The 144,179-nt window shown below is 38.0% G+C and overlaps 1 long non-coding RNA gene across 2 annotated transcripts; it reads left to right on the top strand.

Annotated features, from left to right (window-relative positions):
• The first annotated feature begins 28,730 nt into the window (after window positions 1–28,730).
• LOC110358307 (uncharacterized) lies at window positions 28,731–86,800 on the top strand. Of its 2 annotated transcripts, XR_010469847.1 has the most exons (4): window positions 28,731–28,916; window positions 33,217–33,284; window positions 44,512–44,623; window positions 86,488–86,800. It is a non-coding gene; the product is annotated as an uncharacterized LOC110358307 (long non-coding RNA). The 2 variants fall into 2 exon arrangements; XR_010469846.1 differs by lacking the exon at window positions 44,512–44,623.
• Window positions 86,801–144,179: the final 57,379 nt, after the last annotated feature.

The following is a 144,179-nucleotide window of genomic DNA, read 5'->3' as shown; positions in this document are numbered from 1 at the left end:
AGGTACTATAGAAAATCTACTGATAATGCAAGACATTATTTCTGTAACCAGGGGAATAAATTGTCACACAGAAGCCATTTCAGGTTTTGATGTATTAGCTGTGGTGTAAGGACAGTGTATGAGCAGGCATTTTATAGATGAAATGTCCATTTATGTCCTATTACAGACTCTTGTGATCTAAAGAACTTTGCTTTTAAGACCTATGCACAACTTGCAATTCGGTAACCTTCATCTGAGCCAGCAAGGTGTTTCTCGGCTCTGAGCCGGTAGCCATGTTGTGAGCACAAAGATCGCTACAGCCAAGACGCTTTGTCTCCCTAGAAAATATTGGCTGTTATTCTGATTTCACTTCTGTCAGATTAGCACCAGGGAAACAGAACTACAGGGCGTTTCAAAGAGAAGGACCCGGTTTCAAAGCAGTATGTCGCTGAATTGGGTCCATCTTTTTGAAACACCCTGTATTTCAGATCATTCGCTCTGACTGGATGGAAACATGAAGGAAAATCGTGCCTGTGAAATCAAGGCAGGGAAAATGAATGAAACTGCTGTGAGAAATAAATGGTAGAAATATGTTATTTTTTGCGAAAAGGATTGATGAAATGACATGAATGCGAATCCCTTATTCCGCTGCTGACTACACCTGCCAAAGACAGAGACCTAGAAATCCGTGCCCTTTTTTAAGCAGAATATTTTCTGTCATTCTACTACCCCATCAGGTTGGGATAGTACATGGATTTCCAAGGATATCCTTTGATCTGGATTCTCCTCATCAATCAGCTGCTCATCGGCGTGCCACCAAGAAGATTTCTCTCCTTGACCAAATGACATTTCTTTGGTGCTGGCCCTGGAACCTGAGTCTTTGTGTCAGTGAAAGCCTCTTGCTGCATGAATCTGACCACAGGATCTGGTTTGGATGAATATGCACAAAACTTTGTTAAACTTCAGCTCAGCACTAAATCAGACTCCTTGGCTACAAACAGGTTTAACTCGTGGGTCCTGAAAGGAAACGATTAAATAAATACACAAAAAATGTCCCTGCTGTGCAAAATCAACAAAAAAGAGAAAAATTAAAAAGTTGTTTCTCAGCAGTGGCAGCTGCTGGGATTTTTAATCATTGTTTTATCACAGCAGTTTTTAAGGAAAACTTCTTTAACAGAATTACTTTTAAACTCTGCATGTACAGAGAAAATAATACTCACCCTTCTGAGTCACTGGCTCCTTTTTTTCTCCACTACTAGGAAAAAACAAAGGCAATTTGTGTGGTGTGTGTGCATGGATGCACGTGTGAAAAGTGGACTCCTCAAGAGAAAAACCAAAAAAACCCACTCATTACTTCAGTCTTACCAAAAAAAAAAAAAAAAAAAAAAAAAAGTTAAAAAATAAAAAATAATTACTGTGCCAGCTGATAATTGTAGTAAAGATTTGTTCTCCAGAAATGAAAGGACTTGCACTGTCCTACACAGTATGAAAAAATCAAGAAGACTATCAAAGATGAAATGAACCAACAAAAAAAAACCAAGTAAAATTTAAATTTAACAGAAACCTGTAAAAAGAAGCTGGAGGAGAGGGAATTGTTCCAGACAGCAATTTTTGATGAAAACATCTTTGGAAGCCGCTGATGACAAGATGCAAAGCATACTTGGGCTGTAGGTGTCTGAGGGTCTGCTGGCAGAAGCGGGGCAATTCCGGAGCCACAAGGAAGTTTGATCTGGGTCTGGCTTCTGGCTTTTTGGGGTGCATGGTGGTCGTCTGGAAGAGGGGACAGCACAATTACATGATGGGGAAGATCCAGCACAGGCTGACATGCTAAAAGTTCGTAGTCTCTGCAGGTATGAGCTGTCACGGGCAAGTGGGTGAGTGTGGAGAGCGATGCTCCCAGCTGGGGTTCCCGAGTGGGACAAGGACCAGCTTCTTGCAGAAGACAAGTGCAGTGCACGGAACACCCTGAGCGCTTGTTTAGTCCCAGAAGTTCAACAAAGCAGTATGACTTCGTGGGAGTCAGTACTTTATTGTGTGAGAATATTTCAGAGAAAATACAGGCTGTAAAAATGCAAGCTATAGAATAAATGCAAATAATGCGGGAATTATCTGGTGCGAGGTAACCACCACGTTTCAAACTCACATCACAAATTGTCCTTGTCTTGCAGCCGGTGTGTTTCCATGTCCCATTGTCTAATTACAGCAAGTTTGTCTTAACCGAGTACCACTGTTTGATTCACTTATTATTTTCTCTTTTGTTAGAAAACTCGTGCATCTCTATTGCAATTTGTAGCTTTTCTTTCTCCCTCCCCTCCACGAGCGTTGCCAGCTAAGTGTTCAAGACTTGATAAAAATAAAACAAAGGCAGAAAAAAAGAAAAGGCGAATGTTTTTTAGAGTCCAGTTTGTGCTGGGCAGCGGTACCTGGCTGGTGGGATCTCAGCAGGTTGCCCTCAGCAGAGGGTGCTGTCTTCTCACGCTAGCGCCGGCTGAACGAGAAGGTCACTCAGCCTATTGATAAATCACTGTGCCGTGATTCCTAACTGACAGCTCAAACTAACATCAAGCTGGATGAGAGAGAACAAAAGGCCATCAAGCAGCCATTTTCTTGACACTTTTATTCAATCACCAGCAGATTGCTTACGACAGCAATAGCAGCTGTTTTGTCTTCATCTTTCCACATTTGATAAAAGGTGTCAACTCAAATTTTTGTAAATAATTCACTTACCCCTACTGCACACACCAGCACTGTTCAGCATATGTATTCTGTGCGAGCAGATCACTGAGGCAGGTCAGGGCTCAATGATATCAGCTGAAGGTCATCTGTGATCTAAAAGGAAGCACTGATAAAACTACAGTCCCTCAAGGTCAAAGATAAGAACTACACTGAGATTTTTGTAATGTGGACAAAAGGTTAAACAATAGAGAGAAAAGTATGGTATTGTTTCAGTTAACACACTAATGATTTTTCTATTGTTCTTTAGGAAACACTGCTTCAAGGGATTCGGATGGTTAACCCTTCCTGAGTAAGTCGTGTATTTAAGTGCTGGATGTAGGCAATTAGAGAATATCACTTCCCAAAGTTGGTAAAACAGGCAGCAGCTCACAGCCTTAATATGCTGCTGCTAACACGTCTGAAGTGCAAAACGGAGCTACAGCGATTTTTATTACAGGCACTGAAAAGAAAGAAAAAGATACCTGGGTAGTGTATAAAACAATAATGGTTAAAAAGATTAATGCATTTAAGTAAAATACAGTTTACCTTGAATTTCTCCTTAAAATAAATTTAAGTCCTGGATCTGGGGAAAATTAGAGAATGTGCCTAACATTATCCATTGTAACAGCTTCATTTACTTTAAAGACTTAGAAAAACTAATAGAGAGGTCTTTGAATTATTGCAAAATGACACCCTATCTGATGTTGGCAGTAGCCAAAGCACTGGATTAAAAATGATACATCCTTCAATTCTAGGCTGGGGTTTTTTTCACCCAGTTATATTACTCAGAAAATAAATCTAAACAACAAACAGTCACTGTTTATCACTATTTGGTTTATACTTTCTAATAGCCGAAGTATATGTGCATTTGAGATGCTGTCTGTGCTCAAACAGCAGGAAATTTATTGCATGTAATTGATGTACATGAAGATCAGAGAACACTTGCCTTACATTTTCCCGTTCTTTCTGCCTCAGTGCTATGGTAAAAGCAACTTTCCTTATTCCAGTGTACTTGTGATAGAGAAATAACAAGATCTGAATACAAGAAGGTCTCTCTTATTTTTAGGTAAGCAAGGTGGCACAGGAATACTTTCTTACTGAAAGCAGGAGTCCTGTCTGCATCAATATTATTACTTACCTATCCAGTTGTATATGAAGTAAAAGAAACAGTTTTAATTAGAATGATGCAAATGATTTTCAGCAACTAATTTTATTTGTGGACATTGCCTTGTTTTCTTCTTGTGGATTATTCACATTCTTCAAAGGTACTTTTGTCAACTTGCTTAATATTCTTCGTGGTTTGAAAGGTCTTAGTGAATCAATTTTGAAAGGATTTTGGTGAGTTTATACCCAAAACACAAATTGTGTTTTATGGCATGGACTGGCCAAGTAGCTCACATGGTATTATCTCCCTCTGTTGCCTGCTGTGTCCTAGAAACAAAAGGATAGCTTTAAAAAAATGTTATGTTTTTGAATCTCTCACCAAGTGTGCAAGATTAAAAACTTCAGAAAACTTTCAATTTTTGGTCTTGCTACTGTCTTGCTCCAAGTGTCATTCTTACCAGAAAGTAAACCACTAAAAATTAGTGTCTGTGTGAGGAATTAAAATGTGATGTTCTTTCATCATAAAGCCATTGCTCGTGAATGTACACTTATAGCAGTGAAGGATGCTGTTGTATTAGTTAATTGTCATTGTGGAAAAGCACTAGTAAAGATTTATGGGGACACTGATCATTTGTTTTAAATTGTATTATGTTATGTAAAAGCAATCAATGTATTCCATTTACCAGTTTACTAATTCTGCATTTAGCAGCCTATAGCTCCTGACATATAATAACTGTAGAGAATAATCTGTGTACTTTAGATTTTTGCATCCTTAATATTAGCTTAAACCTATTATTCCTCAAACATTAATGCAGGCAAACCTGCATTAGTTTTATTTACTCATGTTTACTTTCCATGAACATATAAGATGTGCCTATATGAAGTAAATCCATGCTATATATAATTCTACAAATAGACACAAAATTATTTTTCTGACATTTACTTCTGGAGCCAGTTATGTATTATGAAACTAGTCAATATGAGTAAATATGTCTGAAATTATCCTCCTGTTCAAGACCTGTTTCATAGAATGGTAGAATCATAGAATGGCCTGATTTGGAAGTGACCCACAAGGATCGTTGAGTGAAAGTCCTGTCCCTGCATATGACAACCCCAAAATTCACACCATGTGTATGAATTTCACTGCCTACACCTCATCTTGACCAGAACCTGCTCGTCCCCCTGGAATTTCCCATGCTGTGTATTATACATCATTTAACAGAAAAAAATTACAGGAACAATTTTGAAGTTCTGAGGCCAGTTCCTTAGCTTGTATAAATCAACATGTTGTTTCAAAGTAAAAGAAGGAAGAAGGTGAAGATCTGTTCTTGAATCTTGGACTGAAGTACAAGGAGGAATAATGGAAAAGAGCATGTAGAGAAATGGCAAGAGAACACAAGAGTGCTCAAGAGTAAGGAAAAGAAACATTTGAGGAGCAGAGGTATCAAAATGAACATGGAAGATACTATGGGATATGGAGAATGGACACAAGAGACTGAGGGTCTGACTAAGAGAGTAGGGCACAGCAGAGGACATAGTAAGATGAAATCTTCCCTCCTTGTATTGAACTTTAAGTCTTTTTTTTTTTTTTTCTTTTTTTTTTTTTTTTCTTTTCTCTTTATATAAATCTAAAATTATAGGCACTTTAAAAGAATTGCCAGGTATTGTTAATTTATTGCAAGTAATGTGATTTTGGCCATGACTGTTGGAGCATTTGTGATAATTGATTCTGGATGAAAATACCTTTCTTATCCCTTAACTTGCACCCAAGGTTAAGACTTGCACTGAGCTCCAAGCCAAAATATTTTTTTACTCCATTCTATGGCCTCCATAATCTTTATTATCAAATATCTTTCCAGGTAACTATCTCTCACCCATTTGCCGAATAAGAAAAACAAGAGCTTGACAGTGTCACTGAATTAAATCTATAAACAGAATGTATTTTGTAGTATAGCAGACCCAAATGCCATTTACTGTACTGTAAGTAATATCAAAAGGAATAAACCAAATGCTGTGCATATGTAGCATATACTGTTTGCGTAGTTTTTTGTTAACAGAGTGGATCACGGTGCCTAGCAAAAAAAGCACCTTGAGCACTTATGGTTTTAAATCCAAAACTCCAGGTTTTATCCTGGTCAAGGTCAAGCTTGCCTATGATGCCTGCTATCCTTAGTTTTCAATTTGCTTCCAAAAAAACCCAAAAGTGTCTCATATTCATTCTGCTATATTTTAAATACTCTTGTATCTTAAAAGAGAAGTCCAGTATAAGTTGGGGAATGACCTATTAAAGAGCAGCGTAGGAGAAAGGGACAGCTGGTGGACAGCAGGATGACCATGAGCCAGCACTGTGCCCTTGTGGCCAAGAAGGCCAATGGCATCCTGGGGTGTATTAGAAGGGGTGTAGTTAGTAGGTCGAGAGAGGTTCTCCTTCCCCTCTACTCTGCCCTGGTGAGACCTTATCTGGAATATTGTGTCCAGTTCTGGGCCCCTCAGTTCAAGAAGGACAGGGAACTGCTGGAGAGAGTCCAGCACAGGGCAACAAAGATGATTAAGGGAGTGGAGCATTTCCTGTATGAGGAAAGGCTGAGGGAGTTGGGTCTCTTTAGCTTGGAGAAGAGGAGACTGAGGGGTGACCTAATTAATGTTTACAAATATACAAAGGGTGAGTGTCACGAGGATGGAGCCAGGCTCTTCTTGGTGACAACCAGTGGTAGGACAAGGGGTAATGGATTCAAACTAGAAGACAAGATGTTCCACTTAAATTTGAGAAGAAGCTTCTTCTCAATGAGGGTGACAGAGCACTGGAACAGGCTGCCCAGGGAGGTTGTGGAGTCTCCTACTCCGGAGACATTCAAAACCCTCCTGGACACATTCCTGTGTAACCTCATCTAGGTGTTCCTGCTCCAGCAAGGGGATTGGACTAGACGATCTTTTGAGGTCCCTTCCAATCTCTAACATTCTGTGATTCTGTCTGTGTTGTGTCTTTCCAAGACCAAATCTAAAATGGTAAATTTTAAATATTTTTAGGACCACCCTCTGGCACCAAGGCTAACTGACATAGAATGGCTGGCATCTATGCTGTTAAAATCCTTATCCTCCAAAGCAGGGTAGACACATAAGTTGCTACCACTTAATCATGGTCCTTGGCACTTGGTAACTCCTAAATTATGCCTGGGAATGTCTGGGGCAAAATTGTTTGGCCTGGGCCAAAACCACAGCAAAATCTGTTCTGATGGTTCAGCAATGTGAAGAACCAAGATCTAGGGCCTGGGAATATTTCCGGGCAGGAACAGTTCCTGAGAAAGCACAGTAGAGTGCTGCTCTCCTTCCTAGCTCTGCACGCTCTTATGGTGCCTCTCAAGCCTGAAAACATAAAATCTTCTACGACTGCTGTGCCTGTGTACAAAAATTACAGAAGTTCATACCAAGTTCTTGCAAAATTGCATGAACTTCTGACTTGCAATACACACTTAGGAAGCAACCTAGGCTAATATTTTTTGCAATGCTTGTTCACTACTTAGGGGAAGTGCATCCTTTAGGAAAAGGCTGAATTATTTTATTGTAGAACACTGTTTGGGATTGAGAGTGAAGTATGCAGAAGATATTACCTTTGTGTCCAGGGGGTGGACAACCTTGCCTGAGTGCTCAATAAAGGTCAGAAGTTGAATTAATAAGCTTATCTTTCCAGAAAACAAGCTTCATTCTAGAAGGCATAACGTTACTGCTTACCGGGCTGCCCTAGGGAATCATTAATGATGTACAAAGCTTTCTACCTATAGGTCACTGATTTTAATCCAACCCAGCTCAGTAAAGACTAATTTTTCTTATTAATGCCTTGTGGCTTATGTGTAAGTTGAGCGGGTTTTCCAGATAGTGAGACTACAACGTATAAACTTCTAATCTGAAGCATGCTTGTCTTATATAATAGATGCTTTACATTTTTTTTTTTTCCCAAGTGGCTTCTACATCAAACCTATAACTTTTGGATAGCCAGTGATTTTTTTTCAGAAAGTATCTAATTTCTATGTAAAGCTTTCAAGTGATAGTGTGTCAGCGACACCTCTGAAGAAACGGTGCCATTCGTTAATTAATCTCACTTTAAAAAATACCTTATTTCTAGTTAGAATTGGTTGTGAGAAGGAAGGTTATAAGCTCAAATCCCAAATCACAAACTCACCTCCTGTCTTTGGTCGGGACACTAGTTACCTTGTCTCCAATGTGTCTATAAAATACCTGTTGGAAAACCCCATATCAGGAACCTTCAACACTTAATCTATATAAACTCACAAGTAGGAAACAAGCAATCCAGGACATCTCCAGAGAGTGTTGGAGGCAACTTAACACAGATGCTAGGTAGGGTGATGCCCTGATGGAAGAAGCAGCTGGGGATGTGACTTGGGTGTAGCTACCGTTAAGCAACACATTTCAGCATCCTAAAGGAAGTGAGGAAGGGAAGCAGCAGAATACAGATCATGGGCTTAAGGTGACCAGACCGTGGTTTACTCAGGACAGTGGCAGGTGGGATCTTGTGGGAGGCAGGTGTAAAGGGCAAAGGAGCTTAGGAAAGCCACAGGTCTTTAAGAGCGTCCACCTCTAAGCTCAAGAAAAGTGCACCCTGGGGCTCAGGGAAGCTGGCAGATGTATCAGGAGGCTGGCTTGATTGAAGTTAGAACTCATGACTGAATTCCAGTGCAAAAAGGTAGTATAACAGGCAGGGTTAGTGAGGACAGGGTGCAAATAAGAACACAGAAATATTGTGCAGAAACATTGTGCATTTGAAACTGGCAAAGGGCATCAACAGCAACAAGTTTCTATCACTACCTACTCCACTGCTGGGTGTCCTGGAGACCAAGGGGGCTAGACTTGAGTCAATGCTGTGCAGTGGCAGTGATGGAGGCTAACAGCATCCTGGGCTGTGACAGCAGAAGTGTAGACAGCCAATCAATGGAAATTATTACTCTCCAATTTTTCAGCAATCATTAACTATGTTTGGAGTACTGCAGCCAGGTTTGGGCCACCCCAATTCAGGAAAGACATTAATAAGCTGAGGCGAGTTCAGTGGAGGGCCACCAAGATTGATTTGCCTTGTGAAAGAGAATATGATGGACCAGGTCTTGCTCAGCCTCAGTAAGACGCAGTTGCAGGGGCACCTAATAGCCCACCAGTGCCTATGGGGAGGCTTTGGAGGGGATGGAGCCAGACCCTTCATGGAGGGGTATGGTGGCAAAATGACATAAATTGAAGCAGAGGAAGTTCCAGCTAGGTGTGAGGAAAAAATTTGCACTCCTAGGAGAACCAAACATTTGAGCAGGTTGCCTTGAGAAGACATGTAGTTTCCTCCCTTAGAGCTTTTAGAGACTTGACTGGATAGACCCCTGAGCAACCCGGGCTGACCTCTGAGCAGTCTCTGCTCTGAGCAGGAGCTTGGACCAGAGATATCCTGAGGTCCTTCATGCTTAAATGGTTCTGTGATAGTGCCAGTAGAGCTGGCATTTCTTGAATTGTCAGTTGTGATAGCGTTCAAAGCTTTGAAGAAAGAAGCAAATCTCAGTCCAGTTTCTTAAGAATATTAGAGAGTTTTGAGGCATTTACAGTATGATTTTGTAGTTCTGAGCAACAATCTACTCTAGCAAATATGAGTTGGACAGTGTACCAAAGTCACATCTGATCACTCTTGGTCTTTAGTTTGAATAACAAATATTATTTGTCACCAATTATTATTACCTGCTCACATTAGAACAAGCTCAATAATCTCTACTGAGAAATCTGAGAGCTGAATGGGCAGGATGCTAAAAGAGCAGCCCATAGTCTCCAAACAAGTGCGTTTGATGCTTATTATTGAGACAGTGTGGGAAAAATGTGCTCAGCCATTCATTTCTGGTGATGTACCTGTACTGTGGTTTAACAGAGCATTTCAGTCTTTGAGGCTGTCAATTTCATAAGGACTAAATTTACTTAAAAAAAATAACTGACAGATAAATTTAGAGAGCATTTTGTTGCTCCAGGCCTGGAGTAGGGACCAGGAGACCTGGGTTCTATTCCCATGTCTGTCACAGACTTCCTGGACCATCATCTTACATCTTTGTTTCTCAGTTTCCCCTTGGGCATAATATGGATAATACTTACTCACTTTACAGGGCTTAATTCATTAATGTCTGTAAGGTACCTTGAGATCTGTGTGCACAAGGCACATTAGCACTGCAAAGCATTTAGTATATTATTTTATTATTCAAGACATCTGGGACCATTTTCACTGATGTGCTCTATCCATTTTGCACTGCTTTGGTGTTGCAAAGCAGCCATATCCTTCTTTAACAGGCCAGTGAGGCTGAGTTTATGAGTAGCTTAAAATGCCAGCCATCCAAAGCATCTGAAACCTACTATCAAATATGGCTCTTCTTTTTCTATCAGTTTGCTGTCATGATGACTACTGTGGTGTGTAGTGATTCTTTTGTTTTGTTTGGGGTGGGGGGGTGGGTTTGGAGGGGAATCTGTGGGGAATTTTTCTTCTTTAATGATGGACTTTATTCCAATAGTGGTAGAATATTGTGGCAAAATGCAACACAGGAATGACATCGCTGCAAACATGACTGCCCTGTATATATGCTTGGTAACTTCGAGAGGTTAACTATCCTGAAACTCTGATATGGCCAAGAACAAGACATCTTCTGGCAACCTGGGACTGGCCTGAAAAAGCAGTGGAGGCACACTGGTACAAACCCTGGTAAGTTTATTGTACCATTTTCATTAAAATAATAAATACTAATTCTACTTTATACATGTTCAGTCACACACATAAGCGCATACATGCATGCACACGTTTATGTGCTCAGTGTGAGATACAAAAGGAGAGACCTAAATATCAATTAGCCATTCCTAGGTCCTCTCAATTATAAAATTGTCATTCATTTATTTAAAATGACAATAAAAAGGATGGTTTAGCGGGGGTTTTACCCTTTTGTGGGACACATGGAATGGAGCCCAAGTTGCAGCACAATCTTGATATTGATCTCTCAGAGAGAGAGTTAATTTGTCAATGACTGTAATTTGCCAAGCTTTATGAATCCATTCTTCTTCCTTTGGAGGAATATTTCTCTTCTAGATCTGTGCTATTACTTTTTTTTTTTTTTTAATGCAATAAAGATAAAAAATGACATAAATCTCTAAAGTCTTTAATATACATAGAAACAAGTACAGAACTGTAAAACAACATGGAACTGGAAGGCATACTGGCAGCCCTCTGTCCATCTGCTTGCTTTTAGGGGCACTGCGCCATGTAATATCAGTTGTTAACCCACCATACTCCCTTTGGAAAGCGGTAATAAGTTTTGTCCTCGCCCCTTCTCTAAGAAGGCAACTCCGAAAGCTCAGTACTCAGAAGGGTAGGAGAGATCTTTCAACTTCTTCCCTGAATTAAATCACATACCATTCACACCCATGTTAGTCTTCCTAACCCTCTTCTTCCATGCCCACATTTACCCTGGGAGAATTCCCAGGGAGTGATGCTGGCAGGCTGGGGGGTTTGAGTCCCCCGGCATGGTGGGCAGTGGTATAACACACAGCCAGGAATAGCACATGGCTGAGCTGCTGCTGGCATGAACGGCGTGTGGACATGCGACCGCAGCTTTAGTCTCCTTTCTGCTCTCCTCCTCATTTCCCTGAGTGTTTTATTAGCCTTTCTCTAGACTTTTTTTCTACCTGAATTAATCTTTCCTGGATAAACAGAGCTGCACATAGTATTCCAGGTGAAATATGAATCGAATGTGATGACATTAATATTTTCCTATCTCTGCTGGGTATATCTTCCCTGACATGGTCTGGGAACTGGCTTTTTGCAGCTAAAACACACATAAGTATTTTGTGATTGACTGACACAGCCTGTTCTTTCTCTTCTGTCATTTCCAGTTTATAAACTCCCAGCTCATAATCCAAATTCTTGTTACTAGTCCTCAGTCGTGTGACCTTCCATTTTTTGTAGTAATCCATTTTGGCCCATTTCAGTGTTCCAGCACTGAAGGTCATCCAGTCTCTCCTGTAGGATATTTCAGTTCTCCAGCCTAGAGACATCCTCTGCCATGGAGGTTGAGCCAGGTGGAACAGTTGAGCTTCAATTCTTCTCCAAAACATGCGTCTGAGGCTTGGCTCTGAAGCTCAGAGGGTACAAGAGTTGTACCCATTGATCCAAGCCACCACAATGTGTTACTGGGGTCTTAAAGAAGCTCATAAAGGTGCTATAGTCACTACAGTCTGGACAGGTAGGTAAACTGAATTTATAGAAATTATCTTCACCTTGTGTTTTGACTAACATATGAATCATTTTTTCAGCTATTAAAATCAGTGAGTAGACACTTGCACAGAAAATGTTGCCTTAAGCCAAAACCAAGAAAGATTTTGAAATGGTGTTTGAAGTTATGTTTGGAATATAATTTCTGACAACCAAAAAGTTGAAATATTAGATTTGCCTTGGACTGGGCTAAATCCAGATAGGGCTGTAAAACCAAATATATTCCAGCCACGTAATCTGGTCACAAATTCATACCCGGTGGGTACCTGAGTGTTCTTTAAATGGATAATATTGTCAGGCAACACTCAAGGATGCAAGAAGTAGTTATCGATTGATTTACCTATGCGAGTAAATCTTTCCACACTAATTTTTATCTGTATTTTAATATGATCAGATAGGTAAATATTACTGAATTTTTGCTGTGATATTCGCTGACCAGGGTGGTCCCTTTTGATCTTGACTGTAAATTTAAGTTTATACCTCTGTCTCTGACAGATGCTTGTTGCAGTTTTACTTCAAGAACTTCCGTTTCTTTTATTTCCAAAGGTCCTGAAAATACTGATCTTTAAAAACAATAACAATTCATAAGCCTATTTTCATGTCTGTGAAAATGGAGATAAACTTCAACCCTGATAGGTTAGTCTATGTTTCTTTATATTTTCAAAGGTAGATACTTGCAAACAAAAGGTCTGGAAATCTAGTTATTAACACTTGACACTAACTATAATATTTTTCAGATCTTTGAATGAAGATGAGGGTTTTGATAGCTGTACATTTTTTATTTGTGTTATGAGAAGCAACTACTCTAATCACATCTCACAACCTCCATAACAAAATAAGTCTCATGAACTGTAGAGAAGTGAAAGGGCAAATGTGACTGACTTTCACCAGTGAGTCAGCTCTTGTCTTGATGTAGACTGTCAGCATGGAAAGAACAGATACTTAGCAACCACAATCATTAGACATAACCTTCAAAGTCATGCAGCAACACTGGCTCTCAGTCCCCGAAGCCCACATGTTACTGGTTTTAAAATGAAGAAATTGTAGTTGACTCGTGATCTTGTAAAATACCACTTTATTTTTGAGAGCTTTCAGGATATATTGTTCAAAAAAATGCATGGAACTCTTTATAGTAGTCTAATGCAGCACAGCAATTACAACACTGTTTTAAGACATGGTATTGATGTTTGGCTGACATCAAGTAACTTTATCCCTTGCTTGAAAGTGAACATTGATAAGGACAATAAACAGACATGAGACTAGGTGCCTTCCTCCAAGTAATGATTTAGCAGTTACACAGTGTTAGATGTAACATATTTTTACAAAACAGAGATTGGTGCAAAGGAGATCAGATGGTAGTACTTGAATCTGCCTGTTTGTCCCTTGTCAAAAGATGAACTACAGTAATGTAATTACATACAGATACATTATATATTTGGCAACCATACCGAGACTGTAATGTTGATAATGATTAGCAAATTGAGGGTCAATGTGGCAAGAATGACAGTTTTAGGGGCAGAGCTGATCACACCACTGTATGCAGATGCGTGTGCTTTGCTTCTTACCTTTAAGGACTTGCACACTTGGTGCAGTTATTCACTGAGATGGAATGATGCTTTGTCTGAACTGCAGCAAAATTTGGGTTAGGCTGTCACCCAAATTTGATTTGCAGTGTTTTGTGCATTTGCCACAGCTGAGCTTGAATATATCTCTCCATGTACATACCAGCTGCTGGCTAGGATGCACACAAAAAATAAACACTTGAGGATGAAGTTTTAAAATGGGTAGATGCACTTATAGTAATTTTCAACTTCACTGAAAGCACTGTAGTTAATACCTCCTCACCTTCATATCCAAGAGGCAAAGATTTTTGTGAATTCCACGACGTAGCATCCCTACTATATAAGCAGTATTCAGGGTGATTCTTGTCTCTAAGATTCAGTTCCCCTACTATTACCTTGCTTTTATTCTTGCAGGAATTAAAAAAAAAAAAAAAATAGAAAAAGACAGAAGTGTTCAACAGTCTGTAGATATTTAAGACCAGGCTTAGCTGCCCGTACACAAATGTGCACCTACCTCAGATATCCCACCATTTACCTAAGAATTTGGACTCTAGCAGATGTGCCAGATGGACCTGGGTTTCCCATAGGTCCTGTGTAATTTCTGTCAGCCCCATGTCAGTGTTTCACATACCTCAAAAGGGACTGGATGCCTATGAGTGAGCAGCCGAGCCATGTCTATGGTGTTCACAGTGTATGGTATATAGGCTCCCACTGTGCTCAAATAAGGTTTATGGTCAGATTCATGCCTAAAAATACATTTATACTGTCATTTTAGATATGGTGAGGCATTTCACTTAATTCCAGTTGCTTTCTTAGGAGCATACAGGTCTCCCAAAAGTTCTGTGTCATACCTACCAGCCCTGTGAGGTTGTTTCAGATTCATGAGGTGCTCTGCAATAGCCACAGGTACCTTTCTCTAGGCAACTCAATTTCACCTAGCATATCTGTTTTAGAGTAAGGCAAATAGCTCTCTGATTTCTGCAGACTACACCTGTATGGACTGTAAAGAGAGCTCAGACACTTAGGACAAGAGTCAATTGTCTGTAAAGAGGTGTCTCATGCCATTGGAGGCACCCTTGGCATGCACACAGGGCTGGCACAAGTGACATAGCATGGGAGACCTGAGCACCTCTGGAACAGCAGCTGGTTCTTCCAACCCAGAAACAGTTCAAACAGCACCAGACATTGACTTTTAGGCTGAAATGAGTTGAGCCCCTAGCATAGGCAGAGATACCTACACATAGACACTGAAGTGGAGAACATCTGATCCCAAACTGAATCCTACCCTAGAAGCAAAATTTAGCTGCCTGAGTGTGAGACTGCTGTCACTGGAGGCAAACTGGGTTTTCTGTTTAGTCTCCAGCTGCCAATCCAGCCTGGGCTTCCCACAAATGGTGTGTCATACCTGTCAGCCCTGTAATGTTTCTTAGGTACCTTGGGGCATCTCAGGTGTCTCTTGATGCCTAACTTGGGTGGCTGAATGGTGTTGAACCCATGCTATTCAACCATTTTTTTTCTTCAGTCTATAAAAATCACCAGCTTTTTCCTTAATCTTACATTTGTCTTTTTCAAGTCCCTGACCGTCACTATACACCAGCAACAAGTTTAAATGAAATTTTACAGATAAGTTTCACAGATATTTTTTACTTTTAGGTCTTTGTGATCTAGAGCTGGACCCCTATGATGCATGTAGGAAAGCAAAAATACAAAACAAAATATCACCCCAACCCTTCACAAGTTCAACGAATCTTCACAAAACAAAACAAAACAAAATCCTTATTTCTCAAACTGTTAAACTACTCAGCAGAGAGAAGTGGAAAAATCTCTTCCTTCTGTGATTTGACATGCAATTTCGATAAAGGAGAAGGCTCTTAAGGAAATGAGCCAGAGTATCCTTTTCCTGTTTCCACTCAGGCAAAATATTCTGCTTCTCTATGCAAAAATCTCTCGTTCCATACATTGAGATAAGGCAAAATCATTTATTCTTACCAGCTAACTTCATGCAAGTAACCAATCTGCAAAGCTATCTGAAAAACATCCCTTAATTGGTATCAAAAAGAGGCAAATGGTAAAAATGGAGACATTTAAGATAGTGTATTAAGGACATGTCAGCATTTCAGAGGTTCATACCTTAACCATAAAAAATTTCTCCAGACTGAAACTTGGCATGGAATGTTGCCATATTTGTAAGTAGGTTATTTAATTTTAGGTTACATTACTGATACACTAATACTTTGGAGCTGTTATATTTATGAACCTGCATTGTTGGCTTTTTTTCCTTAAAAAAGGACAAAACATTATTTTCTTGAACAGATGGAAAAGAGATAGAGGAAGCTAGAACTTGCCTCCCTATGTGTCAGTATGAAGGAGGAAATAGGAAGTAAAGACTTATTTATTTCATACAGAAATAAAGGAAAACCCAGCAAGTATTTGTTTTAGGATCTGATTCAGCCATATTGTAAATGAATAATGACCCTTTTAACTTTGTGTTATTGATAAATTTAGAGCTCTGTAGGCAGAATTTTCTGCATAGAAAAGCTCAAACATTGCTTTCAAATGATGTGGAATATCAGGATCCACTATTAACTTTTGCAATCCTGGGGCAAAAAAAAATATATATATATTTTTCAGAAGATACCAAAACAAGCATGAGGAAATAGGAGCTTCTAATGTTGTCAAAGTGATTGTCAAATCCTTAAAAATCTCAGTTTTGGATTACTTACTGGTCAGTATTGAAATACAACATCTACAGCAGATTTCTGAGGAAGGAAAAAAGAATACAGAATTTTCTGGGACTTGTGTAGAGTTCTCTAAATATTTAATCTCCTTTCAAAACACAGGCCAACTGCCTCTCCTAAAGATTTGTCTGGTGCAGAAACCTTGCCAGAGTGTAATTTTGGTGAAATTTCTGTCACTGCTCCCTGTCATGAATATTTATTTACTTCCCAATGGAAATCATTGCTCATCTGAAAGGGAGTTAACAGTTCTTAATAGCCTTTTCTGATTTGATTGATGTTTTTGTCACTTCCTCCAGTAAATAGGTTTCTATTAGCATACCAAATATGCTATCTGTCCTTTTGCTTCTGCAGGCACTTAACTGACCACTTACTTAAGATTTAAATATCCCACCTAGGGGTTTTCTGTCAGTTCAGGGTCCGTTTTTCTGCACTAGCTGGTGAAGGACTTTTGCTGTGAGCTTGGCTACTGTTTCTGACCTTACACAGCAAAGACATTGTGTCTATTCAGACTCGCTATTAGGAAGAATTCTGTAAAACCGACATTTGTTCATACCTTGTACTACAGAATTCTGAGGAGGATAATATTAGTAGGTGAACAATGTTCAGGGACTTGTAATCGTATATTTATATTTCAATTGTCTAAACATATAACAGGATGATCTCTCACAGGCAGAGCATCAGCTGGAATAGGTTTTTCATGGAAATACGCCCTGAAGTCATATATCATTTATATGCCAAATGCTAACTTTGAAAAAGAAGTGTTGAGAGCTAGCAGTGTAGCGTTGCTGCTAACAAATAAACTCTTTCCATTATTATCCACTGTTTTCAAGGCTGCAGGCTCCTGGTTCCAAAACAAATGCCTCCATGTTTCTCAAGTGGTTTTAGTACTGCAAATAATGTAAATTTTGCGTATGGTAGTTGGCATAATGGAATTGACATTTGGGTCTTTTCCCTGTAAATCACTCATTTGTGTGTGACCCAAATGTGTAAATTGTTGTTTATATGTTAAGTAGAGAGATCTTCTGGATGCTCTGGACAAATCAAAAGGAAAGAATTTCTTCTTTTATGAGTGTGAGGGGGAAGGAGAACTTACATTAACAAGTGGTTTAAAGTTCAGCTGTCTACTATCTCATGTAAATATTACTATTATGCTGTAAGCCTACATTCTAGGGAAGATAAAGGAACAGAGGAAAAAGATTTACAGAAATATAAAATAGGATATATGATTATTGGAGACACTAACTTTGAATTGTTCTTAGTATTTAATAATTTTCTGCCTCAGAAATTAATTTCTTGATTGCAAGCAGAGGCCTGGTTCTTCTCTGTGAGAAACATATAAGGCAAGATGCAACAAAAAAATCAAATGCCTTTTGAAAGGCTCTAGTGGAAAGCAGGTATCTAAATCCCAGAAAAGGAGGCACAAGACCACTGTCTAGTGCTTAAAAGTCCACATGTACTCAAGTACACACTAATAAAGTCATCTAGGCACCCTCGCTTCACAAGGGTGGAAGGTGCTACCATGTTGTCTGCACTGAGAGCCTTGTTCATAACCAAGGGGTTCAGAGTAAATATTCTCAGATCTGTCTTTACCAAATCCTTCACTGTGTAAATCACTTATTTGAACTAGTCATAATCTAAAGGAATACTTAGGAAAATATAATGGTATACTTTATGAGCAATGGAAATCCACCTTCACCTGAACACAGCTAGTGCAAGAAGAAAAAAGACTGTAGGTAGTTCCATTTCTTCCTGGAAGTGGCAGAAGTGGTTTTAGGCTGTTGTGGTTTATTATTATGGTGAAAGCAAGAATAATATGTATTTCATGCAACAGAATGAGAAATTAGCATCAGTCCTGAAAATGATATGCATACTACTGTGATATACATACTGTTGCCCCTCAGTCTAGATTAGAGCACACCAACTACCTCTAAGATAATTCCAGTTCCATGGCACTTGGCTTTGGAGCAGAACTTTGTTCCTGACCCAATATTATGTAGTGGTGTGGGTTTCGTTTCATTCCTCACTTTTTGACCAATGTTTGGATCAAATCCTTTTTGCTCTACTATTCTAGATCAGGGATGGGTTTACTGTGGCAAAAGGGGAGATGTAGTCCTTGACAACTAGCACTGCCTGATTTCGTACTCCTCCTGTTTACAATTGCGTCCAGCGTTGCACATGGCCTTGATCAATTAAGCAGAAAAATTTTCATAAAATAAACTCTCCCCAGGTAGGGAAAGACCTTCTTTTATTTATATTATTAATGCTGTATTTGTTTAAGACACTTAATGGCATTGTATTTATTGTTAAAACAGTACTTATTCTTTTAGGCTGGAGATAAACAGGATTACCAAATTGCTTGAGTTGACTGTGGGCAATTGGGTACTGCCAGCACCAATGGCTACTGACAATTTTTTCATGACTTCCTAAACTCACATTATGTTTGCTAAATCAAGCCTTTAACTAGGTTGTAATCTGATATTTTTTGTTGAATTATGAAAATTAAAAAATACACATCTCTCATACACTTTTAACAGAAGGAAAAACAATCCTTGGTAGTTTACAGTCATACCAATTTCAGTGCACTATGGTTTTATTTGGCCAATATAAAACAATCTTTCATTGTACCAGTGCCACAGCAGCATTGTAATCTTTTCTGCACTTTAATGGTTTTCCAGTGGAAACACTAGCAAGCAGTACTGATGTTAAAATGTAATCTTATCATTTTTACATAAAATATTGATAAAGAATAAACACTTAGTATCCCTTGTGTGAATTCACTGGACTTCACGAAACCCTAATATATGGATTAAGAAAAGTTAACATAATCCTTTTATGGGAACTAAAATCAATTACATGTCAGCTTTGTAGTATTATAAATGTATTTAGTCAGCATAGAATTTTTCCAGCAGTGCTCGTTGCAGATTGAAATTGACTAACCAGATGTTAAATATTAAATAGAACTAATCAAAGTGTGGTTCAAGAGATTTTAAAAACAATGATCAAAGAGAGCTATTTATTACCTGATTCATGTTTCTATTCAAACACTGCTCCTATGATGTTTTATCTACCTGAATTTAGTTTGCTGCGAGCTCTTAATTTTTTTTCAGTTTAACATGAATGAGAAAAATAATTCAATAAAAGTATGTTAATGCAGTACCACAGGCAGAAAGGCACAAAGCTCAGGGAATTACAGGCAAAATTTGCTTGAGCAAAGTGTATGTTAGAAACAAAATGAACCTTAGGTCTGATCTGAAGATGACCTGATGTATATTCTTCGTATTGACTACACAGGGTTTATCTTAGGCCCATTGTGTAAGAACTAAGTTTTATACCACTTACATGATAAATTTAATTCATAAGTTAAGCAATACAATAACAACAGCAAGGATAACCTCTGACTCTGATATTTAAACAGGAGGGGCCTAGTCATTGAAAAAGAAAATCATTGGTTTTGCTTAATTGCAGGATTGTTTTAACATAGAATATGTAAGTTTGGGCTCCTAAATCCACAAGAAGTCACACAATTAGCCTGTTTTTCAGAGGGGGCTGAGCACGTCCCAGTGCCACAGAAGCCAGGAGAAGTGCAGGTGAGGAGCTGGCTGCTACCCCCCATTTCACTGCACAAGGACAAAGGAGCTCTCCACGCAGTCAAAGAGCAACATTTAAAATGGATCAAAGGAAATGTTCTTTTACACAATGCATAATTAATATGTGAAACTCATTATCATCAGAGACGACGAGGGCCAAGGGCTTGGTATTCATTGCAAGAATATTACTTAAAAGAGTAGTTGCATGAAAAGGCTGTGTGCTCTGTTGTGTTTGATAAAACAATTTTATAGTGTCTGTCCCTATCCATTTTATTGTTTAAAGTACAAGTCATCAGAGATGACAGAAAAACTTGCTTTCAAAAGGAAATTTTCTAACTGTCCGTTCATGAGTTCACGTCTTGATTTAACCAGCAGTAGATGCTATCAAAGGCAGATGACTCAAACAGATGGAATGCTGTGGTGATTGCGTGTGTCTTTTCCTGGGCTGTAATAAGGGGCTGGTCCCTGGCTTCCTCACACAGTCACACACACCACATCAGGAAAAATCATAGTGAATATTGAGCAACTGTCTGTCATTTCTTCTTCTCGGAGCCCCTTTCCCTTTTGAAACACAGTGGTGAGTCAGGAAAGTGACACCATGCGTAGTCCTCCAGGTCTGTAGCCAAAGGCGCTTTGTGTGGGTGAAAGGAAAAAAATGACTCACAGATCCCTAAAGTCTCTCCCTTCTTTTGTATTGCAGAGAGCTAACTGGGCAGCCAGCTTGAGGAGACTGCAGCAGCTGAGGGACAGATGCAGATCGCAGACCAGAGCAGGGACTCTTGGACATGGAGGACAGCAGGACCTGGGTTCAGCCAGCTCCTTGAGGGGGGATGGCAATGCAGTGAACGTGCCAAGACGCACCGCTGGGCTTCCAGTCGGCAAAGCTTGGTTTGGTTAAAATACATAATAATAACCTGAAAGAAAATAATTCTGCTCTTAAAGAGTTTATTTAGTGGTGGATTCCCCTACACTGGACATGTTTAAGATTCAGCTGGACAGGGTGCTGGGCCGTCTTGTCTAGACTGTGCTGTTGCCAAGAAAGGTTGGACCAGATGATCCTTGTGGTCCCTTCCAACCTCATATTCCATGATTCCATTTTTCCTTAGGGAGATTATTCCAATGGCTCATTGTTCTCCTTGTGAAAAATTTTCCTCTTGTGGCCAACTGGAATCTCTACAGGAGTAACTTGTATGCATAAATGTTAAGCATCTTTAATTCTAGATGGATCTACTTTTGCCAGCAGTGCAGGAATTCTCTAGCTATCCTTGCACTGAAAGGCATTTTACAATTTTCAGCCTTCATTATTAGCCAGAAAATAATTTATCTTCTGAGTAAGACAGCATTTTAGACTGAGCTTTATGGCTAAGCAGATTAAATGCACTTTTTTGTGTTATTCTCTCTTTTAGAGTTTGAAAATAATATTAAGTAATGGATTTTTTTTTCAAATATTGTCGTAAACCTACTTAGTCAAACCTCGGTACTCCTTGGGAGGTAAAAAGCAAACTAACCACAATTCCTAAAAGCTACAAAATAATTTACTTTTATTACTCTTGCACAAAAAGGCCCCAAAGCCTGAGAGAGATGATTCTCCAAATCACTGCTTTCTAAGCTTGACTGATTTATTTAAAAGCTTGCAAGAGATTTATAATGATTCACTGTGTAAGCCACTGATTTTATATATAAGTCAGAAGACTGCTTTTAAATGACAAAAAACTTTAAATCTAACATTGGACTCAGCAGGTGATCCAGTGTTTGCTCAGAATTAAAATGGCAGCATTTCGCTGGCACAAGTGTTTGAAGTGAAGTTTTGAAGCACACACACAAAATGCATTTTATCTGAGATTATTGCAGAAAGCATTGAAATCTATGCCAGAATTTTCAAAGCTTCCCCTCTCTGTGTTTAATGTGGTAGGTATGCAAATAGCTGGATGATCAGTATTTTTCCACAGGTATTCTCAAAGATAATTTTAAGCACCTGTCTTTTGAGATTCTGTACAGATGGCCAGAATTTGAAACAAGATTAATTACTCCAGTAATTTTGTGTTGGTCTAGGAGCAGAATTAGTTTCACAGGCTGGTTGACTGTGGAGTAAAGAAACAAAAGGAGGCTCTGCTGTACGGTGGATGTGACAAACCATGTACACCATAGTACTCATGAGTTAGTGGAAGTAAAAAAGAGAGTAGGGGAAGAAGGAAGGAGGAAAGAGAGAAGTCCTGTAAGGTAGGCTCAAGGATTTAAAAAAAATAATTTAAAAAATATTATCCTTGAGTGTAAAATCATGATAACATCTTTAAACTAGTTTGCAAACTGAATGGAAATGAGTAGAAATGCCACATATTTTTGCGGTTAAAACCTGAATTTTCCATTTTGCATTCATCTGACTATGCAAAAAGACCTATCACACAGGGAGGTACAAAGCAAACTATCTAGAACATATTTAAGCACCTTCTCTGGTTTTTGCCTCCTGCATGGTGTGTGTTTGGGAGATACTTAGATGAGTGTGCATGACACTCAGTTCAAACATGAGTTACTAGCAGTAACCCCTGTCCACCTGCCCCTTCTTCTATATTCATGAAAGTGAATATTGGCATCACTGTCAGACTGGAATGAAAAGACATCCTGTACCACACCAATATAATAAATATGTCATCAAATACCTAGAAGGTTTTCCGTGCTGTCTCTACGGAACATTCTTCATATTCTTCCCCTCCACTCTTCAGGCAAAGACCTTGTCCCGAGTTCCCAGTGTCTGCAGTTCTGGGCCAAATGAGTTGCTGGGCAGCTCCATCATGGGCATTTGCTTGATATTTCTTTACCCAACACAGCCATAAGCAAGGTAGAGATTTTCTTCCAGGTTTAGGGCTGTAAGTGCAGGTTGAAAAATTAAACCATACGTTGTAATTTTGACAGAAGTTTTAAATGTTTTCAATAACTGTTTTGTGAAAAGTAATATGATTTTTGAATAATTACTGGATGAGATATTTTACAGGTAATAAAAGTTGGGGATTCTTGAGATGCACATGTGTGGATGGTGTACCATTTCTTCCACTTAGATGACTGTCTCTGTACAGAGGGACATTTTCTAGACTTTTCTAAAAAGAGCAAAAGAAGAGATTCCCTGTAATATTGATCCCATCGCAACACATCACACATGCTTGGGAATGACAGTACAGCCATACAGAAGCATACCTACCCAAGGGTATGACCCTGGGTAATTGTGATATATAGATAAACACTGTTTTATTGCTTTACATATCAAAGTGCTACTTATTTTCTCTTTTCCTGACACAAACATTGAGGATTGGGGTCTTTGTTTTGTTTTCATTTATTCTTAACTTATTGCAACAGAGTAAGACATCTTGCCTCTCTATTAGCTCATATTAGCCACTAACTGACAGGTTTGCTCAGGTAATTTCTGGTTGAGGGCCTTCATACACTTTGAAAGATGAAATTGGCATGTTCTGTTAGCTTTTGGCCAGCTATGACCTCCCACCCTCAACATTCATGCTAAAAGTGAGGAAGGGTAGGAAATCTGGAGAAGACAATGTAATGTCAGTGGCAAACAATGATAGGACAAGGGGTAATGGGATCAAGCTGGAATACAAGAGGTTCCACTTAAATTTGAGAAAAAACTTCTTCTCAGTGAGGGTGACAGAGCACTGGAACAGGCTGCCCATGGAGGTTGTGGAGTCTCCTTCTCTGGAGACATTCAAAACCCGCCTGGACATGTTCCTGTGCGACCTCACCTAGGCGTTCCTGCTCCAGCAGGGGGATTGGACTAGATGATCTTTTGAGGTCCCTTCCAATCCCAAACATACTGTGATACTGTGTGATACTGTGATATTTATCTGGCCTATAGCAGGACAACAGGTCTCTGTAGTCTGACAGGTACAGACTGACAGACTAGGAACAGTCTTGGAAGGGAAGGGCCTGGTTGTGATTCCCTGTGCATCACTGAAAACGAGTCTTTGAAGCAAAATGTGCCAACAAAGTGACGACAGCAAGGACCAGAGTTCTGGACCAAACCATAAGCGTGAAGTCCTGAGCTGGATGAGGCCATAAGCAGGCAAAGCAACACTCCTGTGCTACCTTTTTCTTGTATTTATTTCCTCAGCAGGTGGCAAAATCCTAACCATAGCCACCTATTTCTTCTTGACTATTCTTTCTTGCTGATTTAACATTTTCTAGATTTTTTTTTTTTCCCCAACTGTTATTTTCTATAACCCAGCCCTTACAACATCGTAGAAAGATCTTATTCTTATTCTGGTCATTTCCTGACTTGGTGTCTCTGGTCTTTTACCTGTGGTACCTTCCAGCTTGTAAGTAACTGATATATGTTTAGTTCTCAGTTTGCCTTATTCTGAGAATCTGGTGTAAAGGCACAGACTATTAATCTCCCTACAAAATAGCTGCAATATCTTTTTCTTTAGAAGGCAGATTTTAGTCCTTTTATCCCTTTTCAACCCAGGGAGTAATATTTTATATTTAAAACTTAAAAGCTGAAAAATGAAAGCCTAGATTTAAATGCTTCTGGAAAATCTGAAGAGAACTGAGTATTTTTTTTCAAGAGCTTTGTGTTTTCTGAAATGTTTATGAAATATTTGCTGCCTGTGCCCTTGCACCCCAAAAGTGAGCCAATGCTAAGACTTGTTAGTTCTACGTTATATATACTTACTCAGAAAAAAACAAAACCAAAACAAAAACCAAACCACTATGAGAATTATCTACATCAACTGTTTCTTGTTGATAGTTTTTCCTTTTCCTTGTTTAATGTTGCGTGTCTGATAGAAGAGATGTCTGAAACAACAATTGAGAACCTGTCATCATTTCAACCCAGTTTTTAATCTTTTTTCTTATTTGGGTAGTATTTGAGACAGGAAGGCAGTCTTCTTATGTATCTGATGTAATTCTCCTACAGTCACATGCTAATCCTCATTGGTTTTTGAACACTACAGCAATACAAACAATACAAAGCATTTCTTACACTACAATTCAAGTTTCAAGTCACAAATGATTTGCATTATAGCTGTTAGCATAGGCTAGATTTACAGCAAACACATTAAAATAATTAGCATTATTCTTAAGTATGAGTCAGTAGAATTGAAAGTGACAGATACTAAGTTGATGAAGGTAATAAAAAAACCTTAATCTAGTTGAGAGTGCCTGAGCAATAATAAATACACCTTTGCAGAGAGCAAATGTTTCATGCCTGTGAGTTTGCAGAGAGAGAGTGTCCTGGGTATATTTAGTTTGGTCAGACACAGACACCCCTGCGCCGGCCCAGGGCTAAGTCCAGGCTCCCTCTGAGCTGACCCAGCCTTTGTATATATTCAGATCCTCGGGAAAAATGATGGCACAGAGCTGCTCAAAAGGCTCTATCCTTGCAGTGTCTTGGATCAATACCTGTTTTCAGCGGGCTTTGAGGCACACCGTGAGCTACAGGGCCGGAGAGGGAATAAAGCAGAGTTGTCAGCTACATGAGGACAAGGAGACCTGTGATAGATGGCATCTGGTTTGTGCATTCGCCTGCTGGTTTTTCATCAATGTGTGTCATCTTCCTTTTAAAGATGTAGCCAGGAAAGGCAGCCAAAAAAGAAGGCTTCTCTTTCCTCTGTTTTGGTGGATGCATGGTAGTTGTGGGGAGCTTGGCTCACCTCTGTTAGCAAATTCTGGGAAAACTTTCCTGGGTGCTTCAGCAGGCAGGCAGGAGTGAGAGGGATGGCAGGGAGGGAGCCTGGGGCACTGGAGATGGCAAGTGCCCAAGGAGGGAGGGGAGTCAAAACACAGCCACAGTGCCGAATGGGGGGAACACCCTCCAGATTTCTCCTAAGGACCTGGGAAGACACACACAGAGCTTGCTGCAATAGGCTGTTGGACAAAGTACAAGCCTGAATAAAATAACACATCCTGCAAGTGGGCAAGGAGGATAACGGTTTATTAACTGTTTCATTTCTATTCTCTGTCATTTCTGGTGTTTTTATTTGAAAAAAGTCAATACAGCCTGGGTTTGGAATTTGAAAAACCTCTATCTATCTATCTGTCTGTCTATCTATCTATCTATCTATCTATCTATCTATCTATCTATCTATCTATCTATCACTTTCTAAGGTGGAAAAAAATGGCTTACAAAGATTTGCCTGAAAGGCTCTGGGTGAGTTGGGGCCCTGCTGCAGGGCTGTATTGGTTAGGAAGCACAGACATCCTTGACATTATGATTTTTAAGCCTTTTTTTTTTTAATGACATACTTTTATTTATTTGAAAGTTTATGTGCAGTGTTGCCGCATAGTAGCTTCACACAGAATACGTAAGGACGGGACTTTGGGCCCATAAATATCATTATGTGCTAAACTCTGTTAATGTTACTGTGCAGAGAAGCTGTGCTGTCCTATCCTGTTGTCCCATCTATATTGTCCTTTCTTGCTGCATGGACCTTCTTTCCCAAAGGCAGCAGCATATTCATACTGCCACCTGGAGAGGTGCAGTACAAACCAGGTTTTGAGCTGGTTCATCCCGGATAAAGCACGAGTAGAGACAGGTGACAGTCACATCTTAATCTTAGCATGAAACAGAAAAACATGGCAGAGTCCAGACTTACTTTTTGCCTGCTTGTTGTTTTGCTTTAACTTAAATAACAACAAACACAAGGAGTGTGCCAGAGGTTTTGCTTCTGAACTGGGCTGCATTGAGGATTTCTTTCTTTGTTCTTTCTAGATTTCTGTGACAAAAATAAAAATACCCAAATGCCTCAGTATACGTCTGGTGTAAATACACTGGGGTTGATCTAACACAAGCGAACAGCACAAGATCCAAACACCTGATAGCAAGGAGAATTGCTGTGGGAGTCTTTCATATCTGTGTAGATGTTAGAGGCTGATATTGCATGGTGTGAGCCAGGAACCAGTGCAGCTGTAATGGAAGGGGCCCATGGAGACTGCCCCGGCTTATCTCACCTGCACAGAGGTACGAACACTTGGAGCAGATGCTGACTGTGAGGTCTGAGAACAGCTTCCCCTCTATGATCAAACACACAGCACAAACCACTCACGCTTTTGCTGTGTTTTTACATGCACCTAAAAAGTCTGGAAGGAGCTTTGTTAACTGTGGCTAAGTTTCAGCAATAAGGAAGAGTAGCTACAGTTTTAAGATCAACCAAAAATATGCATAAAGGAGTGTGGAGACAATGAAGTCATTGTAATTACAAGGATAGGTCATGGCTTCTGTCAGCTGTTTAGGAACTCGGTCTGTGGGATTTGAACAGTTAATGAAAAACACAGACAGGAGCTGTGAGTCTGTGAAAGTCAGGGGTTTGAGATCCATTTCAATGGATCATATTCAGCCGTACAGAAAATAAAAATTGGTGAATTTTGAAGGGAAAATTAACCTTAAATTGGCATTCTTTTTTGCTGCATGATGTCACCATAACCCCTAGGTGGTATTCAAACTTTATAAATCAAATTTCTCTGTTAGTTATTCTATTTGTCATGTGTTTGATGTGTAGTGCAATTTTCAGAGATTAAAATGATATATCCCTAATTCTTGGATGCTCTTTGATCATGTTTATTCCTTAACTCCTTTAAACATTGCTGAATAATTGTATATGCATACAGTCGCTGACAAGTACATTCCCTGTTTGATGGGCTAATTACAGAGAGACACCAGTGTCTTCATAGTTAACTTTGCAACTAGCTTTGAGGTTTAAGGCCAGTTTTGATCTCTCTTCTAACTATACTAGATTAAATCTATGCAGTAAAAACTTAAGATGTATGCTACAGTTGGAGAAAAATTCATGAAGTTTTGTGGTTGTTGCATGTTTGTATGTTGCACCAGAAATGACTTAATATTTTACTATTGGAAAATTATTTTCTATATTATTGACCTCTCAGAAATATTGCTTATCTCTGTGATGGGAAAGTACATCATGTTAATTTTGGTGCTACTGTGTATGTTTAGCCTGATTCTGAAGGACTTTGGGAGAGCCTGTTAAACACATCATTCACAGGGAGGGTGTTTTCAGCATATCATAGTAATCTTTCAAGGATTTTGTCCAAGTTTCTGCTAGATTCCAAAGAATAGCAAGCACCCAGACTCCACAGGGTGGGTTATTCTCCTGTACGATGTCCCTCTCTTTGTATGGAGTTATACCTCACAGATCATGGAACAGAGAAATTAAATAAACCTTCTATTAATAGAAATTAATTCAGCATAGCAGTGTCACAGGAAAACATTCAATATCCTTGGAAATTCCAAAATAAAAGAGTTATTAAGGCGCAACCGTGTGAGCAGAGCCAGCCCTGAGTATGTACCTGGTAAGAGACGTGCTGCTTGGCTAAATGAGGATGCTGTAGCTGTATTTAACAGCTGTTCATCTCCCTGGGGTAAAGCCAGCTAATGTTGCTGGCAAAATTGGATCTCACCTGGGAACAATAACTTCTAATGTGGTATATAGTAACAGCCATACTTCCTCTGATCCGTCAAAAGGGACTCTGCTGAGACAGGAGGTACAGCAAGACAGAAACCATTTAAGATGCAGAAATGTATTCCCTGTCCTGCTATATATATATATACATGTATATATATACGCTCAGGATTCACCTGCTGGTGTCCTAGCAGGTTGCAGAGCCCTTGGGGCCCTTCCAACCCCCTTACACAGCAGAGCTGCCCAAGACTGCAGGAACACTCATTTAAATACCAACAAAACCAGACCTGCTGGATGCTGAGTAGAAGGCAGAAAAATACCCCAAACTACACAGAGCAGTTTGTTGGTATGGGAAAAATCCTTCCCATCCCTCACACCTGGCAATCAGCCTTTCCGTCTGCAGCACGAGAAAGCTGGCAATTAGATGCAAGGAGAGGCTGAGGTGGGCAATGGTGAGCAGCAAACCTTTTGAGGATAGGGACTCCTGTCAGGAAACTCACTGAAGGAAAACCAGTAAACAGTCCAACAAGGTAAAACTGTTTCTGAGAATCTTCATCTCAGCCTAACATTGTCATTCTGGTATTGTACAAGGCTCCGTTTCCCCTCAAAATCTATGTTTCTCTGTTACCTGGTAGAGGGGGCATCTTTATTTTGTGCTAATATACTGATGCAATTTAACTATGGATGCAGTTATGTATACACATGTGGTAAATGTATGTGTTTATATGCATGTATGTAGAGTATCCATATATAAACTTCTGTATCAGGGCAATCTCTTTTCACTCTGTAATGAACAATGTCGTGCTGGTATACACATCCACACAGGTATATATTCCAATTGCATTCACACTAGGATGGAGGCTATACTAGAAACTTTGGCTTGTATTTTGTGCTGGTCGGAATGTGATTTTACCTCTCACAGTATTTCCATTTTGACAGAAGGTGATGTGTAGAGACAGTGACAAGACCTAAGGAAAAAAAAAAAACAAAAACCAAAACTGGTCTCACAGATAGAGGTCCTGTTTGAAGAGCTGGCTTAAGAAGTTTTACTAAGTGAAGCACTCTTTTGTCAGCATAAGCCCTGTTTATGCTGGAAAGGCTTAGTGCAACAAAACAACAAACCATACATGGCTTAAGGAGAGAAGCCAGAGAGTGGTAGTCAATGGTGCGGTGTCTAGTTGGAGGCCAGTATCTAGTGGAGTGCCTCAGGGGTCAGTACTGGGGCCAATATTATTCAATATATTCATTAACGATTTAGACGAGGGAATAGAGTGTACTATCAGCAAGTTTGCTGATGACACTAAGCTGGGAGGTGTGGCTGACACACCAGAAGGCTGTGCTGCCATCCAGCGGGACCTGGACAGGCTGGAGAGTTGGGCGGGGAATAACCTAATGAAATTTAACAAGGGAAAGTGTAGAGTCCTGCATCTGGGCAGGAACAACCCCAGGTTCCAGTATAGGTTGGGAAATTACATATTAGAGAGCAGTGTAGGGGAAAGGGACCTGGGGGTCCTGGTGGACAACAGGATGACCATGAGCCAGCACTGTGCCTGTGTGGCCAAGAAGGCCAATGGCATCCTGGGGTGTATTAGAAGGGGGGTGGCTAATAGATCGAGAGAGGTCCTCCTTCCCCTCTACTCCGCCCTGGTGAGACCACATCTGGAATATTGTGTCCAGTTCTGGGCCCCTCAGTCCAAGAAGGACAGGGAACTGCTGGAGAGGGTCCAGCGTAGGGCAACAAAGATGATTAAGGGAGTGGAGCACCTCCCTTATGAAGAAAGGCTGAGGGAGCTGGGTCTCTTTAGTTTGGAGATGAGGAGACTAAGGGGGGACCTCATTAATGTTTATAAATATATATAGGGTGAGTGACATGAGGATGGAGCCAGGCTCTTCTCGGTGGCAAACAATGATAGGACAAGGGGTAATGGGATCAATCTGGAACACAAGAGGTTCCACTTAAATTTGAGAAAAAACTTCTTCTCAGTAAGGGTGACAGAGCACTGGAACAGGCTGTCCATGGAGGTTGTGGAGTCTCCTTCTCTGGAGACATTCAAAACCCGCCTGGACATGTTCCTGTGCGACGTCACTTAGGCGTTCCTGCTCCAGCAGGGGGATTGGACTAGATGATCTTTTGAGGTCCCTTCCAATCCCAAACATACTGTGATACTGTGATACATGATCTGGAAACCTCACCAGGGGTGGCATCACATCTGTTAGTGTAACTTTTCTGGGAGGAGAATACCCCAGTGCGGCATTCTTTCATGCTTCTGGACAGAAAGGTTTAAAGAAAAGGAGGTATATGTGGGTCAGTTGGCTTGACACTGAAAAAACACCCATCTAATTAGCTTTAATATAGTTTTCCTCATTCTTTTAACCATTTTTGTGTCAAATTATGTGGTTTATTCCACAGACCTTCTAGCTGCTTTCTACTATCCTGTTTGCAAACCACATTGTTCCTTTCTAGGAGAGTAAATTAAAAAAAAAAATAAAAAATCAGTTTTCCATGTTGCAATGTCGTTCTGACACAATGTCCATTAACACAGAGTGTGGTGGTGTGGTAAGAGCTATTAATTCATTTTTTTTCTCATGGTCTTTTTTTCTTTTTCCAGAGAAGCTCAGTCTGTTTCATCTTTTGAAAGTCTGATATGTATTTTGAATGGTTTGGAACTATAAATCTAGTATTGCTAAATCCTACAGAAAAAAAAATTGCTTGTGAAATATATTGATTACAACTGATAATGATTTTTCCCCCTGTCTTTACTGGAAGCAAATAAATAACTATGGATGTACAATGGAATTGTCATGGTTGGAGCTTTTGCTTTAGTACATTATAGAAGCCTGTGAATACCCTTAGCAATAAGCCTTATTTTTCAGTGTGGTGAAGTTCATTGTCTGTGCTTCTAAGTTCTTACTGAATTTGATAGTGAATGCGAGTGATTAACAATTACACGTCCTCAGAATTCCTGATTTGTTTCCTGTGTCAGCACTGCGAGTCTATTAAGAAGCGATTAGGGAGGATCTCCTTCAAGTCTCCTTCACATCAGGATTCTCCCTTTTTTGGTTCAGTTAACTTGAAGTGGGAGTTGCCTGTGATATTTTCTACATTTCACCTTCTGAGGTTATGGGCACTATTCATATGCCAGATCTCCCTCTGAGATGAATAAGTAGGACTTTTATGAATTTTTCTTCACTTGTAGAATTTAATTTACATGAATAATTAGAGAGAGATGAGTTAAAACTCCTATTTAAAGAGGTAGCATCCTTTTGTTAGCCTATTGTCCAACTTCGAAAACCAATTGTTTTAAAGAGGATCTGGGCTCTTCTCCATAGGGATTTTCCTCTTTGTAGTTTTGCCTTGAACTAAATCAGCCTGTTGTAAAGCAGATTTTGGGATGAGGCTTGACAAAGAAGAACTGCTGTTATCTAGAGAACTAAAGGGACTTTCAGTTTTCCCTCGGAAACATTTGCTGGCTTCTTTTTCTGATGTGGCCAGGATTTGCCACAGATATATGGCAATGTTGTTTAATTCATACATCAAAATAAATAAATGAAGCGCTTAACTTCATTTAGTTCTTTGTGCTGTTTCCTGTGCTGTTAGGGTTTTAATGAGCCCAGCTGCTCTGTAGACTTGCTGAGGGTGGAAGCTGGTCTGGGAGGGGAAGGAACAGCTTCTCTTTGAAGTGCTGTCATGGCAGTATCACTAAAGCAAGGCTTTGAAGAGGAAATTCCTGTTTCCCTTCCTATTCTAATTCAGCGGGCTTTACAGCAACACTTAAATTAGGGAGCTGCACTAAGGCTTTCAGGTTCAGCTTCTTGGACATTCGATGCCAAGCTTCAAATGGGAACTGTGGGGGAAGAAAAGGAAAGGAAAAAAAATGGAGGGAAGAGCAAAATCACAGAATCAAAAAATCACAGAATCATAGAATTATAGAATCATAGTGGTTGACTGAGGCCTGACACCCTTTCCATGAAGAAACTTCTCATGATATCTAATCTAAACCTCCCTGGTGCCACTTGAGGCCATTTCCTCTCATCCTGTCACTTGCTGCTTAGGAGAAAAGACAAACACCTTCCATGCTACAACCTCCTTTCAGGTAGTTGTAGACAGTGATAAGGTCTCCCCTCAGCTTCATTTTCTCCAGGCTTAACGGCCCCAGTTCCCTCAATCGCTCCTCATAAGACTTGTGTTCTGGATGTTTATAAGGGCTCTTTACCTGCACCCATCCCAGAACAGCAGCCACCCGCACTCTTTGTGACCATCCAACACACAGTGCTGGAGCTGGGAATGCTAAGGTTACCTATATTTGTCAAAATTCAGTTTTCTAATAACACTGAAAGTAGCCACTGGTCTCAGGCTACGAAAGGAGAGGCAGCACAGCTTTAGTTGTGTTATATACCAGAAGAGTAGTGACTACCTATGGTAAGTGGTGTCTCATTGGCATTCAGAGGGCCACACAGTGTTTCATGAATGTTCTAGAATCAGATGTTAATACCAATTAAATTCAGTCACAGCAATTCTTCTTACCTTCCCCCCATAACTTATTTGCTGAAAAGTTATGGCCGAAAGCATTCACAGTCTTGCATTTGCTCAGTGAAGTTATCTACCCTTCATGTTTATATCTACACGTGTATTTATATGTAAACCAAGTCACATATAGGACAGAGAGAGACTCTGGAGTACTCCTGCCTCCTCTCCCACCCTTCAAATTTGGAAATGACATGCAAGAACCTGAACTTCAGCACTAGTCAGCAGATGGCCAAAAATTTGATCCTCATGAAGACTGCCTTCAATCGGTCCCCTTCCCTAACTGTCCTGTGCATTCATTTTAGGGTGACTTACACTCTGAAGATGCTTTTCCTCCTTATATTTAATAAGAAGATCTGGATAGCCATCTCAGGTAAGAAATTTGATTTTCAGATAGCTGAAGTTAGCTGAGATAAATCCCTGTAATAGTACAAGTCCTGGAGAGGCAAAGCTGTAATGTTGAATCAGCCATACTCAGGAAAGAACGTTCAGAAAGTTGCTTCTTATATGTCAGAACAGAAAAACTGTCCCACTGTTGTGAAGGAAAGGAAGGAAAGTAAAGAAGAAATGAAACAGTAGTAATAGTGTTAGGTATCTGCTGAGGAACCCCAGCAGAGCCTTCCTTCTTTTTCTTGAAGATGGTCATCTTCTTGGGCACCTGCAAAACCGGTGTTAAGCAATAACAGTATCTCACTATGGGGAGACTTTTTAACTTTTAAACTTTAAAATGTAAGTTTTTAATGCCCTCCAAAATTCTACCATAGCCATAAAGCAGAGTGCGCTTATTCTTACAGTCGCTAAAATATCATCTGTACTGGGACTGTGTGTCCTGTTTAAATATTTAGAAATAAACCTGCCACTGGATTTAAGAACAGCGATCATTTTTTCTTTTTCTTTTAGGAACAATGTTTCAGGGAGAGATGGGTTATTTTTTACCTCTCTGTAGCAAGTTTCATGACCAACTTTCTAGGAGCACGTAGGCAGTCATATTGGCTATGCCCCTGCTGTTTGGAGACGCCTAGAACTGTGGTGGATCTCATCATCTTTCTCAGACACATTTGTGCTGGTTTGACTAAAAATGAGTTAATTTTCTTCATGCAGTTAGAAACCTTTCTTTTTTTTTTTTTTTTTTTTTTTTTTTTTTTTTTTTTAGCTAGCATGGCCATTGTTTGGATTTAGTTTGAGAACAAGAGATAAGACCCCAGGACACAGTTAATGTTTTTAGTTGCTCTGGTCTAAGAGCCAAGGAATCTGAGCTCTGCCCACAGGTTTGAGGCAGCTGGGGAAGGGGGGCATGGATGGAGAAGAGCGTGACTGACATCCAGACTGATCAATAAGAGTATTCCATCCCATTGGTGTAATGTATTTAAGGAGAGTCGGGATCTTCCTGCTAGTCTGGGAAGCTAGGAGTCAGGACAGAGACCTGTTCAGGGGAATCCTGTTTGGGACTTTTGTTAGTTTGGCTTTTTGCCATCCTGCCATTTTGCAGAAGCCTCTGGACCTTTCTGTCTTTTTCTCTTTTGTCTCTCTGGGATCTGCTGTTGGGACCAGCTGCTGCTGCCTGGGACTGACTGCTCAGTGCGGATGGAGTTCGTGAGGAATTGCATTGAGTGTCTTTTATTTTATATTCTATTTCCATTTTCTACGTATTATTATTATTATTAGTAGTAGTATATTACTGTTATTTTATTAAACTCTGTTTATCTCAATTCACAAGTTTCTCCCTTCCCTTTTGATTCTCCCCCCCTATTTGGTAGTCTGAGAAGTGAGCAATTGGCTGTCATGGTTATATTGCTAGCTTGGATTAAACCATGACAACAGTATAGCTTTGGTTGCACTTCAGGTTTAGAATTTATGACATGGGGAAGGGAACTGTTCTGTGATCTGTTGAGTGTGGTGGTTTCAGAGCAGATGCCCAGCGGACCTCCTTGAATCCAGTATCTGCTGCCCACAACTGCAGGCACCTGGACTCGGTGACCTACCTGGTCCCTTCTAGTCCTGTGCACATGCTAAGTATGGATCACTTTGCAGTTGTTGCATGAGTCTTCTGTATGTGAAAGAAGACTATTTCTTTGCTTGCTTGTGTTTTGTAAAATTGTAGAGTAGCATTGGCAATTCTTTTGTTCTTTCTAACCACTTTCATAGTCAAACAAACCCTTGGAGTGCTTGGTTACATAGCCAAGATAATGTAAGATAATTTACATCATTTCAAATAAAACACACTTCTTGTGTGCTTCACTTTGCAAAGCTAAGAAATCTAAAATACTCTTTTAATTTTAAGCATTTTTACATTAAATTTGTTCATCAGTAAAGTTTTGGTGTTGTGGTTTGTTTGTTTGTTTGGTTGGTTGGTTTTTGTTTGTTTGTTTGTTTGTTTGTTTGTTTGTTTTAAAGAACAGGTGCGTTATAAATATCAAATTGCTCCCAATGGAATATTGTTAACTGATCCTTCTAAGGGACTCCTCTCTTCTAATGGAAAGACTTAGAGGCATTCTGAAAGCTCAAAGAAGTGAATGAAAGCTCTTTTTCTTTGATTTTTTTACACATCTGTAATACCAAAAACTACTCAGATCATTCTTTATTCATCTAAGTTTACTCAAGAATCATAGAAGATACCTTAAATATATTATTTGACCTGAATTAAAATATGGATAATACTCTGAAATACAGTATGCCTCACAACACCGTAACCAGGCAGCATCAATTTACATCATTGTTTTGCTATACGTGAGTGTACAAGTCTCTCTTTTTTTTTTTTTTTCCTAATTCTTTATTTCTCCAGAAACAATGGACGTTATTTTTGCATTCTCATGTGATGCGTACAGGTTTTGAGAATTTTAACTGGGAGCTTCTTCCTGACTCCTTTTGCTCCTTGATACTTTTAAGGCAAAGGGAAAAAGTAATTTGTCATGTATTTTTTAACTCCCTCAGAACTTCAGACAACGGAATAAAAAAATTAATTGTTACCTTATAAATGTTCTTACTATTTGAGAAGGGAAAATGAACAAAAGCACTCAGTTTCTTTCATCATAGGTTTGCTATTTCCTCCCTGAACTTTTGGTGCAACACCTGTGTGTTTCTACAGCAGGCTACAAAAACAAACAAAAAAATCAATGGTACCTGCCAGGATCTCCTTTCATTTTAGTTTTCTCTTTTTCCTCTAGCAATGTTTCTTATCCCTCCACTGTCGTATTTTATGACCTGTTCACATTTCCTATTTATAGGATATCTGGTCTTGGCTTTGCCATTAGGTTCTCAACATCTTCTTGAAATCTCCAAGTGGCATCCGCTAGCCATTCCATTATTTTCGATTATTCTCATCCTACCGGAGAAAAGGAACAGTTTCTGAAATCTGCTAGCTGTACACCTCTTTCAGCAAACCTCTGTCTTCTTTCTCCATATCCAAACCTGTAGAATACCACATTTGCAGCTGCTGTGTGAGTCTCCATTCCTTCACTTACATTATATCTCCTTTTAGTCCAGTGGGACTGTTTACTCGTACAACTGTAACCCTTGATTATCTCCACTTCTTTGATAATTTCCATAGGTCTAGTTTCCAAGTTGTTTCAATACCCCTGTATGTCTTTGCCACTTCAGTCATGGTTGGACACATCCTCAATTTCCACCTCAGTGGTCTGGCCTTTCTTGACCCTCTTAACTGTTAGTTCATTACCTGCATATGCAGAGACACATCCTTAACTTTCATATCTGAAACTTCTTAAAGTATAGAGCTCTTATTTCCTCTCAAAAAAAGTAATGCTGCTCTACCTCCTTCTACCTAGAGATAAAATTATTGCTTTACAACAAGAACAAATTCTCTTTGGTATCTATACAGGTTTAATGCATGGCATTAGGTAACTCTTGGCACAATCTCTTATGCATGTGTTACATCTTAAGTTGGTGATTGTAGCTGCAACATTAATGTCTAACAGTTTTAAACCACTTTTCTTCCATGGTTTTATGTAATTGCTTTTAAAACTCTTCTGTTCTAACTTGGCTTTGTTTGGATGTGGCTTCTGCAACATCCAGTTGTAAAACTGTTATGTGAAAGAATACTTCCTTTTTTGGTTTGCTTTTTGTCACATTGTCAAAAAAATTTAAAAATGGCCCAACACATCAACACTGTGATTAAGCTTAGACAGAAAATGCATAACTTGCTATGACATTATGAAGGGCACATTTGGTCAAATATTCAGTAACATTTTTGTGTTATTTTAGTTCTTAAAATTCTTTAACAGGATATTGTAAATAATAATTCCAGTTAAAAATCAATTGAAGTTCATAATTTGTGGTCAAGTTGCAAACTTCTAAAAATAGGTCCAACAGAGCATCAACTGCTTCAGGAACTGGTATAATATACCAGTTAACCACTGATTGTCTTTAGACAAAAAAGAAAAGAAAAAGATAAATCGGCCATCACACAATGACAATTAAACCTAGCAGAAACTGAAAGTCTTTTGAAATCTCTGTGGAGGTATGACAATGAGGGGAATAGAAACAGATGAATTTTTTAAAGATTATTTATGAAAAAATTAAAGGTGAAAAAAGGGCTACAAGTAAATGTATCAAGCAGGAAGACACTGATAATGGAAACACTTGTTTGGGTTAAAATATCATCTGCTTTTAGGTTTTGTGTGTTTGTTTGCTTTTGTTTTTAAGCAGATGTATGTGCTTGTATCCTTATACTTCAGCAGCAAGTGGATTCATTATGATCATTAGTTTCCTGTGGTGGTGTTAAATCAGGTACATTTTCATCAGTACTGCTGCTAGTATCATCAGCTAATGTGAAGATTAAGATAAAAAAAAGATTATTTCCTTGTATAGTCAATATGAGTCTTAATTTCAGTGAAGATAAAGAGCCAAATCCCAAGAGGGCCTAAGCACCTACACCTCCTATTGACTCATCCTATTCAGTCCCTCTCAGGATCTGGGTATAATGATGCTACTTGCATTGCTACTCAGATCTGAATGCAATGTGTTAACAGTCTTAGTTCATCAGCAAAGATTTTTTTTTCCTTCTTTCTAGTTTAACCTTTTTAGTACTTTTGGTTCATTACTGAGTCAGGAACATTATTGTCTAGTGTATTTCCTCACTGTCTGCTATGTCTTCCTCTCGCATTTAAAGAAATAGTTACTGATTCATTATAATCACTGACATTTCCTCTGCTTTCACTTGTTTCTGTACCATTAGCTGTTTCCTCAATTTCATTATTATCAAACAGCTCTTCGGTGATAGACTTCTGCTTCTCATCTTTATATTGATAATTTTATTTTCACATGCATCATCCTGATTTTCAACATCTTCAGTGCAGTTCTCAGAAGATGAGTCATTTGCAAAAGACAGACTTTCATTACTGGAGTCATCTTTAGAGTCAGAATGTGTTGGTCTATTCTCAGGGATATTGTTTGCTCCTCTGTGCCTTTCATTATCTCTTGGAAGGGATGTGCCTGATGTACTTGCTTGGTCATTATCCAGATAATTAAAATCAAATGTACTTATTTTGTAGATTAAACAAGAACATTTTTTATTATGATTGTTTGTCTTTGAAGCTTTAAAAAACACTGGCTATTTAAACATTTAATGTAAGAAAAATTTTCATTAAATAGCTAAAACAATGTGCTTCATGGAAATAAAGACATTGACACAGCATAGTTTTGTAAAAACTGGAGGAAGATACAGAAAAGTGCAGGTTCTGGCAGTTTATGTACAGAGATTGTTATTTCCATGCATTACAGTGATTACTGGTAAAGGACAGAAATGGTAGATAGTAGGAAAGTTAAGCATGGCTGCAAGCTGTATGTAGGTAACATTTCTAGCAGATAGAATGCATAAAGGAAAGGGGATAAATTAGATTGGGCAGAGTCTGAGACCATGCCAGCTAACTTGCCCAGCCTAAATTAGTAATGTTGACTCCCTCCACAGTCCATGGAGAAAACTTCCCAGGTGGATGTCAGTCCACAGGTTGTAGGTGTCTGAGCAGAAGATGAATTGTTGTCTGGAGCTATTTCTTTCCATACAAGGATTAGGGATTGAGCCTACATTTCCAATTGCCAAAGCTAGGTGAGAAGTATCCTTCTCAAAGGCATGTTAGACAAATGGGTGGGTCTTCCTGATGCAGAAGTCCATTCCTACTCAGTTGCTTTTGAGGGACATGTTCAGCCACCAATTCCTGGGAGGTCAGCTCTATTGACTAGTTACTTACTGTTAGATGTCCTTTCATATCTATATCACACCAAGCTTTTTCTATAAATGACATGAGGCACTTAATACATTGACTTCTTTTGCAGCTTTTCCTCTTTGTCAGTAACTGTGTTGTCACTTTAATTGCCAGTAATTTTAATTCCCAAGTGTTTTAGAAATAATTTTAGTTAAAAGATCAGTTTCCTGCTAGATAAGTTTCACACTTACTTAGAAATATGTTCTCTGCTTTTTGACACAGTGAACGTCACAGAGAACTAGAACAAACTACAATCTCTTCAACTATGGCTTCTTGCAAATGGCAATATTTGTGTGAAATCTCATCAAGAACCCATGCAAAGTTTTACAAGTTTATATTTGTAGCATACCCATCACTTCAGCATCCAGGCACCAAGTGCCCCAATTAATTAATAACAATAAAATTAATCTAGTAGTGGATTATGGGAAAAAAATTATATTATCTGGCTTTTGTTATGTTTCCTTCATAGAATCGCAGAATCATAGAATCCCAGCTTGGAAGGGTCCTCAAGAATCATCTGGTCCAACATTTCTTGGCAAAAAGCACAGTCTAGATGAGATGGCCCAGCACCCTGTCCAGCTGAATCTTAGACATGTCCAATGTTGGGGAATCCACAACTTCCCTGAGAAAATTATTCCCCTGGCTGATTGTTCTCATTGTGAAAAATGTTCATGTTGTGTCCAGCCAGAATATCCCAGGAGTAACTTATACCCATTACCCCTCCTCTTTCCCATGTAACTCCTTGTAAAAAAGGAGTCTCCATCTTCTTTGTAGCCACCCTTGAAATACTGGAACATGGTGATGAGGTCTCTCCTAAGCCTTCTTTTCTCAAGGCTGAACAAGCCCGATTCTCTCAGCCTTTCCTCATACATCAGCTTCTCAGTTTTGGAACACCTTTGTGGCCCTTCTCTGAACCCTCTCCAACCTGTCCACAGCTTTTTTCTATAGCAGGGTCCAAACTGCACAGTATTACAGGTGTGACCTGACAAGCACAGAGTAGAGCAGGATAATGACTTCTTTGTCCCTGCTGGTGATGCCCTTGTTGAAGTAGGCCAGCATCCCGTTGGCTTTCTTTGCTGCAGCAACACACTGGTTGCTCGTACTGACCAGGACTCCCATGTCCCTTTCCACAGAGCTGCTCCCCAGCTGGGTAGATCCCAGCCTGTGCTGCACTTCTAGGTTATGTTTTCCCAGGTGCAAGACCTTACACTTGTCCTTGTTGAAAACTTGTTGAAACTTCTTCAGGGTACACTTGATTCGATCATCCAGATCACTTCTGAAGATGTTAAACAGTGTTGAGCCCAATATTCATCCCCAGGGGACCCCACTTGTGATAGGTTACCAGTTTGAAAAGGAGCCATTTACCACTACCCTCTGACTTTGGCCTGTCAGCCAGTTCCCCACCCACCACACAGATCACTTGTCTAGACTGTAATGCATCAATTACCCTTGGAGGAGACCATGGGAAACTGTATTCAGAGCTTTGGAGAAATCCAGGTAGACAACATCCACTGCTCACCCACATCAGCCAAGAGGGTTACTTTCTGAAAGGAGGCAACCAGGTTTGTCATGCACCATTTGCCCACCATGAATCCATGCTGGCTTTTCCCAATCACATGCTTCATTTAACTTGTCACAACCCCCACGAGGATTTGTTCCATAACTTTCCCAAGGACTAAAGTAAGACTGTTGATCCTATAATTTCTTGGATCCTCCTTTAAGTCCTTCTTGTAGGTGGGGGTGACATTAACCATCTTCCAGTCTTCTGGGACACTCCCTGATGTCCATGACTTCTCAAAGATTATGGAAAGCAGCCTTGCAATGGTTTCAGCCAGCTCTCAGCACCCTTGTGTGGATATTGTCAGGTCTCAGCAATTTGTATGGGTCAAATTCCTGTAATCTTTCTCTTACCAACTCTTCCCTTACTGATGGTGTGTCTGTATTAGCATCAACCTGGATTTGTGTTCCCAAGGCTTGAGGTCCAACATTGCTGGTAAAGACAGTGACAAAGAAAGTGTTGAGAACCTCTTTCTCTTCAGCATTGTTGGTGACCAATTCACCTCTCATGATTTTTGTTGCTTTTGTTAGCATTTCCAAATCTGGGGAAGCAGATTTAACCTATGGAATTTTATTATGTATATCTGTAACACTGTTATGAAATTTGAATCAATATGTTCTGTAGTACTTCATTCCCATCAATGTCAGCCTCTCTAAAATTACTATGCTTGTATTTTTTGTACATATTGTGTCTTCCTGACTTAATATTTCTAATACCGTTTGTACAAGATGTTCTGTAGATGCAGCCTTATGGTGCTAATCATGCTTGGCTCATTCCCTTGAACTAGATCCAGAATAACCTCATTTTGCATTAGGGTTATCCTCTTTGAAGAATCCTTACATCCGGTGGAGGGATTTAGAGTCTCAAAGAATATGATCTAGTTAAGGCCATTCCTCTTCATATTTTTACATATAGTACAGAGGGAATTAAAGCACCATGACGTTTAAGTTAACAAAGGGAATTAGTAGGTTGCAGTAAGTTTTGCAAGCACTACCATATTTATTATTTGCTTTTGGATATCTCAGTCATTTTTCATCTTCTTTTTGTTCATCAAATTCCTTTTGTGTGTTTTTTGGCCTCTTTTTTTTAAACAAAACCAAACCAAAACCAACAACAACAACAAAACCCAAAACCCCACAAAAAAACAACAACAATCCCCGTCCCCCCCAAAAACCCAACAAACAAACAAACAAACAAAACAAAAGAACCCAAAAATAACCACAAAAAACAACAGCTTAGTATTTCTATAGTTTCCTTTAAAACAGGACAGAAGACTATTCTGTGCCCCTTAAAGTACATCACCATCCTGGTTTGTTTGCTAGGACAAAACATATACTACAGATGGTGAAAATGAGTTCCCCTGACTTGAGGTTCCAATACACATTTTGAAGAAGAGTGGTCATTTCTGTATTCAGATACCAAGTTTTGACACAGATTCCTGCCAGCCTCTCTTGAGTTTTTGCACACAGGCTTACGCTTCTGAAAAACATATATTTAATTTTTCCTTCTCTATTTTATTGTCTAAAAATCTGTGTTATCTGATTCTTCGTGGGTTATATAAAAGTAAATATAAATGTAAAGGTGGTGTAACTGAGAGTAGTGATGTAAAGAAATCAAGCTCACGGCATTGACAGTGCCAACAGACCTTTTGTTTTCACTGTGTCATCTTCAGTAATACAACTGTTATACTGTTCTGAAAATGATGTAGAATTCAGGGAGAGAAGGGGACATTATCTTTGGAAATGTGCAAAACTAAAACAATATCATTTTTGGCAATAATAAACTCTATGAGAAAAGCCAAAAACTATTTCTGAATTTGGTAAATGAAATTGGAAAAAAAATAAACAAATAAAAAAGAAAAAAGTTTTACTGTTTTTGTTATCTCCCATTTTTAAATTTCAGATCTTTGGAATAAGAATTTGTTTCTAATAAAAAAAAAAAAAATAGTTAAAAGAAAGAGAGGTAAGAGAATAAAAAATTGGAACCTGAACCAGTTGAGCCAAAATAATTTGCACAGCTCTAGTTACAAGTCAAAACTGAGTCCAATCTTGTAGCAACTATGAATTGTTTTTACATGAAAGCTGATCAAAGGCATCTGAAGGTCACTTCTTTCCAATCTGGACAGTATATGTGACTCCAAAATACTCTGCTGGCATTGTCATGCCAATCTGGCCAAACAATCTGGTCTAATGCAAAGGTTTAGCTTTCAGCTTTGCTAGAGAGGTTGCTCTAGAGCAAGTCAGGGACATTTTGGCAGGTTAACATGAATAAGACATGCAAGATTCAGCACCTAGTTCCAGCTTTTTGTGCTAGTAGCATTTAAAACATCCCCAAAGGCTAAAAGTCATCTGGCATCTTCTTTTGTCTCTGTCTCTCAGAAAGGGTGACTACATCCAAAATAATACTGGAAATGCTTCCTAGTAAATGGTCATTCTATGTGTTGTTCTTGAGACCAATCCCTTTCAGACTCTCAAAGGAGCCAAGGTATATTGTGAAAGCTTGAGCTTTTGTGTTGGACCCATTTTATTCATTAGCAGCAGGATATCGATTATCTCTGGGGCAAAACTCAATCTTAAAGGTAGGGAACATTGCTGTCTTGACCTTTTCAACGGTTGGATATGCAAGGGAATTAAGGGATTAGAGACCTAGTTCTAGGTGATATGTCCAGAGAGTGAATGTGGAAAACAGATGGAATTCTGTTCTATGTGTCCTACAAAAACTTTATCAGGTGGCTATTGGTTGATTTTGTGCAAAAGTCCACAGACAGTGACATGGGGGAGGGAGGAGCTGGGTTTGAAAGGAGGTTCTTGTTTTAATGAGTGTTCCTTTCCTATAATTTTGCATCTGGCTTTGCTAAAGTAACCTGGTTTGATGACTGGTCCAGTACTTGGGAGTGCCTGGATAAAGGCAGTACAGTACAAGTGCAAGATATTCTGAACAGATGACTTTGTGCATCTCCTTCATTATCCTCCAAATCCATGCCTCACTTGGGAAAGGAAATTATTTTCATACGACTAGTGAGATGATTGATTTTCACCTGTGTTTGAAAATTTCATACATTTTTGGGAAATGAAAAATAGAATACTAACCATGATGGTCTGCTGTAAACCATTGCAGTTACTTGCCATGATGTTGATTTTCAATAACTGAAAATTAAAGGTCTACTGAAATCATTTTGCTCCCCAGTGATTTAGAGACCCAGTCTTACCATAATTTAGAGTCAACTTTTCGTCCCCGCACAGTTCCATGATTTGCAAGCTGTTTCTGGCAGCCATTGTTGTCAAACCAATGATATTTCTTCTTCTCCTCCTCACTTTTTGGCCCTTTTCCCTCATAATTAACTTCTTTGTCAGATTTACAGCTATTTAGGTCTACCTTTCTAACGGATATAAACTCCTGAATGAAAATACTGTGGTAAGAGTACCTTTTTTAACCGTTTCCTTGCTTGACATGATTGTATTTTTAATGTACAAAATACAAATGGAAAATGTCTTTACTCACAAATGTACCATTTTGTTTCATATATCCATATTCTTAGATGAAGTAAAATTAAGGTTTCACATCCTCGAATTTCAGAGTAAACTGCATGTTAATAAGATCTAATAACGTAATTATTTTTGCTCATGCACATCATTAACAGCAAATTACTGTTAGTTTTTAGGCAAAAAATGAGGAAAACATTAAGTTAATGCTGCAGCCTAGATCGAAGTGTTTGGGAAATGTCATTTAATCTTGTTGTATGTCTTCATAGTAAGGAAGTAGCCTAACGCACTTGTTACAACATGTCTTGTGCTCTATTTGCTGCTCTCTCTTCTTTCCCTCAGGTAATACCTACGGCTGCCCATATCTTCATAAGATTTTGTGTTTCAAAATGGTAAAAAGAAAATAGATCAATCTAGGTTAAAATGAACATTAAATCCGATAAGGAAAGGACAAGTAAGTCTTTTGGAGATTTTTTTTCCTGGACCTATAGAAAGACCCTAGCTTTCCCTACAGTCATAGCCTGCTTTTTCCCTTTGAGACTTCCAGCAAATTTCTAGACCCAAACCTATTGGTCTTCCCTGAACTGAGGCACTAGATTCATGTTCCCAGCATTTATATTGCCAGCTATGTGAGGCCAGCTGCTTCCTGAGGTCCTCAAGGGCTCCTGTAGGCTCTGTTCCACATCCTGATTGAGAAGGAACATATCTTCAAGATTTAAAAACTTGTATTTTCTTTATGCAGATGCTCATTTCCATCAAGATAATGTCATCTAATCAACTGTGAAATAAATTTTATAATTTCACTTTAGGTGATAGTCTTGAACACAGCTTACTTCAGAAAAATCTACGTTTGTAAGGTCTGTTTTGTCATCAAACTCAGTGGAAACTGCTGCTCAAGGGTACATATCATATAACACAATCTTACTGAATAATTTTGCTGAGATAGAGAGCTTTAAGACCATTCCACAGTGACCGACATACTTGTTAATCTCACTCAGCACCATCTGGTACCTTACAACTTTCATTAACAGTCCTGCAAATTTAACAAGTAGGATGTCTTACCAAGATACCAAGTTGGATTAAGAAACAGAAGTTTTAATCTGTTTTCCATCCTTGAAGGCGATAACATGTGTGTTCTGTAATCTGAAAATAGGATGCTTATAATCTCATAGACAATGTGAGAAATAAAACTCAAATTTGTTCTCATAGCCATGAAAAACCTGTGTTCTCTCCCCCTGATTTGAATTACTGTAAAGCACTGCCATGAATCATGTCCCAGTTGTGCAAAGTGTTAGACAAAACCAGAACAAAAATTGGTGACGTATATAACAAATTCTGAATCAAAACTAAATGAACACAACATATTGATATAGAAAGATGAGGGAGTAGAAGGAAACAATAAGTCAGTGTGAAGAGAAGTGTTGCCAGCACCACCAACCTAACGGATGTCAGGTCTTTCATAGGCCTTGTAGCAAATGGATTTGAAGGTGGATGTTTATGGAGAGCTGCCAAGCATGAAGGGTAGCACGAAAGAAAGTATTTGCGGATGCAACGAATAAATGATAGGCATGGGCACCGTTCGCTGGCTGGTTCTGGGAGCTGACACTCTGAAACAGAGAAGGAAAAAATAGCATGGGGGCTGGACCATGAAGGGCCTGGGTAGAAAAATATGTAGTTAGGGGAGGGATTCATAAAAAGAGGTGATATCATCAAAACAGCAACCTAGAAAAATGGAAGGCTTGCATTTGTCACAAAATGTTGCTGTAGTCAAAGACTTAGACAATGAAACCACAGTCAAAAATTACTAATTGTGTGAATATGTGAGGAAGTCTGTGTCTTAAAGAAGATATGCATAGAAAATCTGTGCAATTTAAGTGTGACTTTCACCTGAGCAATAAGCATGATATTTGGGTTATAGTATAAAGTATTTTCCAGAGAAACTAAAAAGTAATAATAGAGAAAGAATAAGCGTGTTTTAGCCCTGTTGAACTGACATGACAGAAAGACATTTAGAAAGTGTTGTTGGAAAGAGGAAAATCAGTTTTGCTGGTAAGACATGCTGGTTGTGACTTACCTCCACTGAATTTGCATTTGTAGGTGAGATTTTCTTAAAGCAAGGGTAGCAGGGACCCACGTACCTTTATAACCCTTCTCCATCCCCAAAATTAAAGGCTGAATGAGAGATTCTAAAGAAAAGAAAACAGATTAGAAAGACAACAGAAGAAGTAAGAGGACTAAGACAGCAAAGTGTCTGGGTGATCAAGGGAAGACACAATTTGAAGATCTTTGAGAAGTGAACAAAGTTTGAGTCTGAAATTTGCTGTTAGAAGACAGAGGCCAGGGGGAAAGAAATTTCAATACAGGGCAATTTTAGAGGTCTAGCATGGGTTTGGAAGAAAATTTTCAATGGTGACTGTAAACCTACTGTGTTAGGTGGGTTTAGAGATGAAGGGGAAGAACAATGCCAGGCAGAGATGAGAGGCAGCATAAGACATGAGAAGTTTTGGCACTGGTGACTACCCATCACAACAGTTCAATGGAAGCATTAGATGTGGCCATGTTCAAGTAGAAATACCCACTAATTCTTGTTGCAGCAGGTTGCAGCTGGCTTTGCTCTGTTCAGACCCTGATCCCACAGCAATCCCAAGGGAAATTAAATTGTCTAAGATGTACATGTTGTTAAGGAAAACAGGTCTTCTGAGCCAAATATGGAAATATTGTAATGTGCTAGCAATTCAATAATAGTACATTATCCTTTCTCTTTATAGCTTCACTATATCTTTTCCAGAGTTTTATTGAGAAAGCTAGGCTTAGTGAGATCATCTGTCCTTGTCTTATTTTATTTCACAATAAATACACTTAAAATTTCTGCTTCGTGTAGAACAACTTAAAAAATAATATCTTAAAACTGCTAAAAAAAAGGAAAACATTTTTTCTCTTGCAGAAAAATTAAAAAAGCCAATTTAAAAAATCACTACACTGAAGTTATACAATTAGCAGCTTTCAGTTTGACATATTTCATACTTGGAGATGTTTCCTTGAATTTTTTTAAAAAAACATTTTATATAACAAGTTAAAAATAAAACTTCATGGTGATTTAGAACCATGAACTGAGATTAAAACTTCAAAGACAATTGTAAATGTGATGCAGTTACTGAACATGTGACTCTTTGAAAACATCCTTCTGTAATATCAGAGCTAAATGTCAGAGCTCTGCATTTACCCTTGAATGGTATAGTTGGCCCATGTTCAATGACACTAAGGGAACAATGCTTCATTGTATCATTTAAAATACGTTTTCCTTGTGTTCCACTTCCCCCGCCCCTTAAACATTCAGCACTAAACAGACCTATTACTGTATGGTAAAAGACTGCTAATGTGAAATGTACAATGAACTAAGACTCCCACCTTATTTCTGGGAACAAAATAATGAACTAAGAAGTTGAGGCAGTGTTCAAGATAAGGGATTTGCTAGTTGAATAACTGGCCTGCTGAATACACACTGTCAAAGAAAACCTAACAATGCTAAATATAAACTAAAACAAAAACTATGTAATTTTTTTCTTATTCACTTTTGAATTTTCAGGAATGGTACAAATGCATGTATACTTTGTTTTCTACAGGTTTGGTGTTTGTTTGTTTGGTTTGGTTTGGTTTGGGTTGGGTTGGGTTTTTTGCTTTATTATGGGCGTGGATTGCTAATTTTTATCTGGGAACACTGAGTGCAGCTTCTGCAAAGATAATAGTTGAGAAATAGACGTGACAACATTTCCTCAAAGTCACCTCCTGAGAGATCAAATTTATATACTTCACTGCTTGTCATGCTAAGGATTTCTGTCTTCTTTGTAACATCCAAGTTTAGTGTGCAAATATTGGAGGATAAGGACAAAAGCTGAGGAGCCTTCCTTCCCTTCCTCCCTTTGAAGGAATTCCCTGATCTTCTTTTTGGTACATAGATACTGTTCATTTTCTTTGCACTTGCCATTCTACCCCACAAATTCTTTTGCAGTGTTATGTTTTAGCAGAGAGTGATTTGAGATCACAACATTTCTGCTTTGTTCAGGCAAAGGAACCCAAGTGAAGATGTTCCCTGGTTGGCATCTTCACTGCTTTAAAATCATTACATGACTCTCTGCTGCATCATGTCACCGGAACAATTTGGACTGCGGGGCTGGTCAAAGCCACCAGCTGTGCAAATCAGTGGCATTGTCAAGCATGAGGCTCACTCCAGCTGTTGGACACAGGGCATAGCATGGTAGCTCACTGGTACCTGTCTCTCCCACCCCAGTAAATCAACACTTGCAGATTCTGGTCTCATGGATACATTGGATAATTACCAATCTGTCTTTCTGCTTCTTCGCATGAGCCTAAAAGGGGAGATGGCCAAGCATGTGGATTTCAGAAACTACACTCACAGATTTTTCTCCCAATTAGCGTCTTCATAGTAATATCTTCTCAAAACACTACCCAGCCTCTTAGGTCCAGGCAGGTTTTCTAAGAGGCTGTCGGTCAGGTTTGTGCATCAGACTGCATATCTCATACTGCAGCACATATTCCTGAAATACGACAGACAACATTAGGCCAGTAAGGTTCACGACATGTTGTTTCGTCTCCTTCATCCCTTTATGACAGATGAGACAGACACTTTATTTGCTTCTCCATATGCAGTAAATAGAGGAAGTCAAGGAAGACTATTCAACAGAAATTGCAGAGTGAAAATTATCAAAATAGAGCCCAAAGTATTAATAATGAGGATTTGATTGTTCAAAGAACTGGACATTTCTGTTTCCCACTGATACCAGGGACACATGTATACCTTTTGCTCAGTATCCATGACTCTTATGAAAGCTCACTTTTTGCTGTAATTTAGAACACAGTCTCTTTTGCTCATATATCATTCTGCTCTTTTATAAGTGCCTTGAAAGGTGGCCTTACGTTGATAAAAATAATGGATAATGAGGAGTGGACATAATACTTCCTGTTGAATATCTAATTTCCACCCATTCTATCTGCACCCCAACTCCCTCCTCGTCACTGGACTAACTATTAATGCTTATCATACTACTAGCCAGAAGAGGAGAGGAAGGGATGACACTTGGCCCCTTTCCCTCTTTTGTAAACATGCACATGTACTCATCCATAATCTGTTCTCTTATATGAAGTAGTATTATTATTATTCTACCCAATGAACCTGAAATCTGTGCCCTGAGCACTAATGAACTTGCTTGCTGAAGACTCAAATGTTGCTTTGTGTTATTACCTTATATTTGCAGTTTTTCCTCAGAAGTGGAGATTCTGGAACTGAAATTCTCTCTAGAGCTAATAAGTGCATTGTCCACAGATAGTAAAGCATTTTGTCCTACTGGTGCAACCAATGTTTTTGGTCAGTGTCCCTTCCCTTTCCTGAAAGAATGATTACATTGCACCATTGCAATTTCTGCACAGGTTGACTTCTGTGTAACATTTCTGAAGGTGATGTAGAGCTTGTAGTACTTCTGTGACTGTCATAATAAAAGAGGTCGGATTTGCACAATAGCTACATCGATTTCCATCATTTGCTCTGAATCCAAAATACAGGAGAGGACACACAGAACAGTAAGGGAAAGAGACCTTTCCTGAGTTTATTTTCTTTACTGTGTTGTTCTTACTGTCTGCCTGCCAGAATTCTAAACCCTATCTCCTAGTGAAAATGTATACATAGTAGCTGGATTCACTGGGAAATAATCCTACATATCATTCCAATCACTATTTTAATAAGCTTCTATGTCATTGATTAGCAAATCTGTCCTGTGTAGGTTCTTAGTTCAGATTCACCATGAGTATGTTTAGGTACAGTAAGTGGAACTAACAACTGCCATACATTGCTTTTGTCATAATTTTTAAGAAAGAGAAGTCAATGAATGCGAAAAAAAGTTTTAAAATGTTTTTTAATAGTATTCATGTATTCATAAGTATATTAGTTTATGTTTATGTCAGAACAAGTACATCAGTGAAGATAAACTCCCATTAGACTGAAGAAGGTGAAATCTGTGGTGGTTCTTCTGTCTATGGATCCTGTTTTATTATTCTGGAACTGCCTGAAGACTTGTGAGAAGTTAAGTTTTACTTACGTTGAAGGAATTTTGATTGTGCCAAAGAGGAAAACTGTGTTCACCCTTTCACTTTACATAATATTCTAGTATGCCTAAATCTGAATGATAAAGTAGGAAGCAGCAGAAACATAAAAAGTATTTCCAGTGAGTAATATGTGTTGTTACACACCTTTTGGACTTAGGTGCCGAAGTCTTTATGTCCAAGTATCATATTGCTGTAGTGCAGGCAAAATGTGACAAATGTGAATAATTGAGGCCAAGCCACAACTTTCTAGAACGAAATGGAGTCACTGAGCCAGCTGGAGAGGGAAGAAAGCATTTGTTATGAGCACTGCCAGACAGGCTGTAAGGAAGCTTCCCTGAAGCTTCACCAGGAGCCATAAAACATCTTTGCTGGAAGATAAGATTTTGAGTATCTTATACCAACCCTCTTCAGTTGTCATCCACACTGCCAACCATGAGCATTTAAAAAATCATGAATCAAACCCCAAAACAACTTGGAACTGACTTAAAAATTATAATATATGGGGAATAAAATGGTGTTTATGTGTCTCGCTGAGCTTCTAGGTTCTTTCATGATTCCCTTTCCTTTAGCTTTGTTTAAGGGGCTTTGATTTCATTAAAAGAAAAAGAATAGCATTATTTTATGATACTCTAGGTTCACGCGAAAACCCAAGAGTTTTGGAGGGTGGAGTGAAAAACATGGGGTTCACTGGCACCACAAAGGGTCTTGCAGAGATCTGACTTCTCTGTGGTCTAGTCTTTGAGTAGACAGCCCAGGAAAAGAGAAGGAAGAAAGCTGTGAAAATAACAGGTAGGGAATGGCTACTCATTTGGAGGGCATAAAAATTTCTATTGCTTTTCTTTCGCAAATTTTATCACTAGGTGAACAAGGGTTGAAGAGCTGGATGAACATGTTCCAGCCTCTCTAACGCATTCAGGCTTCTGTTGCATCCTTTGAAGCAACATAGCAGATGCTGAATTATGTGAAAACTTATTGTCATGACAAAGACCATAAAAAATAGAAAATGAGACAATTAAGGACCCCATGACAAATTTTATAACGAGTATAGAAAATAACACAAAGATAATCCATAGTATTATCTTTTCAAGGTTCTTCTTAGATGTTGTAAATCGGGTTTATAGTACTAGCTATTTTTTTTGCTACTTTGCCATCAATCACCCTGAGGCATTACTAAACAGTTACTTATCTGCTGACAGGTAAACCAAAACTTTAGTGCTGATATTACTGAAGTTTTATTAGTGAGCATCAAGAGCTCAATAGCAACCAAGAGAGAAAAAAAGTAAACTTTCTTAAAATATTATGCTAAAATTTTTAGATTTCTCACTTTTCTTCTCATAGCTATTTTTTTTCCTTGAATCATTTGAACTGACTGGAAAGGGAAGATAATTGACCTCTCTGTTGTCAGCCATGGCTTACAATTTTTGTTGTTTTGGGTTGGCTATTCCAGTAAGCATTTTATTTTACTGTTACCTGATACCTAGAGAAACTTCAAGTTTTGGACAAATACTTTCTTATATTTGATATAAAATTGTTGTGAGGTGTAAATTCTAGGTGCAGGAAAATGTTACAGTACTTGACAATTAATAATTTTAAATTCAGATATCTTTATGTCACGATTTCTTGTTACTAAATCAACAGATTTCTGCAAGAATCATAAGTTTCTCTTTTCATACTAAGTTTGATAACAACTACAAAGAAGATAACATTATCTCAAAGGTAGGTATTGCAAAGAACAACAGTGGTTTAAATATTGCCACCAAGTCAGGAAGCACCCTGAGACTGTGAATTGTTAAAATGGGGGTGAACTGCTAATTGTAACCATCCAGGTTACCTGTCGGTAAAGGTCCCCTCAAAATATATCTTGCCCGATCTTCTTATCTAGTTCAGCACAAAATGAAGCTGGCTGAATTTCACCATATTCTGTCTTTGCAAGCATAAATTGTAAATACATTGAAGCTTTATTTTTGCTTCATATTTTTCTCTGAATAAAGAAGACCAAAAATCAATCATATATCTGGGATTTAGCTGCTTCAAATAGAGGTCAACTGAATAAGAGCTGGCTTTGTATTAAAGATAATCTACAATGTCAAGGTAAATGTTTAAAGCAAGCAGTTTTTAAAATACTGATTTTAATAAGATGTGTGACCCTGATGCCTGTTATTTAGTCTTGCACATCTTGCTAACATTAGCTTTTCTAGACTTGGCCTGCAGAGAAGCTACTGTCATTTGCTTCGGCAGCAGATGTACGTATTAAGTTTCTTCATACAACAATTTCACAGCATACTAAAGTTCTGTTCTCTTGCTTGATCCAGTGACAGACTCAGCCTGCTATTATATGTAACTGAAAATTAAAATTATTTTAGTACTTCGTTCTAGAAGTTCAGGTTTAACAATAGTAGTTGTTCCTTTGTAATTTACTAGTGGTCTGCACATATATGTTGTAACCCTTATAATAATGTCTTTTACCTTTGACTTCTGGTGCTTACGAAGGCATGAAAATACATATATCTCACAGACAATACTAAACTGAGATGGCATGTGAAACTCAGCATGTATAGAAGACAAAACCAAAGAATGATACAGTGGTTCAAGTATCAGCAGGAAATAAAATGAAATTCATCTTGTAAAAAATAGTTTGAAAGATGAAAATAGTCCAAAATGTGTGGATGAGAAGGCAATTTGGATAAAATCCTGAGAATGCTGAATTCTGTAGGAGCTTTGCCAATTGATCAACTCAGCCAATACTTAGTCCCTGGCAAGTAATACTCAAGGAGATCAAGGGATGGGAGATGGCAATAAACTAAGTATGAAGTTGTTGTTTGAAAAAGTTTGCTTACGTAGGCATGTTGATATGTTGGATGTGTAAATGTCTCTGTTAAAGAATCCAATCCAAAGCAACACATTCTGTAACTGGTACCCTATTGTACTTTAGCTCCTTTTTCAGCCACGTCATGCATTTTGAACAATGCGTTTATCTGTGTGTTATTTTTTGTGATTCATACAGAAAAGGGTGACACTGCAGCTAGCTGGATGTGCTGAGTACAGCAGTGTGAAGAGGACTGCACAGACCTGATGTGGTCAGTGCTTCCTACCACAACACTGGCAGAGCCTTTTGAAGTAATTCACCTTTTGTGCTTTTCCTGATGGAGGACTTGTGGTTTCTATTCACAGAAACCTGTGCTTTCCCTTGCATGCTGTTCTGCTGGTCTTTGTTTGCACTTGAATGCTCAAAAGTCCTTGAAGTCCTTCCCTTGAAGCCCATCCCTTTACAGCTGTGCCTTGTTTCCCAGATACACTCAGAGCAAATATATAAACATATTGGTGATGGAATTACTCTGCATGATCAGTACACCTTCTGTACAACATCCAGCTCTCCCACAGATAGTGCCATGAAAGAAGCACAACATAAAAGATGCACTACATCAAAGATGCACTTAGTTGTAGGATTTTTAAAGCAGGAATTGCATCAATGAATACAGAGGACTGGAAATATTCCTGATTTTTGTCTGTTTGTTTTTCTTTTTGTGAAAAGGCTGTAGTCCCTCAAAGGCAGAAGTTCTTATAGCAATCAAATGTTTTTTTAACTGGGAAAAATTTCCTGGGAGTAAAATTTGTTGTGAAAACAAGAGAATGAAAAGACACCTTGTTTGAGACAAATGTCTTCTCAGCTAGGCAAAGCCTTTTATGATGTAAGCCAAGTTTTTTCAAGTCTGAGGACAGAAAAGTCTGAGGACAGTTTTCCCTGAAAACTTAGCAGGGATAGAGGCCTGGTAGGAAAGTATGATGAAAGAACTGCTGTCATCTTCTTTTGCTGGACAGAGATACTAGAAGGATGAAATGGGGAAATCTAAGTAAGCCTTATTTCCACATATGTCTTTAAATATTTTGGGTTGTATTCTGTTAAAAACAACTAGATGAGAAACATAGAAACACAGTGAGATTTACAGTCATGTTGGAGAACACATGGGCAGACCAAGTTTGCCTGTCATGCCCAGACTGTATATTGACTCATGCTGCTTACATCCTTGGGATGAGGAAGAATTCAGTAAACTTTTGTGTGTGTGTGTATGATTGTCTTCTTTAAAAGAAAAAGGGAAGAGTCTATTTGTATTCGTTTGTGCAAAGACACCTTCATGTCATAGTCCCATACCATAAGCATTGAGTCCTTAAGGTGATCTAGCAACCAGTAGTAGAAGTAGTCCAGAGCAGTTCTGTTGAGCTCAGCAACCAGGAGGAGCTAGTAGTGATCACATGCAGGGGAAATAACTATTTTAAATGGCATAGATATTTAACAAAGTTACAGAACCCACTGAAAAGTATTTTCTGATTGCTTCTTTTTTAAAAAGAGTTTGAGCCAGTGCCAGGGTTTTTTTTAAGTGCTTTACTCTGCCCCCTGAAACAAAACCTGCAGAACTCACTGAAAAGATTCTCAAAAGTTTTCTGAAAGAGACTCCTACCTCAGGACAATTGGCAGAGTAGGTAGAATGCTCCTTTGAAATAAAAGTCACTGCATTAAGGTGTAGGTTAGAATTTCAGAAAATGCAAAGATTCCTAAGAAAATTCCTTAGCCACCAGGCTCTTGGGCTGTTTTCTGTGATTAGTATTTTTCTTTGAGAAGAAGAAGGGAACCTAAAATAGTATGGGATATGTTGAATTTTTAGCAGCTAAAAATAACCACATTTTGTTTCTTCTATTACCTGAGTAGAGGTAGGATTTAATCTCTTAGATCTTAAAAAATGAGTGTTTGGGCTATTTGTATCATGCATCACCTGATTCAGCAGTGTAATCAATAAGAAATATACTTGCACAGTAGTTCAAATAATCTATTTCATATTGGAGGTCTACATAAGAAAGATACAAAACAATCAAAGAGCATAGCTTATAAAGAAAAATTAAATTTGGAAGCTGAAAATGCTATGTGTTGTAACATCCTGAAATAACTGTTGGATTCACCAGCAGCTCAAACATAATGTCTCATGCTAGGGCCATGAAAAGATTTAAGTGTGTCTTGTGCCTTTTTTTGACAAGTCAGAAGTATATCAACCGTGTGCCTGAGCAGGACCAGATTAGAGATACTAAGAGCCTAACCCACGAAATGATTTGAGGTCCCCACCTGTAAAAATGAAAATGCATAAATGTCGTAACTCTTCCTGCGCTCTGTAGCGGGGGCAGCTCCACTGCGGTACCTCACCTTGTCGTTTGCTGTCGGATACGTCCAACCTGCCTCAACTGTCCAGTCTCTTGCTATGATTCATTTCCTTAGTATGTGTTTGTCCTCACACACAATTTTGCTACTTTACCTAGAGAAGCAGTTCTTGCCCATGCTGAGATACAAATACTAGAAAAGCTGAAGTATAAAAAATATATTCTGATAGTGCAGTTAATCAGTATATTCTGTACTTTGCTTGTGAGAACAATTAGGGTTTTACACATCGTAAATGCATAGAGGCATTCTGTTTTTTTTTGCCTCCTGTTTGGATAGCTCTGTGATTCTTATTTTTCCCTCCACCTTTACATAACAGCTCAACATTGGCTTCAGTTGTAGACTGACTTTTCCTTGCCTTCAGAATTGAATTGCATCTGCTTGTTTTCCCTCTGTTTCCCTCATTACCAACCATAGCTGTTCCAAATATTACTTCCCTTATAGGTCTGAGAAATGTTAATATTTTTTTTTCAGCACAATCTTTGTGGTAATCAGGGCTTTTCTTAAGTGTCAGGTTCTTACATTCAAACTCTTATGAGCAGATCTTAATTTTCATTCCTGTTACTTAACAAGAAAAATGAAGGAAATAAAAGAGTGAGTTTTCAGCGCTTAGGAATACAGAATAAAATTGGAAACTGCAAGTTAAAGAAGGTATAAACCTGAAGTTTATAAAAAAACCTGAGAGGTATAGATAGGCTAAGGTGTCCTTGATCCTAATCAACTAGAATGGGGACCTACACAAAGCATACTGCAATTCCTTCCAGCAAAGGTGCCTGTGAGTTCTTCCAGCAGAAACAACGGTCCACTGGGAAAGAAAGGAAAAAATCCCATTCACTCACATCTTGTCTTCATGAAAGTTTGAAATATGGCTGACCATGGAGTTACTCTGAGATGTCGCTTAATACTTAGCCAAAAGTTGCCACCTATACCCTTACATAGATTTCTTGCTGTCGCCCTTACCACCACTGCCACCAGTCCCTGTCACGAGCCCTTCCAGCCTCCCAGTTACCCCCACACCTAGTGCTTGTCCTAAACATCTTTACCCACATCTCCTGACATTGAAGTCTCCTTTACTTTAAATGAGTTTAAAATTCAAATGGCTTCTTAATAGATACTAGTGAAACGCAATATTGTCACCATTCGTCTTTGGTAAAACACCATTTGTCATTATTGCTAAGGCCTCTCTTCCTCCTCCCCAAAGTCTGCTGACCGGAAGGAGGTGTTATTGCTGCCTTTTCTTCTGTCACATGTTTTGTTGTTGTTGTTGGGTTTGTTTGTTTGTTTGTTTGTTTGTTTTTAATATTCCCACCTTTATGTCTTGCTCAGGTGATGCCTGGGGGTGATACTTCTTCAGGGCCCTTTATTTCATCTACCCCTAAAGGTGTTGAGAGACTGAGAGAAGTAGAACCCCATTCCTTCTTTGCTAACGCTTTGCCCTTCACAAAATACAGAGGTGGAGCAGCACAATACTTGTCATATTCTTGAGCATTTTAATGCTGCATTCAGATGTGAGAAAATCAGTTCCTCTACCAACTTGTACCCCAGGGACTGATCTCTTAAAAGCCAGCACACTGCAAGAAGGATGAGGGAGCTCTCTGACTTGCTTTGTCCAATCAGCTACCCAGGACTGTTTGTGTTTTTTGTTAGTGTATTTTTACACAGAAAAGCATATGATCACCAACAAATAGTAACTTAGGCTAGGCACCCTAGGTCTCTGTTTACTTTAGGAAAATCTTCACAATTCAGCAGTAGTAAATGGGTTTTTTAAGGCAGTTGCTGCAGCAGTGTCTTGTCTTTTCCCTGAGGGACACAGCCCATAGAATCATTCTGTGAATTTATCTTGAGATCCCTGGCTAAGGGAACTTCAGTGAAGATTTAGTGTTTTATAGAGACAGAGGTTTCAGACTGAAGTAGTTTGAGTAGAAAAATGAAACATTCTTGAACATATATAAAGAAAACACAGGAGAGTGAGGTTTTAAAAGAACAATTTTTCAGTTTTCCCAGATACTGTTTTCAGTATAAACCCACTTTTGAAGTAAAAGAATCCAGGCAATGTTTGGGAGAGCTCAGAAAAGTCAGATCAGGAAATTTATAGGTATATCTGTATCTACAACCAGAACATTGCTGGAGAGTTTGGAATTTCTTCTTTTATTCAGATATGTCTTTTACAGTGTTCTGACAACTGAAGTTAACAAAATACTCCCACCAATATGACTGTGTGATGGATTGAGCCCCAAGGGCTCTTCATTGTTGTGTAGTCAGGTACTGACTAGCTGTGTGTGTCTGCTAGTTTATTGTTTTTTTTTTAACCATCTAACCTTGCCACACAGAGAATATTGGTAAACCACATAATGGAAAGCATGTAAAACTAGTTTTCAGTGGAATATAGCCCTTGTGGGTGAATAATATAACTCTCCTACCCCAAGTAGTGTGTTAGAAACAATATTCTGCATAGACTGATTGTATAGATAGCCTGATTGTAAAGCAAGATTAATATGAAAAGGCAAGAAGTCTGCAATAAAACCTACTAACTTAAATCATCCACATTTGTGTACAAGCATTCATATTTAGCAACAGTCCCAAGGCTGAGATTAAAGCTGTTTTGTAGGTTACTTCAAGGCCTTTTTATTGCTAAATCTTATTATGTCTCTAAAATGTAGAAATTAATCACCTGTCATCAAAGCTACAGTGGATTATTGACTTCTAAATGTCTCTACAAAGTGATTCATGACAGAATGAAACAGGAGACTGAACTAGCACTGAAATTCTTTTTGCATGTGATAAAAAGGGCCTATTAAAAGTGTTTGAACAAATGCTGGCTATTAGGTAATCATCACAAAGGATTTTGTTATCAAAACGTGGTGCTTCTTGAATAACCTTATTCAGTTACATAGATTTGCAACACCAATCCTGTAATAGGGAAGTTATCTAGAGAATTTAGATTGTTATTCTGAAAAGCCTGACATTAGGTAAATTGCAGCAGGATTTTCTGAACTGCCTGCAAGCCAGTGATGGTAAAGTGTTATTTGCACTTGCTCCCAGGGATTTTAACCTAAAATCATGTGAGTATTGCAATTCAGAATCATTGGGTTGTGACAGGAAAATTTCTTATGATTTGGATATTTTGGTGTATATTCAACGTCAGTTTTTCTTTGAAACATGTGAAAAAATACCAACATGATATCCTGCTGAGGGGAAGAACAGTCTGGCTTTTGTTTAAGTCAAAGTATAAGGATTAATAATGGCCCTGATCCAGTTCTAGCTATCATGCAGCTGGATGGCTGTGACTGCATGGTGTGATCTGGGGATGTAAGCTGCACTGGCTGGTGTTTCTGGGCAAAGTCTATGGATCCCAGACTGCTCCTGATAACACCTGTGTTTGTCCTACTCAGAGATGCTTCTAGAAATCAGAAGGGAAGTCCTCAGTAAAGATATGCTGATACACGTCTTCTCTGTAAAGGGAACCACTAAAATTGTGTACTAAGAAAATCAGTACGGAGAGCATGGAGATTCTGGATGAATACTTTAGGTATTCTGCTATAAATATTAGAAGGCCAGGTTTACAATAATTATCTTTAGAAAGGTAATTTTTAATGGATTTTCAGAGATTCCATCAGTCACATTACGGGTCTGCCGAGCATGCCTCAGTTTTCTGCTTTCAACAAGCAAGGTGTTAGGCTGATAGAAACTTCCTCCCCAAAATGTCACAGCCTGTGCTCTGACATTAACTCCTTGCAGGCTGGCAACAAGTATACCCTAGTTTATCTGTTCCTTACATGTGTTATAAGACAGACACTCACTGAATATTCACTTAGAGTCACTTTGCTGTCTAATACAAGTTAGCAGAAAATGAAGGAAAGAGATATTTAGCAAGAATGACCATTATGTTTTTAGGTATGAGGTTGGGGAAAAGAGAGGTTACGATTGCAAAAAATAATGAAGCAGCAGTTTTTTAAATGGATGTGCAAGCCCGGAATTTCTAGCTATTTTTAGTACCCCTCACCTGCAAGTTGTTTGGCATGTCCTAGCTGCGAAAGCCAACAGTCTGGAGTTCCTACAGTCATCCTGCCTTGTGATGGCTTTCACAGGCTCAGTAACAGCATCTTCCTCTACGCTTACTTCTATTCTCCACATTGATTTTTGCAGAAAAGTGGTGACATTGATTTGGATAAAAATGAAAATGCTTTTGATGGCACCATGTGGAGTCAGGCAATTTGGGCACTTAAAATGATTACCCTTGTTCAGTCTGACCTGCTCAGATGGGGATTTGTGTGTGCATGTGTCTGTGTTTGTCTGCTTCCTCTGTGCTACAAATGGCTCTTTTTGTCAGCCTTGGGGTGTACAGAGGGTTTTCTCCCTTTGCTCCTTGTCAGCTTGTTTCCTCTGTCCTCACTGTCCTAGCTGGGCTGTTAATTCTGAATTCCTATGGCTTTGTTGTGACAAAGAATATTACAATAGACCTCCTCAGATGTGTGTACATACTGTGCATGCATACTATCTGCTGATGGTCCCTGCAGAGACCACAGATTATTGATACAGACAATATAAATAAGTTTTTCCACTGGACATGCCAGGGCAAGAAAATGCTTATTCCTCTCCCCCTCCATTTTAACTGACATTCCTGTGTTTAATAGTTAAATACAGTAAAACATTGCTGTGGCTGAATTCTTAGGAAGGTGTTTGCAGTCTTTCCAGCTGATGCACACTTTCAGCAGTCACAGAAACAATGTGAGAGCCACAGACATGTTGGTTGGAAGGAAATCTGGTGATCATCTAATGCAAACTCCTGCTCCAATCGTGGCTATCACCAATGCTGGCGCACATTAGCCAGGGTTGTGTCTCACCGAGTGCTGAAGACCTCTGGACATGGAGATGCCACAACCACTCTGGCCAAGCTGTTTCCTTTGAACAAAGTTTGTTTCCTTAATATACATCTGGAAATTCACAAGCTACAACCTGTGGCATTTGGCCTTTGTTATTGTCTGCCACTGACAGAAGAGTCTGGCTTCCTTGTCTTCACAACTACTCTTCAGGTAACTGAGGGCTACTGTTTGATCACCACTTTAATGTCCTTTTCACCAGACTACACAAGTCCACCCCCTCAGTCTTTCTTCATAAACTGTGAGCCGTTGGTCCCTGATCATCTTCATAGATCTTCTGCTACCAGCCTGAGATCTTTCTTCAGTTTCTGCATTTTGTAGAATGGTAGAATACTTTGGGTTGGAATGGACCTTCAAAGGTCATCTAGTCCAACCCCCCTGCAATAAGCAGGGACATCTTCAACTAGATCATGTTGGTCAGCTTGTCCTTGAATGTTTCTGGGGATTGGGCAGTTTCTGCATGTCCCTCCTGAGCTGGGGGGCACATATAGGACACTGCATTCCAGTTGCAGCCCTCATCTGCTGTGCAGAGGGACACACTGCAGGACACACTCCTCCTCATGCACCTTAGTCAGGGTGAACTGTACTGTTGGTTCTTATTAGTAGTGTCTACTGTAAACTAACTCAGCATTAGATATCTGCAGGGCTTTCTTTGTACTGGTGCATGGGGTTATTCACCCAGGTCCAGAACCTTATAGGTTTCCTTGATGAGCTTCATGAGCTTTTTGTTAGCCCAGTCCCCAAGCCTCTCAAAGTGCCTCTGGACCAAAGCTCAGCCATTCATCATGTCAGCCACCCTCTAAATTCAGCGTTCTCTACAGACTTGCTGAGGATGGAATCTGTATCATCGTCCACGACAACGTGGACATTAACAGTAATGAAGATAATGAAAAATACAGGCCCCAGTATTGAGCCCTGGGGTACTTTCCTTCATACTGGATACCAGCCATATGTTGAAACATTGATCACTACCCTCTGAGCATGGCAGTACAACAAATTTTCAACCCACTTTACATGTCATCCCACCCAGTACTGCAATTAATATAGAGTAATGTATCCTTTGTCTGTTTGTTTTGTTTTAGAATAGATAGCAAAGCAGAAATATCAACCACCAAAAATGTGGCAGGTGTGACCAGTGATAAAATCAGAGTCCACTTGGCCTCATACTGTATTCAGTGCAGTTTTGGTTAATTTTTGATCCAAGTAACAGTGCCACCTTAAAATGACTCTGAATAACCTTTTTTTAGCTTTCAGGTTTTTTTTTTTTTTAAAGATTTTTTTATCTCTCAAGGTGGCACCCTTTTTATTTTATTTTTTTTCCTAGCTCTTGGAGTCCAGTTAAGGTGAATAGAAGCTTGCCTGAACTAGTCATATAGCTAGGTCATCCAAAAATCTTTATTTGCAAATGCCTTGTGGCACTGCTGTGCAAATATAGGTGAAAGCAAGTGTTTTTAAGATTCGGAGATGACTGAAATACATATGTATATACATAGAAAATACAGATATTCTTGAAATACAGGCCTCTGCCATTTGAAATAAAACACTGTAATGCAGTCTGAAAAGCCCCATACTGATGGTTCCAACTTCTTGTGCACTTTCAGACTGAAAAATGGAAGGATTCTCCATTATTTTGAATTACCTTCTATTCCTGTGTTAGAAATATGTTGCTGCTTATCTTATAAAGATATGATTTTTGTTTTAACTTGATCTTAACTTTTATTCAAAACATTATTGAAGACATTTTTCAGCATAAAAGCAGAGGTGGGAATTCAGTACTGGTCTTAGTCTATAATTATACAGATGCAATAATGCGATGTCCTGAACACTGGCTTTGTCTCATTGCCACAGACCAGCTAGAGGTCTTAGCCTAAGATGAGCATGCAGCTTAAGAAATTCAGAGATGCAGGTAACTGCAGAGACTCTGTCACTATCTCCAGGTCTCTTAGGGTCTTCTGTAGGTTTTCCTTTCTGATAGGCACCTTCTTTCCTGTCTTTTGATTTGTCTTTCCTGTAGATGCCAACAAAATTCAGGGAAGAAGAAAACACAGACTTCTCTTAAGTGTCCCCTCAGCTCACCTGCAATCGTACACCTATGAGACAGGGGAAAAAAAGCAGTTATTGGAAAAAGCACTTAAGAAGAGAGAATGAGGATGATAACAACAGTGTGGATAACTCCAGATGTTTTCATCACTGGGTGGGTGTACAAGCATGGGTGTGTATCTGTCAGGGGAACGGGACACACTTGTTCCTTTAAAACATTTGTATAGCAGGCATATGATTGTACTTAAAATTGCCTGTGCTGAGAAGGACAGGAAATGTCTTTTCAGTGTTGCATGTGAAAACAAGGTCAGTGAAAGCTCGTTGTGATGTGTTCTCTAACACAAATATTATTGCTAATGTGTGTATAAAAATAGGACAGGTAGTGACATTTGTTGAAATATTGTGTTTTGAACTAATTGGTTTTAAAAAAAATGTTGTAAAATATTTTGTGTGTGGAATATGTAGTCACACTGTTGTGATCTTTAATGCATTAGTTTTTGTACAGTGTGTGAATATCTCGGGAAGAGAATTACAAACGGGTTGCCCTTAGGAAAAAATTCTTCACGGAAAGGGCTGTGAGGCATCGGAACAGGCTGCCCAGGGAAGTGGTGGCGTCACCATCCCTGGAGGTGTTTAAAAGGAGTTTAGATGAGGTTCTCAGGGACATGGCTTAGTGCTAGAGTTAGGTTATGGTTGGACTCGATGATCCTGAGGGTCTTTTCCAACTGAAACGATTCTATGATTCTTTTGGGTGAAAGGTACTTGCAGACTTGCACTAAATTCCAAACCTTATTCAGCAACCAGATTCGCTATTAGTTAATGACTAAGGCAAGCACTCCAGAGAGCCTTTCAAGCTCTTCTCTCTGCACCACTATCTTCTTTGGCTAAAGAAGTACCTAGACTCCTACATAACATGAGAAACCCTCTCAGACTTTGTCTATCTGAAATAAGAGGCAAGCATCTTTGTAGCATGGAGGACATTCAAGGCACTCCTTTTTCCTCTAATCCTAAAATGATAACTAGGAAAAGTGTCTACATGAGAGCCTCTAAATCACAGTCATCCCTAACTGTGGTGCATCTATCTCAGTCGGGATACAGCACTTTTGCAAAGAGAATCTGCTGGCAGTGCAGCACAAAGGTGCAGTTCATGAATGGCTTTACTGAATGCAAAGCTATTATGCTGCTGTAAAATATGTATAAGTGAGATCATGATTAGGTTCATTAAATTAACTAATAGCTATCCTAATATCTCATAGTCCCATGGCATCTGGCACTTAGATACATGTTTTATTAGAGAAGTCAAGGGTGGGGATGTGTTTGTCTGTTTACTCATAGTTCAGTAGTTCAAAGGAGAATTTCCATGAATATGTTGTATATATTTGTGCCCCACAAGGCACATCTCCTTTGTTTCCCTTTCACTGATCCACTGTAACATCTCTGACATTTCTTGTCCAGAGACCAGTGTTCTCTGCTGTATACTGGATTTAAGGAGAGCAAAATTTGAGCTCCCATCCTTACATTCATTGCTTTATTTATTTTCAAGTTAAATTCTTGCTTCACTTTTGGTGGCACAGTTGGTGATCCCCAAATCCTTTTGCAGAGCTACATTTTCACTAGTAGCATATGGCTATCTAACAGGTGGAGCAGACGCTGTACAAATGAGAATTTGCCTTTGGGTGTTTTCATACTTTAGCTTCTGTGAATTTGGCTGTTGCATTTACTATTCTGAACTCAGTTATTTTTTTTACTCATCTTCAGCATGTTTCTGATGCATCTGCACAAGTTTAAAAGATGGCAACAAACTGAAAAGCCCCCATGCACAACTTTATGTTTCTCACTCCTCTTACCATTCCTTCTCCTCCCTGATCATGTTGGTTTGGCTTGTGATACCCTTTTAGATGTGTCAGTACCTTTTTCTCGTCTTGTGCCAAGCTATCTAGGCTCCTTCCTCAATGTCTTTTATCTGTGTGAGCTACGTGCCTTGCTCAAGGGTATATCACCATTTGGATGCAGTGTACTTGCCTTGTCTCCTACATCTTTGCACCAGGAAATATAGACAAGACCCTGAATGTCTCACCAATAGCTCCGAGAAGCCATTGACCTCACCAGACAGGCTAAATAAGGTGGGTTAAGGACTACTTTGCATTGGCAGACTCACGCTAAATAACCACTGAATCTGGCCCGCTATTTTTATATGTGTGTACAGCATCAAGCACACTAATGGGACTCAACAGACAATAAGATAATGGATGTGTTAAAAATACCTATGACAAATTCAATACCAGAATTGAAATACGGGGTAAGTGGAAAGGTGAAGTGTTGGTGAAAGTCTTAAATCTCAAGCTGACCTTTTTTTTTACCCACAGGACTTGCCATTGTAACTTCTGTGCTGCTCCGTGGTTGCTTTAATTTATATGACTAATGACATGAAAGATGTAAAATCTGTAAAAATACAGTGTTTGGCTGCTTAAATTAATTTTATGAGTTTTCCTTAAGCCTGCCAAACAACTTAAATATTTCATGGCTTTCACAGGCTACAGTTCTAATATTTATAACTCTTGTGTGCAGATTTCAAAAATTATAATTACAACTCCCAGGATCCCAGATATAGCAGATGTTCAATATTTTGTACGATGTTGGCAGAAATGCTTTTCATGCTCTTTTTGATCTCAGTACCCCATGTATTGTATCTGTTACAACAAGCTGTTGATAAGAGAGTTTATTGTTATTTCTCTGTAAAAGACTCTGTAGGGCAGATTCGGGATGGCATAAAAAGCAGAATGAATGGAGATTCAGCCCTAATGAATAATGAGGAACCCTGTGCAGTGTTTTCTTTCAAATGCCGCCCTAGTCAATGGCATATAGTATGTCTCTCATTCCATAGATCCACACAGGACTTCTGGAAATACTGTGACCCTTTCATTTTAGGCTATACATCCTTGCCCCAGTCCCCTGTATTGATGAATCATGTCATTTTCCATTCTCAGTTGCATATTCACCCCCATGGTGCCTGTGTTCCCTCTATAAGAGTGCAAGAATCGCCTTATTTGAGTCAGATGCCAAAGCCCACATATACGTTTTAATCAGAGAGTTGGTGTGTGAGATAAAATTATGGCACTGACTCCGATTTTTCTAACAATCTTCTTGCATGAACAGAAATGAGCTTTGAGCAGCTGGGCATGTGTCAAATCTTACCACGTTTTACTTATATTGTATTCCTTATTATTGTAATAGCTTTTTTTTCTTACAACCACATTGGGTACTCATTGGGTAACCAGTTGAAGAGTTAAACTTCATTGTCACTCAAATGATTGCCCCAATTTTACAACACTACCTGTAATCACGCTCTACCCTTTACAGGTAGATTTTAATGCAGACCACAAAGGTCAAAAAAAACCAAAAATGAATATAATAATAGTAGGTTAATACAATATCCTGCAGTATTGTTGTAAATGCATAACAGTAGCAAGTAGTAGAGGTCATTATATAAATGAAACTGAGTAATATTAACTATGCAATCATTCATTTAGATCACAATCAGAAATGTATGGAAGATATTAAAATTCACACTATGTTTTAAGAATAGTTTATAAAAAGTTCAAATTATGTATCTGGCATTTGTTCTTCAGTATTAGCTTAAAAATATCCATGCAAATATAAAAATTAGATTGAAAACATAATGAAACTTAAAACAAAGCATAATTTAGTGATATATGGACCTGTCAATTATTTATGTGTATAGTACCACCATAAGAAAATTAATATACCATGTTTTCAGGAAGTCATTTGGTTATTTGCTTTGAAGGTGGTTGTTGTTGTTTTAGGGATGGGGTTTTTTTAGAGTTGTTCAAACAACGACCAATTCAAACAAGAAGAAATGTTGCCATTTTCTGTTTGCATATAAGGAATCTACCAAAATAGCAATTGTACTGTAGATAAACTCCAAATATAAGATGGAACTAGTATGGTAAAATCTTGAAGCTTAATGAGGTTTTCTGGAGCAGCAGATGATGACTGTGTCAAATGACTTTTACAAAATGGTTACTTAAGGTCTGATAAAACTCCTCTGAATGATAAACAGTTATAGGCGATCATGTGATAGTTAACATACGGATAATTTTGTGAATTTGAACACCACTACACAGATAGTATTAATAGATTTAAAGTTGTTTTACTTTGTGAATGTTCAAGGGGAACACTTTATATATTAAATGTGAGCTGAGTTTAGAAGAGTGGTTTCAGTGACTGTAGATGTCCAAGAAAGTGAATTCAGTTACATATTTTGTACTTGTCTGTTAACAGAACAATATAGAAATCAACACTGTGTTGAGGAATTGGATATTTGGAACCATTGCAAAGTTTTTTAGCAGCTTGATCAAACACCCTTTCACTATTTTCACTTTCTCATCACCAATTCATTAAGCCTTTTGGAAGTTCAGTGCATTTATCCCCTTTCACAAGTATGGAATAGGTGCTCCTTTTGCTTCTCCAAGCTAAAAAAAAGTATTTCCAGCGCAGATCTAAACATCAGTGTTTGCTTTGGCACAGTTGCAGTACTTTAAGTTCTGTGATTTTGGTATTCAGTATTTGTAAAAGAAGAAGGTAGCTTCTGAGCTGGGAGCACTGGGTTCTTCTACAAACTCTGGGTTACAAAAGTGTGTTTAACTCTGTGTCTCTCCAGAAGATACATTACCATCCACAACTGATGCAGAGGAGTTACTCAAAAGCCTGTAAAATTAACAGCATAGCCATGGGCAGTGGACTGAAAATGCTAATTAATGTAGCATCGTGGACTGTGGGATGAGGCAAGATTCATTATGTCTTGGCTCTTCCACTTAGTTCAGTTCTGGTGCTCTTGTATTTTAATCTAACTGGGCCTATGTATCTGGATGAACTTTGTTAAGCAGTTTGTTCTGAGAACATTTTCACATACTTTTGTGGAGATTAAATGCCTTACAGAAGCCTCTAATTTTCCCTGGATAAAGTCATTATTTATTAGCATCATTAAACCCATGCTTCACTCTAGCAAATGCTATTGTTTTCACATTTCATCTTTGTCCAATTCTAAGTTACAACTTTCAGTTGATTATTATACCAGACTTGAATTTGCTGGGCTGGTTTTTGCCCAGAAGCGAGTTTGTCTGGGTTGTCAGAGTAGAAAAAGTTCAGTTTATCTTTAAAACCCAGACAATGATTTTTTTTAATTTATACTTTAGTATAATACTTTAATACTTTACCTAAGATACAATCTTATACTCTCTGTGGACTGATGTCTTATGTCAGTAAATGATTAATAGGAGTTGACATTTGGAAAGGAATAAGTCACGTTTTGTGGCTTTTTAGGATCTTCAATATGTATTACTTGTTGATGCAACGAATTTTTAAGAGCAGATCTCTCATTCACTACAAATGCTATGTTAGTAATAGTAAACATATGCAGTATCTGGGGAAGTCTGTGAGTTCTGCTATATTTTTGACTACTGAAAATGTGCAGATCTGAAAAATGCAGCCAGAGGATTGTGAAGGAAGGTGTTCCTTGCACTTGCCATCAAAAGGACCATCTGAAATAAAGCAGATACTGTGTTTCGATGGAGCAAACAAGTGAAAAAGCAGATTGCTTTCTTGTGCCCCAAAGTATTGTAAGAATGTATGCATCCGTTCATATTTGTGAGGTTTTCTGACACTTTTTAGATGCATCATAAAAACAAATGTACTTGTTTTTAAGGTGGGGTTGGATTTGCTTGGTAAATGAGGCATGGGACTGTATTCTGGCCTATGAGGCTAACAGGAAACACAGAACTCATGGAGCATCATCCATCTTGTAGACCAAATGTGTCAGTTTTTCCTATGGAAAAGTATTGTGCAACAATACAATAAAAGACTCATTAAAATAAAGATGCCAAAAGAAACAATTAATTTTTTGTTAGCATTTATTTCCTGACTTTTGATGATTTCTTTTTGCAACTCTAAAGTAAAATTTATCATAAGAAAAATAGCCCTCTGAAAACTGCCTCCCAAGTGGGTGAAGCTGGTGTAACCGGTTAGGCTTGTTTCTTGGAGCGGTATTCAGCCCTTCACAGAACATACTCAACTGTTGTGGGGATTCCACATTCCTTTGATCTGGATAGTACTTAATCATGATTTTTCAGCTCTTTTTTAATTATGTGATTGGTGATTTCTGATGTGTCAAGAGAAAATGAAACAAATGGAAATCAATTGGAAAATGAAACTGGAAAAAAAAAAACACAATACTGTGTGCACCCAGGGTGCTGCATAGAAGCAGAAGGGATAAAGGATGAGATATGTTTTTATATCAGATAGATAGAATCCTTTTGTTATTATAAGAGCAATAGTTAAAAGTTAGAATTGCAGCTAATTAAAGTCCTTGTCTTCTCATGGCTGTAATCCCAGTTTGTGTAGACGAGCTTGTTCCTCACGCCTATGATTACAACCTAATGAGTGACAAAGCATTATATGGCCCAAGGGACCTGTCTGGAACCTTTAATTATTAATATCCAGGGGTTCTTTTAACATTCTTTCTCCCTACCCTCCTCTTCCATCTCCACTCTGAGACTGTAATGAGACTTATGTTGAGTGTTAGTTGACTCTGCTCTAAAATATTTTCATTGTTAGCTTTAAAAGAAATGTTGAGAATGTTTATCTATTGTGCCCAGGAGAGGGACTATGTTATATGGTAATGGGTGAACTCTCTTTACTCTGGGAAACAAGATTAATATCTCCCAGAGTGAAAATAAGAAGAGTTTTGTATATGATGAACTTTGGAGAGTAAGTAATAGGAAGCTCATGAATGCAAGAAATTAGAATGGAGCTGTATCCCAGGGAGCAAAAGAGAGGCCAGCAGAGCCATTGTTGGTTTGACAATGTGATCCTTAAATGCAGAGGAGAAGAGGCAGTTCAGGATGTTGGATACATGTTGCGCTCTCTGTTTCTCATAACTTCATTGAGAGGTGAAGGAAAACAAAAAAAGAGTAGGGGTCACAGAGACCACTGCGCACACCACAGCTAGAAAGCAAGCAAAGGCAGAAGTACAAAAGGCCACTGGCAGGGCACATTTTTCTGTTTCTAAATAGGAGGGTAGAAGTGATGAGCAGCAGGAGTCTCATAGTTGTGGGGCAGTGACCAGCAGGAGGAAGGGAACCAGGTCTGGATGGAATGGGAATCATCAGCTGGGCAGTCAAGCTATTTTACAGCCTACTAGGAGGTCTGGCCTCCTCTTTCATCTTTGGGACTTTGTAAGAATAGTTCTGAAAAAAAGATAACTGGACAGAGGGGTTACAAAGCCCTTCATCTGTTCTTCAAGGTCTGCTTTACCTTGTTGTCATGGTTTAACCCCAGACAGCAACTAGCCGCACACAGCTGCTCACTCATTCCCCCACAGTGGGATGGAAGGGTAAAAGTGAGAAAACTTGTGGTTTCAGACAAAGACAATTTAATAGGTAAAGCAAAAGCTGTTCATGCAAGCAAAGCAAAACAAGGAATTCACTCATCTCTTCCCATCGGCAGGCAGGTGTTCAGCCATCTCTAGGAAAGCTCTCCATCACATGTAACAGTTACTTGGGAAGACAAAATGCCATCACTCCAAACGCCCCCAACTTCCTTCTCCTTCCCCCAGCTTTTCTTGCTGAGCATGATGTCATATGATGTGAACATCTCTTTGGTCAGTTTGGATCAACTGTCATGGCTGCATCCACTCCCAGCTTCTTGTGCTCCCCCAGCCCACTCGCTGGTGGGGTGGAGTGAGGAGTAGAAAAGGCCTTGAGTCTGTGGGAGCCTTGGTCAGCAGTAATGAAAACATCCTCGTATTATCAACACTGCATTTAACACAAATCCAAAACATAGCCCCATCCTACCTACTAGGAAGCAAAATAGCTCTACCTCAGCTGAAATAAGCACTTTTGGGTTTTTTTTTGGTTGGGTTTTCTGGGGGGAAGATGGTTTATGATTCTGTTATTTTTCTTTTCTTCCTCCTCCAAGGTAACCTAGGACCTTGATACAAGATTTGAATCATGCTTTGGAAAAATACAAGTTTAATATGCCTATATCTATCTTTATTTCTATAAGCCAGTCTGTTCTGAAAGTTCCTGCTGACACACAAAACTTGTGCCTAGCTCGGAGGAAATTAAATTCAAATCATTCACTTTACTATTTAGATGATACTATCAGTGATTTCACAAGAAAAAAAAATTAAGTGGCTATATAAATCTCATAAATGGGAAAACAGTTGTTCTGATTTGTACTTGGTATAACAGTAGATATTCTGTGAATAAAGAGATTGCTTTGCTACAGAGTAGATATCAGATCATTGATATTTAACCCAGTGACTCTTGAGCCTAATAGTAGGTTGTTGACGAAAACATATTTGGTAATTTCAGCTTATCTTCGTTCTCGTGGAAGCTTCTATCATCCAAAACAATTACACTTACACTGAGTGTACACGCACAGCTGGCATAAAGTTACACACAAAGATGACTCTGAGAATACTCTGAATTGGAAAAGTCTACAATAGCAATAAAACTTTATCACTGTGTGTCATTGGCCTAGTGCTAATGTTGGAGACTATTTAAAGGACTGGAAGACTCAGGGGATCTGTAATAGACAGAAAAGTCTCTCATCCATAACTCATAATTTCAATCAGCCCAGGTCAGCTGCAGAGAAAAGTCATCACTTGATGCATTTCTGTGGTAGTCAGCGTACAATGAGCTGATGTTGTTCTTTCAGTCATGCAAAGCAAAACCCATCAACAGTAAGCCAAACCCTGCTGGGCCCACCCATCTGAAGATGTGAACAGTCCTACCACTGTCAGAGGGGCTGCACAAGCTGGCAGCTGAGGTGTAGTATTAAGAGTCTCCGCAGTTGTAGTCTGGGCAAACAGCACACAGCCAGGCTTCTGCAAACCTATGACTCCTGACTCATTCTCCAAGATCCAGCAACTTGGGAACTGCTTTTCTTGTGGCTGGAACAGTCCTTGCAGCAGTCTCCAATGTGGAGTCTTATTGTTTAATGAGGATAAATTCCCCTTCTAAACTTGTCCTTAATGCAGGCATTAATACTGATTGTTTTCCACCTGAATGTAAACTCTAGGAGCCTAGTGTCTTTAGAACCACTACTTGTCAGATCAAATTTGATTAAAACTGTCAGTGGCTCCAAACATCTATGAGTCTGGGTAGCAAGGACTCAGGCTGATATGCATATTAGATAGACCATTCTTCTTTTAGATATTGAAATTAAAAATGCCCATTTCACAAGACTGGAAGTATACTGGCCAGGCATAGTGAGAGAGATTGAACTTCTCTGGATTTTGTCAGGCCTTTCTGTCATCTGTAATGATGTTTCTTCTGTCATTTAATTCAAGCGGAATTGCAGAGAAGGACTCTCGCTTCCTCTCAGCGGAAAGTAAACATGAAGTGCAGTGGTTTCAACCAACTTGTGCCTCTTTGCACGGGAGTAAGAAAGTTTACATCTCAGCTAATAAATGGTATCTGCAAGCTGAAGAAGCTGCATTTTCTTTAAGGCCTTCAAAGCAGATTACTGGTATTTACCCTCCAGCTTTGATTCTGTGGAAATAAGGTGAATCCAGAGGAATGGAGAGGGAAGATCAGTGTATTGAGCTACCTGGTTGTGAGGGAATAGTGTAAGTCAATTTGACTCCTCACAGGGGCAGATTTTCTAGTTATTAAAATGAAATAACTGGAGCTGAATAGTATCTGCTGAAATTCTCTTGACTGGACAAAAATTGTAAAAGACAAAAATAGCCAATAGCTGGTTTGATGACAGAAGCCAGAGGTCGTGTAGCTAAAGACAGTGAGAAACAGCAAAGCAGAAATGGTAGTAACTCATAAGAGGTGTGTACTCGTCAGTTCCCAAGGCGTAAAATATAAAAGTTGAGCTAGATGGCGGCAGCATTATACGGCTTGCTTGCACTATGCTAACCTCGTGTTTTGATTAGAGAAGGTGGCAAAGAAAGTGAGTTTGGAGACAAAATGATTTTGGAGAAAGTTGCCAGCTTGGAGTTGGCACTGGGGGTTGAATTCAGGTCACAACTTGATAGCTAAATGTAGGCAAACAGAAGTGAGGTGTCTGAACTTCCACTACAGCCAAACTATCACTACAGTCAGTAGCTTCTACGGTGGTAGCCAATGCTTTTTGAGACATCTCAAAATATTTCACCAGTCATTTGCTGTCTCTCCATAAGCACATGGGTCTCCCATAGGTCCTATACCATATCTGCCAATCCCAAGCAATTGTCTTGAGCTTTATACAATGTCCCCCAAGCACTTTTTTTTTAGGAAACATAAAAATGCTTGTCCTTCACTGAATATACTGGGAGGTCAGACACGTAGATCATGTGTAGATACCTAATGTAGGTGACTACAGCTGGGAGCTGATTTCTACCCCTCTTTACTTAAAACCAAGCAAGCAGTTTTCTTGGAGGTAGGAGTGGGATTGGAAATTTCCCTGCTATGGAGTCCAAGGGGAAAAGGGAGCATACTTTGGTTGTCAGAGAAACATCGCTCAGTGATGTTTACATGAGCAGATGGTAAAACTAAGGATGCGATCTCTTGTTGTGAGAAAGCTAATGCACTGTTGAGCTGCTCTAAAAGGGGCAGTTGTTTCCTGGCCCTGACTGTGCTATGGGTTTATCTTTCTTTAATTTAAGTGAATCGTATTACTATATCAGCAGAGTGAACTGGTTCAGCAGGCTGAGAGGACAGAAAGCTATGTATTTTTAAACTTGGATTTTTCAGTGTTTGTTTTCCACTCAATCACCATGAAGTGAACCAATTCACCCTGCAGCCACTTGGTTACCCAGGGGGAGAAAAAGGAGGAAAAGGAAATCACAGGCTTTCCTGCAGCACCTTGGACTTTTTGGCTTAACTGTAATGTTTGCATTGAGACAGAGGGAAATGAACTTATAATATCTAAGTAAATCTACTACTTATGTGTAGCTGTATTTTCCTAAATTCACTCTTTCTTTCATACACACTCAGTATTTATCACAGAGGAAGGACTACCTCTTAGAGATGTTCAGGTCGTTGAGTAAGCTAGGGTGTGTGTGTGTTCACTTTGGGATGAATCTGAGGATACTTGAACCCACTACTTCCTCCTGGTGTTCATACCATCAGACACATATATTATAAAGACAAATATTTAAAAATAAATGCCTTTTTTTTGTATTAGCTATTTTTTAATTATCACTAAAACATTTAATATATTATGGGGTATGTTTTATAGTAGTTTAAATGAATATTTAGTCTCTTCTGTAATGCTCAAATTATATTAATATATTTTGTCTTTTCTGTTCGTGTTTCCATCCTCATTCTAGCAGTATGCAAAGTATTTAAGAATACAAACAACAAAACATTTTTTTCCCCATCTTCTTTTCAGGTCTTGGGGCAAATAACTTAGTTGTGTTAAGATGCTTGTTTGTGTTTTAAGTGTTTTGTGAATCTGTTTGAAGAAAGTATCAAAGGAAACTTAAATAAATGAAAGGCGATTTGATGTTGCAGAAGGGATCTAGTGGTTGTGATCTGTGTTTATGTGTCTAACCAAAGAAAGAAAAACCAAAGGAAATGAGATGAAGCCAATAGCTCTCTGCTAATGTCTTTGCTTATGTATCAATATCTTCTTTAATGAAAAATCAAAGCTGCTATTGCAGCTGGAGGAATAGTGTTTTTTGGGGAAAAAAGGAAAACACAGAAACCAACATTTTTTTGGAGAAGGTTTAAGAAGAACAAACATATATTTAAAATTCAGTGCTAGTTTTTAAGTGTACACTTGGAGACTTAAAATTTCCAAGGTAACAAACATTTCTCCACAATCAGATAATTTTATGAACTGCTTATCAATCAAACTTTGGAACCAAACTGTTTGGTAAAGAATGTTTGCAAAGATAAATAAAGGTACAGTGTTGCTTTCATCGCTGTCTGAGGTGAAGAAAATGCAATCCAGGCTTGAATGTATAAGAAAAGAGACCTTCAAATCTGTTGTAAAATAATTATTTTTACTTCAATTTATAACTCCCTCTCCTTTTTTTTTTTTTTCCTCTTTCTATCTAGATAGCCTACTGCTTTTACAATATGTTGATCCCTTCATGTGCTAGAACATAGCTGAAGGATAGAGTTATGCATATTTTCATTACAGTGCTCTGAAGAACTCTTTTAATCATATTTTGTTAGCTGGTTTGGGGAAAATTTCCATAATCTTTGTTGTTAAATTGATATTTGATAAATTGGTAATCACAGCTATCTTGATTAAAACATGATTAAAATACTCTTCAAAGTAGGGAAAAATAATGTATATTTTCATGGCTTATGTTGCTTATACATTTTAAGATCATTTAACAGGAAATCAGTTTCACCTCCTGAGAAATCCGTCGTAATGTATTGCATACTGTTACACAGCTTTATACTCAGCTGTGTTCATTATAGTCATGGGATTCATGAACACTAAATATCAACAAGTTCAAGTGCATGGCTCTCTTCACATACAGAACTGCATAGGACTGAGCTGTACAAAATGATATGAGCTTTTGAAGTATGACATAAGGTAGTGAAACTTGTTAATTGCAGGTTGTCTTGTGTTCATCTCTGCCTGGTCCTACAAACACCTCAGTATACAAACTAGATGAGTTTCAGAAGAGAGTTAGAGAGATCCAAATTTTGAAGTAGTCAATGCAATGGAGATGAGGAAATGGAAGATCTGGAAATGCATCCATAGCTTTGTTATTCAGTTATTTTAGGAGAGTCTCTCCATTGTTGCTTCTGTAACCACACCTAAATCAGCAAATGAAACTCTCCTTGATGTTGCATCATGATTCCTATCCACATGGCAATAGACATTTCTTTTCCCACTCCATACCAAAAACTCCAAAGTGACTATGCTTGTACTGAGGTCTGTGGCCCTCCTCTCTCGCAAGACAGATGTGACAATTGCTTGGTAAAACCCTGTTTGGGATAGATCAAACTCGTGTTTTTGACAATTCATTGTGGACAAGACTCAGCCACATGTTGTGTGGCTCAATCAGTAGTCAACCTGCTGACTGTGGCTTCTGTCCTGGACCTCCTGCTCTCCTGGGTGTTTTCTCTGAGCCAGCCACATGGTACTCCTTGGCTGGCAGGATGATCAGAGGCAGGTGAAAGATGGGAAATATGTAGGGGAAAAAGGTGAGAATCCCTAAAATTGGGGAACTGAAGGAAGTCCCAGAAAGTACCAGGGGAAAAAAATTCTATCAACTCAACTGAAAATAAGTTAGCAAACTAGACACTGGAGTTCCACTTGACCTAAACTATCAACAACAATGAAAGCTGCGTACTCCCATTACAGACTATGCCCTTATGCACAGTATTCTGTATGAAAGATACTGTATCAGTCACATTGTAGAAGACCTAGATCAACTTAAAAAAATAAAACCCAATAGAATGATTACAGCCGCTGCATAGAATGACAAGTATTATCAACAAAAATTAATCAGGCGCATCTTTTAGTGAACTCAATTAATAATGTGCAACAACAGGGTCTCTTTTCTTAAGATGAAAATTAATTAGTGGAGGGAAGGTCACTTGGAGATGCTGACATCACTCATCAGAATGCTCTGGCAGCTCTAATTATTTGTCTTCCAGGCTTGGGTGATCAGAAATTATTGCAATACCTGAGCAACATTTTGAAAAAGCTTTGTGCATGGCTCTTTTAATTAGACCTGGTATTTGATTAATGCAGTGGAAGCATTTAGATCAGCCTCTTATCATTGAGTGACTTAGAAGTTTCAGGGAATTATACTGTGCAAGACAGGGTCACTACAGTAGATTTTTAATTCAGACCTAAAAAAAAAATCAGCTTTAACAATTCAAATGATCATATATCTGTTTTCCCTCCTTTACTTTATCATTATCCAGAATGAAATTACATCTTTTTCAGCTTCAAATGAGGTAAACTGCACACTGCGTGAAAATGTAATTTGTGTGTGCATAATAATACATGATTTACATTTATGTATATAAATTTAAGAGCACCTGCTAAATTTGTGCAAGCTGGATTTATGTAAGATTGTAGCAAAGCAGAACATTGAGCTACACTGTGCAATCTATATTGCATTGACTTTTTATTCATTTTGGTTTTATTTATATACAGAAACACACACACTTGTATGTATGCATAAACATGTAAGAATAATTTCCAGTTAGAACTGTGTGAATAATTTAGAGCAATTTTCAGTGTCTTTGAGGCCAGGCATTGGCTCTTGTGCTGCTTATCCTATCTGGTGGCACAGCCCATACAGGCAATGAAGTAAACAAAAACAAAGAATGAGAACATTATTAAATACAATAAACACAATGATGAATATATAAAAAGATTACACAGCCAGAATAAGAGAACAGTAGTTAAAATAATACCCATCAAATGTAGAAGTTAAACAATAAAAAGACACCATGGGCACTTAGGGACCACAAACACCATTAGTAGATGGCAGCTCTCCACCTTCTGTATCTCTTAGGACCTGCTGGTTAGTCTGGAGATGCAACTTGTTTTATCTGTCCAGGTCTCGTCTCTGGCTAACAAATTCAAATTTAAAGAGTTCCTAGAGCCAGTCAGAACTTCTAAGCTACCAGTTGTTGCAAGCACTCAAAATTTGCAAAATGTATAATTTCTTTTCTAACTTGTTATTTTTATTAATCAATTTTGATGAGAAATGAAGTTTAAATGTAAGCATATACAGAATACCATTTCATAGGCAAACAAGAAAGCAAACCAGCAGTATATTTCCCCTTGTTTTTAAAGCAAAATAAATTCTCAAATGAGCACAATTCTATGGAATTTAATGTAATTGTTCTGGTTGAAAGCTAGATTTGACCCATTATGTTGCATTCTCTCTCTGATTTCCTCTTAGCATGGTTTTATTATGACATGGTTCTAAATCATAAACTTATTCACTCTGAGAGACTATAAAATAGAGTAATCAATTTTTATTTTTGATGTATTTGGTTATTTACAGCTTCATTGTCCAGCTAGGGAATATACAGCACTGATATAGCACCACTGACTTCAATAGAATTATACTCTTTTATACTGAGGCTGAATTTGGCAATAACAGCTAAAAATGAACATATCCAGAAAAGGTAATAAATTGTAATTTCTCACAAAACTCTGTGAAATAAATTGCTTGGAAACTCCTGTTGCTTAAGGTTCTAAAAATATACTGTACTGTATCAGGTTTGTTAGTAACTCTCAGATAGTAAAAGACCTAAAAATTACTTTCTGAGTGGAAGGGATCATATACTGAAACAAAAATATTAGTGCAGAATAACCTTAAGATCAGTCAAGACCATGAAGAGTAGTTTACCTTGAAGTTTATTTTGTGGTAGGTCTGTTTTGTGTCACTTGCCAGTCGAGCTGACTTTCAGGATGAAGGGGTGTTCTTCTGTTGCTGGAATCTACAAAATTGTTCCAAACATTGATTTCTCATTGTCCGCAAGACATTATCATAAAGCAAGCATAGTACTTCTCTACAGCAAGGCTGTACTAATGAATAGATTTTAGTGAGCTCTAAATTTATTTTCTTTGGTCAAAATTTAGTATTGAAATTAAGACTTATCTTATTAAATCAATACATGTTGAAAATACCAAGAAGATTTTCAGATCCAACTAGTGCTACAAGACTTGTTTTCTATGAGGGAAGAAGACCTTTCTGGTAATTTTATTTTGCCTTACAATGTATACAAATTGGGAACAGATGTCTGGCTTTCTAGACAATGCCCTGTAAAATTTCATAAACACTTGTGAGGCAAATTCTGGAAGATTTCATATTAAATGATGCAAAACATAAACGTTCTTTTTTCACATCATGTGGGCAGGTGTTAAAAAAAAGATACTAAGATGTGTTAAAAGTTATCTTTGAATTAACAGAGCAAAGCAATGAAAAATGTGGTGAAAGAACACAATTTAATTTCTCTTCGCTTATAATTTTGAGGAATTTAAGATTGATCCTTGATTTGTGAACAAGTTAATTATGCAGCTTACCTGAATTCCACTGCTTTGCTATTAGGAGAATGTTTTACACTCCTACCAGTTTTAAGTTAATGTAATTCTCCAAGTAATATGCAGTCACACCTGTTTGCATGAAACCCATTTCAAATTAATGGGTGGAATTCATCACACCCAAGTAGGGGCACATTTTAGTTGATTACTCAGAGTCTAATGTCATATGAGGTGCCCTGTGGTATCTCCTCCACCTCCAGCTGCCATTCTTGCACATCATTGTGTCTGTACCACAACTCTTGGCCCAGGAAGATGCAGGCATTTGGGGCATTCTCCTTCAAATGGTATCGGGTTTCTGTGCTAAAGCAACTAAATCATTCTCTTCTGTTCTGGATGACAGACTCAGCACCTTAGCATGGACAGGTCTAGCCCATGTGGTCACCTATAGTACACTTAAGCACTTTTGTACAGCAAGTAGTTCCTTCCTAAGGTAAGTGAATGAGTTTGTTCCTTGAAGTGACTGTTTCTCAACATTGGCTTCAGACCTCAGGTTAGATACCCAGCAGTTAGCTGAAGTTACATGAGGTAAATCCTGCATCATATCTGTCTGTTATTTTTCTGTATATAGGATCTGAACTTGAAGAGAATGAAAATTCACAAGCAAATGTTGAAAATGCACCAAATTCCAGCACCATTTGACTTTCAGAACAAGTCAGTTAAGAAAATCTTTGTGAGCTGCAGAGAAAATGAAGTCAGGTCCTTGCAAAATCAGATTTTATGGCAGTTCTACTTAGCAGTTGTTCCCAGTCATTTTGTGTTTAGAAATACATTGTACATCTTTATTCATTTGCAGTTATGTTATTAATTTATTTTCTTTATTACTTACTACTAAGAAGACAAACTCCCAGTGCCTTATGTCTAAATATTGCTGTCAGTTTACTTAGGGAAATTCAGGGATAACATGAATCTAATTTACAACAGTAAACTAGAGAACAAAATCTAATCTCAATAATGTGGAGAACTTCATAGGCACATAACGATAGAAGATAAATATAGGAAAGTCAACTGGAGTTAGTCAAACACTTGGGTTCATTTTACAATCAATTATTAAAGTTAGTTTCCGCCCCCCCATACCTGTTCATGAGCATATACATTTTCTAGAAAACCACACTTGTTGATTTTTTATGAAAAATAGTTGTATATAAAATATTGTTACTTCCACATTTTAATATATTATAGCTGAACTTGCACATATTTATATGAATGTACATTTTGATGTCTTCTTGAAGTAAGACTCTCTGAAATTTTTTAAAGGACTGGATTTTCTTGTTTAAAATGAGTTCCTTTGTACCAGATGCCTAGTGCAATTTATGTTAACGTTAATTAACAATATTTGAAGCAAATAATGATAAATAGATGCCCCCCCAAACATTATGCATCTAGTTGTCTAAGTAATCTGATGAGTAACGAATCAAATTAGCACAAGCTTTGCCAGTGTTGAGACATAGGTCTTTATTAGAAAAAGTATACATCATTCCAGCTGTGATATTACTTATGCTTATTATTTTGATCAAACTTGAATCACAAAATTACTCTAAAGAAATTTACTGCCTTCGGAAACCCCATTTATCTCTGATTCTGGAAGGTAAGCTTTATTTCTCCTTCTTGTAAATACAAGATTAAAAGAACTCTACGTTTAAAAAAATCCAAGTACTTTGTTTCATACAAACCCGTTGCTTAAAAGGTCCTTAGCTTTCAAAATAACAGTAAAATCAGATTTAACAATTTATGTGTAAAATACACAGAAGTCTCTTCCTGAACTGTTTAGCAACATAACTATATCGTGAAGCTAAGTTTTTGTGTGTTTTGACTTTTATCTCCATACCAAATACTAACTGATGGACAAAGGGAAGGTACACAAAAATTGAAGTTGTGTCAGTATTGCATTTTGTAGCAAATAACTAAATATTAGATGAATTCCTACCACCCTTTGTTTAGCTATATGGGGCTCAGCTGTATTGCTTCTAACCCTAACTACATCACTTCAAATTACCAGTAAATTAACAGAGTAACACTTTCAACCTCAGAGCAGATTTGATCCAAATAGTCTTTAAATGCCATTTCTGTTCCTATTAACCTAAAGATCGGCATAGCAGATATTTTCGTAAGGCTGCCCAGCAATACAGGGCATTAATGGCTAAGTTGTGACAGCACTTTTCATGATGATTTATGATTCAGTGTTTAACTTGATTACTCCACTGCTGACTCTGAATACTATTTCAATTAGTGCACAGAAGGTCACATCACAAATATTCCTCTATAATCTATTCCTATTAACACTAATACACAGAGTAACCAAATCTTTTCACCCTTGTTGATTCAAATCATGCATAGCACTAACTGCAGGCTTGTTTACCAGTTTACTGCTCTGGACACATCCGAAATGGTAATTTTCAGTCCTTTGAGTATCATTAATAGCTGTACCATGACATTGTGAATAAAGCATTCCTCTGCTGCTGTGTGTGCATTAATAATTATAAAAGGCTCACATATTTTAAACAGAAAGTAAAGAATTCCCATCTAAATCATTATTTCACAGCTAATTGTGAAGGGGAAAATAACAAGAGCAGATAAGGAATATAACCGGAGAGGTCAGTAAGTAAAACTTGGGATGATGGGTATCCAGCACATTCCTACATTCACCTCTAGTGTTATAGGCAGTAAAAGAGAAGCGATTTCCCTAAAAAGGGAAGCACGAGAAAGCTGATCAGCTCAGCCAGAAACCCAGACTCTCCTAGTCCTGCTCACACCTGCCTGCTCCCTAACTCTAAGAGGCCTGAAGAAGTATTCTAGTGCCCCAGACTTCACTAGGAGAGGCCTGCTAAGTGCTTCCAGTTCTGTTTCTGGATACCTCACTTTTGGCAGAATGGGCTGTCTTGTGTCTGTTTCATATTTAAGCTTTGTTGGGATCACTTAAGTGAATTTTTGTGCCTACATCTTCCCCAAGGGGCATGTATTAGTGGGTGTTTATAACAGGCAAACATCAGTCTTCACCAAAACCACAGCAATAGCTGCTGCCCCGTGTTCTTTTGAAAATATAACCAGTGGATTTAGTGCTATCACTTTAACAGCTGGAGGGTTAAAGTGCTCAACTAGACAATAGGAAATTAAAGTGAAAATCATGTGTCTGCTACAGAAAATGCAAGAAATCCCCCTCCTTGCAGAGCATTCTCTTCGACAGGCTGTAGAGAACATTTCTTGCCCAAACTTCAGCCATCCAGGTGCTACATCTCTCTTCTGGATTAGCTACCTTGTTCCCCTCATAGCCAAGAGAGACAGTAGTGAGACTGTGAGGGTAATGCATGCCTTGCTAAAATAATTCCCAGCTATTTAACATCACTGTAGGTGCCTAGAGTTGTCCTCTCCAGACCACTGTCTATCACTTCAGTAGGGCACAGGTCTCCTTTGCTGCTTACACTACCCCTGCTACTCCTGTATGCCTTGGATCCTTTGAGACACTTTGAATGGTAATGGACACCAGTGCTCAGGCAGCTGAATCCCAGTCAAGAATCCTCACTTTTTGTTGTTCCAGGTTAAGTGAGGTGATTGGCTTTGCAGAGAGTTCTGTAGACGAAGGTCCACATTACACAAATGGTTACATTTTTTGGTGAGCAGAAAAGGGAACAGATTTCCATAATGTCATGGGCAGGGCATTAACTGAGCAGTAGGGTGGGACTACTTCCCAGCTTCTGCTCCACTGATCATTGATGCATTTAATACAAGTTGATATCATGTTAACATCAAGTAGGATTAGACATCCTTATGGAAATAACCTGGATTTCTAGCCTTTCAGGAGTTTTAAAGATGCAAATACAAATATTATTAGTATTGCTTTGAAAAATAAATTTACATTCTTATTTCTTGAAGAAATTTTTTTCTGGGTTTGAGAACAGACAATATTTTTAGTTGGCTGACTTTAGTGGATGCGATTGCATTAATTTTTTACTTGAATCAGGAATGTGATTTTAAAGTCAGTATCCAAATTGTTCCCACTTTCCATGGTTGGTACCCTCAGCAAGTTTGCTGGTGACGAAGGGGTGCCGTCCAGAGGGACTTTGATAGATTCAAGAAGTGGGTTTGTGAGTATCATCTCATGAAGTTCACCAAGGCCAAGTGTAAGGTCCAGCACATGGGTCAGGGCAATCCCAAGCACAAATAGAGAATGGGCAGAAAATAGATTGAGAGCAGCCCTGAGGAGAATGACTTGGGGGTGTTGGTTGATGAGAAGCTCAACATAGCCCAGCAATGTGCACTTTCAGCTCAGAAGGCCAACTGTATCCTGGGCTGCGTCAAAAGAAGCATGACCAGCAGGTCGAGGGAGGTGATTCTGTCCCACTTACTCTGCTCTCGTGAGACCTCACCTGCAGTATTGAGACCAGATTTGGGGCCACCAGCATAAGAAGGACATGGACCTGTTGGAACAAGTCCAGTAGAGGGACACAAAGATGATCAGAGGTTGAAGCACCTCTCCTATGAAGACAAGCTGAGAGAGCTGGGGTTGTTCAGAAGAGAAGGCTCTATGGAGAACTTACAGCAGCTTTCCAGTACATAAAGGGAGCCTACAAGAAAGCTGGAGAAGGACGTTTTACAAGGCCATGTACTGATAGGACATGGCATAATGGCTTTAAATTGAAAGAGGGTAGATTTAGATTAGATATAGGGAAAAAATTATTCGCTATGAGGGTGGTGAGGTGCTGGAACAGGCTGCCCAGAGAAGTTGTGGATGCCCCATCCCTAGAAGTGTTCAAGGCCAGGCTGGATGGGGCTTTGAGCAACCTGGTCTTGCCCATGGCAGAGGGCTTAAACTAGATGACCTTTAAAGACCCTTCCAACCCAAAGCATTGTATGATTCTTTTGCAGAGCAGTCTTAAAGTGCATGAACTGGATTCCCTTTTGGATAAAACTGCCAGAAAAGATGTGATTTAGGAGCCACCTAATAAGCTCCAGTTGCTAGTTTATGTTCATCTTGTGGACCAGATTAAAACAAGTCCAAAATAAAATCCCACCTAAATGTTTCTGTATATGCCAGGTCCTTAGTATTGGCTGTTTTGCTCTAAAGACACTGTGTTGAGGACAAAACAAGGGTGTCTTTAGCCATTAAAAACCCAAGTGTACAACATGAAGCTAGTAATTAATTATTTGATTTGTTAGCAATGTATACACCTAGGAGATAAGAAGAGTGTTTTGAAATTGAATTAAATTACTTCATTACTACAGTCATTATTTTATAGGTAAGTTTCTTTCCATTTCCCCCCCCCAACCAATATAGCATTCACAACTAGCTTACACAAATCTGTTGTTAATTTGCACACAGATGTCACTCTCTGCAGGACGTAAAAACAAAGCAGAGATAGCCAGCAGTACTATTTGTTGTGGTATCATACTTACAGAAGCAGCCTGGCTTTAATGTGTGTTTTTTTTTACAAAAAAAAAAAAAAAAAAAGCAAGCTGTCCAGATAGAAAATGTACAAAGCTCTGATTTGCAGTTCACGTACATTTATGTAGATATCTATTTATTTGCTTAGTGCATATGCTCTTTTGAAAAACATAATATTCCTGAAAACTGAAGTGCTGGAATTGTTTCTAGAGAAATGGTACTGTTTCCCACTGTGTTGCAAAATGTGTCTGACTACAATTTTGGACAATGTTTTTCAGGGGAAGAAAATGGTGAGTTTTTCTTTCCAAGTTTTATCATACTGAAACTTCAAGCAAATATTGTAAAATGAACCATGGTGACAACCTCTTTTCTCATGTGGTTGATAGGAACTGGATTGGGATCTAGTAGATTACACGGATATCTGAGAGTTGTAAGAGAAGAACAGATTTTCAAGAATTACTGCTTGGGAATAGATGTTTAGTGGTGACTTGCAGACAGAGGTTTCTAATAGTCATCTACTGACTTATACCTCTGGTGAAATGCAAGTAGGCTTAAACTAATTTCTTTAAGTCCATAAACCTATAGATAAACATAAATCTAGTTATAGCCTGAACTTCCACCATCTAAGGATGCAGAAATACAAAATTGTACTAATTACTATGTAGAACAACATTTCCTTATCTCTGCCCTAAGAATTATTTTTCTACCACAATTAGTGTGAACGAGTATTTGACAGCATAAACAATGCAATTTTGTTGTATTTCACCTCTGACATTTTTGTTTATAGCATAGAGTACAAGACCCTTGGAGAGGTATTAAAGGAATGGTGTGCCTTAATAAATGCAGAAACTGTAAGACAAAACCTCTGCCTTGTGTGAGAGGAGTTTTCACCTGACACACTGATTACAAGTACATAGGAATATGCACAATGTTGTCACATGCATGACTCAAATATCACATTATTCCATTTGTTATTACATTTTAGGTTTAGAATGCAATTCACTAGACTTCTAATAGAGAAGAGGGCCTGGATTTGGGAGGGAGCCATTTGTAGGTACGCTTGAGTGTTCATGATCTGATTTGCGCATATTAAAGCATCTCTGGTAATAATCTTGCTTATGAAGTATCATTTACACAACAAGCTGTGTTGTAAATTTAAATTATATTTTGAATTTCTGTCCAGATTGGTAAAATAAGAATTCAAGGACTAATAATGTTTTCTGCAGATACTTCATGACATAAGAATATGATTTATTCTTCTATATTAACCTCTTCTTCCTGTGATAAATATAAAGGGATACCAGTATAAAAAAATCTTTTGCATCTTTGGTACCTTCTGTGAACTCCCTTATTGTTCAAATTTCTCTTCATTGTATGAAATGTCAAAGGGAACTGAAAAAATATAAAACTCTGCCTAGAAATAATTTGTGATAATTGCAACTAAATGACAGAACTTAATTTCCTAAAATAATCACTGCAGTAGGTCTCAAATGACATTGGAAAAAGAAAAACCTAAAGAAAACAACATTCATCTATTTCTTGCTCAATGTGAGTTCTAAAATTTCTTCAGACAACTCAGAACTGCATATGATATGTACCCAAAAGCAATATTTGTAAATACATCTATAGGAAAGAAATTGATGATTACTGGCATAAGGCAAGACTCATTACTTCTAGTGCTTAAGCAAATGTGGGACCACTCCTGGTACAAGCAACAAGTGCTGGTCTTTTTGATGTGTATTTAACATGTAAAGTTATCCTTGCGGAAGGTCATATTGGTTCCTTAACAAAAACACCAACATTTTCGAATGTCAAAAATGGTCTGAATCAATGCAGAAGAGAAGGAAAGAGAACCAGAGAAGGGCAGGCTGGAGGGAACATGTGCAGAGGTGGACAAAGGAAGGAGAGTTTCATAGGAATAAAGAGAGAAAGAACTGGCACAGGCAAAGCAGGAGACAAGCTGTGGGTGGGCATTACCAAGGACAGGGAAGGAAAGCCTGTAGGCACTGAAGGCTGCTTATCTCCAGAGCCTAAAATGGAGTAGCTGGGTCGCAACATCCCTCAGTTGTGTGAGAAACGGCTGCACAACTGACAGAACACGCATCTCACTGCCACTGCAGTCTAGCTCACAAGGAAAAAGACTATGCTTTCACTCTTTGTGGTTTTGTATTATATGTCTTCTAGCTTTGTTCATTAGTTCTTCCTTTTTCTTCCTTTTTACTGTTTTATTTTTGTTTAATTGGTAAATTGCATACTTAAGCTATGATAAATTTGGAGCCTCCTTATTGTACAACCTATGCACAAAGAAACATGATACAGTTATCTCAGAAAGAATTATTTCCAAAATTGACACTACTGAGTACCAGAGATGTAGAGTTTGAAAGTGACATTAGCAGCTGCTTATAAACTTGCTTTCATCTAATATTTGATGTTACACAAACCCATTGGTTGGAAAGCGGCATTGGGAGGAGAACCTTGGGAACTGCTAGTGTTGAAAATATTTTAATGACCCTCAGCAAAGGTGCCAAATTAAGGTTGCACAGGTACCATGCTATTCCTTAACTCTTGCACGAATCGTCAGGAATTATTTTTTATGTGACCCACTTTTTGTAGGTAATTATCCTTTCTGTTGTCTTTTTCTCGTGCAGGGAGCACCTCAGCTAAGATTATCGTCCTGAGATTCAACAAATCTGTTTCCTGATGACTGGAGAAGCATGAAAACTCTTATTGGAAATTGCTGACTTCCTCAAATATTACATATTCACTGGATTTAGCTTTTAAACAAAGAACCACAATATTTTTTACTTATCTGGCTTCTATTGCTCATAACTAAAAGTAAATAAATGCATAAACCAGCAAACAGCGAAAAACTTCCTTCTGCAACATGAAAATCCTCTCTGCCAACAATTTGATTGTGTCCTAGGGACACACAGAGATGGAATTAAAAGGAAAGATCCTCTATCTGCTTGTTTTTGTTTGTGTGCTGTTTGTCACTGGATCCGTTTATTAGCTGGGAGATAATGTGACAGTTGACTCTAGCAGTAACACAGCACTCATTAGTAAGCTTGACAGGGAGGTGCCAGCAGCTACTTGAGATTGTATTTTATCAATCTTCATGGCTCATTTGGGAGGCTCACTATGCTGTGATCTACTTCCAGCACTTGCTGGGACAGGGGCGGGCAACCACCAGTGCTTCTAAGAACAGGGACTTGAAGAAGTTCTGTGTGATGAGATAAACTCTTCTCAGTCAAAAAAGGGAGTGCTGACCTAACAATTCTGCAACTTCTACCTGACAGATTTGATGTCAAATGTAGGACGCTTGCAGAGAGTTTTTAATGTAAATTTTCTAACATTTCTATACCCCTTAGGATAGTTATTTGCAGAATTCACTCTAAAGGAAAAATTGAGGAGATGGGTAGAAACATTAATGCCACTCTTGAAACTGTGTCATCAATCAAACGAAGCAGTGACAATACTTTACAGATTTCAGTCTTTGCTCTCTCTTGACTTTTCCCATGATATTTTTTGTGATTATGATAATTTTGAAGTAAATTAATGCTTTCTTTTTAATTTTAGGATGCTATTGATTTGTAGCACTGCAATTCATCAGTGATGCCAATTCCCAAATTAAAAGGTTTTGAATCTTTTCCTCCTACAGTTATCAAACTGTAGTAAATAATATGAGATAAAATAGAAATAAAATTCAGTGGTTCTTCTTTTCTCTCTGCATGTTGAGCTTTTCCGGGGCATTAGGATCATGTTTTCATTACCCCTGGGAAAGATAGCAATGTATTCATAAAACATGCACAAATCAAGATTCTAATTTATTTATGATGTTCAAGAATGAGTACTTTGAGTAAACAAATAACTATTACAAGATTCACAATAAAATAATGAGTCTGGGCAAAACTGGTGCCTGTTGTGTGTAGTGGTGAAATATTACGTTTTCCACTGCTGCATGTTAGTAATGTTAGTAATGTCCCCTAGATTATCAGCCAGGGAAACAGAGTGTCAGCTTTTGTCATGCAAGAAGAAATGTTTTAATCTGTTTAGGAGGTTGCTGCAGTATGAATTACTGAGATACCATACATCCTCTGAAAAACATGGCAAATTCATCTTGCCTGAAGAACAGCAACTAAAAACCACCTGGTTGTGTGGTCTGATACTGGGCATTTAAAAAACAAACTCAAACAAATGAACAAAAGAGACTATATGGTTATCTTTAGCAATAAATTTCACATACTAGTTAAGAATGACATTATAATCGTAAAGAACATGTACAGAACAGTGTGACTTATTCAAATCCTTTTTGTATATTTATATAATCTTGAGATTTTTCTTTTTCACATTTTTTCATATACCCTAACCATATATCGTTCATTTATATCTGCAAAATAAACAGTTTTTTAAAAGGATTGTATCATCTCTGTGCCAGACAATGGCTAACCACAGATTCCTATAATAAAAAATGAAAAATGTCTGAGCTCAGTCAGACTCACTGAATAAAGAGAGCAGATACCGAAGGTGATATAACTCATGGACTTGAGTAAGAGAGGCAGAAGTGAGGATTACACATCAGGGAAAGAAAAATGTGAGACTGGATCCTCACTTGAGGAGCGCACATGCTTGTAAAAGGAGAAGATTTTGAAAGGGAAAGAAATAGCCACTCCTTAAACTATGAATGCTGAACTCTGACTACAATTTGAAACATAATAAATTCAGCATTCATTGTGGTGTCTAAAATTACACTCTTTGAACTGATTTTGCTCCTTTGTTATTGAGAATTCACCTGTTGATACTATTTTCGTATTTGTTTTTGAGATTTCATAAATATGTATAATCTGAAAGGATTTTCAGGTTTCAAAGCTAGAAATCAACATGCGAATGAATTCTCTCAACAATATCATCACTGAAGTAATGTTATGCCTGTAGCTGAACACCATCAAAACATGAAAATTCACTGCTAGGGTTGCACCATACCATATGTCCTCTAATATCTAATTACAATAGGGGCAAAAAAGCAAGTCATTAAACTTGCACCCTATTGTGCATAGGTATTAGAGGACATATGGTGAATTTCAACTGAAAGTATGAAATTCTGTATAAAATTCTTTTATTTGTATCAACTGTTTTTAACAGAGGAAACTTCTGTTGTTATTTTTGTCTTCAAGGAAGATTGCCAAGATTATAGCTTTTGATAAAAATGATTAAAAAGCACCCTCAAATCTGTGGAATTTGCAATAGCTATTGACATTAAATATGCATGAACATTCTTACAGAGGTCTGTAAAGTTCCTATATTCAGACATTTCTGACAAGGATGGGAAGAAAGGTTCCTTTACGAAAATTGGTTAAAGGATAGCAAGCAAAGGACAGGCCTTACTTGCCCCTTTTCAGAACAGAAATAAACCCCTACTGAGAAACCGCAGGGATAGCTGGTTGGACCAGTTTTGTTGAACGTCTTCATCGATGAACCAGAGAAGGGACTAGAACAGACAATTTCTAAGTTTGTAGATTATACCCTCTTGAGTAAAATGTTATAGCAATGACAAGGAACGACCTAAAAATTCTGAGTCAGTGGGCAAAAACATGGCAAATGAAGTTCAGTACCAATAAGTGTAAAGCATCCAGGGGGAAAAAAAAAAATAATCTAAACTATGTCTTTATGCTGAACACAGACATAGAAGTCACAGATATCGGGAAGGTTTATAGTCCTTGAAATCATCGGCTTGGTGGGAAGGGGAACTCAAAAAAAACCCCTCCAAAATGTTGGTCGTCTCAAAGGAAAGAACGGCAAAACAGAAGCCCTCATTTTCCTACTCTGTAAGACTTTGTCAGCTCAACATCTTGAGTAGCCTCTTCATAGAAGGACATAAGGGATTTTCAGAGATTAAAGAGGATTAGAAGACACAGTAGCTGGTTTATGAGAACAAACTTGAAAGGTTTGTGTTCTTCAGTTTGTAGAGGAGAAGACTGAGGATGATACACCTGCGATTCTCAAAATCATGAAGGTGGATAAAGTGCAAGTTGGTTAGTTAAGTTTATACATAGTTGAACTTCACCCATTCAGACAGTCTCATAATTAGAATATATCAGAAATATTATACGACAACATTTCAAAGTGTGATTTCAGACTTTGCTGATCCTTTGAAACAGAATGGCATCTTAAAATCCAGTCTTGAGGAGTTTCCCGTTACTACTGTTGATTTTCTTATTGTTATTTTATGGCATATTTCTTCTTTCTCTTTTGAAAAAGTCTCACTTGATGTCCACTAGGTAAGTTTTGGTTCTTCACTAATTGCTGACCGAGTAGTCAGTGTTAAAATGTGGAAACCAATACAGTCCTTTACTGTCCTAAGTATCAGAATGTGAACTACTCTAGGTAATTCTGCAGTTGACACTGGATGAAGCTCGTGCACAACTCTCAGAAACTTATTGGACTGCTATGTAGAAGTCAGAGCTAAGTAGATACTATATATCTGCATATATCTATACATTAACATCGCCGTAAGTTTTTGTGATATTCCTACACTTGCTACTTTCATGTTTATCTGTTTTTAAACAGGTCATAGGCATGAATCCACCTATTTTCCTCTTACTTTAAGGATTCCTTGGCCATACATCACTCATTTCTTGGAGTTCAATTCTTCCTGTAGTTTCTGTACATGGTACAAGAAAGGATATATTTATTGTCTGTGTCAGAACACCTTTATCACAGACTTTATTAGTGTAAAAGAGGAGGAAAATGAAAACCAATTATGTTCAAGTGTCTTTGAAGTACAATGCAATAAAGCAAAAAATGTGCTATTAAAATGGACTCACTCCTGTATTAACCTAGTGTCTCATTCAGGCTCTGCTTCCAAAGTGTTTTTTTCCTCTTTGGTGCCCTGATACAGACATTTGAGATACACAGAACAGCAATATGAACTTTATGAAATGTCAGTAATTGCTGTGTATGCACATAGACTTGTTATTTTAAACAAAAAAAAAGCCTTCTTAGGTTTCCCCCACACACTTACAGAATAGGTAAAAATATTAGCTCACATTAAGGTCCAGTGGCTTGCAAAATTAAAACTGTTGGAGCAGAAAAAATCCCTGATCAGATATTTTAAAATCTGAATGATAAGATCAACAATGGGCTACCAACAAATTTCAGGCCTTCAGAATAAATAATTTTGGATCCTGGTTTTCTTAATGTTAAAAAAGAACATTTCAGAACTCAGTATCAACATAAATAACTAGCAATAGTATGGGAAATAATTTATTTAGCTACATTATTGTCTTAATTAAGTTCGGGCTCCTTTAGGTTTTCATACAAATTGAACTATCTCCAGTTTTCCACTGCTAACATTTTTTCAACATAATGTGCTAAATGCATGCACATGTATGTGTATACTAACACACTATAAATGTCTGTATTGTTACTATTCATCATTATCATGGAGGGTGCAGAGAAAGAAGGGAGCAAAAGTGCCTGCACTGAAAACATTGTGGAAAGCAAATGTCTGTGAATGGAAAAATAAGAGGTTTTTACATACAAGAGAATAATTGGCAGTGTCAGAATAAATAGCATTTCAATTTCTTTTGCAGTCTGTTTATTCTTATAAATATGAACTCCAGTTATCTTACTTTATCCAAATACATCCCTGGATCACTAGGCTGATGGTGGGATACTTTAGCAGAATCCTGCTTTTCATTGCCATTTTCGTTCAGGCTTTCTTGTGATATTAGTCGTGCCATTTTCAAACAAATTTCTGCCTGCTATTGGTTTTCACGTGGTTAGTTGCTACTAAACCTTAAAATTAAGATCATATAAGAGGAGGTAGCACTATAGGTAGAGTGGCTGGTGCTACTATGTGTAGAAGAGAGAAGCATCCTGAAAAAAAGTGATGAAAGAGATGGAAGTTCTTCCCATGGGAAAGTTTTCTTTGTTTTTATGATACAGATTTTTATTACACACCAATTAAATGTAGAATTAAAAAAAAAATCAGATCATGCCAAGTATATTATGAACTTGAATAAAACATACTAAGCTGATGTTGGAGATGACAATGCCCTGATACAGAGATAACTAAGTTGCAAAACATTGCATGATGTTTTAAAAAATCAGCAGCATACAACTTAAATTTTAAGCAGAAGAACTACTTGTTGTTGCAACAAAGGACTAAATAAAAACTTAGAAAAATACAAGTTTATCTAGTCATATTGTGGGTAACATGCCAAAACCATGTTCACTGTGTGTCTCATTTTTGTCCTTGTCTGCTTGAAAATGCATTTGGCAAAACAAAGCTGCCTGAAATCAAAGAGTATACAGACTTTCAAGTATTCAAATGCTATTCATCCTCCAGCTCATCTGTAACAAACTTTGGATTTGTGTAAGAAGTATCTTGTTGGGGTTTTTTTTTTGTTTGTTTTCAGGGTTTTGTTGGGTCCTTTTTCAAAATAAAAGAACAGCTGCAAAATTATATTATCACATTGAGAAACTGCATTTTTTAAACTTTTTAGATTTGGTTTTACCCTTAAAATAAAGACTATATATGACTGATCTATACTTTGTAAGAGAAATAACTCAAGCTTCAGATAGATTCAGCCAACATTTTAAAAAATGTTGATTTATGAGGTGAATAATTCAAATTGCCTTTAAACTGTCTATTTTACATGAAATATTCTGCAACATACGTTAACCGTTGAGATGTTTTAGACTGTTGGCCAGAATCACAAGTCACCTTTGATGACAGCAGTAGGTTTATTTTCTTTTTTCTGAGCACCATTACCTTCTCACGGCCCAAACGCTATAACAATACTTTTTTCCTGAATACTGTTGTGTTTTGTTCTTTGAAGCTTCATTTGGCATCATCTGTTTAGATATGTCATCTCTGTCTTGGATGAACTGTGTGCTCTGTATGAGCTGGAACAAAGCTGCTCAGGAAACCAACAAAAAGCTGTCATGCTAACCTGCCAGTTAGCTAACCTTTGCTGAGGAATTGCTCTAAGTGTTATTTGTTATGAACGCTGCTTGTATGGGTCACACTGTGTGTATGGTCCAGATGTCTTGGGTTATCTGTATGACCTGAGAAAGTCCTTACAATAACGCAACTACATCTGGTGCTGCTGCTACCCTGTAGTTCTTGTTTTCCAAAGGGTAGGCTCTCACTTTTTCACTAACTGTGTAAAGTGAATTTGACAAGACATCAGAATAAGAGGAAATGAGTTTTTGTTGAGTTGTGGAGATTTTTTGTCACCTCTGGATGTGAATCTTTCATCTTCTAAATGCACAAAATAATACCATTTCCTACTGCATCATCTTCAATTCTCTTCCATACCTCCTGTAAGTACTTCTTGTCTTGCTATAGCACCCACAGACACCTCCCATATACTTCAACTTCTGCCTGGGTAAGTGGCCACAGAAAGCTCACTGACTCCAGTCTTTAAGTGCACCAGTAGGCCATCTGCATGCACCAGTTAGGTCAGCAGGCTTATGGCTACCTATAGAGACCATCCCTAGCCCATCCTGCTAATTCTTGAAAGATTTGTTCCTATTAATTATCTTGGGCTCTTCTATTACTCTGTCAAACTTGGTTAAAATTTATCAGAGTTTTGTCAATGACCAGGAGCTGACCAGGACTGATGGATGAGTAGACCTTTATTCATCCACAAAAACCTTTTTTCATTAGGAAGCCAGTACAAGCAGCTGGAAATTGCAGAGCAGCTCAGGCAGAGGTGCATGTTGGGGTATCTTTGCTGACCCCTGTAGTTTACTTTGTCTCACCAGCAGACCAGATTTTTTTCCCTTTAATAATTATTTTGTTCTGGCTCATGCTATAGCAAAAATATCCTTTAGGGATTCCAGAGCCTTTTTGTGGTTTTACTCTACTCACTTGAAAGAAAAGTTGCAGGCCAATTCATTTGAGTGCTCTGGTTGAGGTAGGTTAATATAGCATATTAAAAAAAGCTTGTGTTTTTGAAGTTCTGAGATCATGGCAAGACCAAATTAAAATGTTCCACCTAATTCAAACAGAAGACAGCCTTTGAGGAAACTGCAAAGGAAAAAGGATCTTCTGCATTTTTACTATCTTGGTCTAGGTTTGTTAAGCTATTGCCTTCAACTCCTCCTCTCATAACACCCTAAATTTAGTTAGTTTTGACCTAATTTTGCAGCAGAGTGTAGATTTCATGGATCACAAAGCTGTGGAAATGTGTAATGTAAACTGCGAAGTTGAAGAGAGAGACCCCATTAGTGACCCGGCTGAAGAAAAGATTGCAACCCCTGCTCAACCATTGCTAGACATCAGAGAATCCACACAAAACCGATGTGCTTCCCGTGAGCAGGAAAGGCTTGCTGAAAATACAGTGTCTGTAACAGGAGAGGTATGAGCTGTGACACACAGATCCATAGGAAATTGGGCTTGTTTAGCTCTGATACTTGCAAACCTTTGTATGAGAGTATTATTGAATCCATTACATGTGAGAGTGTGCATGTGTATATTCCTTCAGCTCTATGAAAGCAAGCCTTGTTATTTCCTAAACCTATAGTAACAAAAATGCACCGGCCACTACATGTATGGCTAAAGACAGGTTTTGCTTTGCAGAGCTAGTAGTCCTGTGGCTAGAACACTGTTACAAGTAAATGTGGATTCAATTGTAATTATTTAAAAAATATATCTTTCCTATTGTTTGTTAGAGATCTCATATTGCATTTCCTCTACTATTCTTTCCAACTGCACAGCAACCACACAACTTTATTTAGCAAGATTACTGTCTCAAGTCAGATTACTGAATGTTACTGGTTCCATAAAACACTGTGTCTACAACTGCACTGTGGAAAAGAAAGCCAAAAGGCTGAAAGGAGCTTCTATCTCAATTATATTCCTCTTCATTTAAAAACTGCACAGTTAAATAACATTACATAGTTAGCCACTGATGCTATTAAACAGACAGTTTCTCCATTTTGTGTCTGGTGATGGGCATCTGATTTGGGCATTCATGAAGAAAAGTGGCTGCATCATTCTAGAATGTTTTGTGACATAAACATATCTCGGAGACTTTGTTAGGGTCATTGTGTCACTTTACTTATTTATGCATTTGATTTACTACATGGTGACTATTACTCATTGCTTTCATTTTTCCTTTGGAGGGAAAAAAACCTCTCTCATCCTATTCACCTCTTTTTTTTTTACCTTTGACACCTGTAAAGCACTTACAGAGTTTGAGCTGCCATGTGCTGTTAAACTAATGGATCAATTAATTTAAGGATTTTTAGTATAACCCCTTTTCCACACCAACTCAAAAATAATGTTGTGCTTAAATAACTCAGTTAACTAAATCTCAAGTCCCTCAAATACAATCTAGAGCAGAAGAACTGAAAAACCACCAGTCTTTTTAAGAAATGTACTTTTTTCCCACTAAGGTTCTTTTATTTTAGAACTCTGGCCCAACTATATTAGTTAATACTACCAAAAGTTAGAGGAAATGAAATTAAAGAATGATCCCAGGTATTATCTGTGAATATTTTAGATGTTTTTTGTTTGATGAAAATAGACTTGAGAAGCAAACTTTGCTGAAAAAAATGTCTAGTTTGCAAATCAAACACTTTCTGCATGAACTACTAGTTATTCTAAGTGTACGTTAGCTCCATTGCACCCATTACACTTTCTACAGTGCAAAATTGCTCAAAGTGAGGAATCTGTATTTGGGTTGGTAACATATCTATTCAATTGCTTCAGTGCATTTTAGAGAAGCAAGATACAAACATTCGGTGTGAGAAATAGAGTGTATGGAAACAGCAACAGGATGACCCAATGCTATTGAGCTGGGCGGTAATGAATGTTCTCTTCTGCATTGGTGGATCCTCCCAGACAGCAAGAGAAGAGTTTGGGAGCCCTTTGAATGACCAGTTCTCCGAGTCCTTAGCCAGATCAGTAATATTGCAATCCAATTCAGCATGCTCTAATAACTGTATCTGAGCCCTCTGGAGGTTTGTGTTTAAGAACAGATTTCTACAAAAATACCAGTCTGAAAGTACATATTTTTCAGTGGTGCAAGGACTGTAAAAAATTATTTTTATAATGAGGTGGCATTTTCTTTCCCCATGTGGAACACTGGTGGAAATCACGATAAATAAATACAATGTCAGGTTAGAAAAAATGTTGTAGTTTCATGTTGTTGGTTTGCAAATTGAATTTTTACATAAAATTTACACTAAATGGAACCTCATTATACAGTGATGAGGTCCAGTATGATCCAAATCATTAAAATCACTGTACTGCTTAATGATTCACTAAGTGGTACTGCAGTGCCATAAATTTAGCACTAGTTTCATGATTCAAAACACCAGACTGAGACACCAGCAAATCGTATGTGGATCATTAAATTTACAATGAATGTCAGAGATGAAATAAGGGGGAAAAAACACTTTGAGAGATAGGGATAATATGTGCTCTAAGGTGACATCCATCAAGATAAATGTTCTTATATCACTTGTGCTTGGATAATAATGGGGGGTTGTTTTTTTGTTATTCTTCATTTTGTAATTTCTAAAGAGGTTGGAAGTCTAAGCCCTTTAAGAATTAGAGTAGCTGTCATTTTTTGAGTATCTCGTGATCTATTTTATTAGTATTTATACAATATACGTACGCCACTACATTCTTCTCTGACCCCATTGGGCCAGATTCTCCCCTTAGCAGGATCAACGTCAGCTTTTAAAATTTTGAAATGGCGGATTACAATAGTGTAAATAGTACACTATTAGTACTATCAGAACCCCAGAAAATATCCTGTTATAATAAAAAGTCAACAAAAGAAGTTCCTTTGTGAGAACAACAATAATAGAATCACTCTTTTATATTCCATTTGTACACACATTGTAACTTATATATGTAAATATAAAAAATGTTATGAAGAGGAGCAGTGTAGTCTTATTCAAGGTACAGGCATAGAATGCTTCAATATTTTGTTTTTAGGATGTTTCATTTTTGCTTTGATTGAATAAATATTTTAACTCTCCTCCAATAGTTATTCCCCATCATGAATCGGATTTCATCAGAACAGCAGACAACATGTTAGATGCATTTTTCAGAAGCAATGTATCCTAAGTGATGTTTGAGGAGTACTGCATAGACGACAAAATAGAAATTATGCACGGAATTTCAGAAAAAATATGTCAACCACATCAGTGTGACTGAATGGGAGAATTTACAGTTTTATCCAGAAAGATGCAAATTGAACAAAATGAAAGATATATTCTTGAAGATATTTTACTATCTATGAGATCTAATGATACTATATGGAGAAGTAAGAATTCTGAAATTGCTTTTCTAGGAAGGAGAAAGTATTCAGAGGTTTTCCAAATTTTGTCCCAGTGCCTTATTCAAAATTCCATCTTATTTCATTGCATTGAGATGGCAAAGTCAGCAAAGAGTAGGACATAAATACCATGAAATACAGCATTTCACCAACAAAATTAGAAAAAGTAAAAAAATACTGAAAACTAAAATATAAAACAGAATTATTATTTGAGAAACTATATTCTGTGGGGTTTTTGTTTGTTTGTTTGTTTGTTTTTAATGCCAATCCAGTTAGAATAAAATGCAAAAGATATATAGGACTGGTTTCCTTCTTTTTCCTTCTTTGTAAAAGTAAATGAAATTAAGCTACTGGCAGTGCAGTTAGAAATGTAAAAAATAAACGTTCTTTTACAAAACCTTTGCTATGCGGTGACTATGACCTTGAACCCACTTACAACCTACATTGCTGTTACGTGCGGTTAGTAAAAAGAAGTTAGGAAAATATAGGAAAAGTCCACAGTATCAGTCTGTCTCTTTTTGTATCTCTCAGTAACATGACTCCTGGTTAAGTGCTTCCATCTACCACTTTTGTTGTTCTAGCTTCACGAGCAAACTGCTTTTCTGTTGCCTTCCCTGACCATCTCTTTTTTTCTTTGAAAATGTAAGGTTTCTGCTGTTCTTGCTGACTCCTCAGCTCCTTTTTTAAGCCTGCTCTGTTGAATTTTCATCAATCCACGGGACTGATATAAAATTCAGTCCACACTTTGCATGATGGAAACAGTGATTTACGTTGTTACAATAAGGCAAATTTAGTCTGCTAATAATAATTTCTTTTGGGTCAAGTATCACAGTGGAGAAGACGGAAATTTTAGGGTTCATATACTCCTCTTTTGTACAACAAGAGCTTAAGCACTGGAAAAGTGTTCAACGACTAAACAAGTCTGGAATTAGTTGGACATACTATTTTACACACCCATTTTAAATCACTGACAGCCATAGGATTTTACTAAACAGACTGTTTACAAATAAGGTATCTGTTGTAAGGAGGTTGCAGGCTATTTGCACAGTGAAATTGTATTTAAAAACAATTTATGTCAGCCACCCTGGATTTACTTTTTTTTTTTGCACACTAGTCAGGTAAAAGTGGAAAGTGAGATGAAAGGGAAATGAATTAATTTACTTTGAGACACAGGAAATGCTACTAAATTTGGATACATGAAAATATTGAACTTTCACTGGGGAAAAAAAATAAATTATTTGAGGCCCTAGTGATCACACAGAGGATCCAGACAATTTGACAGGTATGAATTTATCTCACTTGTGAATGAATAACCTTTGGTAACTCACTTGAGACTTAAATATTCTGAACACATTTTCTCTGGAACACTTCAAAAGACACAGTTCATTTCTGTCTCTACCAAACAACTCCTTTGGTTACTTTCAGTTTACTGAGCTTTTTGCTTTGCAAGTTTAGAAATTAACATAATAAAAGCATACCAGTGAGTTTTAGTCATGTAGGAATGAAACTAGATTAACTCTTTGATTGTTCTAAAGTCTACACAATCTTTTTTTTTTCTGTATCAACTGAGAGAGGCTTCATTGATCTCCTGTAAGTGTTGCTTCAGCTGTACATGGAAATCCACCTCACTTTGAAAATACAGACATATATTTTCAAAGCAGTGCTTTGGTATATTCAGTGAGTGACTTCAACATAAGCCACCTTTTGTGCAGCTGAAAGGGAGACAATCAGTTAGACAGAACTGCTGCTCGGGAATTGTTTCAAGGTACACCAAGGTGCAGCTCCAAGAGAGGCTGCACATCCTCAAAGAAAGCAAAGGCCAGGGATATAAATGAAAGGTGGAGGGCAGGGAGTGCCCCCCAGCTGATACTCAGTGTTGTGCATGAAAGGATTATGAAGGATCACAGCTTTCTGAGTGTGCTTTGAAGATGGGTGAAGTCCATTAAATTTGTAGGTTAAGGTTACTTTGCTAATGGATTATCTCCCTTCTCTAGTCACTGACTATCAGCTGGCAATCGTGACACATACAGATGAAGTCTGTTTATCATTTCAAATATGGTGTTTGAAATTTAATTTTAATATATGTATGAAAGAACTAGGAAAGACAAACAGGGACCAGGAATATGAAAGTCACTAATGCTTTAAACCTTTATTTGTGTTTATCAAGGCTAAACGTTGCTGTGCACATGCTAAACTTCTGATGCAATGCCAATTTCTAAATAGACTTGTGTAATATGTGAAAAAAATAATGATTCCAAAGTTTTCAGAAAGCTGAAAGAGTTGTTCAGAATCTTTTATTACTTCATAATCTTCTCCTGACCAGGCATGTGGAACTGAGAAATCAAAAGGTCACAGAATGGCTGAGGTTGGAAGAGATTGTCTGTCTAGTCCAACCCCCTGCCAACAGCGGGGTCAACTGAAGTAGTTTGGTGAGGGCTGTGTCCAGTCAGATTTTCAATATCTCCAAGGATGGAGACACCACAGGCCCTCTGGGCAACCTGCTGCAGTGTTTGACTACCCTCACAGTAAAAAAGGTTTTTCTTATGTTTGAGTGGAATTTCCTGCATTTCAGTTCATGCTCTTTGCATCTTGTCCTGTCACTGAATACCACTGGGAAGAGCCTGTTTCTGTCTTCTGTACTTAAACCCATCAGGTATTTATTGTACCGCTGTCCTGGTTTCAGCTGGGATAAAGTTAATTTTCTTCCTACTAGCTGATATAGTGCTGTGTTTTGCATTTAATATACAAAGCATGTTGATGATACACTGACGTTTTAGTTGGTGCCAAACAATGTTTATACCAAGCCAAGGATTTTTCAGGAAGAAGGCTGCAGGTGCACAAGAAGCTGGTAGGCGGCACAGCCAGAACAACTGACCCAAACTGGCCAAAGGGATATTTTATACTATATGATGTCATTCTCAGGGGGGAAGAAGAAAAAAGGGGTAGATGTTGGGAGGGATGGCCTCTGTCTTCTCAAGTAACCATTATGCATGGTGCAGCCCTGCTGTTCTGGAGATGGCTGAATACCTGCCTGTTGATGGGAAATGGCGAATGAACACTTTTTTCTGCTTTGATTGTGTGTGAAACTTTTGCTTTACTTATTAAACTGTCTTTATCTCAACCCATGAGTTTTCTTTTACCCTTCTGATTCTCTCCCCCATCCCACTGGAGGGGAGTGAGCCAGCAGCTGGGTGGTGCTCAGTTGTCATTGGGCTTAAACCACAACACACACATAGATAAGATCCCTCAGAGCCTTCTCTTCTCCAGGCTGAACAGTCTTAGTTCTCTCAGCCTCTCCTTGTATGTCAAATACATCATAGATATGAAGATATTTCTGTGTTTAAAGAAAAAGGACAAACCTGAAAATTCCCAAGTAAACAAAGACCATTGTAAAGGTTTTGGGGAAAGTATGTGATAGAAAGAAAAATGTTCTGAGACTGATAATAAACTGAGTTAAATTTAACCTTTTCAAAACTCAGAAATAATTTGGCTTTGGCCTTTGCTAAAGATGGCCAGACTTGTCTCAAGAAAGATTTAGAGGGGTAATCCTAAACTATTTTTAAAAAATGAAAACTCAGCTTCACTAGTCTTTCAGCCATAGAAGCCTCCCAAGCCTTCCAAAGTGAAACTGATGTCACATATTCCCATCTCTGCAACCTCCTTTTCTTTCGCTTGTAGCTTTTGTGGTCTGTCCTGCATCCTCACACAACAGCACCCGACCCAGTGTAGACTCAGTTTCCTCAAAGGGTACAGGAGAACAAGTCTGAGTAGAGTGAGTTACTACTGCACACGGGAGCAAGTCACACTGACCCACTTGCTTCCTGGTCATGGTTTGTATACAATTCATTTGTTGCCCCAACACACATGGCATTTTGAAGTTATTTTATCTCTAAAGAAGAATAAGCTACATTGCATATGTCAGGGGACAAGACTTAGATGACTGACAAACATGCTTGAGTTGCTGCTGTGTGGTAACTCAGTAAAATATTAATAGTATTAGGTGGGCCAGCCCATGGAACACTGAGAAGAAAGACACCATCAAAAAATCTTCTAAATGATTGTGCTCAAGTCTGTCCCTGGCTACAAGTTTTTAAACTCTTGGTTTTCATTTATATACTGAATGGATCCTGAAAAGCTAAAAGGCAAGAATGCTTCTCTATACTTCTGGTTGCTGTGATCACAGGCTTGTCACTAGTTTACAGAGTTAGAAACACAGTCCAGGGCTGATGATCAGCTTTGGATTCTAAAAATCTGAGTTTATGTTTCTAAATGCAAGCACTAGCATATGAGTTAGGCATCTAAACTTTCATCTAGTCAATACAACTAATAGATTCTGGAGACCTGTTAAAATCACCCCAAAGTAGATAATGCCATTTACTCAGGTGTTCAGCCAACTTGCTTGTATTGACTAAAATTCAGTTGACCAGAATGGGAACTTAAACACTTATTTTACATATAGGTACTGACATTTAGAAACTTAGATTCAGTTTTGCAGCCTCTTGGGGATGTTGATCCACCATATTCATTGTTACCTACTTCATGCTTTGGAAATGCACCAGTCTTGTAGGTTTCTTCCTATATGGTGTGACCCACTTAGAGAATATATACACATTTTTCCTTCTCTTTCTCTCTCCAAAATTCTTCCTTTGACTGCATCTGAGGAGATCTATTCTGTAGATCTGAAGGAAGTACAATGATGGCAGTTCTTTTTTTCTATATACTTGTGAGACTAAGTGTAACAATTTATTAATTGTAATGGTGTCCTGATCGGGCAGCAATGGCCCAAGCAGAGAGGTTTTACTTCTGTGAGTGATACGCATCAGTGCTGATGTTCCTGTTGTCACCCGAGCACTACATCTGCTACAGGTCTGACCTTCTTCTGAAACCACATTAATGAGACAAGTATGAGCTGGGTGGCTGATAATAGCTGATGCACGTGCTTCCTAGATCTGATGCTCTCTCCGCTTCTTCTTTTATTCTGTAAAGTATTAAAGCTAAAAAGAAAACATGTCACTCATCTAAGAAGCATTATAAGCTTTCTTTCAAAACAATAGTGTAACTTAAACAGGCTAAATCAATAACAGAAATACATATCTTCAACCAGCATTATGACACATTTTTTTATATTTAGAGTGCATTGTGAAGTAGTCAGCACACAATATCTTAACTAGCACAAAAAATGACATATCAATCACTTTTATAGTGCTTTATCTTCATATGACATTTCAGCTCTTTGTTTAGATAAGAATCATTGTACACAACTCTGTAGAGCATTGTTTCTTTAGTCTACCCATGTCTAAAGCATTGTTATGTTTAATAGAATGATTTCTACTTACAATATAATTACATTGCATGTGTATAATTAGAATAAACTGCATCAGGCATTGATTGACAAGACAAGATGGGATGAAATGTAACATGAATAGACTTCATGGTAAACATCAATGTTTGGTTTATAGCTGTAAAAAGATTTTTAAAATTACCTTGGTTAAAAATGGTAATTGTGAATTATAGTAATTATAGTATTACACTACAACCAATTCAGTAACTAGACTGCATCCACAGCATGAAACTAGTATATAAAGATATGGCATTACTTAACTTTCATGGGATACACTTATTTATTTCTTTATATGTTAAAGAGTTTTTTCCATATAGGCACTCATTCTCCAAATGCAGCACATCATTCTAAAATTATATTCAACAGAAATATATATAAAAGCATTGAAAAGTGGAACTCCTGTGGGCTGTTTTAATGCCAAAAGAATGTCTTTTGGTTACTTCCTGCTAAACCCTCCCAGCTCCATCATCAGTTTGTTTCAAAAGGTCTGGAAAAATAAATAGCTGAAGATAACAAGATCCAGTTTAATTAAGAGAGAAAGAAAATCCTAGAGCAAAGTAGATCTCAAGGTATATCTGTATTGGCACTTTAATTAAAGCAACTATAAACTTTGCCTAGAACAGAAGTTTGGGTTTTGCCATGCTAAGTTGTGGTCTGTAGCCCAGTGTTGAATAGGCTGAGGAAAAAAAGCCTGTGTTACAAATACCCTATTAATTAGAAAGTTTAGCTGATAAGATAGTAACAGTTTTAAAAAAAATCAAATATAAATGAACTCTCATGAGAAAATGTTGCTGTTGTTATTGGCACAGTAGTGTAAAATACAAACTCTTGAGTTTAGATTTGCTATGGTGATATCAGAGAGTGAGGGACAAGGTATCTCGCTCAGTCAGAAACCTGTCTATTTGCAGGTTTATGGTTCCAAGTGAAAACTGCGAACTTTGTTCTGGTCATTTTATAGCATCCAAGGTTCACCTGTTCTCTCAGATATGTTACTTAATAAGTAGTCCCACCAAATTCTGCCTTTTTGGATAGATCTGCGTAGTGCCGTATGCCAGGATTTAATCTGCAAGTGACAAAGCCATGGGTTACTACAGTAAGGCATTAGTTCTAAAGAACTAAAATGTGAACATCTTTGCTGAAACTGTTGAGTTAAAAAAGACTTCTTATGGCTGAAAGTGCTACTGAATAATCCTTGAAGTAACTGGGCATCTAATGACATGCCTTATGTTGAAAACCTTCATCTCTATAGGAGTAACAACAGGTGATTAATTGTTCGTGCTATACTTTTTTAAAATACTGTTCTTAATTTTTGCCATCTCTTTTCCACGAGGCTATCAATGCACACATTGCTCTGCTCATTGTTTCGCTGGACTTGTAACTTTAAAAAATGGAAATAAGGAGCTACATGTTCTCAATATCTTGGATATGTCATGGCATTGGCTTTCCTGGTGGATTCCTGTGTTGGCATTGGATGAAGGAAGCTGATGCCAGTGGTAGCCTAAATGGATGAATGTTCAGAGCATGGAGGCTTCAGTGCTGTCCTTATATATGCCTCAGAAAACAGAGACCTGATGAAAGCTTTGCAGACACATAAAAATCTGATCTAATGTTTCAGCAGAAAAGGCAACAAGACAGGACACAGTATTGCCTGAAGCTTATTAATAAGGAACAGATAGCTGGATAACATTACACCTGGCATTACAAATCATGATCAAGTGACTTGTAGAATACAGATATCAGTAGAGTTAGTCACTCATAGGGCTCCTCGTTGACTTTCCCAAATGAAAGAAATGTGTCAAAGTAATCAGAGACGTAGCATTGGCTTTAAACAAATATATACATCTGGATTGTCCACATGTGAATTAATTGTCTAGATGCCCCTTCATGCTGTTGAGTACTGTGCGTTTTCAGGATGTGATTGAGTGCATCCAAAATAGACATCTAAAATAAGTAATTGCATACTAGATGTGTCTGCTGCTTTCCATTGTCTGTGATTGGAATCTAGTCTAAATTTCCTTTGAGTGGAGTGATATTATCTTGTTTGGCACTGAGAAGACATTGACAAAAATCACCATACCTGACTGCCCCACACTTACCTCCTGTCCCTTGTAATCTAGAACAGGCAGATAACTGAGCTGCAGGCTACATCTTAATGTTATATTTAGAATAATAGTGTCACAGGCAGGAACCCAGGTAGGTGAAAACAATTAGTAAATTGTCATGGACTTTTCCTCTATTTTGGCTATCTGATTTCCCACTTCTGATCAACAGAGGAAAAAATGATATATTTTTTTTTCCTTACATTTAGAAATGGGGTACTTCTGCATGTGACAGGGTTTAACAAATTTATTGAAATCATCTGTTCAATTTTTTGCAAGGTTGTTTTCATTCAAAAAAAGCCTGTGTTTCCACTTCTGGTTTAACATTTTATGTTCTCTCAGGAGATTCTCTACACTCTGAGAGGTTTCTGGACCATCAGCAAATCAGGGAGTGTCCCCAGCTTGAACTCCTTCTAAGTTCCATCGTAGGTGTGAACCAAAAGAAAAAGGAACACAGTATCCAAAGTAACTTCCAAGCTTCTGTGGATGCAACTAATGGGGATTAATCTATTCCTCTGAATCAATATAAAATGTTCGAATGTAAGAGTCCATGGTAATCAGTGGGAGTTGCCAAAACTAATTCACGATCATAAGGGAGGAATGTGTGAAACTGGTTGCAAACATGAAAGATCAAATGTTTATTTGAGTTTATTCTGTTTCTGGTGCTGCATTTGGAGCTAGTAGTTTTCAATATAGTTATCTCACAGTTATGATAGCTGCTAAATAGTACATATGAAATCTACACATCTAGGAATAAACATTAAAAAGTATACTCATGCTGACCTTGTCTTTTAAGGTTAAAGTGTCCTTCTTAGGATACTTTTACTCATGAACTTATATGCTGGCAGATGACCTTGCAAATGTTTATGCATTTCCTTCCATTTTTTCATTTTAAAGTTGGCCTGATTGAGTGCACTAGAATCTCTCTATATTAATGTGACAGCACAAATTACAGGTAGCTTGCAGAATAAAAAAAGAAAATAAATTGGATAAATAGGTTATACTGGGACAGGTAAATTAATTAAGTTTGTAGGGAAAGCAGAGTCTCTCTAATACTTAAATATCTGGAAGGTGACTATTTGTAAATAAATAATGCATAAAGAATATTGTTAATAAATGTAGTTGGCCAAATTTACTGTTCTCTCTGCCAGCATGTATTTTGCAATAATTTCAGCAGAATGTTCTAGTCTGACGTCTAACCTAAATCTTTACTACTTTGCTCATCTACTTCCTTCAGTTTTCTGATTTCTTGCATTTGTGAGTTGGTGCCCAACAGTAACGACTGATATAGGCCCTTTCATATTCACGGGATAATTAAATCACAGTATCACAGTATCACAATATGTTTGGGATTGGAAGGGACCTCAAAAAATCATCTACTCCAATCCCCCTGCTGGAGCAGGAATGCCTAGGTGAGGTCGCACAGGAACATGTCCAGGCGGGTTTTGGATGTCTCCAGAGAAGGAGACTCCACAACCTCCCTGGGCAGCCTGTTCCAGTGTTCTGTCACCCTTACTGAGAAGAAGTTTTTTCTCAAATTTAAGTGGAACCTCTTGTGTTCCAGCTTGATCCCATTACCCCTTGTCCTATCATTGTTTGCCACCGAGAAGAGCCTGGCTCCATCCTCGTGGCACTCACCCTTTGTATATTTATAAACATTAATAAGGTCACCCCTCAGTCTCCTCTTCTCCAAACTAAAGAGACCCAGCTCCCTCAGCCTTTCTTCATAAGGGAGGTGCTCCACTCCCTTAATCATCTTCGTTGCCCTACGATGGACCCTCTCCAGCAGTTCCCTGTCCTTCTGGAACTGAGGGGTCCAGAACTGGACACAATATTCCAGATGTGGTCTCACCAGGGCAGAGTAGAGGGGAAGGAGAACCTCTCTCGATCTACTAACCACTCCCCTTGTAATACACCCAAGGATGCCATTGGCCTTCCTGGCCACAAGGGCACAGTGCTGGCTCATGGTCATCCTGCTGTCCACCAGGACCCCCAGGTCCCTTTCCCCTACACTGCTCTCTAATATGTAATTTCCCAACCTATACTGGAACCTGGGGTTGTTCCTGCCCAGATGCAGGACTCTACACTTGCCCTTGTTAAATTTCATTAGGTTATTCCCCGCCCAACTCTCCAGCCTGTCCAGGTCCCGCTGGATGGCAGCACAGCCTTCTGGCGTGTCAGCCACTCCTCCCAGCTTGGTATCATCAGCAAACTTGCTGATAGTACACTCTTTTCCCTCGTCTAAATCGTTAATGAATATATTGAATAATATTGGCCCCAGTACTGACCCCTGAGGCACTCCACTAGATACTGGCCTCCAACTAGTCTCCGCACCATTGACTACCACTCTCTGGCTTCTCTCCTTAAGCCAGTTTGCAACCCACCTCACTACTCTATTGTCCAGACCACACCTCCTCAACTTAGCTGTGAGGATGCTGTGGGAGACTGTGTCAAAGGCTTTACTGAAGTCAAGGTAGACCACATCCACTGCTCTGCCATCATCCATCCACCTTGTTACATTCTCATAAAAGCCTATGAGGTTGGTCAAGCATGACTTACCCTTGGTAAAGCCATGCTGACTGCCCCTGATAACCCTCTTATCCTTGATATGCCTTGAGATGGCACCAAGGATAAGCTGTTCCATTACTTTCCCAGGTACAGAGGTGAGGCTGACCGGTCTATAATTGCCCGGGTCCTCCTTCTTGCCCTTTTTGAAGACTGGAGTGACATTTGATTTCCTCCAATCCTCGGGCACCTCTCCCATTTCCCAGGACTTGGCAAAGATGATGGAGAGCGGTCCAGCAATTACTTCAGCCAGCTCCCTCAGCACCTGTGGATGCATCCCATCTGGACCCATGGATTTATGGATGTCCAGAGTATTTAATTGCTCCCTAACCCAGTCCTCATCGACTAAAGCAAACTCTTCCATTGACCTGGCTTCATCCAGGGTCTCAGGGGTACAGGGCTCCCCAGGACAGCCTCCGGCAGAGTAGACAGAGACAAAGAAGGCATTCAGTAATTCTGCCTGCTCTGTATCTTCTGCCACTAGGGCACCCACCCCATTCATCAGTGGGCCTACATTGCCTCTGGTATTAGTTTTATCTGCTATGTATTAGAAAAAGTTCTTTTTGATGGCCTAAGGAGGCCTTGGCTATCCTAGCTGCCTTCCTACATCCTCTAACAGCAGCCTTATATTCTTCCCAAGTGGCCAGCCCCTGCTTCCATGACCTGTAAACTCTCCTCTTCTGCTTGAGCATACCCAACAGATCCCTATTCAACCATGCAGGCCTCCTGGCTCCCTTCCTTGACTTCTACGTGTGGGGATGTTCTGATCCTGAGCATGGAAGAAGCAACCTCTGAATGCAATCCAGCTATCTTGGGCCCCTTTTCCTTCAAGCAGTCTTGCCCATGGGATTTCCCCCAGCAATTGCTTGAAAAAGCCAAAGTTAGCCCTGCTAAAGTCCAGGGTTGCAATCCTACTTGCTATTCTGTTCCTGCCACACAAGATGCTGAACTCCACCATCTCATGGACACTGCAACCCAGGCAGCCCTCAACCTTTACTGCTTCGACCAGACCCTCCTTGTTAGTGAAGATGAGATCCAGCAGTGCACCTCTCCTAGTCAGGAATATGGAAATAGAATCTTACAATAATGCCAGAATGCTTCATCTTGTTTTGGGATGGCTGTCTTGCAGGTGAAAGAGACACTTGATTCTATCAAGCTTTCGATTCTTACCTTCCCACTTAAGATCTTGAAGTGCTTCAACATTAGACCAGTTGTACTTATGGTTTTGTGATGTGGACTTCCGTCCACCATGGCCAACACTCCTGCAGTAGCCTCTGCTGTCAACACGTAAGGGTTTTCATTGATAACAGATATGGGTGAATATAAATACATGACCAGTAGATAAAAGGTATATAACTGTCTTAACCTCCTAGACTACTTCCCCTATTCCAGTTGAAGGTTTTACATATTGTGAGATTCATTTGGAGTGTCAGACAGTACTAACAAAATTTGGATTTAAATCTCAATTTTGCCAGATCTGGCAAGATACAAAATAACTATGTTGAAGTCTGATGTAAGAAGAATGTTAGAGCACCATATGAGAAAGGATCAGTCCCTAACTGGGGCAATTAAAACATTAAGTACCTAAATAAATCATGTTCCACTTAGCATAGTTGTGTCTTCTTAATGATATATTCTTACTATGAACAGTTAAAACAATGTCAGTAAAGCTGGCTCTGTTTGCTAAAGTAGCATACAATTTTTACTAAGATTTAGTTGTTTCTACACTTGGAATATTCTGAAACAAGGACCATGTTCCTGTCATGGCAAATTAGGTCAACATGGCGAAACACAGAGTCATGGGACAATGAAACATTGAAGAGTACATTATTAACTGATGTCTTTTTCATTTTATTTTTCTTCGTGACATTTAACAAATTGAATGTTAAATGTTGAGAGACACAAAAATGCTTTGTTAGATTACTAAAAAACAGGAGGAAAGTGTTCCCTCAGCTGGTGTGCAACATAATAATAGAAAGCTGAGCTTAGTGATAGGTTTTGGAGGTGCTGTCTGAGGCCCCTTGTCCCCCAGATATGTTAGAGGCTGTTGCTCTGAAGTGCAGTCTACATGATTTATTAAGTTTATTGTATACTTTTACAGAGCTACTTCAGGAATCTTTAATTTTTTCTTTGCCGTATCCCATGAGGACTTTTTAGAATCTCAAGACTCTGCAAAAATAAGAGCATCCATTTTGAAACTCACACACCTCAGAAGGTACCTCTCGGTTATTAGCACATGTCAGTGCCTTGAATGAATAACAAGAAAGGTTTTTACAGGTTAAGTGTGGCAGGAGAATTAACAATCTTATCTAGTGCCAAACATTAACTGAATCCCCTTACCTACTTGCAAGGGTGGGTGATGCATTCCAGACACAAAGAGAGCAGGAAAAGGTAACATATTTCAGCCTCTCTTCTTAGGTGCAAAATGGAACAGACAAGATAAGTTGCTGCACATAAAAACAAAGGTCTATAAGGTGACAATGATATTTGTGTATAAAGTTCTAGGAATCCAGCCAGATCCAGCACATATATTATATTTTAGACCAGTGTTATATAAGACATGTATTATTCAGTTCAAGCTAGTGTTGTAGTGCACTGTGAATGCGTCTTTGTTAAACACCCACTACAACGAAGTAATTCGAAGGATCATCACAAAATGTAAATCATGCAGTTTGAATATGTCTTGCTTGCCTGCTAATACCAACAACATTTATAATCAGTAATTTATAGACCATATAACATTTCTTTTATTAATAAAATAGATGCACATAATTCTAATTCTGAGACAAACATGCTTTGGGATTTGCTCACTTGGAAAGAAATTATGGAATTTGAAACAGTGCATAGGTATCTCGGCCTGCTCTGGCTCCTCCTAACCAGATCACACTTTTGAATTATAGTTTAACTATGTGACTAATGTTATATCTGCAACACTAAATAAGACATTAGAGACACAGGACAAGGGACTGGACTTGAATGTCTGTATCAGGACTGTAATTGTTTACCTCTGTCTGATTCCAACCTTCAAATATCCTGTAACACCCCTGTGATTATATTTTACATTTGGATACAGATCACTGGCTTGTCTTGAAGAGATTGTTCTCTTTGTGAGAGGCTACTGTGGTAAAAGGAGTAAACAGAGTTTCTGGCCCCTATGTGACAAATACTTCAGAGATGTTTGATTTTTAAGACAAAACCCATTTACCATGAAATGCATAAATAACTCTTGAAATACATTTTGAAAAATATTTGATATAGAATTACCTGACATTAAATTGGCCAGTAAATGAAGGAGATAAAACTGAAAATAACTGTTTTACTTAGTGATAAGGTCTTTTACATATGAGCATGAACTGATTTGTAGTCCTGGTGACATATTATGTGAAATGCGTAAATTGTGTCTTCCTGTCCAAAAATCCAGCCACATGTGCTAGATTATTATTCTTGTACTTATCTCCTCACCCCTGTCCCAGTTCCTCACTTGCCCTCAGCTCATCAGAACAGGAGGTCCTAGCACTGAGGTGGTGTGGTACTGCAGCTGCTTCATGGAAACCATAACCCACACAGTACAGAAGTAAGACTTAAGGCAACCAGGATCAAAGAACCCAACACATCTTGCTTGTTGATGCAGGAGTTAGAGAAATAAGTATGGAAACAGCATAGTGAAAATGCAGCAAGATATGCTGGGGACTGCCCACCTGGAAAGCAGCTTTGCAGAAAAGGGCCTGAGGGTTTTGTTGAACACAAAGCTGAACATGAAGCAGACATGTGTCCTTACCACAAAAAAGGTCAAATGGTATCCTAGGTTGCATTATCAAGTTGCTGGCGGGTCAAGGAAGATGATATTTCCCCTCCATATAACACTGGTGAGGCAACTCCTGAAGTAATCTGTCTGGTTCTGGGCTCCCCAGTACAAGAAACACTGGACAGAGTCTGACAAAGGTCCATGAAGATTGTGAAGACACTGGAGCATGTATTCTATGAGGAAAGCCTGAAAGAGCTGAGGCTGTTCAGTCTGGAGGAGAGGAGTCTCAGGGGGATCTAATCCATGTGCATACATGCTTGAATGGAGGGTGCAAAGTGGACAGAGACAGGTTCTTTTCAGTGGTGCCCAGCAGTAAGACCAGAGGCAATGGACACAAACTGAAACACAGAAGGCTCTGTTTGAACATCAGGAAACATTTTTTGCCTATGAGGGTGACCAAGTACTGGCATAGGTTGCCCAGAGAGGCTGTGGAGTCTCCCTCCTTGAAGATATTCAAAAGCTGTCTGGACATAGTCCTGGGCAACCAGCTCTTAGTGGCAGTTCTTGAACAGATTAGTTGGACCAGTTAACTTCCAGACATCCCTTCCAGCATCAACCATTCAGTGATACTGTGAAAGACTGAGAGGCATGTGGTACTTGAGATTAAAATCTTTATTTGGGGAAAAAGGGTTAGAGAATGATGATGCCAGAAACATCGTGCTAGGTACCTGGCTTAGGGAGTGAATTTGGAGGATCCTAGTCATCTACAATTTTGCAGTGCAGTTCAGAAAGGAGTTTGATGTCTGATGTCCCTAGATTGATCTTTTGGATAGGGAATTAATTATTTCAGGCAGAGGAAGCAACTGATTGCTGATTACACACCTGCTGGGGAGGAGATTTAACTTAGGAGCCCTTGGATAAAAGAGCTATCACCCCTATTGCCCCTCCTGAAGTGTTTCTTCTGCTTCATCCCCTCACAAAAATGAGGATAAGTATCTCTATCCAGTGGACACATGATTTGGAAGTACAAAAGGCATCTTCTGTGCCTTCTAATTGCAGAGTAAGCTGCTAAACCATGGACAGAAATGGAATTAAATATATATTTCCTCTTTAGCAATAGCTAAAGCTTTATAGTGTCTAGAATAAAGGGGCTTCCTACAGAACTTGCTGGCTGCTGTGAGGCAGTTGTGTGCTCCCACTGATTTATACTCTTACTCCACTTAGTATTGGTCATCTAATCCAGGACCTTGATAGCAGAAAGGAAGTCAAGCAGTTTAAAAGTTTAGGCATTACAAATCCCAACACAGCATCACCCAATTCATTTCATGTATCTTGCCCTTAGTGTTTAACATACATTTTATCAGCAGCTTGTAGGGCATGCATTCAGACAATTTCCATTATGGCCAGTGAAATTGCATGGTTAAAATCCTGTGCAATGCTTTATAAATTTAAATTTAAGCATAAATGTTCTGTAACAAGATTATTGTATCTGATCTGATGCTTGGGGAAAGCTCACTCATTTTGTATTGTCAGCACTCGGAGCAGTCATTGATGTATTAAGCTCTTACACAAGTCATGCCATCTTACTTGAACCAACGTGCAGTCGCAGGGGATTTTGGTTGAAAGAGTAGATGCAAGATACACATTTATAACAGCAAGGGCAATCAGCTTTGCAACGGATTAGTGAAGAATATGGTAAATTTCCCATCACTTGGAGTCCTTTTGTCACTGTCAGATGTCTTTCTAAAAGAAACAATTTGTTTCGATAACACTTTATTGGTTATATGCACAAATAAGGAGAAGAAATCTACAGTTTTTATGCAGCAAATTGATCTAGATTAGGACAGTTTCCACTTCTATTTTTAGCTATTTATGCTAAATAAGGTTATAAGAAAAACAAAACAAAACAAAACAAACAAGAATTGAAATGGTGATACAAACTACCAGATTGTTTTTCTGAAAACTACTAAAACAGTAAGTGAGCTTTGACAGTACTGTCCTGAAGTTGCTGCTTTAACAGTGGTACCTCCCGTAGAAAATCCATTTTACATCTAGGCCAAATTCTGAAAGGCCTGACTCCATGGGTGTGCTCAAAATATTTTCCTCATGGAAAAATTTGTTGACATACTTTAAAAACATTGTCATCTCTGCATGCATGTGATAGATCTAGCACTTAAACACACACTAGAATTTTCTGATGCAAATGCCTTTTGTCAAAATGGGCTTTGCAAGCATAAACTCCATTACTTACATGTGTGAATGCTTATGCCCACGTACTTGAAAGCCCCTTTCAAAATTTAGTCTATTAAATAAACGTGCAAATTAGCAAGACTACTATGGCTCTCCAGCTGAAAGCTTTCCTTTAAAATAAATGTGATATTTTACTAGAAGTAAATGGAAACACTTAAAGAAGTGGGTTGATAAACAGTATTGAGTTGGGGTAGATTTGTAGCAATTGATGTTTTGACAAAATTGGAGATGCTGAAGCAGGCATTTTAGTTTGACTTAGCTAAAATAAATTGCAGGAGCCCAACCTAGGCATGACAAAGTCATGAATCAACTTCTCCATCTTCTTCAAGGAAAGATCTCAGGCTTGTACTGTACCTGTGATGGTGAAAGGGAGTTTGAATATTACATGAAGATGGCTGTCAAAAGGCAGCTCTTAATTCAATACCACATCAAGGGTTTTCATGCTGACAGAGAGAATATGATGTGGCTAGTCCTAGAAAAAGAGTTATAGAGAGATAACTCTGCTCTGTCTGTTCTTTGCAACAATTATCGAAACTCTGACTTCATTTATATTGTGATTTGTTAAAATAAGATACTGGAAATACCTGAGTTTTTTTCAAGATTTCTAATAATTTAGATATAGAAAACATGCCTACTTCCTACTTTTTAAACTAAAACTTTAAATTGAAGAATCTGTCTATTAAGACCTTAACTGCAAAATTCAGGTTCCAAATATTGAAGTACACTATTGCTTCTAATGTTATACTGTATTTCCAAAAAAGACACATATTTGTTTGTTTGTTTGTTTGTTTTTGTTGTTTGGTTTGGTTTGGTTTGGTTTTGCTCATTTGAGATGGGATTCATGACTTCTGCTAATTGAACTGAAAATACACAGACATATAGGACCTGGCTGTATTAGTTACTGCTAGTTTTAACAACCCAATATAAGAAAACTTCATATTTGGGCAGGCATAAATCTTGGGTGACCTTTAGTTATTAGAAACGAAGCAGTACAGACCTTAATCCACCACAGCTAGGAAAGTTTAATATTGTGACAGTTCTTAGATCTTGCATTTGCTGTTATCAAGCCAAGATGCACATTAAAAGCTACCTGAAAATTGTCACTGATTTCAGTAAAATTTCAGTAAAATTCTTCCCTCATTCTTCAATTATCTTGTACCGATTCTGTCCTTAAGACTGCATTCCAATGAATCTACAGCCCTTTGTATGGCATGGCAGTCATGTGTCCTTTGTCTCCCCTTCCTGTTGCTGTATGTAAGCCATACATGCATGATGCTTGGGATATTGCAGACTGCCAGAAGTTTGCCTGATGACAGTTCTAGTAAAAAATATTGCATAGGAAAAGATGGTTGGGTGATGGGGGGTTTTGTTTGTTTGTTCAGTTATGGTTTTGTTTGTTTTAAGACAGAGAAGTCTACTGAGTGATTATGTCTATCATAATAGTTTGCCAATTATAAGATCACTGTAAAGAGGATCAGCTCTCCTTGCTCATCGACCAGGTGAAGATGGGTATCAGGAAAAAGCTTTCCAACCATAAGGATAGTGAATCTATGTGTAACAGATTACATTTGGGTGCTCTGGAATCCCCTTACCTGGATATTTTCAAAAATAAATTAAACAGACTTCTGGTTAGTACGGTCTTGATCTTGTCTCAGAAGAAAGGACTAGGTGAATTCCTGACTCCTTCCTGTCCTGTATTTAATATTTTCCATTTTATTTTAATATTTTCTATTTTATTTTAATATTTTCCATTTTATTTTAATATTTTCCAATTCAGGCTAAGTTTCTTTCATTAAAATGATTGACTTAAAAAGTCTATGCTTTATAGTATTTGATATTACATTATTTAGTGAGCTATTGTAAAATCCTTTGCAGAAAAGGCTTATTTAACAGACCCCGTCTTTATTCCTTTGCTGTTTGGAGGCATAGTAAGAGCTCTGACAATAATCTGTAAGATATATATTTAATAATAGCTCTATTTAATTTCATTAGCTGTGTGATTTCATCTGGGTTATCATGTACAGAGACCAGGTCATTCAATGAGACACACTGTTCCTTTCTCATTTTTGCTAATGACTTGATTTCACATCTTTGGGGGTCAGTGAAGAGAATGAGTACCCTCAACTTTTATAACACAGAATCAGAGAATGGCTGAGGTTTGAAGGCATCTCTGCAGATCATCTAGTCCAACACTCCTGGTCATGCAGGGTCAGTTAGAGCAGGGTGTCCAGGACTATATACAAACAGGTTTTCAATATCTTCCTTACACATCCCATCAAGTATCTATTGTACACGCTGATAAGATCCCCTGAGCTTTCTGTTCTCCAGGCTGAATGGTCCCAGTTCTCTCAGCCTCCCCATGTATGTCAGGTTCTCCAATCCCTTAATCATTTTTGTGGCCTTTTGTTGGTCTTGTTCCAGCAAGTCCATGTCTGTCTTATACTGCAGAGCACAAAACTGCACCCAGCACTCCAGCTGTTTCTCACTGGATCTGAACTGAAGGAAATAATTACCTGACTTAACCTGCTGTTACCATTCTTCCTAATGCTGTCCTAGAATGTTCTTGGTGTTTGCTGTAAGGACATATTGCTGTGTAACAGTCAACTTATGTCCACCGGGACCTGTGGATCCTTCTCTGCCAACCTGCTTTCCAGCTAGTAGCCAGTTGGTACTGGTGCATAGTGTTACTTCTCTTCAGTGCAAGACTTTGCATTTCCCTTTGTTAAACCTCTCGACACACCTGTTAGCGAAGTTTATTATGTTTTAACAATGATTAAAAAGCATGTATCTAATCCAACTGTTGATATGTCACATTTTACTTACATACTGTTGAGTGTTGTATCAGTCAATACATAGTAAATGTCACTTTATTTTTGCCATGCATTTTCATTGTATAGTTAAGTAATTAAAAATAAATCAGTAAAGTTTGGATACTTCTCATTTAATTTAGCTGTTTCAAGTTACCTATACAGTCCGATTTTCAAGCTTAATTATAAACTTAGGTAAATCTACCTTAGGAATGACTAAGGGAAAGGAAGATCTCCAAAGCAGGTTGCATTCCATCCTTAGAAATACATCTAAAACACATGGGTTGAATCGCTATTCAGAAATAATATTGCTCTTGAATGACTACAGATGGAACCTGTGTGAGCAGTTCAGATTTAACAATTAGAAATAGATAAGAAACAGTCACCCTAAATAAGGGGGTCAGGGCATATGTTGTCATTCTTACCTAACATGGATGAAAAACATGTGAATTTACCCAGCACATAACAACCCTCTCCACACCAGCAAATATTTTCCAAGCTTCACACTATAAAGAACTTTAAAAATTATAAAAAATTATTTTTAAAGTATTGACAAAATGTCCTTTAATTTTAAATGTTTGGAATTATGCTGAAGTGTCTTTCACTAAGTTTCAAAAGCTCTAAAGCAAAATTTCATGATTTTGTCTGGCCTTACACACTAAAATATGCTACCCTCAAGTTATCATCTAAATTACTGTCCATACTGGTCTCCAAAGATTGATCCATTTCTGTACTACAAAAATGTAATAAAAAATCAAGTTACATCTGGTTTGATTTCCCTGTAATGAAACAGCCAATTGCCCCATGTCAGAAAAGATGTACTGTAGGTATTCATCTGGGATTTTACCTGGCTTTTGCCTGTCAATAAAGAAATAAGATCTAACATTTCATTTATAAAACATGAATTCCACTGTGTTAAAGGCATCTGGAACGGAAATAGTTTTTTTACTTTCATATACAGAATATTTTAGCAATTTTATCTTTTTGCTGTCTACCATTAAGAAAACAAAAAATTGTAAATTTTTTATGGGTATGCCTATTTTGCAATGCAACAAGATAGTTTTCTGCAGTGTATTGTTTACAAATGCTAAACTGACTATATCAGGAAAGAGTTAAATACAATTACTGTAAGAAGAAACTTCACAAGTGAGATGAAGGATATTCCAGTTTGCAGTAGGGGGATTTTTAGATGTACAAATTACCATACTGTAACAAATTTCTCAAGGTACAATTTTTATTCTTCAATTATTTGTCTTCTGCGAATACTTCAGTATTTAATTTGACTCAGTTTTTCCCTTGTATTTATCTGTTGTCTTAATTGTCTCAGGTTTTTTGGTTTGTTTTGTTTTTTTTTAATTTTACTGCACTATTGCTCATCAAAATCACGCCTTTGATCACAGGTAGCTCCATTTAGCATTTGGGTGGAAGACACAAGAAGACATGACTGTACACCAATGCGTGCAGCATGGGGAATAAGCAGGAGGAGTTAGAATCCTGTGTTCGGTCAGGAGATTATGATCTGGTGGCAATTACGGAAACACGGTGGGACAGTTCACATGACTGGAATGTGGTCATGGATGGCTATGCCCTTTTCAGGAAAGACAGGCCAGCCAGGCGTGGTGGTGGAGTTGCTCTCTACGTGAGAGAGCAACTACAATGTACTAAATTCTGCCCAGGAGTGGATGAGCAGCGAGTTGAGAGTGTATGGGTCAGGATCAAGGGGCAGGCTGGCAGGGGTGACACTGTTGTGGGCGTCTGTTACAGGCCACCATCAGGCTCATGTTCTTTTTCAAATGGTTGAAAGTAATTTTAGGACTGCATAAATGTAACTGCTCCTACATTTACACAGTCCTAAAATTACATTCGGCCCTTTGAAGGCAATGATGAGGCTGATGTGGCCCCTGCTGAAAATGAGTTTGACACCCCTGCTCTGCACTATCTGGTCAACCTGGTGCATCCCTGGGCCCTGACCTTTCCTGGTTCCTACTAAATGTTTAACTGTCTCTTATCTTAGTACCAAGTGTCTTAATGCTGAAAAGAAACATCCCTTCCTTCCTCCGCTTTAATGTTTGTCACCTTCTCTCTTGCAATAGCCCAGAGACAGTATTCTGCACCAAATCACACAGAATCACAGAATGTTAGGGACTGGAAGGGACCTCCAAAGATCATCTAGTCCAATCCCCCTGCTGGAGCAGGAACACCTAGATGAGGCTGCACAGGAATGTGTCCAAGCGGGTTTTGAATGTCTCCAGAGAAGGAAACTCCACAACCTCCATGGGCAGCCTGTTCCAGTGCTCTTGTCACCCTCACTGAGAAGAAGGTTTTTCTCAAATTTAAGTGGAACCTCTTGTGTTCCAGTTTGAACCCTTTACCCCTTGTCCTACCGTTGGTTGTCACCGAGAAGAGACTGGCTCTATCCTCATGACACTCACCCTTTATATATTTATCAACATTAATAAGGTCACCCCTCAGTCTCCTCTTCTCCAAGCTAAAGAGACCCGGCTCCATCAGCCTTTCTTCATAAGGGAGATGCTCCACTCCCTTAATCATCTTCGTTGCCCTGCGCTGGACTCTCTCCAGCAGTTCCCTGTCCTTCTGGAACTGAGGGGCCCAGAACTGGACACAATATTCCAGATGTGGTCTCACCAGGGCAAAACAGAGGGGAAGGAGAACCTCTCTTGACCTACTAATCAACCCCGTTGTAATACACCCCAGGATGCCATTGGCGTTCTTGGCCACAAGGGCACAGTGCTGACTCTATTCTTCTTTATCCAGTTCCATCTCCAGTCTGCAAACTGGGCAGGAACGTGCCCTTTTGCCAGACGACCAGTGCGTAAATGCTGGTTCATAAAATGGCTCATTTATCCTGTTCCTCTGCCTGTCTCTGAGCTTCTGTCTGCCAGGTGGACCAAAAAAAATCATTTGCCCCTCCACAGGCCAGAAACAAATTAGTGCTGTAGGGCAATGTCTCAAATGTGTTTGCAGAAATGTGCTGCTGTGCATGCCAGAATCTTGATCCCTCACTCATCCCAGCATATTTTTCTCTGAAAAAGCAATGAATCCCCTTTCTGTGTTCCTGGGGTCCAAGAAGCATACCCTTCTGCTGGTATGCTTGGGTCAGAATAAAGCCTAGAGTACACGCTTCTGAATTTTCTTGTTTTAATATAGTCTGTGTCACTCACAGGCAGTATATTAAAGTCTTGGCTCTAGCTGAGAGGAATCCAGGTAGGTTAATTAATTAAACATTTTCATACTGGGGGTTACAAGACCTTTCAGGTCCACAGAGAACATACAAATGATACCATCCTCTGGGATAATACATCATACTTTTTTTGACTCTGTGGCTGCCTTTATGCATGGCCCCAGTCTGGATTTTTAATATTTCTGGAGGTTATTGCTGATCAAACAATGTTCATGGGGTACTTTGACAATTTTTATCTCAGCCTTTGAAAATCAATTTGTAATTTTTACATAACTTCATCTCTGACCTACCCTCCACATACCCGAGGCATGAAAAACCATCCAAGATCAGTTCAGAAGAAATTCCCTAGTAGTTAAGAATCCCTTCTTAGTGCTGTTTTGTATGAAGTACTTTCTCTTTGCAATCTCTCTTTTTTTTTTTTTTAATAAAAACAGATGATGTATAAATAGATGAAGCAAATATAATCTACACCTAAATGACATTCAACATTATGCCAACTCAGTGCACCACTCCTATGAGCAGTTTTCAGGGATGTTTCAAGTGACAAGTTTAAAAAATTGCCAAGAACAATGCTCCAGAAATTTAGATGTGAGTGACGAGCTCTGAACTAGCACACTGGCACTGCAAATCTCTTCACTTCATGTGCTTCTTCTTGCTCAACGTGACATCACACTCACTGTGAAATAAACTCTTCTTCTTCCTTCAAATTCTGAGAGAATTGCATTGCTGAGCTTGGAAGGTGAAGCTTTTGAGGAGCACCATAATTTACCATTGTGCCAATTCTGGGCTCTAAATTAAAGGTTGCAGTGACAGTAACTACTGAGAAAATTAGGGTGCTAGCATGGAAAGTCTTTTTTCTACTATGGTAGAGTATTAAGCTTTCGCACTACAAGTATTCAGCATGAACAGATGAGCTCCTAGCATCAAAATGGATGGAGAAAGTGAAGGAGCTTGTTAGAACATGAATTAATCTTTATGCTGCAATGGACAGAGGTAGTGCTATATTATTCATTTGGGTGGAAATTTTCAAGTTGATTTCCTTTCAGGTTTGTAGTTACACACTATATTTTTCCTTGAATCACATATTATCAGGGTAATGAAGGGGCTTTAGATTTCATTTCAGCCAAATTCAGGTTTGTTTCTCCAAAAGGGATTTGCTTCTTTACTTATCATATGAAGGAAGAGTTGTTCTGAAACACCGAGACATTGTACTGACTGTGCTGACTGTTGTTTGTCACTTGGCTACTTTTGCAAAGCTGCCTTGGGTGGGACAGATTGTCTAATGGAGAATGACTTCTCTTGGAACAGGCCCAAGCATCAATTTTACTAGCAAGCCAAAATGAGGGAATGTAAGACAAATATTTAGTAAGTATAAAGTAAAATTTAATTTCAGATGTTTTTCCTTTAATGAAGTGTTATAGTTCTGTTATTGAAATATATTACATTAGCATAAAGAAAAACTTTTAAATGGGACAATCAGTATTAGCAATCATAGCTATTCTCCATAATAGTTTATTTACATGGTGTAGATAACTCAGACAAAATCAGTTCTGAATAAATCTTGTTTTGTTGCATTGCTACATTTATCTTTTTGTATTTCCATACCATTGAGACTGGTTTTGAGTTTCATATCCTTGAATGAAACCTTTGTAAGTTGCTTCAGCTGGCAGTCAAGTGATTTCCTTGTGTTTGAATTACTGTGCTATATATTGCAACAGAGTTTCTGGGCTGGCTGACTCTTTGCATGTGATTCCTTCTAGACAGGTAGGGCTCCAAACTCAGCAGACAAACCTGTGAAGGTTTTGTTATGTGGGTTCATATATTTCCTGCTCTAAAAATATGGACAATATTTTTTGCAGCACCAGGAGGGGACGGTGCTTTCTGTCATAAACAGATGGTTTTCAATATATATTGAACTCATTATATCCACACCTATGCTCCCAATATTTTTTTTGTTTGTTTTTCATCTCTGAGCTTCTGTAGCTCACAAGTTCACTGTGAAATTATGTAGGTAGTCAGACCCATGACATCTAGCCTTTGAAGTCTCATCAACTTTCTTGGCTTTTCTTTTTCATCCATTAAGATAAACCTTTACTTCCAGAGGACCCTCTTTTAGCCATAGGAAAGGAAGGAGGAAAACCACTCCAGCAAGAAACTGAAGTGAGATCTTACAGTGACTAGCTGTGATGGTTTCAACAATAGTTCTCATAGGAATTGTGCAAATGAAGTTCTTCAGTTCTCATCCCTTCCTGTGGCTCACAACTGTGAATAACATCTTAGTTTTAAGGATTTCATAAAAAATCAAACAGGATTTCCTTTTACTGCAAGTAAAAGCTGCATTTTATTCTCCCTACTCCACTTTTTAGTACTTTCTTTTCTGGAATATCAATAGAAATATGTGGCCTCTCATTGTTGCTGCTACACCTCACCATTTGACTCATTTTGTCATGACTAGAATCACTACTAATGTTATTTCACTAGTTTCAGAAATATTAACGTATTCCCAAAGCTATCAATAGCAAGAGGAATATAAACTTTGTAATTAGAGTCTAGTTTTTCATTTTCTGTTGTATCTTTTCCTTCTGCTTCTTGTTTTGTATCCTTATTAAAGCTGAATATGTCCCATTACTTAACCATATACGAAATACTTATCAGAATAATGAAGTGTTCTATGCCAAACATAGTTTGTACCATAGTTTGTACTGCAGCTTTAGTTTGTACTTCTGCTGCAACAATTACTTACTTTATGTTTTACCATAACAGTGTTATACTGCTCCTATATACACCATAATTGTAAAACACACTGTGCTTCTGCATTCATTTAAAGAGCAACTACTTGATAAGTACAAAGTAATTAAGCAATATGACATGACAGGCAGTGCATTTCTGGGGAATTATTGCACTTCTCAGATGTCTTGAAAGATACGAGGTTAAAGGTTGAGTGACTTCAGCCATCTGAGAAGTGGAATAATCCCCCAGAAATGCATTGCTTACCGTGGTTTATTGCTATTATGAAATGGAAATTATGAAACCAAAATAGGAGGAAAAGATTAGATCTGTGCATTTATGGAGGATTACTTATACAGGTATGACATCACTGTCAGCTCTATATGTGCCCAGAGAGTTCTTAAAGACATTTCAGAATTAGCACGTGAACAACACAACTCATCCGAAACTGCTGTTTCAGCACTCCTCAATTACCAACTTTACCAAGACCAGCCCCCCAACATTTCCCTACAAAATCGTATTTGTATTCTCGGTACAGATTTTGTCTCTGATACTAATCACACAACCTCAGGGGGTGTGGTTATTCTGAAATAATCATACCCCCTGGAGGATTAGAGGCATTTGGTTGCTTCCTTGCCTTGTAACACCCCAAGGTCATTATCTCATGATAATCACATCTCCTGGAGTTGCCTTATTGCTTAAGTGTAACACTAAATTTTAATTACAATGAAATAGAGCTCTTCTGGTAGTTTATACAACATCCTGTGTGCACAAAGCCAGATGGAAATAATGCCTAGCTTTTACTGTAATAGCATGTGGTGGGCTTGTACTCCACTGCAATAAATGATTATGTTTTTGTTGGATTTTTGATGAGAAAACAATTTTGAACTGAATTTTCAGCACACTGCTATTAAATTTAGTTTGACATCTTATAATTCTTCTGATTTGTTGTAAATTCAATTTAAACTAAAAAATATAGTGAAGAAATACATCAATAACATTCTAAGACTCTGATACTACTAATATTCACTACTGAGCTCCACTTGAGTTTTCTCAAGCTAAGGAGCATAGTGTTTGGCTCTTCAGACATGTCAAAGAGACATCAGTAAGAAATTATCTTTGCATTGAAAACTGAGATAGAGTTTTCCTGAGAAATGTTTAATTTCATAAAGAAATTTAAAATTTGAAGTCCATGAGTTTCTTGTCTTGTCAAGCAGAGTAAAATACTATAAGATGTTATTGCTTAAGAACATAAATGCATATGTATTTATTAAACATTTCCGGTTGTTTATACAGCAAGGTCTTAAAACATTTTTAAACTGCTTTCTGCTTTAGCTAGAGAAGTTTTCTTGTTTTGTATTTTCTCGTCCTTGGACAGGATGTTCTATTTGGGGGTATGGAAAATGCAGTTTTTCAAATCAAATAGCTGCAAATGTATAAAATAAGGTTTAAGTCAAATAATTTAAACAGCAAAACAAGAAAACAGACAAAATCAAAAGCAGCAGATCTGTTCAACTACATAGTACTATCTGAATGCACTATGTTTATAACTATGTCTACACTGTTTTGACTCCAGCTACAACATCAATTGTAACTTGAGACATTTAGAGATAGATATTTGCTATTCATTCTTAGTAACTGTCTTGCTATAACACAGCATTTTTTTTCAAAGTGTTTTCAGGGCTTTAATGGAGTTTTTTTCTTTATTACTCTTTTTCAGATATTTACAACAAAGATAGTAATATTAAATTGCTGTGAGAATGATCAAACTATTTGATGCTAGTTTTGTCATGTTTTATTTTGTTATGTTTTACCTTTCTGAACTGCAACTTAGTCAATTAAATGTTAACATTGCATTTAGCTCTTGAAGGTGCACGTACTGACATTTTTATTGTTATTAGTGTAATTTTTATTTTATTATTAACTCAGCACAAAAATTAAATTGTTATGCTCTGGTGTGATCACAGCTTAGGCGTGCTGCTTAAAGTGGAGTTCCTAACTATTTGCTTTTAGCAGAGAGTTTCAGAGAGATCCCTCTGCCTCAACATCTCCCTGTTGATCAACACCTTTTCTCCCACCGAGTGATTCCTCCTTGGAAACCAGTGACTGCTTTACAGATGAGTTGTTAGGAACGGATGTTCCATGAAATTAGTGGCTCTAAAAGAAGGGAGACCTTATTAACATTCCTCATCAGGAAATGAGGAAAAAACTGACAAAACATACTTTAGTACACCTCACAGGACTGGTGTGTGAGAGGTGTTAGAAATTAAATGTCATTAGTTCTGTTTCTAGTGGATGCACTTTTTTTTCAATGTTCTCTTTGCAGAGAGACAGTGTCTTTCCTCATACACCCTGTGAAATCAATAGGTCACTTCAGGAAGACTTAGTTCTAGCCTGCAATAAGAGTAATCTGTTGATTTCACTAGGGTCATGCTGGTGTGGCAAATAGTAAAATTTGACCAATCCTCCTGATAAAAATTAAAACAATTTAGTAGTACGGGGCAATTAAATTTAATCAGTTTTCTGCTGTGCTGAAGTTTGTTGTCATTGACAAAGATTCATTACTTTTTAGTAGTATTTATGCTGAATTGCCTAATAATGAAAGAAATTTTTATTTTTTGTCACTTTGTTCAGTACTTTTAATAATAATAATAACAAAAACAACAATAATAATATGGTGTTAGGAAACAACATTAATGACTGTTGCACACAGTAACAATATTGCAAATATTTCACCCTTGCCAAAGCCTCTTATCTTGTTCTGCTCTTACACATAGGTCATATTATGCACTGCTTTGTGCTAGTTTGACAAGAACTAATGTGGATACTTAAATATTTTAAAGGCTGCACATTTCAGAATGATAAAATACTGAACCGATCTTTGTTTTCTGTTGAATTTGTGGTTAAAGATAAAATAATTTAGTCCTTTTTTTGTCTATTAGTGATTTTAACAACAAACAATACAAGTTCTTTTGAGAAAAAATCTTCACAATGACACTTTTTAACTACAGTTGTTTTTTATTCAGCCATAAAATCTATCTTTCATATAGAAACCCACTTACATGTCTTACTCCAGTGAAGGTTATTTGTAGACTGAAGGTCTTTTCTTGTCAAGATATGATGAATACCATGTGTGAAGACAGAAGAGCATCAGGACCTGTATTAGCCGGAAAACCCACTGATCTGTGAATAACCTAAAAAAGAAAACCTGAAGATTAGCAACGTCGTTTTTAAGAATGATCCATCAAATTCAACAAGCAGATTCACAGAGATGAATCATCCAGTTCCTTTTATTCCAACAATACAGTAAAGGTTATTTCCCTCCTTACAAACAGAAGTTCCAAAATACAAGAAATAGAGCCTTTTGGGTCTTTTTCAGTCATAAGGCAATGATTCTATATTCTTCATTCAGTGTGATTTTTAAACTTTTTTTCCTTTTATTTGTCAATTGAAGTACGTGTGGCTTACAGCTAACCTGTGTGATTATATCCTATATTCAGATAAGGTTATATTTTCAGTAATGATTAAGTCCTCTGTCTTTTTTTAAAAGCACAAAAATCAATTATGCATTTTTAGAACATTTTTATTAGTTTGTCAGAATATATCAAATTATTGCCTCCTAGCTTGAAAACCCAGTGAGATCATCGTGATAACCTTCTGTGATGTCTAATTTTCTCCAGTCCTTTCCTCTCTTTTCCTCTCCCTGCCCCTAAGCTGACTCTGATACAGGATTCAATAATATCCATTACAGAAAAATCTATCCAATTGGCGAACTATTAACTACACTTACCACGGAAATTTACTCAGAAATTCTTACCTAGAGGTAGAAATTTCATGTCAAAATTTTTGGTTTTGACTTCTAGCCCTTGAATGTTTGACTACTAGACTGAAGAGCCACTGCTAAGCAATTCTTGGTTTAGAAGTAATTTATTTTAGGCGTGATCATCTCTTAGCAATGTCTTTGAGAAGCAGAAAGAGCTGGAACCTTTCACTACTTGCTGTTCCTTTAATTATTTTTGTATACCTTCTCTCTATCAACATCCATTTGGAACAAAATTTTTGGTTAATAAAAAGATGGTGATTTATGTATATTAATAATATGCTTATCATCAAATCTAAATCAATAGATTATTTATTTAACCCAACCAACTATCCTGTAATGATTGTTTGGCATATTTTTTTTTAATGAGATAATGTTGCCTGTTTATTGAAAATGGTTTGGTTTTGTTTTTTGGTTGTTTGGTTGGGGTTTTTTTGTTTGTTTTGTTTTGTTTTGTTTTTCCTGCTGGCTTTTTATTCCCCTTTTTAGCATTTGATTAACATTTGTAAAGAAGGTTAGTTTACAGCATCTATACCAATTCAGATACAGCTGTGATTCTCATAAGAATTTTACATCTTAGCCCTATTGCTAGGAGGGCAAGACCAAAAACCACCTTGTAAAAGAACACAGAGAATTTAGATGTGAGGTCAATTTTATAACTACTGTGCATTTGGAAAGTAAATCGACTATCTCCGAGCAGCAGCTCTCACGTTCTAGAAAATAGGGTAGGTGGATTATCATTATGAGATAAATGTAGAACAAATTAAACAGAGTGTTTGAAAGAAGTTACAGTAAAGCATAATTTTTATTTCTTTAATGGGGGAGAATTGAACAGTCAGTGATGAGGTCATGGAAAGCAATTATTTTTACAGGGGTTATGAGCAGGAAGCAAAATCTTATCAATTAACTTTCATCAGTTAATACAAGACATGATAAGTAAATTTAAATATGGATATAATACAGATCTCCGTACACCCAAAAAGCTCCTTGTGTTTACTGAAGATGCCCTCCACTATGCAAGATAAATGTTTTGCCCCTGTTAGTGCTGAACAAGCATCATTCCCTGTGTGGCAGAGAAGGGGTGACCAACGTGAGACATGGCATATCTACCAACCTGAGGGATGCTGAACTCTTCTGCATGTCTGGCACTCAGAGGTACAGTGGTTGTGAATTCCTGATGTTCTGGGTTTACTGATGGAAGTTAGAGCTAAGTTGTCTTTTCTGGTAATATACCACACCTCAGCTCAAGGCCAGAGTCTGGATGAGTCTACTCTTAACACACATTCTCTCTCTAAAACAGTATTCCTAAAAAAAACATAGAAAAACAACTTTTATGACTTCCTCCTTCCCTTTTATCTATGTAACTCCAAATTTTACCACACAAAATAAACTTTTCGACTATGAACAAGGGAATTTCAACATTTTTAGGAGCCATCAGGTGACAGAGTTCCATTTCACTTCCCTTTAAATAGCTAGTAGTTATTTACACTGTGATATGAAGCTTTCCTATATTGTTGTTTATATAGTAACTTTAATTACACAAATTAAATAATGAAATAGCAGCAATATAACACAGATAATGATTTATAGTTGCAGGAATAAGACCCTTATGGCTTGAACAATTTCAGAATCTTTGGAATAACCTTGAGGGCATTTCAACACTTAAGTATCATCCATTTAAGCTCTTAAAACTCATAAGGGATGAGCACAAAAGCTGATCTGGAGTATTTGTTATAAATTATCTATTTAGAGGGGCTTCAGGGCATGTATTTAGAATTTAAGTTTTGTGAGGGCCAAGCACATCTAAATACTTGCCTTTTTTGACACCTGAAATTAAGTAACTCGTTACAAAAATACTGAGTTATGTCTTGACATAATGAAACTGAGCATGGCAACATAACCAAATGAACTGCAGAAGAGGGAAATTCCACTGATTGCAGGAAGCTTAAACAGTGAAAGGGCCTTGAAATGTATGTCCCACCTACAGGAATAGTCATAAATCATGTGAGAATGCAGAAGAGGCTGTCGATGGTGCTTAAATGCAGGACTGCAGCAAAGTGAAAAGCGCTAGGTTAGAATTTGTCAATGAAAGGCTACCTGTATTATTGATTTGAACTTGAGTTTAAACAGCCACCCCTTCAATTTGATATCCCATTCTGATGACATTAAGGCAAACTCACTGCTAAATAAAACAGGGAGTTAAAGAGACATGTTGCTTGATATAGCAAAACAATGAAACAATTTAATTAGGTGATAATGTTTCTGGCACCGGAGTATACATGGCAATAAACTGCTTTTGCAGTTGATTAAATGCTGAAGTGAAGCAGAGCGTGAAATCCTTCTCAGAGGAAGAGCTGCCTCTGGATCTTCCCATTACCTGTGGACCTCCCCACTTCAGTAAGGCAGTAGGTCCCACCAAGGGTTCTCTTGTGTCTCTCAGCTGGGCATGCTGGGAGTGTGGCCTTCAGAGATTAGCACTGACTTTGCTTCTGTCTTCTGCATCAGTCCGTGCTCCCGTGAGCAGTTTCCAAAGAGACTTTCACCTGCTGCTTTCATATGCAACACACTAGAAGTATTGTTAACACAGCCTGTGAGATCCAGGCACCCAAAAGAACATAGATGCTCAGCAATGGGTTCTGCCATGTAAATTTCAAATAGCCTAGGCCAATAATTTTGTAGCTTGGCTTCCTTCACTTTTACAATTAGGATACAAATGCAGAATACCTTCCTGTTCCTCTCAGAATAAGAAAAATAACTGTTTATTTTTGAGGAACTGGAAGCACTGTTGCATCTAGCTCCTTCATGCTGTTTCTGAGGCATTAAAACATGTCTTACTGTACGTTTTCTGTATTATTATCCGGTCTATAGGTGCTTATCAAGAATTTTGAGGACTACTGTTATTAATAGCTGTGTAAGGCTATCTCAAATAATCTTTTTTTTTTTTTCCTCCATGAAAACCCAAAGTTATATCTGCATAAGGTAAATTACATAAGACAAAGCCTTTGTTTCAATTCGTTTGGGTAAAGGAAGATTTGGAATAACTTTGCTATTGGATGGCACCCAATTTTTCCCCCATTTTTATGTCTTTTTCCAGATGTATCCTTGTTCTTTGTGGGTACACTGTTATACACTAGAAACATTTCCTTTTAGAACATAGTGGAAGAAATAATCTCAATTATAACAGAGGGAAAATCATGCCTTAATGATGTCCATTTTAATTTTATAAGTGGACTAAAACACCTGTTTGAACTCCTAAAGATCATAGCTGCATTTCGTCAGAATTCTGCCACTTTCTATTCAAGTACTTTGCAGACAATCTAACTTTCAAGGAATGTCCTTGGTTCTGCCATTACATAATTCAGTACTTCTCAATACTTCTGGGATGCTCTGAAGTTACATTTTTATATTTAAAAGTCTAATTGCTAAGTTCCTAGGTGAGCTTTTTAAATGCAAATGTAGCACATCTACCACCTCCATTCCTCTTCTGCTCCCATGATCATCAAATCAAGCACCCCTGTCAGTCTAGGCTTCCTTCAGATTTGTAACCTGAACTGAAATCTTAATGGCTCTTCCAACAATTAAATCATTGACAAAAGCTGGTATTTCTTCACCACAGAAAGGCATGTTCAACAAAATGGCTTCCCTGGGGCCCAATCTCCATCTTTAAACAAAAACAATTCTGGTTCTCTGGAGACATTATGTTTATTGAATGTAAATGTCATAATAGCTTGACAGGTGTTGAGGCTTGTCTGAATTTTGTGATCTGAAGCTGTAGTATCCTACTGCCGGCCCCACAATTAATCTTATTGTCTTTATAGGGTCCCAGGGTCTATCTGCCCAGATAACAAGAGGCAAAGTGACCTGTCAGTTAATCTTAGAAACGTGCTAAATCCTGAAAGAGCACTTAAATCCAGCACTTAAAAGGACCTCCTGTACAGAATTGCCTTTCCTGCCTTTCAACACTTTCCTGAGATAAGATGATGAAGGAAGGGCAAGAGAAAATCAAAAAACAAACTTAATAACACCTTCCCGTCCAAAGGCCATGATTTATAACAAGATTGTGAGAACATTCTGAAGCTATTTCATGTTGAATTACAGTATACCTTTACAAGTGGCTGCTAAACTAGAAGCTCATGACAGTACTGCTTGTGTTACTCTCATACTGTTCCTTGTGCTGCCACTAAAATTTAAAATGCGGTACATACAAAATAGATCTATAAATTTATATAGTAACTATCCCAACAAATGCAAACTCATTCTTAGTAACCATAAAATTACCTTCTGTTATCTATCACCCAGTGAATTATAGTTTCATCACTTAGAACAGCCAGCAAAACTGAATAACGCTGCCTGCCTACCCACTATTTCACTGTTATATCCTGTGCAAGTGCTGCAGCTTGCAGAGAAAAAGGATAAACAACAAAAAATTAAAGTTGAATATATGGTGTGGTAAATAAGGGTCATGTTATCAGCTCTGCACTGAATATAATTTTTAAAAGTCAGCATCTACCTCTTTAGCTTTTAGTTTGAACCACTAATAAATCAGTATAATTTTGGTCCCTAGATATGCCAGCCAGGTTCTTATGTTTATGGAGTATTCCACTGTCAAATTACTTACATTAAATGTGGAAACAGAATAACATACACAAACTGCATAGGTTTTAATAGAGTACAAATTGATATAACTGTTTCTTTGACATAGTGCTGGAAAGGGTAAACTCCACATTTTTGATAAAACTTTGCCTTAGTTCGTCCTGCTTGTTCAAAGCTGAAGGCGGCTCCTCCACCACTGTCAGCAGAAGTGGTGGCTGGTGCTGGGACATAGGTCATTGCCATCACAGGTGAACGACAAATCCGTGTGTACAGAAGGCCCATGGAAAACCCACTTTCCTTACCTTGCACTAGTATTTTAACCATCTCACACATTCATCAATGAAGAGACAGAATTATTGCTTGTGTGACCCATCACAACTATAGAGATATGAGCAATAGAAACTCAGAGGAAGCTGTTCGTGACTAAAAAAATTACAGATGGAAGCTATTCAGTAATTTGGTGTATGAAATAATCATTGCCTGCTCCTGAATATTACAGGTATATAAAAGGCTGAATTCATCAGCTGAATTACTTTTCACTAATTATTTGCTCAGTCTGGTTAGCACCATGAGTGCTGCATGTGAAGCCAGGATTTGAACTCTTACAAAGATGAATTGCTTTTGAGCAGGCTTTCAATGGAACTTCTTTTTTTAATCCTACCTTCAAATAGCTCTGTGTTAAGAAAAAAAAAAAATAAAATGTACTAACATTTGGCTCTTGGGGAATGGATTCCCAACTTATATTTTACCTAGATTCTATTCCCCAGAGCATCTGTTTTGATCTTGCTTTTCTCAAAAACATAAGAAACATTTCAAGCTGTATTTCACAATTTATCTAGAGCTTATTCATTCAAAGTGTGATAAGAACCTCTTTTAGCTTTTCCAAATGTGTAAATAAAGCTTGACATCAGTCAGAAATCTAGGTCTTTTAACATTAACATTTGAAAATTGTGACTTGTCTGCCACAGAACTTTGATGATAACAGTCTTCTAAAGGAATAAACAGGAAGGTCAAGATGCCAGTGCCTCATATACAAAGAAGAACTAGAACATGTTGTCTGAATAAAGCTAAAAGTAATGTTAACTGATCTGATACAAAGCACCAGGAATAATTTAACATTTTAACCAAGCAATTGAAAGAACAGATGAATACTTTTGCTTCACAATAGAAGACTTAGACATTTGGGCAATGAACTTCCATAAACTATACTTCTTTTTGTTTCAATATTCATGTTTATTATCCAAATAATCTTTTTTTGATAAATTAGCAAAGCTCATTAAAAAGCTTGAGACAAGCTCAAAGGATGGAAAAAATTATCTCTGACATTAAGATAAAATGCACATTACCAACCCTATTCTGGTTGTTTGCTCTAATGTGGAAGCCTTGGATTTGCTGCACAGCATCTCACTTGTCCTTTCAAGATGCTGCATATCTTTGCCTTATTATGATCATTTCCTCTTCGTTTCTTCTTATTTTGTTAACCCAAGTCTCCCTGTACACTGTTTTCTTCTCTTTTTTTTTTATTTTTTTATTTTAAATCTTTCCATTATCCTTGCCTCAGTGCCTCCTTCTTACACTCTGTTAGAGCAGATGGGAACCTTTATTTCTTAAACTTTCTCTTATTCAGATCTCTCTGGGTTTTTTAGAAAGACTTTTCAAAAGCAAAGTAAAAGGGAGAAAAAAATATTTTAAAAAGCTACCTAGAATTTTCACAAGGTTCTTGTCAGCTGCTGCATCCCTGCATCACTCTGGTTCACATGAGAGTTTTGCTTCTTTATCCAAGCACCTTGCAAATAAGGGGTGACTCCATGGTCATCAGTCAAGACACTTCAGCGTGAAAGTTGTGTAGAACAGAACTGGGCTTTTGTATAAATGTCATGTGCAATACCTCCAACCTCAGTGGAGCATTAATAAATGATTAATTCTAAACTTGAATGAGACCATATCGGTGCAGCGTTTTCTACAGTCTTTTACTAAAAATGGCATCCTGAAGCACTTTCAGTATTAAATACAGCTACAAAATTACAGTGGAAAAACTATGAAGCAAATAAGAAGTAAAAGTAAGAAGAACATTTCATTTTCTATATCCCTTTCAGTAACGCCTGAGTACTCAGAACTAGATTGAGAGCTCCACTGAATCAAAAGAACTGCATCTGTGGAGGATAAAAGTGACTATTTTATATAGCAACTATGGTTTGTTCTTTTAAGTTTAGTTCATGTCTTTCTTCTTCTTTTTCTTTTTTAAGTTAGACCAGCATAAGAGTGTACCCCTGACTATTCTGCCTCTTCCTAATAATCCCGGTTTTTTACATCACAAAGTGAAAAGAACAGTAGAATGTATGGTGTTTTTTTTGTCCTTTATGATGACACTGCTCTGCATCCCTGCTAGCAAACAGGTGGATGGGAACAGTTGTTTTCTGTCTGGGTACTTCAGCAGCCAGCAGGAATGAAATATTGTTTTCAACAGATTTATCTGCAGCTTTATTTACAGATTATTCCTCCATTTTCAGATGGATGGCAGCTTTTCAGAGCTAATTAATTTGCTTAGGGTCTTTAACAAGATCATAGTTGTGACAATAGCACAAGATAAACTGTTTAAATCCTTTTTCTCCCAAGAAAATATTGCTGTTTATGGGAAAACAAGCAAAAAAAGCATCATTATGCCTAAAATATATCAGATACATATGAAAATTACCTGATTCCACTTAGATGACTGATATTTGAAAGAATTTAAATGACACCAAAATAGATAATTAGACAACCCTATTTAATGATAACCTGGCTCCCAGAAATGTATCAAAATGCCATAATTTATTGTACCTTTAGTTATCTAGACTTGTTGAAAATTTCACAGGTGGACGAGATACTTGAGAAAATAAAATACTGATGCAAATAGTTCAGGGACTGTCACATAACTGTAAGAATCCAGCCTGAAAGGTCACGTTCCTTTCCAAAGGAAATTTTCTAAAAATAACTTTCCTGTAACTAATAACATTAACTTGCTTTTTTGGCTGTTTATATTTTTTTCCCTCACAAAGTGTGTATCATTCACTTAATAACTTTAACCGAATATTGGAAGGAATTAACACTTCAAATATCAGCCATGGAAATGGGTGTTGGTGTTTTGTGTAGGTGGGGTTGTTCACACTTCCACGTTGTAAGTTAGCACACTTTGTTTTAAAGTTAAATTTTTCAAGCTAATGTGAAGTTTATCTCAAAATTGTTCTTAAATTTTACCAGGAAATTTAAGAACTATGCCTGTTGCTTTATCTTCCCAGTATTTCAATTTAAACAAGGAGCAACTCTAGATGCAAAAGAAGACCTCAAGACATACACTACATATGGGAAAAGAGAATAGCTTTAAAAATGCCTATTTAGGTGTATTTCCCTTTCAATATTTAACAGATTCTTTGAACAATGAGTTGGGCCTTCATTTTAAGCTAATCAATACAAATACATTTAACACTCTTTAAGGTATTTTCCATTTGTTTGATCACTGTTTTCTGAACCATCTGTTCTACAAAATTGTATCTGAGATAGGATGAATATTACTGCACAGTATTACAGCTGTTTCTGTATTAATAAAAAGAACTTGCATGGCACTAGTCATATCTATAGAGCAAAACTGTTTTACCTTTCAGAGCAGACTGGTCACCTCCAAAGAGCCTGCTGAAATACTCTGTGGCCCATAGTAATCTCAAAGTTATGCACAGCCACAGTATGAAAAACTGCTATTTGCCACTGTCTGAAACCCCGATGTGCACTTAGCTAACAAGTTAACAATATGCATCATCTTGTGTCTGTGCTCTGGCCTGCACCCTGGCTTTCTTTTTCAGTTTACTGCTCTACATGTCACCAAGAAGTTCAAGCATGAAAACAACACCATGTTTTATTTATAGATTACATTACATGAGATGTCATAAGAATACATACAACTATGTTGTGTGCAAAATAAGACAGAGTTAATTTGTATTATACTGTCTATGGCGTTCAAAATTAGTACAGATGTTTGTATTGTCTAGACCACATAAAGACCTGGTATACACCCAAAGTTTGTAAGCAATGCAGAAACTTTAACTTAGACTGTAATAAGGATGGAGATGAAAGATAAATGTTTTAAGCTTTAAGGTGTGTAAGAAGAACTTATGGTACTCTATAAGTGCACATTCTGTTCTATTTCTTCACTCATCTTTCTCAACCTATGTTAACCTGCCTGATTGTCTCACCCACCAGTTATGTTTTGTCTACTTGAAGCTTTTTGAGGAAATGACTGATATTTCACCTACTTCTGCACAGCAGCTATATCAATGGGGCCCAACTTGGCTTTGACCTTTATACATTAAAATAAGAAGATTGAAAAAAAATGTGAACATTCAGATGAATGAATAACACTCAATTGTGTCAGTGAATATGGATGGCAAAAAGCAACACTCTCTTCCTAACTCCTTTGTTTGCCAGTTGACAAGAAAAACAAAATTAAAGCTCTGCTTTATGGTGTGTGCAAATCCCCAGGTAAATGCAGATAGCTAAATTGGATGTCATGTGTGTCAAAAGTGCAACATATCACAGATACAGGTAATCTTCTTAAGGAACAGACATTGTGTTTTACCTGTCTGATGGATGCCCTTTTATCCTATAACAATATTGAGGACTCCATGACAAACACCTGACAGCCTAAACAAATTTCAGGCATGCACGATAATGATGAAAAATCTTAAAGCATCTATACTCTTTACAGTGGAGTGTCAAAGGTCCTTTTGTAAGTCAGTGTATCTCAGTAAAACACAACAATTTTAATCAGGAACTGCATCAAATAATCTGTCAATTACGTTATTTGATTTTTGTGGCTCAGCTTGTTCTTAAGCTTGTTTTTCCAGAACTATGTCAATATCCTTAAAGTTCCTACAGTACGACATGCCAGTAGCTGCTGTTTTGGCAGAATTTCTGATACATTGATGGTTATCATCCTAATCATGTAAGGCTCATCTTCCAAAGGGAAACAACTGAAAGATCATAGCATCATATTTCACAGTGGAATGGCTGTCATCACAATATATCATATGAGTATGCAAAGGTCATACTGTAAATCTGTTTCATTAGGGCCAAACTCTTATTGCCCCAGAACACAGAAGAAGGAGAAGGCAGTACATAAGGGAATTGCTGATGTTACAATAAAGTTAAAGAAGTCATTGGCAACATGTAGCCTCCCACAGCCATCGCCACCTTTTACTAGATATTTGTACTGTGAAAAAGATCTTTCTTATGGACTCTTTGATACCCACAGAGATTTTCTTCTGTGAGACAGGGGTTCTATGGATCACAGGTATTTGTAATTGTAGACAAAAATTTACTAAAAGCTAGAAGCAAGACATTAAGATCAGGTGGGAGTTTTTGTTTGTTTAGTTGGGTTTTTTTAACCTATATCCATTTTAGTGTGTTCTGTTTTCACTGCAGCTTACCTCCTTTTCTTTGCTCTATATTAGCTCTGGCCAATACTATGCAAATGGTAGGTTAGGTATGTTTTTCTATTTAAAGGAAGCCGCTGAAACTGAGAGAAAAAATATTTAAGCTTTTAATTTTTTACTTTTGACTCTCTAGGTACAAATGTAGAACTGCAAAGTAAAGCAAAGATTTCCATGTTTTCTCTTCCTTTATTTTGTGGGACATATATCCACTAACCATACCTAAAAGCATCTTAGTAGGTGATCGTAAATTTCTTCATCCTTCTGGACTTCTCTTCTTGCTTGAGTCAAACATGCAATTTCCAAATTTATTTATAAACATTTGACAACTGGCCTCTTCCTGTACTGAAGTTAGCTGTATGAGCTATGCATTATTGAAAGCTTGAGAGAGAATTTTACAGAGTCCAGATGAGACATTATCAGACACCATCTTGCAATTTCTCACATTGTTTTTCTAGTTAGCCCATGTGACCACCAGTACATGGGTAGACTGTGATTTGCACAGTGTGTTATAGCAAGGCATTTGAATCATAGTCACTGATTTATTCATGTATCCATATTCTTTTTTTCCCATTGGTCAAACTTAAAAAAGGTTGAGAGACCTTTGACTTACGTATTTCGGTAATGGCTGTTAAAATCAATTCTAACATTAAAGTCTCTAAGAATGAACAATGCACTGAGTGGAAAATTGATTAAATGGTCAAAGAAGAGTCCTTTGTGGCCTCGTTTGCTTTTTCAATTAGTACAGATGTCACAGCTGGTCTAGGTGGCTCTCAAACTTTCACAAAAAATGTCCTTGAAGCTTTGTCTTTTGTAAGCCTTTTTCTTCTAAGAAAGATGATTTTGCATTAAAGTTAGCACTTCTGTATTTTCATGTATTCCATGTTTGCAAGAAAGCAAACAGTTTTCTAAGTGAATTGTGCTTTCAACTGATAAGATACTAATAGAAAGAAAAAAAAAGAAAAAAAGAAGTAAAAATACTGATGAGTGAACAAGTGTGCTTTTGAGGAACTTCATTTCTGTCTTCTGATGGATTGCGCTTGAATTTATTTCCCTCCTTTAGGAATGATAAGAGTCATTCCATGCATATGTTTGGCAGAAGACAGCCAACAGGGAGATGGCTCATAACTGCACCTACCTCAGATTGCTTTATGCCAGAATTCCTGGGTCTGCAGGTGAAGAACTGATGGGAACATGTTTGAATTCATTTAGAAGACCTCCAGTAAGTCATGTGATTAAGGCACTTAAATGGGATTTAGGTGATCTGAGTGCAATTCCAATCCCAGTTCTGCTACAGACTTACTATTTGATGTTGAGAAAGTCATCCTGGGAAAGATTTTTCACGAGCTTTTAGCATTGCCTTAATTCTCCTCCCATTGACTTCTACATAAAAAGAGTTCTCAGCATACGCCACGACACAGCATATCATGACTATATCGGTAACCTATCTCTGTGTTGTCTCTTAGAAACTAAAGTTAAGGTAGATAAATCCCTAATTTCATTGCTTTAAAAAAAATCTTAAGGATTAAATTAATTTCAGCATGCAAATCTGTAGGAGAAATGGATAGGAGACTATAACCTTAACTGCACTCTTTCTCTCCTTTACCTGCTCTGATTGCCATGCAACATTCATAAATGCAAACACTGAGATTGTTTCTTTATCTTAGCTATGCAAACAATTTAGTTATAATAGGCAGTTGATTTCTTTTTTTAGTACTTCAATGTTTTATTAGTTTTCTACACTCAAACTCTTTTTTTCGTTTTGCCTTATGGCCCAGATTTCCCTTGATATTTGTAATTATAGTATTTACTTGCGATTACCCTGCAACATACTGTAATTCTCAACCAGATGACAATGAACTAGAATAAATAAAAATAAAGACTGTTATTAAGATCCTTTAATTTATTTTTTGCAAATTCAGAAATCAATTTTTCGATTAAACTTAATGCATTTGAAACTATACATTTCATAAGATGTGTAAAACACATGTGACTAATTCAGGTCTCTAGTTGAGTGGCTACAACTGGGTCATGGTTTAGCCCCAGCCAGCAACAAAACACCACACAGTCTCTTGCTCACTCCCCTCCATTGGGATGGGGGAAAGAATCAGAGGGTAAAACTGAGGAAACTCATGGGTTGAGATAAAGACGATGTAATAAGTAAAGCAAAAGCTGTACATGCAAACAAATCAAAACAAATAATTAATTCATCACTTCCCATCAGCAGGCATGTTCAGCCATCTCCAGGTATGCAGGGCTCCATCACATGTAGTGCTTACTTGGGAAGACAAATGCCATGACTCTGAATGTCTCCTTTTTCCTTCTTTTTCCTCCAGCTTTGTATACATTGTATGGTGATGATTGTATGATGACATTGTATGGTGTGGAACATCTCTTTGGTCAGTTGGGGTCAGCTCTCCTGGCTGTGTCGCCTCCCAGCTTCTTGTGCTCCCCCATCCCCCTTGCTGGTGGGGTGGTGTGAGGAGCAGAAAAAGCTCAGCAATAACTAAAACATCCCTGTATTATCAACACTGTTTTCAGCACAAATCCAAAACATAGCCTCATAGTAGTCACTATGAAGAAAATTAAATATAACCCATCCAAAACCAGCACAAAGTACCAGGTAAGTTTCTGCAAGGTGTATCAGCCTGTGCACAGACTGAAGTTTTCCCATGACATTTGGAATAATAGAGAACTATATAATGGATTAAATGGCTGGCCTTCCAAGTTAGTGGTCTGCATACAAATTAAGCCACTGCCAACTACTTCAGGATATCTCCCCAAAAAATCAGATAATTCTGCAGTTTTAACATGAATAAAATAAATACTTTTAAACGTTGTTAGTAATAATTTAGTGTCCTAAATGATGAGGTTTATTTACCATTATTTTGTATTGCAGAAGATAAAAACTTTGTTAGTCTAAATGCTTGCACTGGCCTCTAAAAAAAACCTGTTGATTAATGCTGAGCTTCAAAAATAGCAGGTTCTTTGGTACGTCTACATTATCTCCTCTTGTTCATTCAGTCACCTAACATCAGGACGTTTTTTTTGTAAAGCAAGCTGGGTTCTAAAGGGATATAATTTATATCAAGGGCTGGGACTATGTTTGACCAGAGGTTTTTTCTCCAGGTGATTGTTGTTATTTCTTCCTGTTTTAGGGAGAGATTGTGGAAAATAACTTTTTCTCTTCTATGGCACAAACTTTTTTTTCACTGTGGATAAAACATATCTGGAATGACTGTAATGCATTTCACATTTACTAGTCGTGAACCTTTCTTTTTCAGAGATGGTGTCTTCTGGGAGGCGAACTTGTCCTGGGACACGAGACACTTAAGATACGGTCAGATTGGTAGCACAGTTCTCTGGGGATATGAAAACCCGGGGTCTGCATCTTGGGATGTTTGATCCTCACTGTTGGGGATGAGCACAAGGTTACAAACAGTGAAAATCTGCACCAGAATGTTTAGTTCTGGTGTAAGTACTTGTGTTTGATTTGTATTTTGCAAGGAAAAACTATTGTGTGTGATTACCCACAATATTATGACTAATAACCATTCAAAGCTATCCATAATTTGAGAAAAGAATAGTACATGGTTTCTGTTGGTAGGATTAACCTGTTGCTGACTGCTATAGGTATGATGTCAGATTGCTTCAACTATGAGGGAAAACTTCTGATTTTATTGAGGATAGTGTACAAAAGCATGTCTTACAATCATTTCACAATGAAGGCCAAGTGAACATTTCGCTCTGTCCCAATTCCTGTCTTAGGTTTACCAGAATGTAGCCATTCACTGTGTAAATCTTGAGACAGAGCTGAACAGTTGACATACAGACAACTTTGCAACTTTTCCCTCCCTTCCTGTACATTGCTGAAGTTCATTGCTGGTGTTCACTGGGATTCCTGTTGGTGATTTTCAGAGCAGTACAGGTTGGTTTTTGGACCATAATGAGTAGGAGGTTATGCGAGTGGTTACTTTTCCCATAGTACAGTGTCATCAGCAAACTCTGTCACCTTGCAATCCACTTACTCCAAATTATTAAAAAAAAATATCAAACAACTTGATCGTAGTACTGACCCCTGAGACACTCCATTATTAATATATCTCTTCTTTGAGGTTATAACTATTTATTTCCTACCATTTAATCACTTTTTAATCCATGACAAGCCTTTGCCCCTTACTTCATTGTTATTTATTATCTTTAATATTCTTTTATGAGGGACCTTTTCTAAAGCTTTTTGAAATCCAAGTAAATTATGTCCACTGGGTCACGTTCATCTACTGTCTTATTAATATTTTCAGAACCTTCTAACACGTTAGAGAGGGACAATTTTCTGCTACAGAAAGCTTGTTGTTTTTTCTCTTGCCATATATATTATCATTCCCCAAGTGTTGCACTATTTTTCATCTATTTGATTTTCAGTCATTGTAACAAACTGCAATTTTCAAGACATCCCCTAAATCCTTTTAAGAAAATAAAAATTGTGCTAACGACTTCCCAGTTCTCAGGAAGCACTGTGATTGGTAAGGGTATTGTGTGGTTTGTTATTTAGCTACTCAGTCAGTCAAGTAATTTGAAGGATGGCTCCAAAACTTTCTGTGAAGAAGATTCAGTTCCAAAACAACCAATATTTTTTTTGTAAATTAGCTTGGAAGAGGAGCTTTATCATCTTATTACTTCAGTAGTGCTGAAATACATATAACTTCATAGATAATTTAGCCAATTCCAGCACTTATTATCCTCACTTTTTTAGCAATAAATACCAATAAATGCAGATTTTTTATAGATTTCTTATTTGTGACAGATTAAATAGACGAAAAGGATGACTCTGAAAATCTTACTTTTTAAAATGAGGGCAGAGGACTCAGGAAACCTTCTCCACCTGGCACAGTTTTTGTACTTGATCCTTTCTAATGTTGCCTTTGAGTGCTAAGGCTCTGTCTCCTATGAGAGAGGTAAAGCAAAATTGTTTTAGATCAGTCGCCTTAGCCATGCCTCTTGTGAAGCCTTGGGAAGGAAAACACTGATCAAAGGGAGAAATAAATAGGAGAGCTTATGGCAATTTGTTCACCTCGGGGAAGACTGTTTGACTCAAGGTCCAGAGGAGCAAATAGGACTGAGCAGTAAACAGCATATTTGAAGGGAGGTCCTATGAGAAACTGATGGGTAGATAACAATTGCAAAAATATTTTCTGTGTCTCCAGCAGCAGATCATGGAAAACACACAGTCCTTCCTCTCTCTTTATTCCTGAATGTAGGGATCAAAGAGTGAGTTTGGGATAGAATGTGACAGAACTGTGGACAGTGCACAGCCAGCAGAAGTACAAAACCACTGTCCTTTCTTTGCAAGATGGAAAGAACCTTGGTGTCCTTACACAGCTGCAGGTATTAGTCTGCCAGAGTCATGGACATGTAGACAAGGCACTGCAGGCAATCATTAACTTGTGAAAAGTTCAAGGAGAGCTAGGACTCAAATCACACCTGGAATGTGAGGCCAGAGCAGGATTCAGAAGCTGCCTGGGGCAAGAAGCTAAAGTTCATCCAGCAATTGGTACAGCTCCTCCAACTACTATTGAACTGGAACTGAGTGTTACAGACACAGCTAGAATATACAGAACACTCTATATAGAGTATGTGACTGAAAAATGGGTTTTAGATAGCATTACTGCCAATAGACTGTGGAACTATGGGACTAGAGTTTTGATTAGACTGCCCAAATTTGATGATGATGACATTTTTGGTCAGGCTGGGGTTTCTAGTCCTGGAATTATCAGATGTACCAGGTTCAAATCTGATAGGGTTTTCAGGCACTGGGAGAAAAGGCAACCTGAAGGATTTACGCTCTGCCCACCACATCCAACAAGTCAGGTGTTAAGGAACAGCTATGGTGTCACTATAGCAAAAATGGATGTGCCCAGTGAATCCAGACCCTGGAGTACTGCCCTAGTAATCAAGATATGGGCACTCAGATGGTGGTGCAGTAGTATATAGTGAGTATAAATAGCAAATTTTAGCAGAGACAGGAATTATCTTTGCTCAAAAAATTTCAGGAGAAGTAGCAACAGAAAAGTTATCCATTTGATAGGCAGGAGTCTCTGAATCTCCTTGTATTTTTCAGGTTATAAAGCTACCCAGTCATTGTTATTTCTTGGAAATGGTGGAGCTACACACACTATTGAGGTCATATGCCTTATTTAATTTATCATTGAACTTAATGTCGTCTGCTTCCAGAGCTTGCATTCCTTCACCAAAACAATGTGGATGAACTTCTACACAGCTTGCACAGCATTTGAATAACCACTCACACGTCCATCCTCCTGCAGGGATGGACTTCATTGCAGGGAGTTGGTTTGTATGGCACAATATTTCAGTGATTGTCTCTTATCAGAGAGTGTTTGAGATCAAGGTAAATGGCTGGCTTTTGGCTGCTAGCTGAACGTGACTCCTAAATTGCACAGTTTTCATTAAAACTGTGGAAATGACAGAAAAAAATAACTTCTCTACTCAGGTCATCTTGCTAGCAGTATGGTCTTGTGCTCCCTGAACAATATTGAATCACTTTAGTCTGAGAAGATTAAAGTGATAATGAATATTTAAAAATATTCATAGATCCCTAAAAGCTAAAAATTCTGATCATTGGTTGGATTCACTGCCAGTGGAACAAGTCAGGTTCTGAAAAACAGTTTTTAAAATTAGTCAGATTTTTTAAATGGAAAACTATGCAGAATCACCTGTTGAAAGCAACAAAAAAGTAAAAGTTTCCATTGCAAACTGAAACCCTCTGGAATTTCACCTTCCTTTGGCTGATTTTCAGCATGTTCTGCTTTTTCACTGCAGAAGTTTCTTATCAGCTTTTCTGTTTTTATTACCTAATAAATCTCTAACTTAATTATAGTTAATATAGTGTTGCCAAATATTCAGAAATCTTGAGTAAGTCTTCCAGAATACATAGGTTTGGGTTGCTTTTTTTTAATAACCCGTTTGAGGTTCTTCTTGTTTGACTTATGTCTTTCACACTTTTAGGAAATGCTCTAATTTTTTTCTGCTTAGGTATCAGGACTGGAAACATGATTTTTTTAATGAAAGTTAATAGCCTCCTAATTAGTATAAATCTAGGAACTAGGTCTTTAAGAAAAGCATCGAATATCATGAGGTTAATAATAAAATTGCAAGAGCTGGCAATATTGTTATCCAAAAATGAATTAAGATTCCTTTTTTTGCCAGAACAATAGTCATTTGTCTCCAATTTATCAGTAGCCTTTTAACTTTTACAGTTATGTCAGAGGTGTGGAAACATTTATTTTTATTTCTTACCTACAATTTACTTGTCTCTCTCTTAACGATGTTGTCTGGGTCTTCAGGCAAAGTATTACACATCAACTTGTCATTAAGTCACAGTTTTGAAATAGATCTCTTTCCTTTATCCTGTGTATCCACTGATAATTAAATAAGAATGCCAAAGTCCTTCCTTTCCAAACAAGGCTTTTTTTCTTCTTCTCTTTCTTTACTTTTTCTTTGTTGGCTTTTTTTTTTGGGGGGGGGGGGGGTGGGGGAGGGGGGGCTGGATCTTTCTCCTTCTTTTTCTTCTTTTCTTTTTGTTTCTCCTGGTTTTTATTCACTTTTCACAGTCATTAATGTTCTCCTGCCTTGAGAACAGAAGGAAAAAGAACAGCAAAATGTATTTAAATACTAGCTCAACCATTAAGAAAGTAGAAGACATCTTTATTTACACATCCAGGACAAATTCCTCTGCTATGCTGCTTCATATAGGCTGTATGAAAATGCCACAATTATTAGCAAGGAATGTTGTGTGGGTTTTGTGTTGTTGGGTTTTTTGTTTGTTTGGTTTGGGGGGGTTGTGGTTTTTTTTTGGGGGGGGGAGGGTGTTTTTTGTTTTTTTTGTTTTTTTTTTCGGTATTGGTACCTCTCAAAATGTAAGAACCTTATACTCAGGGTTTCAGAAATATTCCTTTGTAATTTGTTATGCACACTACTGACATGTGTGCCTCAGCAGAACATTAACATTATCAGGTAAGCATCCTTGTATACTTGAAAAGATTGAAGATTATCTGTTTTGTAAGAGATCAAACACCCCCTCTATGCAGAGCTGATGTGATTTGTTTCAGCCAGGCAGCCAAAATGGCGTTTGGCTGGGTCAGAAAGAAGAGGCCGAACTTGTCCTGGTCTTGCTCAGGGAAACAGAGAAGCATGGAGGAAAATGAAAGAAGGACAGTGGTAGGGTGGAAAGCCACAAAGTAGAAGTGCAAGAGACTGAGCCCTGAAGAAAAACTGCTTCTCCGGGAAGGATGTCAGAAGTGGAAGGCTGAGGTGGTGCCTGTGAGAAGACTCAGTCCAACTGGCCCAGTAGCCACTGGCTTCCCTCCGTCTTGTACCCACCCTGGCTTTAAAAGGTAAAATTATGTTCAGT

Source organism: Columba livia, chromosome 1 (genome assembly GCF_036013475.1).
Source record: "Columba livia isolate bColLiv1 breed racing homer chromosome 1, bColLiv1.pat.W.v2, whole genome shotgun sequence".
In the NCBI taxonomy this organism is placed as follows: Eukaryota; Metazoa; Chordata; class Aves; order Columbiformes; family Columbidae; genus Columba; species Columba livia.
This window is presented reverse-complemented; position numbering and strand designations above follow the sequence as displayed.